General features: G+C 46.2%; 1 protein-coding gene across 2 annotated transcripts; it reads right to left on the bottom strand.

Moving 5' to 3' along the window:
* Positions 1-41924: 41924 nt before the first annotated feature.
* LOC119445958 (uncharacterized) lies at positions 41925-117056 on the bottom strand. 2 transcript variants are annotated; one of them, XM_037710259.2, is made up of 3 exons: positions 116665-117056; positions 47996-48297; positions 41925-42854 (listed from the first exon to the last, which is right to left on the bottom strand). In XM_037710259.2, exons 1-3 carry the CDS (start codon positions 116722-116724, stop codon positions 42620-42622), a joined length of 597 nt encoding a protein of 198 aa, XP_037566187.1. In that variant the 5' UTR covers positions 116725-117056; the 3' UTR covers positions 41925-42619. The 2 variants fall into 2 exon arrangements, with proteins under 2 accessions (XP_037566187.1, XP_037566188.1); XM_037710260.2 differs by having other exon boundaries at positions 48005-48297.
* Between the last annotated feature and the right edge of the window lie 27123 nt (positions 117057-144179).

The following is a 144179-nucleotide window of genomic DNA, read 5'->3' as shown; positions in this document are numbered from 1 at the left end:
ATAGCAGCTGAGACTCAGAGAGCTGGAGTAATTACTTATTTAATGTCGTCGCATACAGAAATGCTCAAATGAAATTTGGGTGCACCATTATGCGCAGTTATAATAACCTAGTAAAAATAAAGACGCTTTATGAACCTGTAGCCTATTGTACGTCACAGCTACAGTGAACCTGGCCTCGACATTGCAAACGCTATGACTGGAATGGGGCAATCACCAGACGAATAACTTATGCGATGATTCGCAATAGCTCATGTGCTCAGGACCAACTGCGGCGCGAATAGCTTGTCGCTGAGCCATTATTACTATATTCAGAATCAGGACAACTCATGTGTGATCGAAAAGGTACGAAGAATTGGGCGAAACAAAGCTGCAGTAGCCATGACAACCGGTTCACGGGAAGCGATATGCACCTGCTCCGCGCGGTCATTAGTATGTACGAACACTGCGCCTTAAGGCAGCCAGAACCTATTGCGGGGGCCGCAAGACAGACCCATGGTGCGCACAAAGGTCTGTTTTCGCCAAGAATGAATCACAAATCAAAGTGTTGTATGAAGCACTCGAATCATTTTGTGCTCGCAATCGTACAGAGAACGTAACACGATCGACTATCAGTCCCCAATGCAAACGGTGTGTCCAAGCCTGAGTCTAATTCCCCACACCACAATGCATAATGAATGTTGCGTGTTCTGGACACTGCAGTAGACTGTTTGTTGTTACCGTGAGAAAGACTGAGCAAGCGATCTTAATTACTTCGACCTAGTGACCACCAGCAGACCGCACAAGCGTTTATTCTAGACTATGGGCTGTATTTTTTCTTGTATAATCGATGCTTATTGCACTCATCGGTTAAATTAGGAGTTAAAGCGTTTTTTCATCGATGCATCAGTCAAATAACTGTGCGCCAATGAAGGTTGAGGCAGTTAGTCCCGACAGTAACCGCGGGGGTAGACGGAGTACATTCCTGAACAAAACTTGAAGTTAGATCTCCAGCCGAACGTTCGCAGAACACTTAAAAGGACTACGGAAGTTGGCGACGCTCACACACGCACAAACACAGAAAATTCAATGGTGATATAGCGGCAAATACGAGTGAAATGCCTTAGCATTACGTCACACCTTTTTGAGGTCCTGGATTTATGAGTGAAACCTCGTTCACTACACTGCAAAGTGTTCGGCAACTCACTCGACACACGTCCTGACTATTCGAGGAGCAAAGTGCAACGGACGGTGGTCCGGAGCCCACCAGTGTCAGTCGCACTATATGCATACATGCGTACAGCCGCTGGCTCAATGCTCAGCACAACTCTCCCGCGTTCGCAGTCAGTTACTTCACTCAATACAGCTTACATTTCCCAAATGCGAAACCAACGTAACGTTGGGCAAACCGTGGATGCGATTGTTCGCATAGGTTCACCGCTCTCATCTTCTCTGTCATAGTTTTAAATGGGCTTTGATAGTGTTCAAATCTTAACTTCATCAGAGCCTCAGGTGACGAGGATATATAGTTGGTGAATAAAACGATCTGCCATCTTGTGACCTAATTTATTAACCAGCGACTGGTTGCTCGGACACGCTAGCACTTCCGCAGTATTTAACATATCTTCTGAGGGGTGTTTGCTGCAGCTTCAAGACGATAGCGAATTATAGCGCTGCGAAAGCTTTGTGTCAGCGATGGATTCGTTCAGTCGTTGACCCACAGCGAACTCATTAGCGCTACTTTGCTAATTGCGGGACGGCTGCGCGTGACGCGCTAACACTTCCTTGGCCCAGATTTTTTTATGGTGCCTGTGCCCATCAGCACTGCATACATAGTGTCTGCTGAGAGAAGAAAATATATAATGTGTAATAAAGGTTGATGGAGCGAACACGTGGGCGACCTCTTCCTAATAAGGAAAGAAGCCGGCTCCTTAAACGCGAATTAGACGACCACCGCCGACAGTCATTCGGTTCCGCCAGCCCAACTCGTAAGCGGCAAGGAATTAATTAGCCCTCGGGATGGTCGGTGCTGTTCTGTGAAGCGGTTTATTTCTCGGGTAGTTGCAGAACCCCAGCTAGCCTTTGACTTTTCTAACTTTAGAGACTCTGCGCTCGTCAAGGAGTTGTACGCTGCATGCTGCGTAGTAACAAAATCTTAATTGTTTTTCTCTTAGTTGACATGGTCATATCTCTTGACGGTGATATTGGCTTAGGAGTGCAGCGACTTGCACGGAAGTGTCAGCAGTGTCGAATGGCCTTTCCTTAAGGAAAGAGATGCCATAATTAATTAAAAAGGCTGTAAAGGTGCCTGAAAGCATCACAAGCCTATTATGCCGAACACAATGAACATGATAACAGATTTCCTAAAAAGACGACGTCCCGCTTTACTATAAAAGCTAGGGCCAAACTAGAGTAGGCGGCATTAGAATAATGAGTATCAGGAAGTCAGAGCGGGCAGCACCACTCGTACGGTGAACTTTAAGAAAGAACAACACAGGTCCTTGTGCTCAGTCAATTAACGTTTTCCTTTTTTTTTGTTTCTGTAATGCGCTCCCTAGCCTGCGTCACTGCCTTTCTTTAAGTATTAAGAAGCAGAATCGGTAAGGTTTTGTGCAATGTGCACAGTCAAAGAGCAGACAAAGTTCTGACAACTGCTTCCGCCGCAGCAGATATTATTTATTCATTTAACCCACATAGCCTCAAATTTAAAAGCATTGCAGAGCGGAGTCGGTTACAGGTTCTTGAACAGCAATTCCAAATTACGGCAAGTTATACAATACGAAAATAAATGACAGCATGATGAAACATAAAAACCAAAAATAGTCGCGTATGTTTGTCTTCATTTACATTTCTTGCACCCCTTAATAGAGATCGTTTATGAAGACAAAGCAGACGCCGACCACGATGAAGAAATTATTAAAAACTTGTAGTTTTGACCCCATCACGGGAGTGTTATTGCAGGTGTACAAGGTATCCTGTGTAGGTGCTAAGGTATCAAATTTTGAAGAGTGTCTTGATATTCGTCGCTGTCTGTTTTGTCTGCTTCATACTTGATCTCGACCAACATGTCCAGAACAGACTGTCGGTTTCAGAGAACGTGTCCTCTGGTTACAGTCAGCATATTTTTTACGGTGGCTGTGCAATTCTGCGAATTGAGCAGTATAAAGGACTAAGCTCTCTTTTTCGGGAAGAAGTTTCTAGTCCATCCTTTGTTCTAAGAGCGTAGTTTCAGATCCTTGAGCGTCATCAAGGAAACTGTGCGCCAGAAGAAAATCAGATTGCGCATAGTGCATACTCAGCACTAAGCGCAGTCCGAAGCGGGAGTGATTCTCCTCCTTGATACAGCATGCAAGACTAGTTACGAATATAATGTAATATTGCCCTTCAACTAGCAGGAGAAAGCAATGGAGTTTTGGCTTCTCTATGTTTAAGTCTAGTTGAAGCAACCGGCTCCGAAATTCGAGTTTCTTATCCTCGTCACTGTTTGTCCAGTTGTCTGGTTTTTCCTTTTTTTGCATATGGCAGCCTTTGAATCGAAACTTAACGCACGGTAAACGTCTGGTAATTTCCTTCTTCGGTGGTGGAAGGGCCCTCTTTGCGCAGGGTCGTGCAAACCGCTACTTTGCCCACTCGCCTTCTGAAAACGAGCAGTGGACTGGTTGCCCTAACCCTTCTAAACTTCTTAGAGCGCAGCTCTTAGGCGCCCGTTATAGCGGCGAGTGACAGCGTCGTCGAGCACAGCGAAAGGTGAGAGAGAACACGGAGTGCAGCGGGAGATGAAAAAAGCAGCGAGAGCGAAGAGGGGCGAGGAGGCAAGCGGAGAGCAATGTGCAATGTTACCACGAGGCTGAAAGCGGAAGAGGGTATGGCGAACGCGTGAGAAGAAAAGCGTAGCGCGTGCGACGACGGCTACGAAATGGCGCCAGAGTGGCACGCATTGTCTGGGAGTTCCGTCGGCAACGCCTGCTGTGAATCGCGCCCACGCGTCACCTATACCCGGTGGCTCTAGCGATCTCCAGATTAGCGATGCAATCGCGTCCGCCACACTTCACTGCGTTGGCAACGTGCCGCACGAGACAGATTGTCCGCGCCCATCAATATACGTATAGCGACGTGAAAACACGTATAGAGCTGCGCTCAAGTTTCCCATTAGGGAGTATCGTAGTCGACGGTGAATTTTTTAACCAGGCTTTCATTTTGTACGTTAGGGCATGGTCCGTCAAGCTATTAAGGGACTATGGTTAGGGTTAAGTTTGGCGGCTGTTGCCCTTGCTTCTTAAGCAACGTGGGGCTTACCAGCATTGTTGAAACCCTAAATTCTGTGCATGTCACAGCCGCCAAATGAAGCGCCCAACTTCCAAAACTTTAAGAAAGCGGTTTTGCTTTGTTTTGGTTTCCACCACTAACAAGAAATATCGCCTGCACGGGTACAGTAGCATTTCCATTGTGCTCATAGTATTATTGATGGCCTTCTTCAGTACTTTGATCAATATTATTTAAATGTCAAATTGCAGGAAAACGTGCTTCAGACAAAGCACTCGAATATATTAGCAGAGCCACTCCAGCGTGAAGAAACTGAAGAACCGAATAAAAAAGCCCGCGACATTTTTTATACCTGTATTTGGCAGTCGACATTTATAGGGCAATATCTTGGGATTGTCAACCTGAGTTTTCTTTTTTGATTTACCTAAACTGATGAACGTTGCCTAAGTGCACCCACGTAAAAACGAAAAAGAAGTCTGTGTTAGCTAATATTCTGGCGACTTCTTGGTTCCTCCGGGTCAGAAAAAATAGCAATATCTTTAAAAATAAAATTTGCAATATATCGGCTGAATTGGATGAATATTTATAATGAAGGAACCAAAACTGGTATAGCTAGATAGAGAGATAGAAATTTATTTTGCACCAGGTCTGCAGTTCACATAATCGTCTAGTCGTCCAGGACCAGGAGTAATCCTTTTGTGCATGCCGTACCAGAAGGCTCCACATGGCTCGCCGCATGCTTTTAATGAGTGATTCATTCGTACCTGGGGTCAGGTCAGATCGGGATGGTTGAAATTATGTTCTTTAGGTTGTTCAGTGTTCAGACACATCGTGCAGTGGTGCTAGCGGGGACTTATGCGAAGGTTTTGTGTATAGGACATAATGTGGTTCGTAGGAAAATAACATGCTTGTGCTCTACAGATAAGTGCAGTGTCGGCTGTGTGAAACATGTACGATGGTGAACGGGATAAGGTTGCCTCCTGTCGAAGCATTTGCAGCCGAACGAGTCGTCTCTAGACAAATTTAACACCTTCAAGCAGCCATTGATGTTCTGCGCAACTGCGCTCGGGAAGCAGGGTTTGACATTTCCGCCCAAAAATAAAGCTATGCTGTGGTGTCCAACCAGGCAGGACGCACAAGGATCGCGCAGCGCCTCAGGGAGTGACATTTCCTGAGGCTTCTGAGGTCCGCCAGTGTGCACCGCGCCGGCAGTGGTGCCCACTGGTTGCGTAAAATGAGAGCTCGACAAAAACACTTCTCCTTATTTGTCGCATGGCAACAAAAGCAGCTGGAGCGCGTACTGACGTAGCTCAACAGCTGGTACGTGCAGTCTTGCAGCCACAAATTTTATATCAGGCACAATTTAAACGGCTGACTTTGACACAGTTGGCACAGTTGCATACAACCGCGATGCTATGCGCACAATCACAGCACTACGTGGCACCACTCCAATACCAACCTTACAGGAACATTTCCAGCTCAGCACAATTGAAGAGCTAATTTCGCAACGTGTGAAGCAGGTGAAATCAAAAAAGCTACATGTTCCAGCTGCCGCTGCGTTCCATGCTCATTTTCAACGCGGCTATCGGATTAACAATAAGCCCTATCAAATTCCTCCCTGGGAATGGGATGATGGGAGAGGAAGAGAAAGAAGTGTTCAGGGCACACCGGTGCTCTGGGCCTCTCGCTATTATGCAGTCTTTTACGGTTCTGCCAGTTTCGTCAACGTATTCTCATCAAGAATGAGCAGGAAGACGCTCGCACGACCATCTGAACAAGGTCAGCCGTCTACTTCATCGCTCATGTTTAGGCGACGTGACTTTGGCAGCTCGGACCAGCTCCATTCCTGGGAGAGCTCAACGCCCGAAGCCATGGACTCCGACAACGAATACGCCGTAGTCATGGGCCGTCGTATGAAGAAGAGGATGCGCCAGATGTCAAGTGAGCAGACTTCATCTAACGAGAGGGAGCAGCAGTCTTTCATGGTCTCTTACGTGCCGCTTACGGGGTCACACAACCTGAACTCCTTAAGTAGGCAGTTTTTATATGAATATTTTGAAAGTGTGGCCCCTGGTCAAGTCAACGAAATCCGGATCAACTCTCGAAAAAACATCCTGACGGTAGATGCCAAGAGTTCAACTATAATAGAGAAGTTAAAGACTATTCCAACATTAAGCGGAATTCCCGTCCGTTCCTTTTTTACTTACGGGAAGGAGTCAACGACTGGTGTAATTTCTGATGTCGACCTTGACATCAAGAATGTTGACCTCAGGAATTTACTGAGTTCATCGGTGCAGATTCTTGAGATTCACCGCTTGGGGAACTCCCGGTGTATCAAACTAGTATTTGCTTCGTCAACGTTGCCAATGACTGTCAAAGTGGGGTACGTGATACACCACGTCCGACCATTCGTCCCGAGGCCTCTGCAGTGCTGGAAATGTCTCAAAATTGGTCACGTAAGCGCTGTGTGCAGAAATCAAGTGACCTGCCAGCGTTGCGGTGGGCAGCATAATACCGCCGACTGTGATGCACCTTCATTGAAATGTCCCAACTGTCCTGGCTCTCACGAAGCAACGTCGAAGGATTGCCCAAAGATGCAGCAGGAAGTTCGTATTCTCCGGAAAATGGCAAAAAACAAGTCTTCCCATAGACAGGCTGCTCAATCTGTTCGCCGAGACAGACAACGCTCACGTAAGCAGCGCCATCCAATGACTTCAGGAGAACCGGATTGTGGGGCGCAGGGGCCTCGACAACCTCTGCCTGTGCCGGCATCGAGGACGGTAACCGCGCCTACAGCAAATTCAGGATCTCCGAGGGCACAGGGCGCACATTCCTCGCCCCTGGGTGGCACAGACACGGAGTGGCCTTCGCTACCCAGTAGATCCACAGGCACGATACCATGCCGTAGTGTTCCTCTACGTCAAGAAGTGGATTCTAGGGCTAGTAAAGCCGATGACCCTATAGGCAAGTAAGGAGCTGAAAAGAATGACAAAGAAAGCGTTGAAAAAATGCTGAAATGCCTGCTAGAATCAATGCGCGTGATTCTCTGTGGTCTCCAGACTCCGGCCGCTAAAAGCGCCGTGCATGTCCTTGCCGTACTGGAGCAGCTGATCGCTGCTCTTTACATAATTTAATTACCTTGCTTGGCACCTGTGCTGCTCACGCAGGAGAAGCCCATACACAAGCTTCTTCGCGGCGAGTTTTTGTGAACTTTCAATTGTATTCGTGACTCCGTCCATGCTCTGGAAGGTAGATGCCACTTTTGAAGGACCTTTTTGGACTTTGTTCATAGCCATGAGGATGCTGAACTTGCCCTTACCGTTGTACATCCTTCTATGTCATCATCACCCCTCATCCAGCCTTTATGTCCCCGCTGCCCCCTCCCCCTCTGCAGAGTAGCAGGCTAGAGCATGCTAGCTCAGGCCGACCTCTCTGCCTTCCTTCAAATAAACTATATCTATCTCCCTGGGAATGCACCAGCATCACAAATAATAAGCCAACAAAGTTACGACGCAGCGATACAACACGCATTATTGACGAACACAATATCATCGATACATCATGTGCTAACAACTGCAAAGTTTATACGGATGCTGCTATCCTACAGACGGCGGGAGGACATCATTCCTCAGTACTACGTATAATTTCATCAGCGGCCACCAGCGTTATTTATATATAGAAGCCAGCGCTCTAGTAATGGAACTTGAAGCCATCCACGACGCTGCGCAAAATGCCACATCAAATCTGCCTACGATCAAAAAACTAGATCGCGCGGATGCGTCAAGACGACTTTAAGGAAAATTATAACTGCGCTAAAACGACACACGAGAAAGAAGTGGACAGGACGATCGCAGACTAACAACTGGTTTATTGGAAAAGTACACCACCCTACTACTAAAACCAGTTGTTAGTCTGCGTTCGTCCTGTCCACTTCTTTGTCGTGTCTCGTTTTAGCGCAGTTATAATTTTCCTAAATGTCTTACCAACTAGCCCCCCATCAAACGCTTCTCGAGTCAAGACGACTGACGGTTGCGCTGTCGCGGATGCTGATGGCCTGGGTGCACCGGTTGCTGAAGCCGTGCTTATGCCAGTGGCCTGGTCCTCTGTCAGCATAGTAGGACGGCCGAGGACAAGCCCGCTGCGGAGTTCCGTCTTGTGCAATACCCAGCTCCTCCACCAAAAATGAACCGGACAACGATATAAGGTTAAATGGGACCTAGCTTACTCTGCAGAATATAGGGTCGGTACAACCAGTAAAGCGGAACGCCACACTAGTCCCCACTACGTCGTCTCTTTCTGTCTTGTCTTCTTCGTCTCCTTTGTCCCTTTCGTGGCACCGTGACAGTATCTATCTTCACTGATTCTTTAGCGGCTATTCAAGAACTCAAGAAGGTTTACAAGGCGATGCAAATCTGTGAGACGATACACACTATGAATAGTAAAACAGCTACTCGCGTCAAGGTACACTGAATTCAAGGCCATGCTGTGAAGCGTTACTACATTTCTGCTGACCAGCAGGCGCACCGCCCTCCTAATACACATCTTCCATCTATTCCCCTCCCACCACAACCTCATAACTCACTCCGAGCCGGTAAAAATTTTCTCCGGCAGGTCACACACCCTCTTATCCCGCCGTGTGTCTGTTACCTCCACCTTCACCTTACTAGGGCGGGTGGAAGTTGGGCTTAGGAGGCTTCGGGCCGGGGTGGCCCTTACGGCGGCTGTGATCTCAACGTGGAGCTGGTCGTATTGACCACTGGGTGCTACGCAACCATACTGCTTGGTCCCAGTGATGGAGGCAGATGCGTACCATCTAATATCGACATGTCCAGGCTTACAATCAGAACGCTCGCGTCTCCTACTGCAAGCCGGCCTCCGCTACAGTGTCACAACCAGCTATGACCGCTGGATACATGATAACAGATTCCACAGAACACTGAACACTGCTTCAATACATAAATAACTCAGGCCTCACAGCACACATATGACACACATATACACATCAAGAATTATGCCCTATAAGGAAAAGTCTTCATCGCAAAAAAAAAGTCGGCCTTTGAACTTGCGCTTTCGAGTAGCCATCCTGCTAAGACTGCCCGCTGGCCAAGGGTAGGATGTGCAGATTAAGCTCGTGAGCTTCATTGTACTTAGAAGGGCGGCTGTGTGGGCTAGTTGGTATTCCATAGTCATATAAGTTCGTTGCACCTCTTTGGCCGCCAGGTAACCGATCGACTGAGAAATTGATGTCGCAGTGTTTGCTGAGATACGTTCGTAGATTGGCGACGATGCGGAGGCATTTGTAATGCTGTGCGAGCAGCCTTGTAGCCTGTTTCGTAGCGAGCGTGATGTATTCTGTTATATAGATGATTTCTGTTAGCATTCTGTTTGGAGCTTGTGTGAAATGGGTTGTGTCATTGATATGCCGCGCTGTAACTGCGACCGCAGCCTATCCTTGAAAGAGCTTGCATCAGTATAATGAAGTTGGTTTCATCGAAAAGACAAACATTATCTAGCAGCACTTTCTTGCGCATTCTTGCTGCCCATTGGCTTGGTGGGGTATACGTGCTTGGTGGGTCTGGCGAGATGTAGACGCACTGGATATCCTTACAAAGATGGAGCATTGTCATCCTTAGAGGCATCTAGTCAATAGTGTAGTCCTGAACATTTAGATTGGTTCTTCGTCGGAGCCATTGTGTTGTTGTATTTGCGCATGACAACGACTGTCTATTTTATCGCGTAATGTGCTCACTTCACATTTGCGTTTGAAGGCCTTACTTTACGCATCTTCGGACATTACAAGCGCAGTTTTAGTGGATTCTTGAATAGCACAGTCTATGTTATTTTGCTGCTTAGAAGATACTGGCTAGTGTGGCAAGGCGTAAACAATAATGATAAAATGGTCTCCAATCCACTCTGTGAAGGTGGTTGGACAGCGAAGCTGTAAACGACAACTAGAACGATTATTTGTTGAGACGTAGGCTGAAATTGTTCACGGGACGACATTGCCGGGCACTTTGCCTAATTATTAGCCTAAGACGTTTCGACAGCCTGCGACTTGGCTTGCGCCGCTACTTCGTGCACCTACAAAGAGTGGGCCAGAGAGAACGGAAATTCGCCGCGCCTCGTATGCATAGGTTCGTTTCGGATGCTTGTTTTGAGCTTCTTTTGAGAAAAGTATGCTGTTCTGTATGTTGTATACGTAATTCCAACGAATGTATGCACTGTTCGCTTCACTTTGCTGAGTGCTTGTAGCCTCTGCCTTGCGGGGGTATGAGCCATTGCATTTGGAGGTTTGAGCCATTGATGATGATATTTTTCAAGCGACCTTACGCCACGATGAAATCCCGGCATCCTAGTAATAGACAGGCTTACTTTAAAATATCAACATACTGGTAGTTTTGTGTGAAAGAATCACAGGCGCTTCATTTTCCAGTTTTTTTTCGGTGATCCGGGCTGCAATAGGACGCAGGCTTTTTTTTTTCTTCTAACAATGGTACTTAATTTCTGTTGAAATTATCATTGTGGACCATGGTCACCAAATATGGCGCTTATTATTGTTACTTCAGTGCGTAATTCGTTCAATATATGCCAACAGAGGGCGTCAGTTTCAGCTAGATATGGACAAGTTGTTTTCTTGTCATCTGTCAGCAAGGAGAAATAGCCCGTCCTAACTTAGCATTCAATGTGAGCATTCGCAAGCGTTCCCTGCATAAGCGATGAGATATCAGTATTTAGCGCAATCTTTCAAATTGTGAAGATCGCGAAGGCATTTGGCAAGCTATAGTGTAAACGTAACATTTATATTCGACTTGACGGCACAGAAAGACTATAATTCTGAGCTTTCAACCTGCGTAAAGTGCAGTCTCCCGCCAATGCCTTCAGCGCTAGTTCATGGCATATAGCATGTATGCCTGTTTGCTTTTGTTCAAACTTTGCCTAACACCTTCGCTAGAGTCGCTTTCGAAGCCAGGTTATATTATTTCAACGTGATACGCTATAGTTAAAGCTGCTGTGCGAACATTCATTTCAAGAGCTTGTTAGCTTTACGGTTACCATGTCCCACTATTTGTATCCCCAGAGCATGATCCGATTGCTTAATATGTCCAACATAAAACTGCCCTAATATGCACCTACTGTGGAAGGTTACGACCACACGGTTCAAGGATATAACGAGGTTTCATCAAGATAATGCATGCGCAAGAAGTGGAATGCATTCCCTGCGTTAAGCCATATGGCAAATTTGGTTCGAGGTTGCAAATATGCCAGCGTTCAACTAAATACAAGAGGGAGAAACTTACGATGAGGGTGGAGCATATGGATATGGTCAGCAGCAGTAGGACGCCGAAGATGGAAGTCATCGTCGAATCAGTTGCAGCTGGGATGTATGCGCAGTCGAGCGTGACTTGTAGCGCAACGCTTTGGACGTGTTACGTGAAATTGATCAGTCACTTCGTGGAGCTGCAGGTGGGATGGAGCAATCTTCGTAGCTCGCGACTTTGTTCCGCGTTGACTTTTCCGCGATGTCCCAGCAAAGCTATGCCTATTGTCTTGCCCCCTTTGAAAATTCAGCTGCAATAGCGTGCGTGAGTGCCTGGCCCAGCAGTAATATGTGCACTCGGCTCTAAGACAGGAAGTTAACAGCCAGCGTATACTGACGGAAAGTGCTGTGTGTTTGATGGCTCGCCGTGCGATGCACCGCTTTTATCGAATCGCGCGCCCGTGGCCACGTGACCTCGAGTTGAGCGGCCAATCATTCGAGAGCGAGTCGCAGCGAAAGGCGAGAAGAACGCGAGCGCGCGTGGCAGCGTTGAAGAGACGTGGTAGCTGGGGAAAGAAGGGTCGCTCTCGGGACAAGAGGCGAGGAGGCACAGCACCTCGCCACACCCCCTCGAGAGTCGATCCAACAAAACTTTCTTTGATGCAAAGTGCGAAGCGCTGACGTTTCACCCATGTCGGTTGCGAACTTCCCACTTTCTTTTCTTCTGGTATGCTCCCCTCATAGACCGAATGGAAAATGCGCTGAAGGCCGACTGGCCGATAAGTAGACAAATGCAGAGAAAAACGAGAAAAAGATTAGACAGACATCAACTACCAAAGGGTTGTCAGACTGAATGAAAACGACGAGGTGAGTTTTGCGGTTTCGACCGACGTATAGAGTGGTAAGACCGAGAGAATGCACAACAAAAGCAATATAAGAAGAAATTCTGGGATCTCGAGGAATCCGAGACAAATGGGGTTCGGTATTGCACGAGAAGCTTGTTTTTAGCGGTTGGATGATGCAGGAAATGGATGACGCATGGATAACGCCGGAAAATTGAATTCTCGTGGATGTCGGAATGATAAAACAAATCACGCAGAACAGGCACTCTAAATTGAAAATTCATAGGGCAGCTGTTTGAATTTAGCCAAGAAAAACATAGCAACTTTTTCGCGCTTGGAACGTGCGGCAGGATCAAAAATTTTGTGTTGATACACTGCCACCGAAGAACTAAAATGAATGTTAAACTAATCGCCCTTACTGTAGCACGAAAAAAATATCTAATTCTTCTTCTCATCACGTTGTTACGTTAAAGTGTGTCTATAATAAAGCACTGTGCTTTTCACAACCAGCAAATGTTTGTTGGAATGTAAGAAGCGATAGTGAAATTTTGAACAATAACTTAAATGGCCCGACGTTTTGATATAACGGGTGTTCAAAATTACGCCTTTTGGAATTTTTAAAGATCACTTATGGCAGGTAGCATAATTCTTCTCGTTGAGCTGGTTTACTCGAAGAGGCGGACATTAGTAGCACGAGAAATCGAAGCCCATATTCAACTAATTAACAAAAATTGACTAATGAACTTCTTAGTTAATTAACTTTACGACACATATTGCAACTTAGGAATGCCGTTGAGTTTTCTATACGCATTCACTTGAAATGACTTTCCAGGATGACACCAGTTTCGAGATATTATTTCCCAAATTCTGGAACAAAATACGTGGGCGTTCCAGTTACTTTTGTGCTTCAGTGTATAAAACAGCATTTTGGTAAAAGAGTAAGTGGAACAACAGTGCATTTTTACGGCGATTTTCATGGCGCATATCTCCAAACTGGTGTCATTCTGGAAATTCACTCCAAGTGCCGCCTGACAATCTCGCCGGCTACAATTCGTAAATTGCAATATGCTTTGTAAAGTAATTACCTAAGAAGTTATTCGTGAATGTTTTTACTTAGTTGTATATGTATTTCGATTTCTCGTGGAACTAATGTCCGCCTCATTGAATAACCCTGCTCAATTATAAGAATTGTGCTACCTGCCACAGGCGATTTCTTAAAATTTCGTACAACTTAAAAATAATCACCCTGTATACGAGTGTCTATAACAAGCGAACTACAAACCAAACTTGGCGGTAATAAAAAAAAAAAAACGCTGTGTCAATCTTTGTGGACGTAAGATTCAAGACGAGAGCTCTTTGAAAAGGCATTCAAAACTCTGGTAAAACTGTTTTCTTGTTTCACTTTATATTTATGTCAAATTAGTAGACAAGCGGCTCCAGGAAAAAGAATGACGTATTCGTGGTATAGACAGGCTCGACAGTTTCACCTCCATCATGAACTACCTCGAGAAAGGGGGTCGGAAACTAAGAAATGCTAATATATCTCTCTTTCTTTCTGATTATTATCAACATAGTGTGTCACGGCTGGCTGAGCACATGCAGGCGTGCGATTTTTTTATGGAATGTTAAAGCAATATTAACGTCATAATATGATAACGCCCGAAAAGATGGGAATGTGTCCAACGAAAAACATTTCTGTTTCAATGAACTCATGACCCCCTTGGCGCAATACTCTTTGTGACTTCTGCTTTCACTGTATATAATTTACGCGCCCTGTAAATTGGCTATGCTGTTATTAAACATGTTACTTCATGCGCATACGGAGCTGTATTTCCGCACGACTCTGTGCAGCGTTCAGTGCTTACAGAAGACCATAGAGCTTTCGAATAGAAATCGCGCGCCTGCTAATTATTTTTCTTTGCGACGCTGGACATTCAGGCTTTTGTTAGTTAATGGTATACCCTGAAAGACATGCTACAGGCGGAGGTATTGCCGGTCTCACCGGAGGAGGTAAAAAAGAAATTATTGAACGCAAGCTCCTGCAGCTTCTTACCAGAATAGGTGAATCCACCAGTTGCCTTCGTTAGTTTCATATGCTCGGTAAAAGCGGCCTGTTGCCCAATCATCATCCCCACCCCCACCATACCCAAGCAATCTGCGACTCCTACTCGTCGACATAGAAAAATATTAGATAGTTACCGCAGGTAAACATTCTTAACGAAAACTCTGCGATCTCCCGTCCAGAATCGACGTCCTCAGGTGAATATATGCTGTAGATTTGATGTGGCCACCAAGAAAGCTTAAATGAAATTATAAATCAAGCATAACGCTCACATTGTGGGAATCAATGTTGCGTGAAGCATTTTGTGGGTGGCTGGCTATTTCGCTCCAGTCGGGATTGCGCGTACGTGGTTTTTTACCAGGTGGCGCAACCCGTCCATGGATCACGCGCAATTGTGTGTGATGTGAGCGCGTGTGAGCGTGCGCGTGACAACAATAAGACAATGACACGACGACGGCAGCCCCGATGACAACGGCATAGTGACAACGCCGGAGCAATAACGGCAGCGATAGCCACAGTATTACGGCATCACAACGCTGATATGAAGGTTGCCAACCACGAAGGCGGTGCACTGGGATTTGAGGCGATGCAGGATCCTAATAGGAGCGATCAGAAATAGTGCAACCGACAGTTCCCTATGAACACCGTCTCAACGTTCCAAATAGGGCAGCAACCGGTTGGCGAGATTCATTGCGGGGACTGAACACGTGGCCACCGATGAGTAGGGCTCAATATGGAGGCTGTCACTGCCCCTACTTTAACACATCTATAAGTGCCACATTTACCACTGCGAAAATGTACAGTAATGAGCACCCTTAAAACAGTGTGGAAACAGGTTCAGTATAGCTAGCGAGTAGCATACAGTATAAAATAAAAATGTAAGCCGATTAAGGAGAGAAAAGAGAAAAGTAGTGAACGTGACTCAAGTGGCTGCGCCGAACGCGGCGTCCACACGTGTCCGTCAACGAAATTGTCATCAATAAAGGGGAAAAAAAACTGGCACCGTGCTTCAATCATTACTGTGTTTAATGACATCCGCCCTGCAAGCGTGCAGCCTCGATTCTCGTTAGTCTTCGCAAGGTCGCGGCTAGCAGGCCTCATTAGCAGCGCTCTAGTTTTCGCACATCAGCGTGCCAAACTCACCGCTTTCTGTTCTCTCGTCATGGCCCTAAAGCGTTGGATACTTTGCTGCATTCTGTGCTGAATGACAGATTCAAGGAAGTGATCCCTGGTCGACGCAGTGTTATTATGAACAGTTTCGTAAAGAACCAAGCACAGAAAAAAAAATGCAGAATATTAAAATGAAAGGGGCTTGTAAGCCACAAGAGAACGAATGGCGAAAGCAGACACGCCACACCTGAACAAGTGCGCTTGTGTGGGTGTCTTGTGTTTCCTTTCGTATTTAGTTCCTGCAGAACATTAGGTTGTATTCACTCAGCAAGTACATCCAACCAGCCCCAATCTTAGCCCTTCTACAAATGCGTAGTCGTATAGTCTGCCGGCTCCCCGACATGTCGATTATTGTACTTACTCCATGACGCTTGAAGAGGTCAAGCGAGGCGCTCTTCTTTGAAAATTCACTGACAAAGAGAATATCAGAGGCAAAGACAAAGATAAAGTTGATTTGCCTGGCTAGGGAACAAGGATTCAGGAACACCAGTTAGCCTTTATAGTCTGTAAAGGAGCACGTTTATATAGGTCAATATTCACAGGGGACTCATATCATGAGAAGGAAATTTACAGAAGAATAAAACTGGGTTGGAGTTTATACGGCAGGCATCGCCAAATCCTGACTGGGAGCTTACCAATGTCATTGAAAAGAAAAGTGTACAATCATTGCATTCTACCGGTGCTAACATATGGGGCAGAAACTTGGAGGTTAACAAAGATGCTCGAGAACAAGTTAAGGACCAGTGCACAAAGAGCGATGGAACGAAACATGTTATACCTAACGTTAAGAGACAGGGAGAGAGCGGTGTGGATCAGAGAGCAAACGGGGATAGCCGATATTCTAATGGACATTAAAAGAAAGAAATGGAGCTGGGCAGGTCATGTGATGCATAGGATGGATAATCGGTGGACTATTAGTTACAGAATGAGTACCAAGAGAAGATAAGCGCAGTCGAGGACGACAAAAACTATAGGTGGGTGATGAAGTTAGGAAATTTGCAGGCTGTGGGATCTCACACTTGCTCTTGGGACAAAGGAACGACAACACAGTAGTGCAAACAATCCAAAGGGCACTTATTGCACCTTTCATACACTAATGCACGCTAGCCGCAATACCAGACAGCCCGTAGCGGCACCCGTGGCCCGCGGCCACCCGGCTCCCAGAGCCGCGACTTCCGAAGTTAAAGACATAGAAGCTATTTACACAAGAAATTCGGGCCACCCACGAGGCTTCCATACTGACTCGCTTCAGGCTTGTCAATGCTCCGCGAGCGCTAGGCCTCGCTCTCCAAGGATGCAGATCATGTGGCTCTCGTACCGACGAGTGTACTTCAAGACACTCGCGAAAAGGCTTAGCTTGTTGAAAAGTTTAAACACGCTACAGCAACCTATCACCTCGTTTAAGAAATTTAAGCACACCGCCGACGCTAGCGATCAAAATCCACGCTAGGACTACGCTTCGGTTGAAACAAAGGTTGTCTCGAACCGAGCAAAACTGTCAAAATTAATAGACCGATGCCCCAAGAGGTCACATTGGGCAGCCAGATGTGGGATCTCACACCTGCTCTTGGGACAAAGGAACGACAACACAGTAGTGCAAACAATCCAAAGGGTATTTATTGCACCTTTCATACACTAATGCACGCTAGCCGAATTACTACCCATAGAACATTCACATGGGCTCGCGACAAGTCAAGGAAGTCCGACTCACCGCGACCGAATAGCGAGCGAATATGTTCGCCCCATGCTATGTCACCATCGCCTAGTCGTTCACGTGTACGGTCACGCGAACGGTGGCGAATTCGAACGATCCGTGTTCGTCCATAGCCGGTGTCCTGCTCCTAAGTATTCTCGGGAGGGCCCCGCGAAACGGGCCGGCGCATGCGCGAATAGTCCGTGCGTGCTGCTCGCCGAACCCCTGACCCCAAGCCAAAAGACCAGCGCCTTCTTCCTTTTGCGCCCAAGTAACCCCGCCGTTAGGTGGCGTTAGCAGCGCGACACTCGCGCCATCTCTCGCAATGCGCCGCAACTCCGTCGCCGTAAAACTACGCGGCGAAGCCGGATTACAGGAGACGGGAGCCATGCGGGGAAAACAACATCAGGGGACGGGTGAGAGTCACGCATCCCACAAGGATCTCCACACGCATCCCCACAAGGCGCAAGTTGGAATCAGCTAGCGGAAGACAGGGGCAATTGGAGGTCGCAGGGAGAGGCCTTCGTTCTGCAGTGGACATAAAAATAGACTGATGATGATGATGAGAACCAGAGAACGTTGTTCACGCCCCATCTAGCTCATGATCGCGGGTAAACCGATCGAGCGAGCTTGGACGGCACGCATACTCGGCATGAACATCCAAAAGAACAGCACCAGTACAGCCATCGAGGAACTCAATTAAACAATCAAGAGTATTACGGCCCTGATAGCCCGAACAGCGCGAAGAAAGGACAGCGTCCCGGAGGCCGATACACTAAGAATAGTACAAGCCCTCGTCGTCAGGTGCATCACATTCGTACTACCGCATCAGACCACGCGCAAAACGGCAACCGAGCGCATAGATGGACTCATAAGGGTCGCGTACAAGGCGGCCTTACAACTACCCAATAGTGCGAGTACAGACAAACTGCTAGCCCCGGAGTCTACAGCACCTTCGAGGAACTGGCCAACGCCACCGTCACAGAGCAGACGAAATGCCTCAACAGGACGCTACCCACTCTCACTAGAGTACTGCGAAGAGGAAACGCGACTGCTCTCGAACCAAGTTCGGGCAAGCATCGTTGTCCACCTCATCCCCAAGAGCATGCAACCCATGCACAATCAAGCGAGGAGAGCAGCGCGCGCTCACAAGCTGAGCCGTTCCTACTCCAACGACCCAGACACGTACTACACGTGCGCCAGCGCGTATCTCTCGTCGAGACGCCGCCCGGGATATGCGCTGGCAGTCGTCAACCAAGGAATACTGGTGGCCCACGCATCCATCTGCACCACATCAAGCGCGACGGCGGAAGCCGCAGCGATAGCTCTCGCGCTCAGAGACGCAGAGAGCGAGCAACGACACGCCAAATCTTTTGCAACGCCCCATGGTTCAAAGCAGGTTTCCCCCCTAGCCAAAGATACTACAAGGTATTCTCGTTTTACAAATCATTTGCGGAGTACAATGTTCGTGCTTTGACATTTTGCCCGCCCATAGCTCGTACAATACTCCCCGCCACGTGCAGATGTGTAAGACAGATTGACGCAGGGTTGAGCTCAAGCCATCCTTCTTCATTATTCAGAAGCAACAATGTCCTCACATGCTTCTAAAAACATTTGACAGTCGCTTCAGTATGCTTACATGATTTGAATGCGAAAGCATTATGACTTCTTTAATTAACTAATTTGTTACGTACATTATGCGTGACGTCATAAATTGTCACGTATCCTTTACAACTCTACCTTGATACACCTTGTTCTAATTTGTATCAACCTTAATCCATTATAATGTACCTTAATCCACTTTATTGCACCCTTCTCTAATTTGTACCAATCTTAATCCCCCTTAATCTGTGCTGATGATGATTTTTTTGTAGCACGCGTTGAGGGCAATGCCGGCTTTTCTGGCTCATAGGACCTATGATTCCTCATTAATTGCCGCAAACTAAGCGAAATGTCAAATGCTATCTTCTTTGTTATAGGCACGAAGTTAGGAGTTATAATTTATGTAATACAATATTCATCGGTGCTGCATCTTTCACGCCCCAAATCGCATGTCACAGTTTGGTCGCCTACAGTCTAGTACTAAATACCTGAAGCAAAAATCAAATTAACTGACTGATGCTGCAGTCAAGTTATGACAGTATGAATACTACGCATATATTACGCAGACGCGAGTATTCTCATTAATTGCATCTGTCTTCAGTATGCACTCGAAAATGTGCGCGAAATATGCGTAGTCTATTCATAAAGTGCAGATTTTACAGGAAAACGCCTTCCCTCATTCTTAAGGTGGTGTTGAATACTTTTTAAGGTTTTATTTTCGGAAAGTGCATCGCTAATAACGTCAAGAAGACGGCAACCTGAACCGTTTATCCAAGCGGCGTTCACCGTTATTCGCCCTAGTGTATCATAACGCGCGGATATACGTTGCATTCTCAAGGTCGCTGTACCCCCTTCGACTACCCCTCCCCTACACAGCGTCACGAAAACCTCTGTAGCGTCAGCAGCATCAGCCCGAATCCATCACTGCGCCGACAACGCAAGTAGCGGCCGCTCAGTATGCCTGTACTTCACGGAGAGCAGTGCAAGATTCGGCCATCCCCTCCCTGTTTTTCATGTACATTCATTTTCCCCATAAAAAACTAACCAAGCCTTCCCCTACCGGATAATGGGGGTAAGTGAAGCTTCTCCTGGGTGCACCTAAACTAACCATGATGCGAGGGCTGCGACGGAAAGAGCGACGTCACTGACGATATGCCCGCCGTCCGCCGTTGTCGCTTGCGTTCGATGTCTCGAGTTTGCTCGGCGGCGTGGTTAGATCATTCGCCCGCCATTGCGGCTTGCGATTCTTCGAAATTAAATTGCTTGAAAATTAAATCAGTCCGTCACGTACGACAATAAATGGCTCATACCCCCTGAAGCAATGTCTCATACCCCCGTAAACGTGGCCTACCCTTTACCACAGCCCGAAGAGAAGTGAAATTCTTAGCTGGAATGATGAGCGGCAACGCAGCCAGCTGCGGAAGCAGACGACGACGACGACGAACGCGGTAGCAGTGGCACGAGCCGCGTGCCGAGTACTTTGGCACTCTCGCTGCAGTAGCTTCCCTCTCACGTCATCATCCAGGGCAACAAAGAGGCAGACGCCCTTACGAAGGCAGCAAACCCTTGCACTGCAGTCAGTCAGTGATGCTGTAACGACCTTCAGCCTATACGAGACACTCGTCGATGCGGAACCTCACGGCGATCCACCCGGACCATCGCATTGCCAGCGAATCACCCCCTCCCGTCTCGCTTCCGTATCAGGGCCTCAAAAGCCAGATTGGCCTTTCCTACTGCTTCTCCGGATTGGCTTGTCCGGCACAGCATCCCGGAGATACAGCAATGGCCTAGCTTTACCAAGACCTGTTTAGCGCTAGGCGCGGCAGAAACAATTGAGCACCTGCTCTTTTTGTGCCCTATCTACTGCAAGAAGAGGGCTTCACCGCATTGTTTTGACGAATCAGCCTTTCCTGCTCTCCCCGCGTCACAAGTTCTGTTCCCCGGCCGGCACCGCAGCTTCACTTTTAGGCTTCGCCTAAAATTCCTGGTCTAAGCAGTAAGTGCGCCGCCGGCCTGCCGCTATCAGCCATGAACACCGCGACCGCCGCGACCTTCTCTTTCTGCTTTCGTCTTTATGTCCTTCTCCCCTTCCCCAAAGAACTGAGCCGTGCTCCCTAAAGGACTGCGAAAAATAGCGCATTTGCCACTCAAAAAGCACTTAGTCTCGCTGGACACACGTATGACGAATTGCCTTTTACGTATAGCCCCGTATACTAGCGATACGGATGTGCTAGTTAGCAGCGATATTCCACGCGAAATTACGCATTGAAACAACGAACAAACACTACCTAAATATTGTCACTGCAGCCAATATACATTGTAAAGCGCACCATTGTTTCAATGAAGCGCGTAGCGTTCTATAGAAGCGTTTGACTGTTCCGTTACATAGACCATAATACTTGGTGGTCACTGCAGGATTCTTTAAAGGCGAAAGCCTTAGGTGTCTAGGTTGGCGGTGCCCGTGGCGGTGAACTTCCGATGACCTTGGCGAAGCTGCGCAATGACGAAAAATGGACGACGCCGCAAGGAGTTGAAATACGTCTAAAGATGCCCGGATTGACGTCCCATTTCTCAGGGAGCTTCCTGCAAACAAAGTAAATTTGGTGCTTTAAAAAATTATGAATTTCGGTCTGCGTGGGAACCAAACCCGGGCCTCCGCAGTGCGACACGAGCACGCTTCCTTGAAGCCATGGCTGTTTTCACGGGTGTGGCTTACAAAGTTCGTGCCTTATTGCACAGGTCACGTGGTCACAGAGATGCACTCGTGCCGCTGCTCGCGCGTTCGTCGTCGTCTTCTTCCACAGCTGGCTCCGATGCCGCTGATAATGCCAGCGTTCCCGTATTGCCCATCGCGCTCGTGCCACTGCTCGCACGTTTGGCGTCGTCATCTTTCACAGCTGGCAGATTTTCATCTTCACGTTTTAGAAACATGTAACAAGACTCGTTCCCGTTTTGCTTCATTGTCCGTGTAATGCTCGCTTGTGCCAGTTCCTGGTGCCAGTGCTGGAGACTAACATTTATCGATCAGAAATTATTAAAGAATCTCACTTTCATGCTGCGCTTTGAAACCAGATTCAGGTGTTGCGGTGGTTAGTTCATCTGAAGAGTAACCGAAAATATTTAGGTACTTGAAAGTGAGAGATTAGAAAGGTCTACGACATAATGCGACTTTTGATAACTGAAACGAAATTGGAGAAGTGTAGTTGTTGGTCCAATATAGCCTTGTTTATAACTTTCAACGTATGTGCCATATTACGTTTCCTTTAGTGTGTTTTCGTCTTTGTAAACCGTTTTATGTCCTTTCTTTGGTTACCGCTAGGGAAAAAGCTTTTATTTGTGTGGCCTTAAATAAAATACTTTTGAAACGACCCGGTCAAACAAAAAGTGTACCCAGGACCAAAGAGAGCTAGCTTCGGTAAAATATTGCATGAACATTGATTCTGTCAGGGGTGAAGATTTGATGTTCTTAGAATTCTGTCATTTGAATTAGAAACCCATGAATAAAAAAATGCAGATCCCAAGCGCTGTAGGAATCGCTTTGAGGCCAAGTTTTCATTGGTGTTTGCGAAGGAATGCGGTTCTTGTGTAACGACGATTTGCATGTGTAGAGAGACAACCAAGTTGTAACCGTTTTCTTCGGGGAACGCAAAGTTCATGATTAACTTATGGCGCTCGAGCATGTGGCTTCCAAGCATGATGACGAAGGAATGACGGCGAGGTAACAGAGAAAATAGAATGACGACGACAGCACGACGACGGTGAAATCACGACGCTTGAATTACCTCGACCACATAACGACCCCTTTATGACGTCGATGGCCTAATTGGATGACTGTATGACGACGACTGAACGACAACGGTATGGGGATACGACAAGACTGCAATTGGACGGACGATTCTGGAATTATAACGATGATATGACGACGTCAGCGTGACGACAATGGGATGCCGTCGAAAAAGAACATTATTTGCCAAGATAAATATAGCTGTACGTCTTATTAGGGAGAATGTGTGTCGTACGGCAATTATCTGGGACTTCGCCCATAGATTGTGGCAAGTTCTAACAATCCTCTTGGCATCCTGATGTTCGCTCAGCATAACGCCTCAACTATATATTCAAAACATTATCAGACCCGCTATATATTTTTCTGCATGTGGCTATAAAATCATTATCATTACAGCTTCACGAGTTACTTGAATGCCTTAAAAAGACTCATCTGCTAAGTCTAGAGGCACATATTCATCAAGTTCCGGGAATATACAGTGAAAGCACTGAGGGAAGTTTTCTGTAATGGCGGAAGCATCAGTCAGAAGGACAACAATCAACCTCCACTTTCTAAACTTCCGCTTTGCTATTTGCTAAAATTGCCAAAATTTAGCAGGGTCAGTCCAAAAGAATTCGACATTAGTGCTGCTAGGAAATTATTTCTTGCCTTCTTGACAGTAATAATAAAGCAAGCTTGAGAATTTAGAATGCCTAAGTTTGTCTATGCTCTTCTCAAGCACCTAATGTTTTGTTTCGTTTCAATTGTTCCTCTAGTTCCCAGTGTTAGAGGAACGCCGGGGAATTACATTTGTGCGTACCAATTTATATATGTAATATTTCACAATATTACAAAATAGCTGCCAATTATCGATATCACCCAGAGAAATTAGCAGAAAAAATTCAAGTTGTCTAGTTCCTGCGTCATCTGCTAGACCAAAATCCTTTATAATATTTATATCCGACCAATCTTTTGGTTTATTACTAGCTATATTACAAGTGTAAAACTAGAATTGTGGTCGGAAATGTCATCTTCAACGACAATCATTCCTCTATGGAAATGTTCGTGCTAATGAACGGGAAATCTAGAATCGTCTACTTAATTTGGAGAAACGCAAAAGAAGTTCACCACAATAAAAAAAAATCTGGTTTCCTACCCTACACTGGAGGGCGGGCGAGGGTAAATTAGAAAGAAAAAATAAATAAAAAGAGAAATTAAGGATTAGGACATGCAGGACCAGAAGTTGTTTTCGGAGTGCTTCTGTGGAGGTCAGTCAAAATACTATGTCCCGGTCGATCACGTCACTTCAATCTGTATAAATAAACACCAGCAACCCTCTGGTTCCGTGAAGTTGGTGCGAGCGCGTGCACTGATTCGCAATCGCAAAGCGTTTTCCAAAGATCGTCGTGGTGACCACGCTCTTAAATTTAACGTGCGTTCCTGCTCATGCCCTCTTTCATGTTTTACTCCGGGGTGTTCACTTTCTAGTGTAAAGCTCCTCTGTCTGATGCGGTTTAACGTGTAGAAATTTTGATGACCCTTCAAAGAACAACGTTGACCAATGCTGCACCAATTTCTTGTCCGCTTGATATATATATATATAAATGGTGCGCATTTATTGTGCACTTCTTCATCATCTTTATCACATCATCATCATGTGTGTATCTCTTCAACTTCATCGCGCATGCGGTCGCATGATCAGCGTGGACTGTGTCGAAGGCTGTTGATGCCGCCGTCCTTCACCGTGTCTCTCGTGCTCAATAAAGGTCAGCCCTTACTGTGACGTCACAAGTGGTGGAGGAGATTTTTGGTCCCCCTCCTTCTGCACGCCTGGCCTACTCCCCGGAGCTACGTTCAGGTCGCCGCTTACGCCCACTGTCTGCCAGCATGTCGCTGGCCGAGCCGCCTAGCGCTTCCACCCTAATCATCCCACCTCCGCAAGCCACACCTTCTCTGATCATCAGCGGCCACCAGCGTGATCCCCATCTGTTCGCTTGTCTTCGCTGTGAAGATGCTGAGGACTGGCAGGACGATTGCGAGCGCGTAAGATCTGCTAATCGGTGGGATGATCTCCTCAAGTTACGCCATGTCTCGTTCTATCTGACGGGTGTGGTGAAGACCTGGGTTTTCAACCATGAAATTTGTTTCTGCGATTGGAGGAACTTCAAGGAGCAGCTTCGAGAAGATTTTGGCATGCCAGCGGTTTGCTCCGTCCTTGAGAAGAAAACTCTGGATGCTCGCGAACAACACTCCGATGAGTCCTCCACATCGTACATCCAGGATGTGCTTGCACTCTGACGCCGTGTCAATGATGCCAAGGCTGAGTCAGGCAGGATACGCCACATTCTTAAAAGTATTGGGACTGTGGCCTTCAACGCACTCGCCGTCAAGAATCCGGCTACCGTCGCTGACATTGTATTGACGTGCCAGCGCCTGGACGAGCTCGAGCTCGAGCTTGCAGCCGGACTTCTGCGAACACCGTACTACGGCAGACTCTGACGTGCGTGTGATGATCCGGGCGATCATACACGAAGAACTCCAATCTCTTTGCTTGTCATCACCGTAGGTCCTTCCTGCGCAGCCTTATGGTGCAGCGTTGATCGACGTCATCAAGGAGGAACTTGTGTTCATGACCTGGGGCGGTATTCTGTCAGAGTCGAATTAGTGGACTGTCCATTTCGGCTGTCGCTGTTTGGCTGCTGCTTCATGTGCAGGAAGGAGACTGGCTGGCACCTTCCTGCACGTGAAGCAGCAGCCATTGGTGACAGCCGAAGTGGACTGTCCGCTAAATGGACTCTTACAGAATACCGCCCCTGCTCTGCGCATGTGGCCGTCACGGCTATTTGTTATTACAGGCGACCCTCACGTCCTATCTGTTATTACTGTTTTTATCGCGGCCATATATTACGTTGTTGCCGCAAGCGCCAACAAGGTGAACGTCGCGGGTACGAAATGTGTGAACGCGATGCGTGTTCTGGTGGGGCCTCTTACCAAAGCCGGTGTTACGCTTCCCCTACGCGCCGTTCCACATCTCTGACCGCAACGACCGAGACACCGAATAGTTACTGCACAACTAGACGCCACTCACCTTCGCCCTTCCGCCGTTTCTCGTCAACGCTTCGGCCTGCCTCGTTCACCTCTGACCACCGCCCCGAAAACAAAGTAATGCAGTTTTCGGAGGACAAACTGCATTCACCGACAGGACCACAATTCCTCCAGCGCGCTCTTGTAATATGTCTGTGTTCGTTGAATTTGAGCAAGTTGAAGCTTTGGTGGACACCGGTGCGATTTTATCTCTTATGCATCCTGATTTGTGTAGGTGTCCCAGGAAAGTTACGACGCCTAACGATGGACCCGCGCTGGTTGTAGCTCAAGGGAACCCTATCCGCCTTTCCGCGTTCTGTACAGTGCGTGTATTTATCGACGGCATCGTCCACCACACACAGTTTGCTGTGCTGTCGCCCTGCTCCCACTAGTTCACTTTAGGATGAGATTTCCTTGCTTCTGCTGCTGCGGCTGTACGTTGTGGGCAAGGTCACTCACAAGGACACGAGGGGTGCCATGGCGCAGGATTATGGCTTGAAGAATGACGGAAGCAACTTCGGAAGCCGGTCTAGAACTCACAGAAGCTGTTTCGGCTTAGCGCGTCAGGTGGTCGACGGCTGTCACTATATCCACCGACTACCGGGGGGAGTCATGGGAAGTGGCTCATAGAGATCGATGCCAACAACCTCGAACGCTTACGCAGGACAAGAGACAGGCAGTAGTTCCCCGGCAGGAGCTGATGTTGCCCGTTTTCGACGATGTCAAATGGCGAAGGAAGCGACGTATCTCGCCACACTGGTAGATAAACCAGGCCAGTAGAAGCGACTTCTTATACGGTTGTAAGTTTTCTGGATACAGAAAGTATTAAAGAATGTTAACCTCGCTCGTAGGTCAAAACCGAAGAGAGGGTCGCTTTTCGAAAATGGGGTCATGTGCGATAGCATCACAGAAAAGTTTATAACAAATTACGGGCGTGTGTGATATCGTCCTACACTCTTCAAGACATGTAATATTTTTAAGAATAACTTCAAACAATATCGGTTGTTTTATCTGGATACCTCTACTTGATTGTCTCTACGATCAGCCTACATAAACATATGCTAACGACTGAAACTCTGGTAACAGGCAGAGTGGGACATCAATGGCGGTAAAAAAATATTAAATTCTGGCGTTTCGCAGGCCAGAACCACGATATGATTATGAAGCATGCCGTAGTGCGGAATTCCTGATTATTATTGACCAACAGAGGATCTTTACCGAGCACCCAATGGACGGTACATGGCCGGCTCGCTTTTGCGTTTCGCCCCCATCAAGATGCGGCCGTCGTGGTTGGGATTGGATCCCGCACCAACGGGCTTAGCAATGCCACACCAAAGACGCTACGTCACCATGGCATGTCATCTGCGGTTATCCTACCACTAATACAATGCGGCCGCAGGCGCTCGCAAGTTTGTTCGTGCATTTTGTCTGTTTTAAAGTTCTACGAGATAATGTGTACCGGCTGCACCGGCATCCGTGCATGCTTTACTATCTACGCGCAAAATATCAATCTGCTGCTTGTATTCACTTGTCTTTACGGATTATTTTTATAGCCACCCGGCCACATAGTGGTTGCCGCCCACCCAAGGGTGAATAGACGCCTCGATGCGGGAATCAGGCTGACGTTATATAATTCACGCTTCACGCTTCTGGTGCAAACAACTTCAGTGTAGCGTTAAACCGTGCCACACATGTTTGAGAAGTATGTCCGAGTAAGTCGCTTGCAATAAGGCAGCACAAAACTTAATAAGCTCTAACATTGAGACACAAGCAAACACGGCATCTTAGCAACCGAATTTGGCATCCATAAAAGGGCATTCATCCGAAAACGACATTCATCGCTTTTCGATGCTGTAAACACTTCCGTACTGAAGTTTCCTTGTCTCCTGCTTATTCACATACTGCATATTCTCTTCGTGTCGTATTTTTTATGCATTTCGTCTCCAATAGACTAGCTGTTGCTTTTCAGCCCCATCTTATTGATTTCAAGGCGCATTACTGGCGTCAGAACGACTATCGACTTGAGGAACTTTCTCGCTTAACATTGCACCTACTCTGCAATTAAGAATGTAAGAGCTGTTGCGAACTAGCTAGCATTAGTTAATGAAATTGATCTGAGATGTTTAAAAAATATGCTGGCTCTCCCGTATTCCAGAGTAGGTGTAAGCATGAAATGACTACCATGTATCTTATTTTGCTGCCTGTGGTGACGCGGCCTTCAATCGCTTTCTTTTTGCAACAGTGCAGCGCGCTCAGCGTCTGTCGCTACTTTTTCTTCTTGTCGTGGAACCCTCACGACTCACGGACCGCTGACGTTCTAAAGAGCACAGGCAACCTCTCTATCTGCCTTTTGGACACCGCAGTTGGAAATGACATAAAACTTCAGCGTACTAGAAGTTACAGCTTCAGTGTTATTGTGAACAAACATTAGGAAGAAATTGGAAGCAATATGTTTTGTAACTTTTTGGGAAGTGTCTATAGCGTATGTAATGCGGTCCTGTACAAAGGCTTTGGGGTCAGAAACTGCATTTTCTTAACTTTTGACTGGTTGCCCAGATGATATCGCTTTGTTCTCGCAACGATGCGCGGATGTTCTCGTTTGAGTGCACGCACACGGCCGCTGGTTAAAAAAAAAAAGGTTTGGCCTGCCGCGTGCATCGAAAACGGGGTGATCCGCCGCGGCGCCACACGTCGGGGGGTTGTTGTCTGGCATCGGCGTAGCAAATGCGTCAGGAAACGCACATTTTTTTTTTATCCAGCGGCCGTGGCCCGGATAACGGCTCTGGCTTTTGGCTCAAGTCATGCTTAAAAATAAATAAAACCTGAATTGGAGAGTTTTCACCTCCACCATCTGTCCAGCTCAGGCACCTACAAGTGTGTCTCGCTGCCTTCAGACATGATGCATTTCTTGCCCAGTAGTTCGAAGCTGGAGCCCGATGAACACAACGATGAGCTTAGGTCCAAGTTGGAATGTGGATGCCCCCAGTTAGTGATTGACAAATACAAAGCCCAAAGACGACATTTATTACGTAGCTGCAGTGGGGCCGCCTTTGCAGGTACAAGCCAGACAATCGGTTTTGTTAACGTCAGGCTGTATCAGGCGAGTCAAAACAAGAGAAGAACGAAGAATCGGTTATGGCTAGAAACGCCCGCCTGTCATGTGAATCAGTACAAAATTAATTCGGAGCCCGTCCCCGGTCGACAAAATGGGGGTAAGCGAACCTTGGCAGGACGACTCCTCTGTCCCAGGCGTTGCGCTTCGTTTGCCCTAAAGTCAGGGTCCGCGGCTCTTCGCTGACATTTGGCCTCAACATCGCGCTCCTGCAACTCGGTGTCCCCGGCTTTTCACTGACGTTTAGCCTGGGCTTCGGAAGCCCTCATGCTAGAATCGGACGACAAGCTTCGCTTATCCCCATTTTCTCGACAGGAGAAGAGGCAGGAATTTTTATCTCTTTGCGTCCCACGTGTGACAAGGGTATTTCAAGGGCGCGTTACAGCTCCCTGAGCCCACAGGGGTGTGTGCCATTGAGCTTGGACCATTTCTGCGCAATCACCAGTGTCGGCCCACATGACAGGGGTACGTGCCATTTAGCTTGGACCATTTCAGGACAATCGCCAGGATCGGCCCACTTTTCGCGTGAGACCACCACCAGGACAACCACAACCAACACTTCTGAGCTTATAAAGCTTCGTTTAAAGTCAAAGCACGAGAGGAATAATTCTACACTTATGGCCGCCGCCCGACTCTGTCGTTTTCGTTCTCGTGATAGCCGGGAGGAAGTTCAAAGAGCTGAACTGTTGTACCTCGGTATTTGCGCCGCTCTTAAGATAAGTATGTTCTCCCGTAAATTTTAACATGTTAAGACGAATTGACAATTTCACCTGCAAACGACGGGTGTATAGATATACCTATGTATAGTTAGCGCTGTGCTCTAACACTTTGGACTTCAAACAATACGCGGAGGCGACACTAGCGCGAAGCAGCACGGGAGATGCCAGGAGTGTCACCACGCTGCATGTAATGTTGACCGCTAATAAAAGACGAAGACAGAGAAAGAAAAGCACGAAACGTTTTTTTCTTCTCTGTCTTCGTCGTTTATTACCGGTCAACATGACATACAGTAAACACCAACATGCCAAATTGAAGATCTTCTGTCACACGCTGGCGTGACGATGAACGCCGGCAGCAGGGGCGCTATAACGTCAAATGATCCTAAACTCCTGACGTCAAATTTACGTAACCACCGACGCAAGCATCGGGCGGTGACCCGCAGGTTGTCTGAACAACCTAATCAAACACTCTCCTCGTTTATTGGAGGTCTCCTTTGTTCGCTTTCAAAAGCAATAACATTGTCTACACTCAGCGGTTTTTCTTATCTAACTGGCTGACAAGAGGCGAGGAGCACGCTCTAGTGGAGAGGGTTTCGATGGGGCCGAGCCAGCACAGTGAAAATAGATAACGGCATGAAGAGGGTGGTGCCGGCTTCTCCGATTGGTCCGCTTCGCCTTACTTAGCTTGCGGTGGCTGGTCGAAAATCGCGGCGGCGTGCAACGGAAGGATAAGAATGCTGCTAAAACGGATCCTCACCAAGGAAGAGTTGGCAGAGCCATGTCGCATGCATGCCGAAAGGGCTCGATAACGTTTTACTGCCACGCAAAAATGTTTGTCATGCGCAAATAAATACATGCTCACCGGCAGGTGCGAGTAGCGAGGGCCTGAGCGATCGTCGGGTAGCCATCTTCTATTCCTTTCGGAACGGGGCAGTCTGTGGCTATTCAGAAAAATTTTCAATTTTGTTCACAATATTAATGCATTTTTTCGCGTCACGTCCCTTTGACGTGGTGAGTTTTCGCGGTCTTGTGAGGTCGCGTGAGACAGGTGAAGTGGGCGTAGCCAGACAACATTCGACCAATAGCAGAGGGCAATGGTGAAAAGGCGTCGAATCAGGAATGATTATGTTCCTTTTGTGCGGTTTATTCATGCATAATCAGCGTGTACACTGATTATATCAGATGGGGAGCTATCGCGGCTTTCGTGACGTCGCGTGACAGACAGGCGAAGTTGGGAGTGGCCCGAAAATGTTTTGACCAATCGTGGAGGCTGATTGCAGAAATTGGAATCAAAACAGTTTGGAATCATTTTACGTTATACGGCCCCAGGGCTACAAACGTCGTATCTCAATGGAGCTCAAGGCGAGACCAACGGAAGGATGTCGGGGTCAGTCAGCGCCCACTGAAAAGAATAACTATGTTGAGCTTGATGTTTATTATCCGTCCCGCTCAGAGCACTGCATGCACCATGGTGTGAGATGCACGTACACAGTTGTTCAGGAATTGCACTAATGCTCGTGCGCACAACGATCACACCAGCAGCGAAAAACAACGCTGTCCCGGCTGTGGCAGACCCCATTGAGTGTAGCGTGGCGGGGCGGTCCACTTCCATAAGTTGTTTTGCCAACAATGCGCACTGCGCGCCTCTGGAGACATAATCCTCCAAGACTGGACCGTGCGTGTACTGTAGATACCATGACCCTACGACGGTGCTGACGTCTCGGGTGTCCATAAAATTTCGATCGCAATATAAAAAAAATGCAGCCAGTTCAACGAAGTGAAATCTGTCGAAACAGCGGAGCTGTGGTGGTTATGTTTCTGCGATTGTCGCGTATGTTTCTTTTTTTTCGCTGTCGTAGTATTTGCTTTAGACCGAAGGAACGACCACATCTCCGCTGTTTCGACAGATGGCGTCCCATACCCTACAACGCTAGGGAGCCTACATGCGACGCCGTTTTAAAACGGCGTTGCATGTAGGCTCCCTATACAACGCACTAGCAACGCCGTCGCTCGTGGAAGCCGACGCGTCCCATCCCCCGCAACCTATGCACCGTCGCCCGTGGAAGCTGACGCGTCCCCTCCCCTGCAACGCGCTCGGAACGCCGCCGCCCGTGGACGCCGACGCATCTCACCCCCTGCGAGTAGCGCTGTTCAGGATTTCTTCCCTCGACCCCAAAAGGGTCGAGCAGGTGCACTAAGCGAGGATGAGTTCTCGTTTTTCAGGTCTGCCTTATCCGGTGGCAAGCGGAATTTACCTTGTTGAAAAGCGGAGGCATTGTCAATTTGCCTGTTCACAAATAAATATGTATTCTTTTTTTTTCTGTCGTGCGTACCTGTCGCTCCCGTACACTCCGTGTGAGCCTGTTTGAACACCAACATGTAACATACTGACGGCGTATGTCTTTTTTCAGTTTCCGCCGCGGTAGTTGCCGCGCATGCATGTAACAAAGGGAGATAGATGCACACGCTATATAATATGCCAAATTTTGTTGAATATATTGTTTATTTATGTTATGTACAAGGTATGTACGCTTTCACAATTGTAATGCATAGGAGAAAACAATGAAAATGAGCAGGCAGCGAAACTGAGCCGCCTTTAGATGTGTAATACGTATCATGTGGTTGCTTCTTTGGGTGGGATCAGGGGTGCAGAATGGATTGAACTTTCGGGAGAGTGCACACCTGTCAGCCGATGTGCTCGGACTGCAGCGTTAGTTGCTTAAGAGACATAATTTTGCCGATGAAGGGCCCCTGAAGGTTCATGAAAGATGCGAGCTAATACAGCCCGTCAGAGATTTTAGATGCGAAAGCAAGGGGGCCTATTAAAAAGCAAGGGGGCCTATTATATTAAACTATCTGTTACCTGCGACAAGGCAGAGAGCGTTTGTGTCTCTTCATTTCGTAATGCTTGCTATTACTATTGCTCTCGCATTTCTACATATTGACCGCGCTTATACCTTTTCTTGCTAAGTTCTGTCAAAGAACGCCTCAAGATAGAGGAGGAGGAATAAACTTTATTTGTGTAGCAGATTTGTGAGACCTAGGCGTCTCTACCTAGATGACGGCCTCGAGCCCTTGGGCTCTGGCGGCATCTTCGGCCTGCTGGATTGCCTTAAGTTGGTCTTCCGGTGCAGAGCTGAGCAGCGCGGTCTCCCACTGCTCTCTGGTCTTGTGCGTTCTATTCTGTATGGGTGTCCCAGGACAAGCCCAAACCATATGTTGCAAGTCCGCCCTTTCTTGACAGAATCTGCATCTATCGGTGTAAAGTTCTGGATAGTAGCGGTGGTAGGCCACCGGGTTCGGATATGTTTCTGTTTGCAACAAGCGCCATGCTATCGCTTGCCGTCTACTTAGCGAGGAGTGTGCCGGGGGCAAACGGGCCCTGCCCAATTTATAGTGTTTGGTTATCTCTGTAAAGCTGGTCATCCGGTCTCTCTCCGTTCCCAGTAGTTGCGTGTTACCTGCTCGGTCCGTCAGTTCTCGAGCCAGGTTGTGCGCAATTTCGTTCCCGGGAAGGGAGGAGTGTGCGGGTGCCCATATAATGTAAACTTTTCGATCTTCTCGATAATTGGCTAAAATTCGTAGCGCTTCCGGCGAGATTCTTCCTTTGGCATAGTTTTTGACGGCGGTCATGGAGTCGCTGACTATGATGTTGGCCTCCGTGGAGGCTATTGCCAGTGCTAAGGCAGCCTCCTCCGCCACCTCAGCCTTTCCTGTTTTTACACTGCCACTAACTCTGGAGTCACCCTCTAGACTGGTAGCAACTATCGACATACTCTGTCTATTTGTGTATTCCGCCGCGTCCACATAGACCACGTCCCTAGCACTACTGAATTTTTTGTGGAGAGCTCTCGCTCTTGCGATTCTTCTATCTTCGTGAAACTCCGGGTGCATGTTTCTGGGGATTGGGAGTATTGAGAGATTTTCCCTTATTTTCCTTGGGATGTCTCCCCGCAGTCCGTGCTGTGCTTCGTAGGATATTCCGATGTCGTTTAATATGTGTCTGCCCGTCAAACTCTGCGTAAGTCGTTCATACTGCGCCACTTTCTGGGCCTCAATAAGTTCGTCTAATGTGTTGTGCACACCGAGTGCTAGCAACTTCTCGTTTGACGTATTTGCTGGAAGTCCCAAGGCTTGCTTATACGCCCTTCTAATGATACATTCTATCTTGGCTTTCTCTGCAGCGTAGAGCTTAAGGTAAGGGACCACATATACAATACGACTGATAACAAATGCTTCTATTAATCGAATAAGATTGTGCTCTTTCATGCCATAGTTCCTGTTGGATATCCGCTTTATTAGCCTCAAGATAGAGTGCAAGATTTTTGTTATCAGCAAATTGAGAAGGCAAATTTATCGGCAATTTGCGTATACGTTTTGTGTAAAGGATTTAAAGAGAGAGATAATTTATTTGAAGGAAGGCAGAGAGGTCGGCCTGAGCTAGCATGCTCTAGCCTGCTACTCTGCACAGGGGGAGGGGGGAACGGGGACATAAAGGCTGGATGAGGGGTGATGATGACATTGAAGAAGGATGTACAATGGTAAAGGCAACTTCAGCATCCTCATGGCTATCAACAAAGTCCAAAAAGGTCCTTCAAAAGTGTCATCAACCTTCCAGAGCATGGACGGAGTCACGAATACAATTTAAAGTTCACAAAAACTCGCCGCGAAGAAGCTTGTGTATGGGCTTCTCCTGCGTGAGCACCACAGGTGCCAAGCAAGGTAATTAAATTATGTAAAGAGCAGCGATCAGCTGCTCCAGTACGGCGAGGACATGCACGGCGCTTTTAGCGGCCGGAGTCTGGAGACCACAGAGAATCACGCGCATTGATTCTAGCAGGCGTTTCAGCATTTTTTCAACGCTTTCTTGGTCAGTCTTTTCAGCTCCTTGCTTGCCTATAGGGTTATCGGCTTTACTAGCCCTATAATCCACTTCTTGACTTAGAGGAACACTACGGCATGGTATCGTGGGCGTGGATCTACTGGGTAGCGAAGGCCACTCCGTGTCTGTGCCACCCAGGGGCGACGAATGTGCGCCCTGTGCTCTCGGAGATCCTGAATTTGCTGTAGGCGCGGTTACCTTCCTCAATGCCGGCAAAGGCAGGGGTTGTCGAGGCCCCTGCGGCCCACAATCCAGTTCTCCTGAAGTCATTGGATGGCGCTTCTTATGCGAGCGTTGTCTGTCTCGGCGAACAGATTGAGCAGCCTGTCTATGGGAAGACTTGATTTTTGCCATTTTCCGGAGAATACGAACTTCCTGCTGCATTTTCGGGCAATCCTTCGACGTTGCTTCGTGAGAGCCAGGACAGTTGGGACATTTCAATGAAGGTGCATCACAGTCGGCGGTATTATGTTGCCCACCGCAACGCTGGCAGGTCACTTGATTTCTGCACACCGCGCTTACGTGACCAATTTTGAGACATTTCCAGCACTGCAGAGGCCTCGGGACGAATGGTCGGACGTGGTGTATCACGTACCCCACTTTGACAGTCATTGGCAAAGTTGACGAAGCAAATACTAGTTTGATGCACCGGGAGTTCCCCAAGCGGTGAATCTCAAGAATCTGCACCGATGAACTCAGTAATTTCCTGAGGTCAACATTCTTGATGTCAAGGTCGATATCAGAAATTACACCAGTCGTTGACTCCTTCCCGTAGGTAAAAAAGGAACGGACGGGAATTCCGCTTAATGTTGGAATAGTCTTTAACTTCTCTATTATAGTTGAACTCTTGGCATCTACCGTCAGGATGTTTTTTCGAGAGTTGATCCGGATTTCGTTGACTTGACCAGGGGCCACACTTTCAAAATATTCATATAAAAACTGCCTACTTAAGGAGTTCATGTTGTGTGACGCCGTAAGCGGCACGTAAGAGACCATGAAAGACTGCTGCTCCCTCTCGTGAGCATTTACATGCTCACGTTGGTTTCGACGGGAATTCAGGGCGCAGGCTCCTTTCCCAAGCGTATCACCCCTGAAGGAAGCCGAACGCCAGGCCGGGGTACGCTTGTACCCTTTTGAACCAGTGGGTGCCCGGTGGCGGTGAGAATCGAACCCACAGCCTCCCGCAGCCGAGGCGGGCGTTCTAGCCAAGAACAACATGCAGCCAAAACTTCCATAATTCTTGTCCCACTTCTCTTTTGCAATTGACGCTCCTACAAAAAAGCCGATACCCCAATATTTTTCCTGCCTATATACCACGCTGCCGGAGCACGCGCAGCAAAGCCGCACTTGGCTGCACGGAGCGCAGGGCTGTAAGTTTTCACTGACAAATATAGCATGAACTCTTATTCCGTAACCGCTGTGGAGAGGCCTTTGCTATTTTGTTCAATTCCAAACAAAAGACTCTTTGAGCAGTAAGGACAGAATACTCGCAATTCACGAAGCCTCACAACGCTTCGCTGCTTACGTACACCGCTACCCAAATTACGCAAAACGCAACTTCTGTGAACTGTTGCCTTTAAAAATGGCGCAAACCTGGTTGCGTGAGACGCTTTCCGCAGAGGACTCGAGCAGGATTGGTTTAACGGCCCGTCTCCTTGTGACCAACATCCGCCTAGGTCTATAGTTGATCGGCGTTGTCGGATTGTTTTCCTTCCGCTCGAGAGAACGGTGCATTTCTTGCTTGGAAAACAAAAGCCGCCGCTGAACGTGACTTGTATGGCCGCAAGAAGAAATGCTCGCAAGACCTAAATCTCCCCCTTGCTATCTTTAAAAGGTGCGTCGTGACTGGAACAAAGAATTCGCGTCTCAGCTCGTGTGTCTCTTTCAAGTCGAAAAAAGGCAGTTGAGCATTGAACTATGACGCATAAGATGCATACACTGTCAGAACGTGTTTTCCAACGTGCAGAAAGCCGTATTTTTGGTCACGTATAGGTTCTTGAGCTTGTATAATTTGTAGCTTTGAAAAGTTTGGGAGTAAACATGATCTGTTTTGCAGGTATATAATACCCGCACAAGCGGTGGGAAGAAGCTTTTCAGTACCTGCTTGTTTGTGCATAACATAGACGAAGGAAGGGACAAACAAACGCCACCGAATCAACGAGCGCAGACTCATTAGACAATATCGCCTTGAGCAACGCTGCCAAAGTTGCCTGTCGTGACTTGCTGCATCTTCGTATCCATCGGCAAAATGATTCTGATTTTATACAGCACTTCTCTAGATGACCGAAAACAAATGTTGCGCCTGGAAATAATGTGCGCAGTCACAGCTGTGTAAACAGTCGTGTAGACGGACAGACTCGAGAACTTCTACCACTGCTTCAAAAATTCTCACACGTAAGAGATATATAAAAAATTCGTACGTTAGAATGTAAAGAACGGCTCAGACCAGAAAAGCTCTGAGAATGCGCAGCCATCTCCTTTCTGTTACCTGACTGCTGGAGTGCACGGGAACTCTTTCTGACGCATATTAGGGCGCTTTTTGGTAGATATTAGATTGGTGGATTTACGAGAGTGAAGGCGTGCATGGCGTAAGCACAACTAGCCGTGCAAATTGTAAACACTTAGCGTTGCCACGACGTCATTACTTCCCCAATTACACGTAAAAAATTATACGCATTCTATAGCGGTGAAGTCTCCTCTCACCGAAAGCTAGAAGAGTCGATCAATACTAGAGATTTCTACATCTGTCGTAAAGAAGCGCTGAAAGGAATGATGAGAAATTTAGTGAGTGGCGAGAACACCAAGAAAGCACGAGCATTCATTTTTATTCTTTGGCTCTACTAGTGATATTATTATATTTTTCACGAATTTCACAGATATTATAAAAAGAAAAAATAAAAACCACAGCTTGTACCAAGAAGCATGCCAGTGACTATGGTTGCGCATTATTGTTATGCGTATTATCACTTGGAGATATAGTTGATTGGCGAGCAGTCTACGGATAAGTGTCGAGCTGTAATTGGACACGGTATACAACCGGCGAGACCGACAAGGGTTCAATATTGACGCACAGCCATCCTGAGCTAACGACAATTAGGATTGTGAGCTAGGTGAGCTGGTATGGTACCATATACTTCATTGAACTGCAGGAAGACACACAGAGAGACGAGCCTGGACAGACAGAGTAATCGTCTCGTGTGTCTCGTCTACTTCTATATCTTTTGGTGCTGCAACAAAGAAAAAAATTTGCATAGCCAGACTGCAGCCCGCTGTGCCGGAGGGAGGTTTCTTGATCAGCCCTAGGTGGATGCAGTCAGCCAGCGCTTAAGTTCAACCAAGACCTAAGTGACTTTCTGAGTGTTAACTGTGTTGCTGAAGTTCATTTAATACTTTTTTTGCCAATTCATAGCTGATAGAAAAAGAGGGAAACAGAAAATATTTGCACTACTGACACAGCTTCTAATTCATAACGCTTGCCTTTAAAGTACCTCAAACATTAAGATTTCTTCTACTAAGCGCCGTAAATCATGCTGGAGAGGTAGCTTTCGAAGTACCACGGTTCGGCGAACTGCCACTTTAATGCTGCTGATCAATTCTAAAAGAAGCTTTACTGTAAAAAGCTACAAAACAACACAAAAAATGCGATGTTACGTACGCTTGTTAGTTCAGTTAGCGAGATATACACCAGTATAACGTAAAACAATTCCAATCTGTTCCTATTTCAAATCGACCATTAGCTCTCCGTGATAGGTCAGAATGGTTCGTTCCAGCCTACTTGGGCCATTTTGATCTATCACGGAGGGCTAATAACCGATTTGGAACAAAAACAAATTAGAATAGTTTTACACTATACGGGCCCAGATTGCCTCGGCCATTCTTTGCATCGTAGCTTAGACGTGAAATTAAACAAATCGTTTATAACCAATAAGAAGCGGCAACACCTCCTCCTCATACTAAGAAACACCTGCATAAATTATATCATTGAGACATTTGGTAAGTAGAAAATCAATATTTCCCGCAGTGAAAACATCTACCATTCATTTACCGGAAAATCAGCCCGACCAATCGACATTAGTCCTATGTGTGACCAAACATCAAAAGTCAATTTCGACACAAAAAAATTCAGCGGTCTTTTAAAACCTGCACCGCTGTTTACCTTGAGATGACATAAGATGAAGACGTGAGTTTTACTCGCGCCAATGATGACACGTTATGTTATACAACCAGAGGCATCGCTAAATTTATTGTTGAACACTTTCCTCGGTGACCTGCCGCAAGCACGACGCCGTCGCGACGACGAAATCCAGCTGAGATTGATGCGTTTCAACAGACATCAATGATAAAATTTGAATATGCATACGTCCTCCTAGATTTGCTTTCGTAAAGAATCAACAGTTCCGTCTGATAGTCGAAGCAATGAAAGTTATAGCAAGTTTTTGTGCGGCGATGTACTCCTCAGACGGTGTTCCAAGAATCTGCGGGTGCTAGGGAGACTATAAACATGGAAGTTCTGTTTGCATGTACGCTCCCTTCCGTGTTCGACATGCTGGCGCTATACACGGCACGAATTGCTGATACGTCGCAGAAGCAGCTCCCTGTGCCCTATTGGGTGTCTCAGAAGGGTGGCGGAGTGAGACGCACCGCCAAGGTGCAAAAACTGAGACGGAAGGAAAATCGTCAGCGTTTGTAGCTGCAAGTGCACTGTCTGTTTTGCTCAGTGCACTTGCATTTAAACCACGGTGTACACCGCTTGTACCGCCTTGTAACCAGCCACATACCGTGACAACAAGGCATCGCCGGCGACGCCTGCGTGCCTCGTACGTCCATATATTTACTATGGCAATAACATCTTCGTGTGTTGTGTACGGGCGCGTAAGCTTTTGTTTGTTCGTGCATGTGCGTGTGTTCACGTGTTTCGTTTCTATGCTACAATGAATTTGATGACAGATTTGTTGAAAATGCGTCTGCGTCTAGCACAAGACGATTTCCTCAAATCCGAATTGTTCTCACTCCTCCGGCTTCCAGCGCCTTACGGAGTGGACTACAACTCTGCGTGTTTTATCCACACACATCACTATTAGTTCGTTTTGTAGATTGAGTTCAGCGATAATGTTGTCTTCTCTGTTTCGATTATCGAATAGGACGAACTAGTTTACTGCGAATCTTTGATTCCGAAGAACAATCTAAGCATTTCGTAGACAAGAGACCGTCTAAAGGAACAGAACGCTGAACGATCAGATCAACATGGGTTTTGTGCTCACAACCTGACGTCTCATTTTTTTGAAACCTAGTCTGTGTTTAAAAATGCGAATCAAATAACTAGGAAACTTGTCGAAACCTTCCACATTATTAGCGATTCTGCCTCGTGTGTTTGCCAGTAGCCAATCATTACGGGATAAAGTGCTCTATATGAGTTTCTTGATTTCGTGGTGAAATTTGTATGTCCTTCAGTTGTCACATGTTCTTTGTTTATGTGTATTGTCAGTGGAAAAAATGTTTAGTCTGGAGTAGAGCGGCCGCGTTGTCCGATTCTTTCGTCCGGCGTAGCTATCGCGCTACGTGCTACCTGCGATTTTATTCTAACGACTTACCGAGCTCGCTGGTTTCTTTCACAGGGCAGCTGCAGTCATGCCTATATTGCAGATCTTCTATATATATTATTTCGAAAGTTTTTTGCTGTATAAAACCTTTAGAGCATTCGATACGCCAACGTATAATTGTTTTTGTTCAATAAAGTCAAGCAGGGAGCTGTTTCGGTACTAGGTTCTCTTACTGTGTTCTTTTACCATGGGGCTACTTCTGCCGAGAACGGCAGATAACTTGTGCAGCAGAACATAATAAAACTTTATTACAGGAGATAAATTATCCCACATGTTTTCTTATTATTTATTCGTTTCTTTCAAAGACCCGCCTTCCGACAATCAAGTTCGGTACCTTATAACTATAGACAGGAAGTATGCAGCTTTTCAACGGGCACTTCAGAATGTATTAGCGCCGAACTTCAATTTAAAAGCTGAATGCGTGATGCAGTGCTTTCAATACTTTGATTCATTCTACTTTAGTACACGTACGACGCGTACCGTACCAGAAGCGCGCCGCTTGTGATCAGCACAAATAAAGTGGAACAATGTACAAATACGTTGTGCAGTCAAATTGTTGTGCAATAAATAAGTGGTCCCCTGTGATATACATTTGCCATGCCACAAAACCTGTCGCAGAACGACGGTTCGTCAATCGGTACAAACAGATCAACCACTATCTGCAATGAGAGTTTCGAGAATTTTACGGTGCCCAGTTTAGCACACTGGGCCTTTGAAGTTTCAAGTTTATTGTAGACTTCTTTGACAGTTTAATCCACTTTATACATTGTCCAGGACCCAACAGAATCGTTAAAGGGTCCTGAACAATCCTAATAGCCTGAAAGAAAAAAATTGGACGCTGGATTCCTAGTAAGAGCCGCCAAATATACAGCGCAGTGGTTCGTGGTTAACTGTATGGCCCACGATCTATACTGGTTCGGGGAGTGCGGTGACGCTAAACTTGAGAAAGGTGGGCTGCCGTAATCGAGACAGGAGTTCTCTGTATACATGCTTGAGGTAGACGCCGAAGCTGTTGCGCTATTGCCAATTTAAAAAATCGAAAATTAAAAAAAAGAAGATACAACTGCTCTCAAGCGACCGATCGAAATAGACTGTTGAAATGCAAAGTTTCTGCGGGAGAGCGCATAAAAAGGTACGCCATGCTCGTGCTCAACAGATGAGGCCATTTTTCACTTGCATGGCCAACAAAAAAATAAAATAAACGAGCGCAAAAGTAAATAATTGCTGAGAAACCAAATAGAGCACAAGTTTTGGGGCAGTGCTTTTTTTCTCAATCAAAACTTTAATATGTTCGCTGAAGTGCAGCTAAACATTCTCATTATCACAAACATTACATAAAATAAAGCTACGCCAAAATTTAGGCCATGACGCGCAAATCAGGCACTCGTTCAGAGCGTGTGGCTGTGCTGCAACCATGTACCCGTTGACACTCGGGAGAGGTAACTCGAGCGCCCTCTTAGCGGTGTTTTCTGGAACGAGAACCGGGGCAGGCGGCTCCGTAGAGCACCGCCAACTGGGCAGGTCAGTATATGCACTAAATCGTAGTTGCGGGAAGGGGTGGGAGGCAGGGGCAGGGGCTGGACTGTCGAGCACGAGCTTCGCGGAGCGTTCGGCAGGGCAAACGTCCGTCCGTCCGTTCGTTCGCTCGCTCGCTCGCTCGCTCGCTCGTTCGTTCGTTCGTTCGTTCGTTCGTTCGTTCGTTCGTTCGTTCGTTCGTTCGTTCGTTCGTTCGTTCGTTCGTTCGTTCGTTCCTTCGCTCGCTCGCTCGCTCGCTCATTCGTTCGGGCTGGTCACTTGCATTGGCGACCATCGTCGATGGTTTCTGCACATTAATATTTGTTAGAAAAATTTCTACCCCAGTTTCCCCACAGCCAGCCATTATTGACAGTACAAGGTGATCAAATCTCAACAAGCTTTATTTACATAATGACAAAGGAGAGAACGCCGAATAAAGCAGAATTGAAAAGTTTCATGCATGATTCTTCCCTGGGGACAAAAGGTAATGCCTGTTATCCATTGGGGGTAACGCCCGAATTTATTCCCCCCCCCCCCCTACCAGATATAAGTGTCTCTGCTCATTTCACGCTACCCGTCAGTTCACGCACTTCACATTTATCCTTCCTGACTGATAGGAGACGCTTGCAGACATACAAGCCGAGTCCACACGACGAAGAGCTGTCGATGTGTCCCAGCCACCGTGGGACACTTTCACTCATCCACTTCGTCGACATGGGCGACGAGGTGAGCACACTAGAGCTCAGGCAGATGAACAGCTGCCGTCAGTTCTTCCACCAAGATCACCAGTGCTAAGTTATCGGCACTGGGAGCTTGTGGGCCACGGATAGGATGGATCAAGACGACATAATGAGAAAGCGAAGTGCCACTCATAACTCAAAGGTACCATTGCAATGAATCAGTGCTTCCCGACTTGCACCAAGCATTTGACCAGACTTAGGAAGGTTGCAATTTCTGGAAAATCCTAACTTCATGTAATGCGAAGGAGCAGGTAAGCACGGGCTTCAAGAGGGGTTGTCGCGCGGCTCTTGTATTAGAAAGGCAGGGTCGGTATAGAGCGGGACAGGTGTGGCGCTGATTATTCCCGAGCAGCCGAGCGTTTGTAGAAGCCTTCGAAACCGGTCCTGTCGATTTCGTCGAAGTTGCGCTTGTAGAAGCCTCCAAAGTCGCTCCTGTCGATCTCGTCGAAGTTTCGCTTGTAGAATCCCGGCCATCCGGCGTTGTCGATCTCGTCGAACTCGCCGTGGCCGTAGCCGCGCTTCTGCACGCCTGCCTGGTCACCGCCGAATGTCAGGCCACTTAGCGAGTCGAACCTGCGAAAAATGAGTTCATTGAGAAAATGAGCGCGCTGCGCCATCAATTGACGTGCAATCAACCGCACTACATATATTGCGAGGCACATGAACGCGCTGCTACGCTCGGCGGAGCGCCAGTGCAGTTACCGCGGCAGCGGATCGAAGAAAAGTCTGCGCAGGCGCAGTGACACCTACAGGCGTCGCTTCGTCTTTGAGCACGCAGAATGTTTGAACTCTATGATGGAGGAAATGCTTACTGCATTATGCAATGCACTGTGCTTCAGGTGGTAAAACTGCCGTCTTTTCGTATGTGGCACACAAACTCAAGGTTGGCTCGCCGCAACGGCGACCTGTTACTGAAAGGAAAATTCGCTTCACCGCGCTAAGGCTTGGCAGGTGAATAAAGTAGCAGGTGACACGAAACCACACCCTTACGCGTCATTGCACGCTTGCTTCGATGTGCGAGCGCGGCCGCGCCAGCTGCGTTGGCCCTTCCTGGAGCACCGTCATGGGGTCGCGAGCCCCCTAAAATCTTGTGAGCAATTGCACAACTCAATACTTGAACTTATATACCTTCTGTCAAAAAAGTTCAAATCCTGATATTTATTTCTTTTTCAATGATGATCAAACTTATGAAATAGGTGTTATTGGCTCGTACTCCGTGTGTCCAGGGTAGGCATAACCTCGGAAGGATTTCAATGGGATCTCGCAAGGCCATGCAGTTGTATTTACCAACCCACTGTTCGGTTTTCCTCGCGCATTTAGTTGGACGTTACACGAGTGACATGTGAACACAAAGTCTGTGAGGAGATTTAACATAAAGTTTGCCATTGGGCGAGAAAAAGAACCCTAATGAGGTATGGAAGATCATTCAGCAAGTATACGGTAACGAAGCAATATCGAGACGCCGTGTTTTAAGTGTGAGCAAAGCATTAGGGAGGGTAAAATGCAATGCAAGGCGATCCCGAAGGTGGCCACCCGTTAACGTCATATGCCTCTGCAAATGCGGGATTTGTAAGACAGCTGCCGCATGAAAATTGCGCATATTATGTGAAAGTATGTAAGTGAACAGAGATGTGAGCCGCGTAATTATACGCAAAAATTCATTGAAACGCAAACGTAATGCGAAAATTGCCGCTCACACACATGACAAGCGAATGGAAACATGCGAGACGAACCATTGCTGCTGAACTTTTTGGAGATGGTCAGAAGCGATCCCAAATTTGCGCAAAGTATCATGACCTTATTTGAAAGCTGTTGCTTCCAGTATGACCTTCAAAAAAGTGGCAAAGCAACGAATGACGCTGTCACGGTTTCACTACCTTTACAACATAGTCAGGCGACAAGCATCAAGAACAGAGACAATGTCGATGGTATTTTTTTCTGCTAGAGGCCTGGTGCACTATGAATATCTGAAGGACCAACAATAAAGTGAACCTGTTACACTGACGTGCGAAAAGAATATTTACAATTATGAAACATTTACAATTCCGCTCCGACGTGATGATAAATCGTCTTGTCTATACAGTGATCCTTGTAGTATGGTAACAGGAGTCCCCGGAGTGCTGTACCAGTCCGGGAATATCTGTATGAACACCATATTCCTCCTATATGCCACATCATCTATTCATTCGCCACCTGCCACCATATGGTTTGCTTTACTTTCCCCTTGTTCATTCCTGAAGCATTTCTGATATAAAATGTTACACGTGATTTATCAGAGGTTGAAGCAATAAATTCTTTAGGCATTTATACCATGCACATAGAATAGGTAATTTAATATGCTTATAAATAAATATATTAGTTACAAGCACTTCCACTTGCGCAGTAGCTTCACAAAACGGCTCCCCCCCCCCCCCCCCCCCCCCCCCCCCCCCCCCCCCCCCCTGGTGCGAAACACTCCATATACTAGGCGAGTGATCTCAGTTAGTCTCATAACACTGCTCCTTGTCCTGTTCGGCCATCCCCTCTTCCCAACGCGTAAAGAACTTCCAGCCACCTTGAAACTGGACTCTTTATGAGTGCGTAATGTTATATGGATATGTCATAATCGTGTTGTCGCGTCTATGATCACATTGAAAAGAATGAAAGTACTGAAAAATAAAAGGCACGACGTATATGGAAGGACGAATCACCTATGATTGCAGTCATCGTTATCGATCCGCTTAATTATTGCTGTTTAATTATAAACTTCATGACTGGCTTGAGCTGTTCCTGATATTTGCGTTCCGAAAGGGACTGCTCCACAGCTTCTGTGCAAACATATCTTTTGGAAGACTAAAAGGCTTGCGCTGCAATGTCATGATCTAGTTTACCTGAACTTTCCTATTATTTCTAGTTTTAATAAAGCTCCCTTTACAAAGATCAGACAAGCTTATACAGAAGAAGAATTACCGCATCGAGTTATCGAAGCCAGGTGACAATTCGTTGTTGCTAATTTTCAAAGCAATAATTACTAAGAAACCTACTATAACAACGGTTCTACTGAAACACCAAGCAGGTACATAAACACGTGATGCAGTGCTGCTAACTATAGGAAGTTATCCCTACATCTAGAAACTTTAGGCATTGCGTAGGAACACAGGAAAAGTTGTCCAAATCAAGAGAAATTTCGCACTAAGACATTAAAAAGGTGAAACTGGTGAAGTGACGGCGTGCTTTGATTTTAGTTACTCGTAAATTACATTCGCATTACCATGCGAACTATGACTTTTGATTCTACAGCCGTCCAGTGAACGCATTTCACCAAGCAAACGACAATTTGTGGGTGCCTTGGGCCCTTTAATAAAGTACTACTGCTGCGATTGTGCCGTTTGGACGTTCAGCTGACCTGCGGGTGCCTGTGCATTCTGAATGAAATATTTATCCGTGCCCGGCAAAACAAACTTGTGTTAGCTGCCACACCAGAGAAAGCAACACGGGTAAATCTGGAAGTAAGCCGATCCATTTGCGTAATGCAGTAATGGCATAAACAGCCGACTACGCCCACGTACACTAAAGTTTGCTGGGAATGCAACCGTGGACAGAATCTTAGTGGTCATTTACTTGCGCGAGATTTGCTTTGGAGGAGATATAAAAATGAGCCGCCTATATTCGTGCCTCGCTGCAAATGACGTGTAAGTGCCTAAATGTGGTGGTGCTACATCAGCGCATGGCATGCAAAAAATAAAACAATATTCACATCTTTGCATAAATATCGCGAAGGGGCGCACTCTTTCGGCATCGTTACATTTTGTAAGGGAGGTTCGGCACCCATTGTCCTCACTATTCGAATACGGTCGGTGTAATCTTGGCATTGGTGAGGTGAAATACAACTTTGGGCAACAACAAACTACATACGTGATCACGTTCTTGTGCACATGCCTTCAAAGCGGGGTCTGTGTTAGCATAACAACTTGCACTGCGACCACATATGCACTTGAGTCAAATGACGTGATTATATTATTATCTTAAAACGAGCTTAGAAATAAAATTAAACAACAAAATTCCTGTCTATTTGACTAACGCAAATGATGTTTTGTTATTACAGAAATTATACTGACAAACTGAAGCAAATTTTTTAAATGCTAAGGGAAATCTATGAAATTGTTTATCTTAGTTAGGGGGAAGCAGGCTTCGGAGGTTGGCAGCACTGGCGTGAGAGATCCTTGAAAAATTATGACGCACGAATGATAAAGCACACACTTAACGGCAGCCAACGTCCAGGGATACTTGCAGAGATGCTCACACCAAACAAACTAATTCCCTTGCTCTAGTCGCTGACAAACTTTCAAGAAGAAGTTTCAACGGTTGGAAGTGATTACTTTTCAAGTAAAACATGCCTAAATACCACACTGAATGCTGGACTATACTAGTTCACGAAACGTCTGGTACGTGCGAGCGTCTTGGGACGCCGGCCACTCGTGATAGCGGTTGGCGTGATAAGCAGACAATCACCACAGCGATGGCCAACCGAACGCGAAACTTAATTGAGAAAGGCTTAGTGAGGGCTGACCCTTACGCTTAATTCATGATATAAAAGTTATGCAAATTTATGAATTTCAGGTAGCAGAAGTGTAGTTGAAAAAGTCTCTTTTCAGCGAAAATAAATAAAAAAAAAGAACAAATCAAGGCCATAAGAAAAGATGCGATCATAGCACACACAGTCTCTGTGCTTCCTCATACTCGTTATGAACTATGTGAAATCTTTAGTATGAACAATGCACATATTGCAGTTCGGTAGAGGTGTAACGCATAAACGCTAATGTACTTAGATTTGGGTACAAACTCGGCAAACACTTGATTTCAGACTATCTAAAGAAACCCTGGACAAAAGCAAAGTTCTCTCAATCTCAGAGGCTATTTTGTACTAAGAAAAATCCGGCGTTGAATTCACGAAGGGTTTCGTTCCTATGTGTTCTTTGACATTGTGAGGTCGTCATCGCTAATTACATGTTCAGCATCAGGATCGGCTGAATATTTCATTTGCGAACAATTTCAAGTAAGTGTTTTTGGAAATAGTCGCCCAGGTTTGTAGCCTCTCTGCATCCAACGGGTTTACAACTGACTCTGCAGCAAATACTTCTTAAGCATTAGAAGTTGTAATGCGCTACTAAGGTAGTGTTATCCCACAAGAATTAACGAAAATAGGGTTTTGCGGCAGCCGAGGTAAACGCAGCTTAAATTTTCTGAGATCGTGGTATAGGAAGCCCGTTGCTCTCTCTTCAGCAGAGGCTCTGTAGTGAGTGATATTCTTCCTGGTCCCATATCGGAGACGAGGAGACACGACCCCGCCTTTTCTTCTGCCTTCCTTCTATTCTTACGGCGCTGCATCATTTCACAGGCGGTTTTGGGCGCCATGCGTTTCACGCGGCTGCTTTCATGCGTTTCTCGCTGCTGTCGACTATTTAATTGTGGATTGCCGATGCAACGAGTGTGACGCTGGTAGCGCCACGCGTGTGACGGGTGTGATGGGAACAGTGATATTCCTCGCAGAGTAACGTGAACGCGGCCCTTCAATACCATATTCGTGTTATCTCGGAACATGTTTGCACAATAGCGAAAAGAGGCACAACTATGCACAATGCGTTCCTCATAGGACTGAAACCGTCTGCATTTTGTTGAAGTGTGCCAGGGGAAGTTTATGAAATAGAAGAGTCAGGATAGCAGTGTGTACGCACGGTGCTTGCCTTTTGGCCGGCAAAGAGCCGGGCAGAAAAGCCCCCGCCGTGCGGATGTGCTCGCCGCTGCCAGCCTTGTCCATGCTTCGACGGGACACGTAGTCGGGAGATGAGGAGAGTCCGCGCAGAACGTACGGCAGCACCAGCGATCGCAGCAGTTCCCCGCCGCTAAGCCTGTCCAAGTGACGGTGGCCGCCCGGACCACGGGGGTACTCGACACCGCTCAGCTTGTCCAGTCTGCCGGTGCCCTTCGAAGCCCCAGAAGGGGACAGAGCGCCGCCGGATTCGTCGCCCCGCGCCTCCTGTGAAAAAAAAAGCCAGTCAACATAAGCCCAATACCAGGGCCCGTATTCGCAAGAACGTTCTTATGCTAAATTTGCTTGTGGGAACAGATTCCATGCAATCGTAATTAAATAGCTAAAGGCTACCAGGCATTGTAAAGATTATTTATGAATGAGAATCTCCGATTATTTGGCACCAGAGTATTCGGCCAACGGTGTGTTGACAAAACGTTTAAAGAACAGCGCACGCATTCACAAAATAATTTTTCTGCTAGAACCGTTCACAAGAGGCAACGATAGCCAATAGTGAAGCTGGGCATACTCTTAGGGAAGATGGCCGGTTCAAGTTCAAGTTCAAGTTCATTATTTACCACATACATGGTAAATAAATGAACTTAATGGCAAACGGCCCTTAGGAGCGAAAAGTTTCCAGATCCAACCCACATCTTGGAATTTATGTGAAGCGAAATTTCAGTCAAGGGGTTAATTAAGCGCTTTGCAACTAATAACAGTGATGCACACAATTTTGCTTACTTTCTTCCTATGCAATGAGAAACCTCATGAAATTATGATTTTTTTTATCCACCACAAATGTAAAGCCTTTATTTTCAGGTAATTGTTATGTCTATGCACTGCATCGCTCACAAGCTTTGCCGAAATGAATATTTCAACTTGGGTGGGAGTGTGAGACGTGTATACGCAGCAATGTCATATGTAGGAAGCCAATGTATGATGCTTGTTCAAGCAAGAAAGGTGATGACCGTGGCATGCGCAGAAAAATAACGCACGTATCAAGCAACATTTATGGATTCTGTACATCTTGTGTCACAGTTTGACATATAAATCTGGAGGACTGGCCAAGAAAGGGCGCGACCCCAGCGGCTCATATCAGATGGCGAAATCACAGAAAGTAAAGTAAAGCAGAGCTCGTTAAATATAATGCAGCATATTGATAACAGATCTGTGTGCTGTACAGATGCCTGCGTGCCGACATTATATGTTCAGGCTTTATGTATCAAGTTTTTTGTTACGCAGAGCAGAGGAGCGCTTACTTCGTCAGCATAAATGATTCTATAACCCACAATGGGCAAGTTCTTGCATAGAATCCGTATATATATATATATATATATATATATATATATATAGGAAAATCGGAAACACAACTTCGCGGTTATCTTGGGTTTATTTTCACCCAACAGTTGCGGTCGGTGGACCGACCTCTTTCAAGGGACCGACCTTTTAAAGGTCGGTCCACCGAAGGAAACGGTTGGGTAAATAACCTAAGATAACCGCGAAGTTTTGCTTCGGATTTTTCGAAATACGCTTGGCCCATTGAAAAATCCAGTTACACACACACACACACACATATATATATATATATATATATATATATATATATATATTCGCCGCCGAGATAGTGACTTACCCAACAGCACCCAAGCAGCGAGGCGGTCACACACCTCCCGCGAAAATAGGCGAGAAATCTTCCCTTTACAATACTGTAAAATCTGTCTGAGTTCCCCGAGTTACTGCAGATTCATAAAGTCAAGCAGCAAAAAGCGCAGGGGTGAGAGATGAGTGCCAGGTATTTTTCTCGCATTCTAGTGATATGCGAATTCCGAATATATTCTATTGCTGCATGTTGTCACTGTTTCCTGCCGTAACAAGGTGCGGCAACTTAAGGTGCCAGAACAAGGTGCGGCAGCCTAGCCTGCCAAGAACTAGCCTTGTAGAAGAAGTACCCAAGAACTACAACGGCTACCGCAAGCAGCTCCGTTGAGAGCAAGGAAAAAGGAAAATTGCTCGCATGTTGCAAGGATTGCCCCAATTTTGAAGTCATTCACTGGGACAGCAGCAGGCTCTCACTGTGGTCGCCACCGTCCCCCCCCCCCCCCCCCCCCCCCGCCCCCCCGGGACAGAGACATACCGAAGTTGGAGCATAACCGACGTAAGCGTGCAAAACTTTCTAAACACGGTAAACGTGACGAATAGGTTTTGAGCTCCTAGTTCTTGTTGCTTTTGTAATAGTTGGAGTATAACCGACGAAAGCGTACAAAACTTTGTAAACACGGTAAACGTTACGAAGACGTTTTGAGCTACTAGTTCTTGTCACTTTTGCAAAACACCTTCTATCTCACATTTCAGTTCTTACACGAACGACGGAGAAATAAGAAAGTGCGCTAGCGGGCGCTTTCACGACCTTATCTGCTCTCTTTCAGTGCCTGCGCTGTTCCGAACGACGCGCGCTCAAACCTGGCGATTTTCCCACGGGCAGAAAACACTTCGACTGTCATCTTCGCCAGCGATGCGTGGCTAGGTTCCGCAGTGACCCGGAAAAGAAAACAATCCAAGTGTGACGAAGACCAGAGGTGTGATAATCAAAACAATATGCGCAGGAAAAACACACACTGGTACGCAGACGCAACCTAGTCTGTAACTACCACCGTGAAGCTTCGAGCCTCTGAAACAACGGGTCCCCGATGACACAGGCGCCAGCATGACGCCCGACCTCCCACGTCCAAGAGATACCGCGTCGCTGGAGTTTTTTTCTATCTTCTTGTTGTTTTTTTTTTTACTGGCAAGGTTAGTCATAGTTAGGGCACTGAATGCGGGACACAAACAGGAATGCAGCAGCGGTTCTACACAGAGTCCTTTCACTGTTTTTCTTATGCTCGTACGCTTCCTTAACGTCTGAGCATCACTATTTTCCTTCACACGAATAAGTTTGCGTGTCATCGAGTGCATGTATAAGCGTGTGGCTTGTTCTACGACGAAAAAAGAACGTACACATCTCTTGCCACTCGCAAAGGTCTTGTTCAGGTAGCACGTATGAAGTACAAAACCCTTTCAGCTTTGTAACCACTAATTCTTCGCTGTTATGGCGACACGTAAGCTTGGACAACGCGGGAAATCTGTCAGCTGCACGAAAGACCAGTACAACATTTCTTTTATGATTCTATTTATTACCCTCACGTTCTGCGCGGAATCAAACTAGGAGGCTGGTAAACATTGATTCGGACAGAGAGAGTTCGAAGGCGACTAATAATAGTAGAACCTGTGCCTACTTAAGTTATTTCGGTTACCACCCAGATATTGATGAAGTATGGAAATTGATAAAGATGTGTAGGTAACACTGCCAGGGAAACGAAGCGCTCGTGGTAATCACAATTATGTTTTACAGTCATACTTTGCTCGCATTGGTGTGTCTCGCTATTGTTTCCAGCCATGATTGAACTGCACAAAGCGCTAATTGCCAAGCTTTGCTTTTAATCAAGCGATGCTTTGTCAGTTCGAACAATCCTTAGATAAGTGTTTGAAGGGTTACGCTGGCTCTTGATGTACTTGTTTACCTGGTATGTTTGTGTATTTCGTTTATTTTTTGTACCCTCCCTCTAAGAACCCTCAACAGAGGGTTGACAGTATGAATAAATAAATAAATAAATAAATAAATAAATAAATAAATAAATAAATAAATAAATAAATAAATGAATAAAGAAGGGCAGTCGAGTGCCTTCTTTGGTGACCTGCTGGACTCCTTCTCCTTGTTAGATCTAATATCACTTATAGATGCTTGGTTATAGGACTAGCAAGAGCTTGGTCGAGCAACCAGATGGAGCTGAAAGTGGGTTCTTACCCACTAGCACGCAAGAGGGTCTGACCGCTGTCTTTTCAGTATATGAAGAACAAAGCCCCGTGTATGTGTGGCCAAGGAAAACGGTACACGTTCAAGCCGAGCATGTGCAGGAATATCAGCTGTGATCCTTGGGTCGAACAATACGGAACAGGTACGGCTGGCTTATTCTACTGTGCCGAAATATCTTTTCGGCATCAAATTTGTTAACACATGCAGTGTGCCTGTGGTGCGTTTGAATTGACCCAAGAGAGAGAGAGAGAATCCCACACACTATGTTTTCTGCGCACTTCGCGACCCAGCTTTATGCATATCAAGTAATATGTTACATGGCTTCTCAGGAGCCAGTAATAGACAACGTGTTTTATGTACTTGCTTGTTATCAGCTTAGTGCTCAGTACGTGTGACGTGTAAACAATTGTCGAGGGACTCTATATCTGCATGTCCTTTTTGACTGCGTCTATGAGATGGAGCACCTGGAGTAGCCCAGAGAAGCCAACATTTCCTCTCTATGTCTAAAATGAATTACCTTCAGCTTAGCTACCTTCTTCAGTTTATTCACAACTTCTCTTCCTCTTCTTGAAATTACGTGTAGAATATTACCTGGCTCATTTATATGTTCAGGATGACCGTGGCTTACTCATTACGTCGTCGAGCATTTTGATTCATTTTCGATTGTTCTTAAAAATTGGCTGTGCTCTCTATTGCACAGTCACCAAAACGTAAAACCTTTCACCAGTGCAAATAACCGCGGCGAAACGGTGTCCTGGCGCATAGAATGTACCAATGTAACACCTTTATCTGTAATGCACTTCTCTAATGAAGAAATGTAGCAGCCGATTTATGCCATAGTGTCGCGGATTCCTAGACATTTGCTACGTGCGCTGTGCTAATTACATTATCTTATAGCGTGTCCATTAACGGCTTGCAGTGCGTATCGCGTAATGACCGCTACTGAGCATGCGCACTTTCGCCGCTGGCACGTGTCCTGACGCACGCGGGCTCACTAATACCCCACGCCCAATCCTACTGAAGATGGCTCTCTGTATTCCACTTCAGGCTCACCCGGATGCCGGGAAACTAAGTGTACTCTCACGTGCGCTCATAGAAAACACATCTGACTCCTGCGCAATTTACTTCGCGAGGCTTACCTTGCTCTCGAAAGTTGTTCTCTCCCTAGTAAATGAGATGGCACAAACAAGGCTTCACATGTAACAAGATAACTCCGTCTTCGCCAAGTACTGATCACCGGGCCATTGAAAACGTTTTTGGTGCGCGCTCAAGATTCACGCATGACACGAGTGTATTCAAGGCCGGCGCGTGTGCGATTGCACGAACGTCATTATAATGAAACATATTTTATGTTTGGGAAGAGCAGACTACGTCAACGTGAGCCTCAAGGTAAACAAGCGTGTGCCTTCCTTAGCATAGTGATTTATAGCTGATAAAAAATTACGATGAGAGCTCCTGAGAACACGCGGTGATAGGATCCACGTGTTCTCACGAGCTAACTCGCTCTATGCGAGCTTGTTTATGTACTGCAGCACTGGACTATGAAAGCTGGAAGTGTTACCGCGAGAGGATGTAAGGAAGAGAAAATTGTCATACGTGCATCACTAAAAATCAACGGAGTGTTGTACATGAGCACGGTAACTAACTCGGACAAGCAAACCCAATTTCCGTCTATAACGCCCATATCATTCGTTGAAACTCTCCTGGGAAGGCGGATCCATCGTGCATGGTATACGCTCTGAGAGGATAAAACACGTTGAGCACTTCGCCTACTGTACGGAATCAGTCTGATCGATCAGTGAGCGTTTTTTTTTTTCTTTTAGAAACTGTGCAGGAGAGAGTATGCGGGGGCCCTAAACACGGAATTACTATAGCACGGAACAGCGTCAAGCAGATTGCGAGCATGTCGCACACGGGAAGAAGGTAAAACGAGCGAGATGTAGTTATGCGCATTGGTGATATGTGTGGCTATGTGTAGTTTCGTGGGTCTAGTCTTGTGCAAATTTATGCACTTCAAGATGTTTTCTCGCGGTGCTTTCAGTAATTTTTCAGTACCTGTCTTGAGGAACAGTCCATACTTGTGTAATCCCTTGTAGTCTCGTTTCTCCCATCCTTCTACACCGTTCAAAACTTTGCGGGTGTATTTATGCTCTTAGGATATATTTAGTGTTTTTCGATGCTCTTCACTGCTTCTGTTTTGGTGCTTGTTTGCTTTGTGGTGAGGAGTAGCTGCTGACATCTGAAGCTTCAACTTCTTGTTCAGTGACTACCCCCCTTGTTCATTGTTACAAAAGATACTGCTCGGTGACTTCGCGTCTACCTTGGCCAGTTCGGACAAGTTTTCAAAACTGAGGTGTTTTTAATGGAATTCAAAAGTATATATTTCATCCTCAAACGGAACTGGCTGGCTAACCAAACTTGCTTTAAACTTCCTGGCCAGTGAGCGGGTGCTTCGAAGCATAAATACGTCGACGTTTGCGTGACCGCAGACAGTATAAGAGAACTTCCAAGATGAATTACAATGAAACAAAACTGTTTCATTCACATAGATGCACATGTTCAAGAACACACGTAGAACACACACAAACATACCTAAACACTGGCGCATAATTGTGATGCATATTAAAACTTCTCTGTATGTCGACGAACCAAAATACGAGTAAAATTATATGCATTTGTCGCTACAGAAGGCGACAAAAGGCTTCCTTCACGCACTAGTGTTTTGAAGTAATAAGAACGGGAGACGGTGACGTCATCTACGTTCGCGCGGTATAATGTATACAACGAGTACACATTAAACCCACTTTTCTACTAATACAAAAACTCTGACATTCTGACATATAAACGCCGTTCGCAAGGGCAAAGCATGCATGGCTGCATGCATGGGCTTAGATGCTTTAGCTTTTTTATTTTTTTAGGCCGGGAGGTTGCATCAATTAGTTAACACTAACTTTATTGTAATGCGTCTGAAGAGTTCTTCTCCACACACATCACCTAAGTCGCAAGTTGTCAGCCCCTATCCCGTACAGTTTCGGAGATCATTTGCTGATTATGGCTGCATAGGCCTGACGAGGCGCCTAATCTGGGATAGAAACAGCATGTTTTGTGCTTATGGATTCTCTTCGTTTATTCACGCCCGCTAATCTAACTCTGTCTAATAATTAGCTGAAATTCTGCTGCAAGCTGGCCAGCGGTCTATCAAAGCTATGGGTTACTTCAACATGACAGTTTTACGCGCAATGACTCGGTAGTTATGTACTAAGCTGCCTTCTACATGTTGCGCGTAAGACTGTTACATATATAGCTTATGTACAGCTTAGTACATATATGTACTAAGCTGCCTTGTACATGTACCGTGTAAGCAATAAACACCGCAGGAGAACTCTGTAAGCAACACACTCCGCAACCCCACTACTCATCTATATACCTAGTAGACAGACTGCAACATAATTGAGACGCCTTTATATTTATACCACAAGTGGTGAGGCACTTCTCTAGAATTATGCAGAAATTTGAATGCACTAACTTTCGAAATTCATTCAAATCATAGTGGCATATGTGGTCACATAGTTCATTCAAATTTTTCAGTAACTTTTACAGTATCGGTGATATTTCCTAAATATACTGTTGTGTTACCTTGCAGAAACATTAACCTACCCGGACATTCGACGTCTCGTCGTTAAGTCTGTCATACACGGCGAATGCACTATGAAAAATGCGCGTTGTATAAGTCGTGGGTATGGCTGCCACGTTTTCAACAACTCTCACACCGTTTTTTGACATATGACTGCCGTGGTGCTAAAACAGGAATCGAAATGAAAATCAGTTCGTGCTCCATATAGCATGATTAACCTAGATCACCGGTGCACATTGCCACTTTCGTCACAATGGGCATTGTTTTTACCATGCCATCATCTCAGCACAGTGTGCCATAACATTCCGGTCTATACTAATCAGTATGTCTTGCAAAAATAACAATTGCTTGATTTAGGCGCCTAACCATTCGGTACGATGATAAACTTTACTAAATTACAATGAAGTTACCAATATTTATCGTCGCGTTACTGCTTCCTTGAAGACAACCTGGATGAGCAGTGTACCCTTCAACAGCAGCGGCCTTCTATTTTGTAGAGATGGGCTTTGATAAATCAATAAAACAGATGATACTGCTATATCTAAAAAAGTCATCACGCACTTTGAAAATTGCGTCCAACCATCATGACGTCAAGGAGAATTATTTGTCGCCCCGTGAGAGCTCGCGTGTCCGGATTTGACCGTGAATCAGTGTAAACAACAGCAAGAAATGTTGCGACAAGAAGCATGTGACACCTTATGAAGCATGCCCCTCTTGGAATGATGAAAGGGAAAACTTGTCATCCATCTGAATTGTAGCACAAAACTAGAGAGCAAGCCCATGTGAACTGATTTGCCATACTGTCGGAATGATGTATGAGACACCACTGAGGTATGGAAAGGTATATATAGTACAAAATGGATGTAACGTAAGTGATCGCGCAAGGGTACAAGAAATATTTTAGTAAATTGATCTAATAGGGCAAACCAACGTATACATGAAAAATATAACGAATGCAACCATCCATTTAAAACAATAAGATTATAGGAGGAAGTCGTGATAAGACAGTGGTTACAACATCATAGTAGCTTTTCCAACCGCTAAAAAAGTTGTCTTTGCTTTGCAATCGCACGGACCAGTGGACGAGCGCCATGAGCTCTGATTGCTTAGAGTACAGATGCGAGGACTTCGAAGTTGCAAGTGAGTAGAGTTGCAAGTTGCTGCAGTATGCATTTTACTCTTTTCTACTTCGATCCTCGTTTATCACATCACGCCGGTATAAATTGCCGATCATGAACCTCTATTGCACAGTGTTAACCAACTTTTTCAACAACCAGGGAACATATTAAACTTGTATAAAAAATCCCCGTGCTCATGTGCTGCTGTATCCGATTGGGACTTTCATTTTCTCGATTTTATACTCAGTGCACGCTGCTGTAGTTGCCATATGTTAGACTTCCGGGCGTTGTCATACAGCTTTTCAGTTATGACAGTCTAAGCGCTCACTCAAAGCAGGTTTACATTACAGGACTGTTCTTCCGTACACAGCTCTGCGATTTCTTATTGTCTCCTTGCTGTTGTACATGCTCGTAGTAGCTGCTCTAGCAGTATCAACCGCAGGGACGTAAACAAGATCTAACATGGAACTCTTTCGTTGAGGGCACTACTAGTTTCGGCACATTTCTAGTACTAGTGATTTCGTACGAGAACGCGTGCTCTTCAAGTAATATATTTAAAAACAAAACAAAAAATCTGCTTTGAGGAGATTACATCAGAGGCAATAGAGAGAAGTGGCAGGTGGCAGGCGAAAACGTGAACTCATCAAAAGTTTCTGATTGTATTTTTAAACCCCTTTCACTGCATGCTATTGTAACCGCTAGGAGGAGCTAAAGAAAATAGAGCTTCTCTTTCGAGTGGGCCTAACTGTTTGGAGCTTTGAGAAACGTCTTTCGAAGGAACGGACACACAAGGAAACGCAACGCTTTCGTTACGTAATATCAAACATTCAGTTTTTTTTTTCGCGCGTGTACAAATATTTATTATGCAAATTTACTACACTTACTGTTTTCGCGACCTAATTTCAGCAAGATGGGAATGCAAGAAAGGCGCATGCGCTCGCGCGTGATAAGTTGATTTATCCTAGATTCACTTGATTGCTTTTGTCGCACCATAGACAGTCCTACGAACGAAGAAAGCATGAGATTGTCGAAGCTTGTTTTTGATTTAGACCTTGATCTTCTTTTGTGTTGTCAATATTGAATTGCCAAACTTAATTTGAAAGTGGAGGCGAAGTTGTTCAAGAGTGTATCGGAAAACGCAGAGTCTACTTAAATAGGTTACGCCACTTGGGAGCTCATTGTTTTGTAGCTGAAATAACAACTATCGAAAGATGCTCCACTAGAAATCTGACAGACGGGAGTTCTTTCCGCCCGTTTTATTTTTTTTTTTTTTTTGTGGGACAAACATTTTTGACTCAAGAAACTAGAAGACCATTTCCATATACATCGCCACTTTTCTTTTTTTCTTTTATTAGTTTTGTTCTGTTCGCATTTGGACCCTTATCTATGTACTTATGCGAACACACGCGAAAACATTCCCTAGCAATTTTTGAAGCGTTTTTTAAGCTCATGTAATTAGAAAAAGCTAAATGGTAAATACTTTTGCTCCGACAAAGTCTTCTACTTTTCATCTTGCTCAGAGGACTTTCATGAACGAAATGTGCAAGTAAATAAACTTTATTTAGGGCTGAAATAAACGTGCAATTCCTAATATTAGCTATCGTAAGACATTTGCGCTTTGCCGTCGTAATAGGTTGAGCGTCGCAGGCGTTCCAAGATCAGTAGCAATGTTTGGAGGAAGAAGATAATGGAAGACAAGCACAAAGTATGACTATATTGGTGTATCTCTATGTAGAAGCGTCTGCACAACCTTTGGGTTTCTTTCATAGCTTTGAGACGGGCTAAACAGAAACAGCACATGACCTAAGTATACCGGACTACGCAAGCGGGGCCCCGTGATGGTATCACACATGTGGATGTCTGCACTGCCAAGTTTGAAGTTAGAATATAGCCTCTTGATATGCTAGTGCAAAAGTTAGTCCGACAGCTAATTGTTTACTTGTGGAGGCATGGAAGTTTCATCTAAAAAAAGAACTACGCAACATCCTACAATAGACAATTACACAAGACGTTTTTAAGCGAGTTAAATGTCTTTGGCAGTTTGCACTATAAATAGTGCCCCTGACGAAGAAGCCACAGCCGTGAACATTCGGCAGTCAAATGTCGGTTGAAGTGACCCGTTCATTCACCAGTTTAAAATCGCCACCGCAGGCGAGTGAAATGTCCGGCCATGCGAACTCTGCATGGAAGATGACACTAGATGTTATGTATAGATGCACAAACACAAACTCTTTAACCACGCATTTACTAGGCCGAAGGCAGGCTTACGAAATAAACAAAGGTAAAATCTTATGCGCAGGCTTATGCTCTCCTGTTGGCAGGCCAGCGTGCATCGAAGCAGTTAGCGTCCATTCGCGTGACCGGCCCTATAAGCGCTAGTTAAATAACTTACACAGCAAAAAGTATCGAGATTGCCCCCTCAATATCGCTCTGCGCAGCCCTCCTAGTTTGTTTGTTTCTTTTCATCAGCTCCTTCTTAATTATACGCAGCCGACACGTCCCATGCGGCTCCATGCATCCTTTATATAAAAGTTCGTGCTCTGTCCCGAACACGCCAGAGACAAACAAGTTGAGGTCTGCAAGTGTCTGCGGTCGCGCCCACGGTGCTGGCGTGCTAAGAAGCATCGGTGCCCTTTCTCTCGCCTCCCCTGGCACCAATTTCTTCAGTCGTAAACAAGGCACTACTAACCTTTCCTGGATAGAGCAGCCGTTGTGCGGTTCGCACTTCATTGAGCACGCTGTTTTGTCTTTGGCTAGTTGCTTGGGCCTCCTTAAGCAACAACGCCCGGTTTTGCTCCTCGCGGCCTGCACCACCTTACTCAGGTGACGTTATCCCTGAAAAAAGAGTGGCTAGCGAGACGACCCTTGTGGTCTGCTGCGCGGGGCCATATACCTGCAGCCGTACTATTTTTGCTTCACGCAATGCTCGGCCTTCCGGTGTACTCGCCTGCCTCGTCTCTGCTGAGGACTTCTCCAGTGCTGAACTTCCGTCTCACCGCCGCGTTCCACGACAGTGCGCATGTGCGACCACTACCCGCGATTGGAAAGCTACTGGTGTGTCTATAAGTGGAAGGGTTTTTGTTGCTCCCAGAGCAACCTGGATTTCTTAATATTTTACCCACTAGGCTCGAAGCCGTCCTTCAGGAAATCAAATGAAGAACGGCGAAATGGGATGGAGGAAACCTGCGCCTCGTTCCCGCGGGTGCCATTTTGTGCGCCAACTTTTCTTTTCTTCTAAGCGAACGCACATGCGTGTCTTTGCGCTTTGCATCATGAGCTGCACATTGCAGGAGCAGCTGCTTGCTGTAGCATGCGTACTGCGCGCGCCATAAGGCTTGGCAGTGCTGCGCATGTTACGGCATTTTGGCATTAACCCCCAGAAAGCATAGCTTCTACGCTTGCAACACGACAATGCAGCTGTTACTATATTCAACATGGCGGACCCATTCAGGGCACGCAAGGAAAATCTATCAACAGAAAGTAGCAGGATGGGTTCAACTTAACAGCTGAAAAATGTAACAAAATGCTTTTGGTAAGCACATAAGCAGCAGGCAATGACTCAATAAAATAAAAAAAAACTTATATTTCTCTCTGTAGCAAATGTACTTCTCCCCTAAAGTAAAGCCGGCACCTGTACCCGCATTGCTTTGTCTTCTCAACATCAAACGGGCTCTTAAAATTTCAGAGTTTAGAAATTCGCTTGTTGTGCGCGCCTGCGGCTTGTATGGAGAAGCAGCTACTGTTGGTACTAATGTGAATTTTCCGTCATAAATTTATGCGTTGTATTTGACTACAGTTTTCTTGGCTTCCGTTAGACAAAAGCTAAACGGGAGCTTGAAGTATTACACAAAGAGAGTCGCAGTGTGTCCCGATAGGTGAAACATTGATAGCGGTAGCAATGTACTATACAACTTCCCGAAGTAGTATTCGTAGTTCGATAATTCAGTATAAATTGCAATTATGCATATATCTAATACACAAATCGACAAGCGCGGTGTCACTCGTGCACAGGTAAACTACAACCGACCTCACTAGGACAGCGAAGGCTTGCTGTCACAGCGCTGCCGTGATGATGAATGCCGGCCTCAAAGAGCGGTCGCTTCGAACCGCCTTTCGCTCGTACGCGCGTTCGACACTTGAGATTGCACGGCTGATCTAAAAGAGTAGGCCCGCGGGAAGACAGCGTACGGTAAGCGACCAGCCATCCCGACTCGCCCAAGTCTTGTACTCGCCGCAAATTACCTCCAATATACGGCGCGGGGCCGGAAAGCGTGTGTGCTCAGCCACGCGCGTATTTCCGTTTGGTCAAGGGCGAGACATACTCGAGAGCTGCGCCTCCTATGCCCGACGCTTGTGAGTGTGTGTGAGTTGCGAGAAAAATTTTGGGGACGGTGCCTAGGTACTACGGAGGAGGATACGCTCTCCTCCGTTCATCCCTATCCGTATGCACACTATACGAGAACCGGAGCTTTACTACCGATCAAACGGTATCACTGCGGCCGATATAGAGTCCGTAATGGGGAAGCATACAATCCACCAAATTCGCAGTAACAACGTGACATTATGCACTGGTCAACGGCCGCTAATGCGGCATCATTATCCCAGAGTGTCCATTTACAATAAAACGTCATGTTATTGCAATTTCGATATCGAAATTCTTCAATCTGATCTGAATAAAATTTCTGAATGGTGTAGTACCTGGCGCATGGCTCTAAACACAACGAAATGCAATTACATTCGTTTCTCGAGAAAAAAGCTAGACTCGCCAAGCTCCTATTTATCAACAATGTCAGTTTACCGTATGTGAAGGAGGCCAAGTACATTGGTGTATACTTTACGGATACCCTGTCATGGAATGAACACATAATAAAAACTGCAAATAAAGCCCACAGAACCCTTGCATTTTTGGCTCGCGCTTTCCATGCGTGCCCTGAAGGCGTGAAAAAGGTCCTGTACACGTCATACGTTCGTCCTATTCTCGACTACGCGAGTGTACTCTGGAATCCTTATCAACAGAACATGATATATTTGCTGGAGCGCGTACAAAATCGAGCAGCCAGGTACATAGTCGGTGACTATCGCCGCACAAGTAGCGTCACCGCTATGAAGACCAGATTGCAACTGCAGACTTTGAGCGATCGTAGACGGTATCTTAGGCTGAAGTTCTTTCATAATATTTTCCATGGGCGCTCTGGCATAGACAAAACGAACTACATGCTCGCACCACATTACATTTCGAATCGCCGCGACCATGCTTTTAAAGTTCGGAAGACAACTTCCAGAGGCAATTTGCTGAAGTATTCATTTTTTCGACGAACGGCATCTGAGTGGAACAGGCTTCCTGAAAACGTTGTAAGCATCGCATCTAATTCTCAGTTTTATAAGTGTGTTCAAGCTCCATAGCGCTGCTGTTACCTGATATTGTACTTGTTTTGTTTCCTGTACTGTACTTCTGTACTTGTTTTGTTTTATACGGGTATCATACCTAGATACTAGCGATCTATTGCCTTTGTTTACCTGCTTGTAAAGCCTTGTTTCGCTTCTGTGACACTGTGTTTAATGTTTGCATCCACAAATGTATAAATATGTGTATATCACCCCCCCCCCCCCGCTGTAATGCTCTTGGAGCGAATGCGGGTTTTTGGCATAAATTTGTGATAAATAAATAAATAAATAAATGTACGTAAGTCTGCGCGAGTTGCAGTAACATACGGTACAGTATACAGGGTGTTTCATTTTAGCTGCACTAAATTTTTTAAATTGCCTGCGGCATATAGCCCAATTAAAATTATTGATGTAAACTATTCATTGAGGCGGCCATTACTTCCATGAGAAATGAAAACCCATAATTGAATAATTAACATATTTACGCTCATTACCTTTTTAATCAATTATGTCACGGCACATCTTTCCATCTACGAATTTTAGCCACTGAGTTCGCAAGACGTATTCACTTGGTACGAATTCTCAGGACTGAACCAGTTACAAGATATGAATTTTCAAAGTTACCGATGAAATGCATGGGCGTTCCAGTTAACTTCTTGAGGAAAACGCTATTTTATGCATTGAAGCCGAAAGTTAACTGGAACTCTCATGGAGTTCTCCGGACACTTTGAAAATTAATATCTCGAAACTGTGTCAGTCCTGAGAATTCGTTCAATACGTCTTGCAAACTCTACGGCTATATATAATTCGTAGATTCAAAGATGTGCCGTGACATAATTGATTAAAAAGTTAATGAGCGTACATATGTTAAGTATTCAATTATGGGTTTTGATTTCTCGTGGAAGTCATGGCCGCCTCAACGAATAGTTTAGATCTATAATTTTAATTGGGCTATCTGCCACAGGGAACTTAAAAAAAATTGGTGCCGCTAAAATGAAACACCCTGTAGAGGGAAGGAGAGAAGCCAGAGATAGTAAACATAAAAGCACCCCAGTGGCTACCCTACGTTGGGAACAGGAACAGGGTAATCGAAACATGAGAGAAATTGGAGAAAAAAAAGGGTGGTAAATGCGCAAGCGAGTGCGGGCCATACCATTCAGTCAAAGGCGCTCTGTAACACAGGCCACTCGTTCTCAAATAGCAGAAAACTTTCTTCAACGCCACTAGGCCGCCTATAGCTAGGTGTGCGTGATAGTTGGACGCAATCTGTGTACACGTAGTGTCATCAAGGCCACTGGACGATTGTCCACTCGTCTCAACGCAGTAAAAAATAGCTGTTTTATCAAGAAGGCAAGGCATGAAGAGAGGCGGCAAAGTATTTAGCAAATTCACGAAGCAAGGTTCGTAGTTTCATAGATCGTGTATTTAATGTAAACATTCTCTCGCTAAATAAATTATAAAGCATGGTGCCACTCCCACAGAGACAAACGTGAACAGATCTCACAGGATGACCGCGGACACTTGCTATCACAACGCTTACGTGATGTAGAGCGCTGGCAGCGCAAGCAAGCGCTTTGGTCCTGCCCAGGCGTCCCCAAAATTTGAAACTACGCCTATTACGCGACCTCCAACACTATTGCGTGCGGGAATACAGCGAACATAAAGCCACCATCGCCATGTCTTTGCAGCCGCTGCCGATGTCCTCGAAGACGCACGCCTGCTAGACGCGGGCCGCGTACGCACTCAGCCGCACCATGCGCAGCCGCCTGCGTTCAGGGTTCCCTGTTTGCTTCATTTTTTCTGCCTTGATGCTTCAAACCACTCCACAAAGCAAGGTCATTTTCAATTTATTGCGGATCGATTTCACTTTCCCTATTACTAGCAGAAGGACATGCTTGGAGTACCTTTTCTTTCACACCGAAGCCCTCTTATGCTCCAGGGGCCAAATTTACTAAGCTATTTGTTTCTAAGCGCTTCATTTTATTTGCTGGCCGCCTCCTATAATACAGCATCAGGGGCGGTATAACGTAAACTGATTCCAAGCTGTTTTGATTCCAATTTCTGCAGTCAGCCTCCACGATTGGTCAAAATATTTTCGGGCCACTCGCAACTTCGCCTGTCTGTCACGCGACGTCACGAAAACCGCGATAGCTCCCCATCTGATATAACGCGTACACACTGATTAGGCATGATTATACCGCACAACAGAAAAATAATCATTCCTGATTCGACGCCTTTTCACCATTAGCCATCTGCTATTGGTCCAATGTTTTCGCGCTGCGCCCACTTCGCCTGCCTGTCACGCGGCCTCACAAAACCGCGAAAACTCACCACGTCAAAGTGACGTGTACGCGAAAAAAATGCATTAATATGCCGAACAAAACTAAAATATTTTTCAGAATAGCCACATACTGCCGCGTTCCGAAAGGAATAGAAGATGGCTGCCAGCCGATCGCTCAGGCCCTCGCTACTCTGCACCTGCCGGTGAGCATGTATTTATTTGCGCATGATAAACCTTTTTGCGTGGCAGTAAAACGTTATCGACATACGACAAACGACCGCATACGACATCGCTCTGCCAACTCTTCCTTGCTGAGGATCCGTTTTAGCGGCATTCTTATCCTTCCGTTGCACGCCGCCGCGATTTTCGACCAGCCACCGCAAGCTAAGTAAGGCGAAGCGGACAAATCGGAGAAGCTGGCACCACCGTTCTCATGCGGTTATCTATTTTCGCTGTGCTGGCACGGCCCCATCAAAACCCTCTCCACTAGAGCGTGCTTCTCGCCTCTTGTCAGCCAATTAGATAAGAAAAACCGCTGAGTGCAGACAATATTATTGGTTTTGAAAGCGAACAAAGGTGACCTCCTATAAACGAGGAGAGTGTTTTATTGGGTTGTTCAGACAACGCTGCGGGTCACCGCCCCATCCTTGCGTCGGTAGTTACGTAAATTTGGCGTTAGGAGTTTCGAATAAAAACAGTTTGGAATCATTTTACGTCATAAGGTCCCAGGATTGTATGAAATATGCTCTTACAAAGAATCCTAGCGTAAGAGCATTTTTCTCAATGCGGGCCTAGTTTCCTTTCTTTTATCTCGGTGTTCTCCTTCTTATAACAAGGGGACATTCCTAACAGGTCTTGTACGAACATGCATACTGCGCATTTTATAGCGACGCATTCTTATCAAGTTTAAACCATTTTTTTGCCTTTTTATTTTGCATGTATTTGACCGTTTTCGTGGGCCGATTGCGAAGGCTATGTAGTCTAAAAATATGTCTAAAACGGTGACTTAGTACTGCATTTTAAGCGCACAGCTGTTATTTTAACCGCTCAGATAGCTCTCAGTGCGACCTTGAAACATGGTAGAGCACCGGCGAAACAACGTGCAATGACTTATCGCTTCACACATCCATTATCGAATTCCCTGGGTTCTTTCACAATGACGCTCACTGGGCTTGCTCCAACCGAACCGGTCAACTCACTAGTGAAACTACCGATGATGTTAATGGTCGAGACACGGTCGAAACCATCATGCAAAACGTTATATAGGCATTGAGTAATTATGCCAAGCGATATACAAACCTAATAACGTACTTACATAAGAAATTTAAACCGGTACGTCATTCTCATATTTAACAATGAATTGTAATGTAAACTGTTTATCTGCACAGCCTGCGTTGTACGTTTTGCTTCAGGAAATTATACTGCTGTCCGTGAGTGCCATCCTGTTACCAAATAACAATGTTTCACGTTGCATAGCGATGAACTGCAGTTGCGACTGTCACATTTTTCAGCTTCAGCTAACATACTTAGTATAATTGTTTATAGATGATTTGCTTAGATCAGGCTTTTCTTCCAGTGGGATTAAACCCAGAGGAAGGTCGTCATTCATTTGTTTACATCAATGCACCAATTTAAACTGATCGTCTTGACAAGTAACTGCCGGGCAAGAACACACGTCTGTTTTACAATGGCACCCACCGAAAGACAGCCGTGTCTTTCTGTGGGTGCATTGTAATTGCACAGCGTAAAGAAAAAAATGTCGCAGTTTCGCCCGAAAGGCGAAGCATCAATGGCGATAGCAAATTAGTAGAGAGCTATTCGGAGAAGGGATAGTAGTTTTACAGAGGCCTCCGCTTCGCTTTTGCAAGCTTCTATGATAGCAACGCATTTTCTTTGCAACGCTCCCTTTGGATGAAAACGCTCTAACGCACATATGACAGCCGGCTATTCTCCATGCCGAGCCACTTTCTAATCTCGGCTCGTTGGCGGGTATACTGTTTTTTCTTATCGCTTTTATATGGGACGTCAAGGAGAGCAACATTTTCATTAGTAAAGCAATTGCTTATCTCAAAGTATTGACGTAGTGAGATTATTCTTTTTCGTTGTATACAAACAGTGCGAGGAACAATTACACAGATTCACATTCGTCTGCTTGGCCATCTCACCATAATGTATATATATATATATATATATATATATATATATATATATATATATATATATATACAGGGTGCTCATTTTTTTAGCTTTACGAAATTTTTAAAACTCGCCTGTGGCAGGTAGCAAAATTGGTATCGTTGAGCTGGGTTATTCGAAGGGGCGGACATTAGTAGCACGAGAAATCGAAACACATATTCAACTAATTAACAAAAATTGACTAGTGACCTTCTTAGTTAATTACTTTATGACAGATATTGCAATTTACGAATTATAGCCGGTGAGTTTGCAAGACGCAGCCACTTGAAATGAATTTCCAGGATGACACCAGTTTCGAGATATTATTTCCTAAACTGTGGGACGAACTACATGGGCGTTCCAGTTACTTTTGTGCTTCATTGTATAAAACGGCATTTTGGTAAAAAAAAGTAAGTGGAACAACAGCGCATTTTACGGCGAGTTTGATGGCGCATATCTCCAAACTGGTGTTATTCTGGAAATTCAATTCCAAGTGGATACGCCTGACAAGCTCACCAGCTACAATTCGTAATTTGCAATATGTATCGTTAAGTAATTAACTAAGAAGTTAAGTAGTGAATTATTGTTAATTAGTTGAATGTGTATTTTGATTTCTTGTGCTACTAATGTCCGCCTCATCGAATAATCCAGCCCAACGATAATAATTATGCCACCTGCCACACGCGACTTCTAAATATTCCGTAAAACTTAAAAATGCACACCCTTTATATAAGACGTAATAATAACGGAAATATATAGCGCTTTATGACGAAGTTTATGTACACAAGTACAAACAATATGCTCTTCCACAAGTGGGCTTCGGGATCAGGTTCACTAAGCCTTTGAGGCATATTTTCAAATATTGTTGTGTGCTCCAGGACGACGCTGTTACCTCATTGCTACAGCACAAAATTAAGCGCCCAAGACCACTCATAGGCATCAGGCATGCGTTTGAATAACTTGCCTTTAAACGACGATATACATGCGTAGAACCCGTCGTTTCATGAATATAGTGATGCTTTGGTTCATTGTGCGTGGTAATTGTATCATACAAATGTTGCATGAAATTTGCATCCCAAAATTTTCGTCCGGAAGTTCATTACTCTCGCATGTAGGCCGCGTTATTTCATCACGTCCGTTTCCTCGTTGCAAACACGCACATCGAACGGTGCAGGTGTCGCGCATTTGTGAGATAAATTCAAAGGCACCATAACTAAGTATTTGTTTATCCATGCTGTTTTCTTTTAAAGTACAACGTGGGTGGCACGAGGACATGAAAACGAGACAGATATTCACAGCTATACATTACGAAAAATACAAGGACGGTATATAAGAGCGCACACTACGAGCGCTGACTCAGAATTAAAGTCTTATTGCGCAAACGCTCAATAAATAGCGGTAAATACTCCCCACGTTGGAATTGGTTTCTTTGGCATTTACTTCAGCGGCTTCACTTCCTCTTCACTTCTATGACGCTCAGTGCTTGTCGCTCGGTGCAGTTCTGGTCCCATTCTGTTCACTTCACTTCTTTATCCGCACTTGGCTGCTTTTGATGCCAATTTCGCTTCTTGCCCCTCGTTCTGCTGGTGTATTCAGGCACACAGCGCACATCCTCATTCTGAGCCATCGGCCAAGTGAGTTCACAAACCTTGTTCCACGTTCCCAGTTGCACAAACCCAGAGGCCGATGTTGTATACGTATATGTTCAGCAAGATAGGAGCATGAAGCGCCCGCCAAATGGGGAGAAGATGCAAACAAAACACTTATTTAATATACATGGTGGACACATACGAAACAAAAAAAAAACAGAAGATAACGCGGGCCGCTTAGAGTCATCGCTGTTGGGGTGAGCTTCCATCACTCGTCCATGGCTGTCCCGAACAAATGTAGTGCCAGGTAGAGTGATACACCGTCGCTGAACCTGCCTCTCATCACACCATGAATCCGTCTTCAACACTCATTCCGGCCATTTTTCACGAGAACACAAGTGCAGCGCAGTGCATAGTTCGGATAGCCACTGAGTGATCGCATCTTTCCTTCTACAATAACTTGACACTATTTGCATTTCACCTTTGCATCCGCCACTCAAAGTGTCTGCAGACGTCACTCCTTTGTGTGGGCTGCTTAAACCAATGAAAGCAGTAAGTGAAGACGTCGGAAACACCAAAGTGGCGATGAGAAAGGCGTAACTCAATCAGCGAGCAATACGAGAAGTCTCTGCGCTTGTGATGGTGTTTTCAATGTTCTCGGTATGAGTAACGTTCTGTGTTCTCACGCATTGTCGCTCCCAACTCTCGCGTTTGTTGGCTCCGCCTAGGCAGGCTCGACAGAGTCCTTTTAATGTAAACTGGGTACACTTTCTATAGCCTCACGAACCATACACACGAAATCAACATGCAATTGTGCTTTGGCAGCGAAAAAAAAAATCTATATTCACGTGACAGACAAAACTCAGTTTATAGGCGCCTGAAAACACTTTACATGCAAACTACGACTGAATCCCCGTATATTGCAGACTTGCGTGCAGCATCACGCCCGAACAAATCAACTAAGTGTGGGACCGCGCACGTTCGCAGGGAAACGGCATTGAGCGTTAGTACTAAATCAATAAGCCAGGAACTGTGTTTTGTGACGATCGATTTCATTTTCCATACGTTCTTCATCACTCATAGTGTCAGTGGCCGATGCTCACGATAACGGCGATGCAACGGCGTCTGAGCCAATCAAGAAAGGTGGAGATAAATGAAGAAATTCGAAAACAGGAAAGCTGAGTAACAACAGTAAATAAATAACCTGAGCCGGTGAGGATTATTTTGTTTTTATTCTGTTTTTATTTCTGTTTTTATTTTGTCGCCCGCTGATCACAACTGGTCGATAGGACTGATGACGTCAGCAGAGGGCTGCTCCCGGACCATTGACGAAGTGCGAAAAGAAAAGGAATTTTAATGTAATCGTTATGTTATCCTTACGCTGCTGATCAGCATACTTGAGACGTCACAAAATACTTGTTCATTTATTTATTAGTTTATTTATTTAATTTTTATTTACTTATTTACTGTATCTGATTGGTCTCTACGTCTATTTTTTTTCTTCCTCCATACACCTAAGTGGCGTGTTACTTTTTTTTTTGTTTACATCTATGTACGGTATATATTTATTACCCGCCATGGCGTTACTTTTTCTCAGCTACCGTTGTTTAAGCTTCTTTGGCACTACCTTTTAATCCAGCGATCAAATCCCTCGGGTAACAAGCTTTCGAAAGTTCAGCTACTCATGCCAATAAGCGAGGTTAGAAGCGGTAGTGTACGCCTGTGTCGGCGCCTATACACCGGAGCCAGCAGAGCTCCCATTCAAGCTCCTGTACGTTGTTGCTTGCACATCTACGCCAAAGAACGCCGACGTGTGCAAGCTGGCTCGCCATCACCCGTATGAACTACGGGAGGATATCTCTGCCTGAATCCGCATGGCCAATCCTAGGTGTTGTAAGCAGATAAATAAACTTTTGCGTGTTGGGCGCACGTTTCGTGATGTGCTGCGGCGAAGGCCACATGTCCTAAGCTTTCTTCTATACTCGTATATTCGTGATTGTGGGGCAAGCTTACCTCGGTGGGCTCGCACTTCCGAAGGTGCTTAAATAGTTGCAGTCGCACACACTCGGGGCAGTACCCCTGGTTTAGGGCGCCCAGTTGGTTATTATAGCGAATGCAAAAGGCAGAAATGAGTAGCGGATTCAGCGTTATTGGGACGACTGACGGGCTTTAGTGGTCAAGCGAGCGACTACCTTCACAGCCTCGTCATTTATAGTTTCGCTGCTCACCCTCACATCAGCTCACGTATTTACCTCTGGCCAAGCGCAAGCAACAGTAGAGCGAGACAAGCTTTCTAAGCTGGTACAGGCGTTGCTGAGAAGTAAAGAAGCTTCGTTGGTAAGTTTCTAGGAGACGTCACTGTTGCAGAGCTCGTTATGTCGAGAAGATTAGCATACATAATTTCAATACATTGACAGAAAGTTGTCTCGTATTGAAAAGCAGCAACACATTACCGCTTGTCGTTCGTTTTATTTATCCTTACACGGGTAGTACCCACGCATGAATGAGAAATAAAGCGGCCTATTTATTTCGGGCCGCCCACTCGCGTTCACCGGGCTAAGCGTGCCCCAGAATCACGAAAACGTCGAAGAAAGCTGAGCACACGTGGCTTTCGTCACTGCTGTGCCGCCTTCTTTCCTTCCTACCAATTGTAGACTAAAAAAGATGTTTTCCTTTTTTAAACAATGTTTCACCATCAAGCTGCAAGCGACAGTTACCCAAGTCGCGCACTTGGTGCGAAGAGTGACTAACAAAAAGCACGGCCTGAAAGAGCAGGACACAATCAGATTGATAGAAGCCCTGATAATCAGCAGAGTCACTTACGGCACCCCGTACCTGGGTCTCAAGAACAGCGAGAGAGACAAATTGAACATCCTAATACGAAAGACTTACAAGCTGGCACTGGGGCTTCCACCGACAACGTCGACGGAGAAGCTACTCAGCCTGGGCATCCACAATACTTGGGAGGAACTAGCAGAGGCCCACAAGACGAGCCAGATAGAGCGACTCAAGCTCACCAGCACGGGCAGGGACACCCTAATAAGACTGGGCTACTCAGTCGAATATGAGTCCAGAAAACAGCGGGTTCCTCTGCCCCTGAGGGAGAAGATCACGGTGGCCAGCATCCCGAGAAACATGCACCCTGAATACAACAGAGAAAGGAGGCGAGCGAGAGTGCAAGCTCTACGTAAGGCCTACGAAGGATCAAAACAAGAAGAAGTCAGATACACCGACGCGGCAAAGTACAAGAACAGAGCGGCCCACGCTATCAGCGTGATCAACGGCCAAGGACAAGAGGTAGCAGCAGCCTCGGTAAGCACTTCAGACATCGACTGCGCGGAAGAAACGGCGATAGCCCTGGCAGCCACTACGGGTAAGCGAGAGGAAGATCACATCACAGTCATCACGGACTCGCAAACAGCATGCAGAAATTACCAAAAGGGCCGCATTTCGAAACAAGCCCTGAGCATCCTCGAAAAACTAGACAATTTTCAAGAACTTTACATTGTCTGGGCCCCGGGACACGAGTCCCTGGCGGGTAATGAAGCGGCTAACGCTGCTGCCCGAGATCACATTCTCCGGGCTATCCCACCGGGTTCACGAGCACCGGCAGACCAACATGATAGCGTCCCGAAAAGATACTCCGATGTCCTGAGTCATTACAGACTGGGCAGGAGGATCTACCCACCCCCGCATCCGAAGCTAACAAGAGAAGAGGCAGTGATCTTCCGCAAACTACAGACCGGCACATTCCCGCACGGCACCCTGCTACACGCCATGTATCCTACGAGCTATACTCACAGATGCGCCTTCTGCTCTGCGCCCAATACCCTCTACCATATGATATGGGAATGTCAACAAAACCCATCGACACCACCCATCACTGGACCAACCGTCGAGCAGTGGGAGGCCCAGCTGACAAGCCCGAGCCCTTAAGACCAGCATCGCCTGGTGAGCAGGGCCAAGATATCGGCTCAGGCCCACGGCATCCTGGACTAGGGACGCCGCCCACCTCGGACGATTTTAGCGTCTGCTCATTTCCCTAAATAAAGTTTATTCCTCCTCCTCCTCACCATCAAGCCCACCCTTCTGCCCTTTCAGAGTCAGGCGTCTAGCCGTGTCTTTAAACATTCTCTTCTGATTGAGCCTTTACGTAGACAAAAATTACACCAGGGTACTGTGGTGTTTCGCTTGTGAGACAAGGCCTTCGTAACTACGAGAGACGATAGATAAAAAAAAAAAACTTGAGATTGACAATGTACGAAAGTTCTGGTCAACCTCCCGAAAACAGGGGCGCATTTACGAGTACTCTTAAATGAGTGTCAAACGATTACAAATTTCGGTGTTTTCTTATCGCAGTACATTGGCTGTGTGCATTGCAATGACGTTATAGGGTATCATCGTGTGATCAATTAGGTCGTTTTCCATTGTGACAGAGGCGCCCGTACCGGGCTGTGTACCATTTAGCACATGTTGGCGACGTATATATGTAAAGTTATGCTACAGGCAGCGGGCGAAGAAGGGAAACATCAATCGGGAGCTAGCGTTTCGATAAGGGGACCTAATTCTCTAATGAATAGTAATATCAGCGATAGGAAATCTGCGACCGTATCATGTTAGAATTATTGCCCATTCAGTCTTTTCTTACCACAAATCACAACGATTGGCTGATACCTGCAATTACGCAGGCTTGGCGTCCAAGGTTATACCATTATAGTTGCGTCCTGACAGCGAATGACGAAGTTCAGAAAGGATGAAATAAGCAAGGAACCGCCGCATAAATACGGTCCTTGTTCAGAATATCGACCGTGGGAATTAAGTGTGAATATTACAGTATCTTAAATAGGGAAAAAATTATTCGGCAAGAACAATAAAGGTTCAGTGATGCGATTACAATTGATAGTACCCTACTTTTATATATAGTCGGCTTCGGATTACTAAATGCTTTTTAACCCTGCTCATATGTTCTTTTTCTTCTCTCTCGAACCTACCAGACAGAAGAACTCAGAAACCAACTGCAGCAAACATCCATTCCACATAACACCACTGTTCCAACTGCCTATTTTTAATTCAATTTTCCTCCACTAAAGGCATTCGCCGCACTTCTAGTGCCAAATATAAAGTGGCAGCGAATCAACCATAAAGCGATAACATGCCGTTAGCCTATTCGACAGGGGACCAGGAAATGGAGCAGCGTCATAGCTCGGAGCAGAAAAGTTGGTTCACAGTCATCGGGTGTGCTTTGTTCCGGGCGACCTGGCTTCTTCCGGTCTTCCGTTCCCGCCTCCGTGGTCACGCGGAACAGCTTCCAGCAAATAGGGCAACGAGAGCTCAAGAATGGACGGGCAGGGAAAAAGATTAGACGGCTTCTCCAACGGCCTAGTTCGCCATGGCTGTATCGCACCGCGCTGTCAAGAGAGTTCTCCCGCCAGCCGCTGCATTGCTTGGCGATCCGTAGAGAGAGCGGCGAGGCCTGCGCGCGGGAACCGGCGCCTGACGATGACAGCTCTGCTTCTGTGGCCTCTGTACTCGCCACGGAACCGTGCATATATCCGTAGCGACTGCCTTTCGCGACACATACCGGCTCCACTTCCTGGTAGGCTAACTTGTCTACGCGGCTTCGTCTCTTTTGCTCAGGCTTTGGCAGCTACGCTAGACGGAAGGTGTACGGCTCAGTTGATTCGTTACGACAGTGCCTCTTTGTAAAGACGAATTTCTTTCTGCCTACAAAAATTCAATGGCGATTTAGCGGGAAATGCGCCAGAACATGCTTTAGCACTCGCCCTGCCTCTTTGAGGATCGAAGTCCGGAGCAGACAACCGTCAGTATAGCGATATACATATATATGTATGTAAATATACCACCACTCCACCACTCGCAACATTTTTGATGGTGTGTGGGTCACCGTCGTCATCGTCTTCTATCACGCGCTAACGATATTTCAATGCGAAATGGCCGCGCTGCGCTCCGCGTGTGTATTTCTTGGCCAATCCCCCGTAGTGTGTAGGAGCCACATATGTAACAGAAAACAATAATGGCAACAACACTCTCGATGCCAAATCATGAGTGAATAAATGAGGTGTACCAACGCCATCATGTCTCGAAAAGAACGCTGTGCAAGTTTACAACGCGCACGATGACATACGGATGAATACCTAAGCGAAAACATTTCACCAAAGCGACTACAATACTTTCGCATTACCAGACGTAAGCAGACTTAAGTGTCTGCCGAATGTTTTATTCAATTATATGGACACTCCAGCAGAATTCTCGCCATCGCCGTCGATGTGATGTTGCCCATATAGTTAAGCATATGTATGTCATGTGTTTATCTATGTCGCATATTCAAGGCAGATGCAATACTATTGAAGTTAGTCAGACCAGGGGCTCTACAACGTAAAGCTATTCCGAACAATTTTTATTCCAATCTCCTGACGTCAAATTTGCGTAACCAACGACGCAAGCATCGGACGGTGACCTGCAGTGTTGTCTGAACAACCCAATCAAACACTCTCCTCGTTTATAGGAGGTCAGCTGTGTTCGATTTCAAAACCAATAACATTACCTGCACTGAGAGGTGTTTGTTATCTATTTGGCTGACAAGAGGCGAGGAGCACGTTTTAGTGGAGAGGGTGAAAATAGATAACCCCATGAAGAGGGTGGTGCCGGCTTCTCCGATTGGTCTACTTCGCCTTACTTAGCTTGCGGTGGCTGGTCGAAAATCGCGGCGGCGTGCAACGGAAGGCTAAGAATGCCGCTAAAACGGATCGTCAGCAAGGAAGAGTTGGCAGAGGGATGTCGAATGCATGCCGAAAGGGCTCGATAACGTTTTACTGCCACGCAAAAAGGTTTATCATGCGAAAATAAATACATTCTCACCGGCAGGTGCGCGTAGCGAGGTCCTCAGCGATCTTGTATTCCTTTCGGAACGGGGCAGGCTCTGGCTATTGAGTTTTGTTTGGCATAATAATGCATTTTTTTTCGCGTACACGTCACTTTGACGCGGTGATTTTTCGCAGTTTTGTGAGGTCGCGTGACAGGCAGGCAAAGTGGGCGCCGCCCGAAAACATTGGATCAATAGCAGAGGGATAATGGTGAAAAGGCGTCGAATCAGGAATAATTATTTTTCTTTCGTGCGGTTCAATCATGCATAATAAATGTGTACACGTCATATCACATGGGGCGCTATCGCGGTTTTCCTGACGTCACGGGACAGACAGGCGAAGTTGGGGGTGGCCCGAAAATGTTTTGACCAATCGTGGTGGGCTGATTGCAGAATTGGAATAGAAAAGTTTGGAATAGCTTTACGTTATAGCGCCCCAGGTGTTAGTTTTTCGGCGGAAATATTCCTCAGAATGTTTGAGAATAGCAGCGCGCAACGAAAAGTCATAAACAATTATTTCATGACGCATGCTTTCTGTCCTAAATCTACTCAGCCTGTCGAAAAGTGCGAAACAGTATTAGTGCGCACATTCTGGAAGTGTTGTAATTTCATTGTCGCCGCTCTCCAGCGCAGCGCAGTGGTGCTTGAGAGATGCGATTACCACATGTTACACGGCGTGTTCTAGCTTTTAAGACATTTAAGCTCACCCTTGTGTGTCTCATCCTTGTATAGTTAAAACACCGTCTGCCAAATTCAAGCGCAGCACTAAACGTTGCTATCGCGGTCAGTGCTTCGTCCTTCGGGCAAAACTGCCGCGTTCTTCTATCCTCACCGCAAATGAGATACAAATATTCACAAATGGTGAAAATGCCGTGAAAAACACTCCAAGGTTTCGCCTATCACGAGAAAGTCGGAACAAAATTACCACTAAGTCGAAGATCGAAGAGCAAGGGAAAACTAAAAAAAAAACGGAGTGCTTTCATTCAGGTATACCGCTAGTAATTGCTGTCTACTTAACGCCACGAGGTATATATGCACAGCTAGGGCCACTTGCGTCTTATACCACGACGCACTTTCCTTTCCCAAAGAGCACTATAAACTCTTCCCACCACCCTCTCGCGGGCACCGCCATGTTTGATGACATGGTGACGGCTCAACTGCTTGCCCCAGCCGGCTGCCACTGTCTCTTGTTTACAACGGCACCGAAAGATGCTGGTTTGACACAACAAGCCGCTGTTTCGGCATTCATTACCCGCAATGATTGCGCGAAACAGCACAAAACTTTGGCGAAAGCTTCAGAAGAGATGCAAATGTCGCATATCCATTCTCTTGATCTCGTTACGCCTTGTCCAAATGGTGCGAGCATTGCCGAAGGGTGCGCGTACTAAAAGACAGGGCTGATAATTGTTTTTCAAAAACCAGGGGGTCCCAACTATCATGCACCAAGATTTAAAAATATGCAAATGCCACGTAGCTGGACAGAAGCAAGGTAATGTTGTTTGCCGTAGCTTGGAGACACTCAGATTATTTCCTGCATTTCGCCTATAATTACATAATTAGTCTTAATGAGTTAAGACTCAACTCAACTTCTCAAGTATAATAATAATGTGAAAAGTGTCAATGAGAAAATTGTCGAACAGCATGAAAAAGGCGAAAGCTTGCACTAAGCTGCCCAAAGCTCAAGACACAGCGAGGCTGGCTGAAATGCCGACACCACGTTCCATCAGACCCGCACCGTGAATGCGTGTCTCTCTCTCTCTCTCTCGGACTCACGGCCGTCACTGCGCGTTGCATAGCACAGCTTGCAACACCGACACCGCGTTCCAATGCCGACACAGCGTTCCACCGCGTTGCAATGGCGACAACGCGTTCCAGCAGACCCGCTCCGCGAATGCGTCTCTCTCGCTCTGTCTCGCTCTCATTTTCTTTATCTCTCTCCCGAGCATTGCGCGCAAAACTTCTTCTTCACCTCGCAAAGCACGAGCACGCGAACGCGCCAGCTGTGGACGAAGACGACGACGCTCGAACGCAATCATATATGCACGTTTGCATAAATGCACGTTCTGCAAGCGTGGCTGTCTAGCCTAGTTTAAAAAACTAAGAAAAAAGCTGTATAGCCTAGTGGGTATGACGCACGCCTTGAGAACTTGGGTACGCGGGTTCGAATCCCGCCTCGGCAAGAAAGTTCATTTTCTTCATTTCTTGATAGTGTCTTGATACGAACCACAAATTACGGCTGGCTTAATCAGCTTCGCTCCTAAAAACGCCCGATACAGCTTTCTGTTGCTCAACACGTGCTACATAAAAGAATTTTCCGAGCGTGAAAGAAGCCTGCGAATACACGCAAAATGCCTCGAGCGGCCAGGCGCGCGGCTATTTTGCGTGTATTCGCGGGCTTCTTTCACGCTCGGAAAAATGTTTTATGCAACACGCATGGAGCATCAGAAAGCTCTGTCGGGAGTTTTTCATGCTGCTCTACAATTTTTTCATTGACACAACGGTACGTCCTAAAATGCAAAAAAAAAGAAAAAAAGAAAAAGAAGTAGTAGTTGTAGCCAACTTGCATCGCTCTTCTCATAACCTCAAGAAGATAGGTAACAGAACTGGCATCCAGGTGATGTTCTCTGTTCCTAAGCGCAAGAGCGCCTCATTTGCTTCTTAGTTATGAACTTTGAGGCGTATATTTATAGAGAAATGATGAGAGGACTGTCATAGAAGTCTATTCGCGAGTTTTGACATTTATAAATGGCCATGTAGGCCGAAGTAACTAGTGTCGTGTTCGTTCAATTTACTTGAGAACGCACGCGGAACCGCGAAGCACCGCTCGCAGTAATACTCACCTATGACGTAGAAATGACGCATAAAAAGATGCTTTGCCATAGCGTGGCTGTCTTTCCCCTGCTGATTGGGTGACTATGTGTCCAATCGGTATAGTAGCACAAAGCACCAAACAAACGTAATCTCGTGGGAACAGACAAGTGTGACAGCAGCTTCATTTTACGCCACACTTCTGCGTCACACAGGGGTCGAGGGGACAGCCGCAGGAGTCATCAGGTAAATTGAACGAATAATTTGATGGCAGTCATTTCGGTCTACGTGGTCATTTTGAAAGTGCTAACACGTAACAAGAATTTTATGATAATTCCCTCCTACTTTCTAATACAAACTTGTGCCGTATAGTTTGTAACTAAGAAGCTACCTATTGTAGTTACCTCATTTATGAAATAATTTATCTGGGTTTTCATGCAAATAATGTCCGCCTTGGCATATAATTGTTATGTAGTGACGTAATTCGAGGAAATATTCTAGGCTTTTTATTATGTTTGAAGTAACAAAAAGAAACACGCAAACAAAATCTAAAGGAGCTAATTAGCGTCTTACGAATAAAAAAAGGACAAGTAGAATCCGATCGGGAGTGCTCTTCAACATACCTTTGATTGGCAGTGTCTAACAGATGAGGTCATTCCTTCTATGTCAGTATTACCTGGCAGACTGTACGTATTCTGGTGTTTACTATACGTCACACATTTCGCTCCCCGACCCTTGAGACACTGCGCTTTAGAAACGCAGAGATTACATTATGAGACAATCACATAAATTCGCACAACAGCCCCAAACCTCCCTTCTCCTTCCCCGTTTCTCTTGCCACTGAACGGAATAGAAACATTTCTTGAATTTTAAGTTAATTAACGCGAACCCGCTTCTGCAGCCCTTATTCGAAGTTTCTTTCATTTCGGCCACCGAAGAGCCCTCATTTGGAGGAGATTAAAAACGAGCTGCACAGAGAACAAATAAAAAAAAAACTGAAATCAATTTCTAATGCGGAAATGAGATGTCCACTTATCCTTGTGAAATCTAGCGCCGACGCCAGCGAATGATGTTTGCTTATGTGGAGCAAAATTCGCGATTCCTTTCATTTTTGTTTGCCTGCGCGCACTCACGTCGGCCTTCAGAGGCGACAGTCGCTTCGCCCGCGTGTATGTATCAATCAATGCTACGAAACAAACAAAAGGAGGGAATTTTCCTTTGGTGTAAGCATGGTGGCTGAACTATTGAGCAGGTCGCATAAACTTGGCTTGCGTAAGAACCAAGGTATATGTAAACTGGTAGCGTAGCTTCCATATATAGAAGCCTACATGTCAAGAAAATGGTGGCTCGTTGCAACCGTCACCATCTACGTATTGGGGGGACAACTAAGAGGAAGCAAAAATAAAAAAATAAAGAGTGACGTAACAACTGGAAATGGCAGTGACGTCAATATCTTATGCTGCTTGGCGCGAATGTTTGAAATTCTTCAACGTTCGCCATTTCGAGCGCTACGCCAGCAGCTATTTTTCTTTTGAGGCTGAGGCGAGTTTACGACTCCCCTCAGCTGAAGCGTCAAGCGTGTCCTTAAACTATAAGAGGGGCGTATGTCTTAATGCGATCATAATTAGGCTGTTATTGACGGCAATTGCTCTGGTAGGTTCCTTAGAAAGGTGAGCGAATAGGATGGAAATAAACGACAGTGCCACAGAGGTTTCAAAAGCAACTTCACTTTTATTCGTCTAAAATAATCCAGCCAATATAATTGACAAGCAAAACTTGTTTCAATGGATAAAAAGTACTATGGCCAGCACACAGTCGTAATGTATAGCAACATATGCGAAACCTTCGCACAGAATCATTCGCGATTCCGCGCGACACCATGTTTTCATATCCAACAGTTATCAGACCGGACAACATTGCTCCACATTTTCATTTAGAAAATATTCGACTTGCTAATTTTCGCTGTCCGGCGGACATTCAGAGCCTGTGTTACAGAGAGTGAACCAACATAGCGCGACCTTTCTTCGCGGAGCGTTCCGCATTTGTCGTCAGGACGAGACACAGCACGTCGGATGCCGCAGCGTGAACTTGCACGATAAGAAAAAACCTGCACTCACACCTTTCGCCAATGAACGCCGTGCGCTACGCGACGCAAAATTTGAAGTGAAGCGCATGCCAAAGTCTGCACAAACACGCAGGAAAATAAAAAAATAGAACTCAGATGAAACCGCCGCGTTCGAGTGAGCAACGCCATTACGCACGACAGAGTAGGTGGCTTGCACAGCCTTGCTAAGTCTTGCGCCAGAATAACTGGTTGGTAGGGGTCACCGAGAACGAACGAATAAATTGTAAAATCGAAACAAACTCACATTTGCTGTTTTAGTACAGCAAAAATATTTGAAACGGAGTATTTACTCGTATGACAGTATTATGATTAAAAAGTTCCTATTTTTTTCACATAGATTTCCCGGTTTCAGTGTTTGTGCCCCCCTTACTTAGTCGCGCTTCAATCGTGCAGCACTAACTGATATCTCTGGTGATAGGTTTTGGCACGCTTTTCGATCCAAGCTTCGCGACCTATTTAGATGGACCTTGTAAGATCCCAGAAATCAAATGGCGGGAAACGAACGATGTATTATAAATTCCGACATGAGTTGGCGTTCAATTTCAACGTTGTTAACCCAATAACTCGCCTAACTTGCCATTTTTACTAGCGCAACTACAACGTGACGCCACCAGAAAACTAAGTCAAGGAAAGCGTAGGGGAAATTCAGTGCTCTTTATTTTAAATATTATGCATAAATAATATGGAAAGCGGAAATCAAGGTAAACGAAAAGTCAACTTGATGCTGGTACAGGAGCCCAACACACACCTTGCGCATTACGCGTCTGATGCACGACCTTTCGAGCCCATCAGTTCCCGTTCTCGTTCTCGCTTGTTAACTTAGCTAAGATGGTTTCTTAATTGCCTGGTATAGGGGCATCCATCATCCATGAAAGCGAATCTGCTTAATAACGAGGCAGTCGCTGCCCCGATCGACAATCACGGACTTTTCTTACCAAAGAGAGGGTGCGGATTTTTCTAAAGGATACTGAGATGATGAAAGATCGGTGTCCTTAGGCGCTGGCTAACTTACGAGCGAGGGCACCTATTTTTGAACCTACTGATGCATTCGAAAAAGACGCTGCGATATTAGACAGTCTCTGGTGCCAAATACAATATACGAGTGAAATAAAATAACAGACATTCCGGATATGGAGTTTTAGGTGCCAAAACGACAATAGAAGGATGCATAAGGGTGTAAATCAGCCTGTGAATCACACGCTTGCAACCTACGGGTGTGAGGGCGCGAGTTACATACCAACGAACACTCTTGTGCCCTATTAAAGGTGTAACTTAGTTTACAGTGTAGTGGGAACTCCGGAACAATTTGGACGACCTAGTGTTCTCTAGCGTGCACCTTGATCGAAGTACGCAACAGCTATTGTGCTTCTCCCGCATCGGAAATGCGGCCGCCGCGGTCATAATCGAAGCCGTCACCTCGAGCTCGGCAATGCAACACCATAGGCACTGGAATACGAAACTGTTTCCACAGTTTCGTATTCCTATACCCACGCTTTCGTATTTCGCATAAACACACATTTGCGATGACCTCAAAATAGGTCCAAGTGACAGTTCTGTTCAGAAATTAATCGTCCTCACGCTATGTAGCAAAAGTGAGTACTTCTCTCTCATGCTAACAATAAAGTGCTTTTGTAGACGCAATAGCAGTTGTAATAGATTATCTGGCACACTCTTATCGCGGGTGAATTTATTAAACTGAACATTCTGAAATAACCATCTCTTTCCCACTGAAGAGGGGTTACATAACCTGGGTGTTTATATATCCTTGCCGTCTGTCTCTCTGTTGCTGCAGATGGTTTACGTAATCAAGCTGCATTTTTATTGCATATGCAAGTAAGTTAGGCGGTACAGAATGCTTTGGGATGGTCCGGCACTTATATTGACGACATTCTGTCCGTTTTAATTCTTTAGTATATAGCTTAAGAGCTAAAAGAATTGAAGCTCCTTGTTCCACGTGACACATTCCGCATATTCTCAAATGACTATAATGGAACGCGCGTGGTCTTTGAAAAACTCAAAGAGCGGACGGTTACGCCATATGGATGCATCTGAGAGCGAGAACCCCGAGCTTTCTGCGTTTAAAATAAAACGTGTCACCAGTTTGCGCCCCTAGCTTCCTACTCTCGTATATATGGTCTTTATGTATGGGCAAGAGACTAAATCGAAAGAGAACATATATAAGCAAATAAAACGTGAAGAACATCATAATATCCTCGGGATCGAAACTTAAAGCTTCTTATCAAATTGCGCGTTGTGTTTCGTTTTCTGCAATAGCGCGGCTCACTGGTATTTAGAAACGCGCCACACTCTCACAAATTAACATCTCCAAGAGAAAGCCGCTTACCTCGTCCAAAGTGCGAAAACTTAGTGACTCGCAGCTTTCAAATCCTATTTACAAAACAGCCATGCAAGAAAGCTTTGATGAACCAGTACGTAACACAATATGATGCAGATGAAAACGCGCATGGCATTGTGCTGAAAAAAAAGAAAAAAAAGTTTTACATCGCCGCCCAAGTATTGCGGTTGTGTTAAGAGAGTGATGAGTTACACATTCGTCGCAGCTGCCGAAGTTGCCATGAGCTTTGTTTCGTGATTAAGCTTCTTCGGAATAACGTAAATATGAACTTTCACCGCACCTCTTTTCAGCCTCAAGGGGAAAACTGTGATACGCACTGAAGCGAAGGCGCCATTCCTGAAGCCCCTTCCACTGAATTCCCACCAAGAGACCTCCACGAACTTGTCTTGTCGTAGGCACAGACTGCTATATTCCTGAACTGTGGCGTTTTAGCGTAAAGTGAGTCTATTATGGTTTCATTGCAATCTCATGACGTCAAATTTACGGAACCGCCGAGCAAGGTACGGGCGCTGACTCGCAAGGTTGTTTCAGCAGCCCAAACACGTTGTCCTCGCTTATACAGTAGGAGGGGACTCTTGTCTGGTTTCAAAGAGAATGCATTGCCTACCGCGACAGCCTTTTCTTATCTCATTGGCTGACGAGAGGCGAGGAGCCCGCAGAGGACGAAAGGGTTTCGAGAGGGCCGTGCAAGCAATTAAAAGGGAAAATAAGACATCCATTAAGTGGATGTCTCATTTTTCCTTTAATTACTTCTCTCCACCCAGCGGGCTTCCGCTGAACTATTACGTCAAGCGCAATAAATGTAGATAACCGTCTCTGATTGGTCCGCTTCCCCTTGAGCAGCTTGCAATGGCTCGTCGACCATTGCGGCGGCATGCAACGGTGGTAAATATGCCGCTGAAACGGATGATCAGTGAAAAATATTTATAAAAGCGGTTCTCTATACGTGCCGAAAGGGCTTCGCAATATTATCAGCAACATTATGATCAGCCTATATTTATGTCCACTGCAGGACGAAGGCCTCTCCCTGTGATCTCCAATTACCCCTGTCATGTGCTAGCTGATTACAACTTGCGCCTGCACATTTCCGAACTTCATCACCCCACCTAGTTTTCTGCCGTCCTCGACTGCACTTTCCTTCTCTTGGTATCCATTCTGTAACTCTAATGGTCCACTGGTTATCCATCCTACGCATTACATGACCTGCCCAGCTCCATTTTTCTCTCTTAATCTTAACTAGAATATCGGCTATCCCCGTTTGCTCTCTAGTACACACCATCCTCTTCCTGTCTCTTATCGTCAGGCCTAACATTTTTCGTTCCATCGCTCTGTCTGAGGTCCTTAACTTGTTCTCGAGCTTCTTTGTTAACCTCCAAGTTTCTGTCCCATATGTTAGCACCGATAGAATGCAATGATTGTACACGTTTCTTTTCAACGACAGTGGTAAGCTCCCAGTAAGGATTTAGCAATGCCTGCCGTATGAACTCCAACCCAATTTTTTCCTTGTGTAAATTTCTTTCTCATGATTAGGGTCCCCTGTGAGTAATTGAGCTTGATAAACAGAGGACCTAAAAAAGAAACGACAAAACATGAAAGTGTCGAACTAGAGAGATCAGATATAATTCGCCTAACTGTGGAAACTAAGAAACAAGAAGAAAGTAAGGGATATCCAAAATTATAACTTGGGAAAGTTTGCGGAAGCAGTAAAATATGGACGCAGCATGAAATCAGTGAGAAAAAAACTTGTCATAGGACAAGGCAAAATGTATGCACTGAAAGATAGGCAGGGTAATATCATCAGCAATTGCGATGAGATATTAAAAGCAGCGGAAGAATTTTATATTGACCTGTACAGTTCTCAGAGCAGCCAAACTGCTTTGATTCGAAGTAGTGTTGAACAGCATACACAGGTTCCTTCTATAACTAGTGATGAAGTTAGAAGGGCCTTGCAAGACTGCTGGAGAAGATGGCATAAGAGTCGATTTAATCAAAAATGAAAGAGATGTCATGCTTGAAATACTTGCGGCCATTTATACGCTATGCCTCACGACTTCAAGTGTACCAAAAAGCTGGAAGAACGCCAACATTATGCTCATTCATAAGAAGGGAGACGTTAAAGAATTGAATATTTATAGACCCATTAGCTTGCTTTCAGTATTGTATAAAATATTCACCAAGATATTATCCAATAGAATCAGGGCAACACTTGACTTCAGCCAACCAAGAAAACAGGCTAGCTTCAAGAAGGGATATTCTACAATGGATTATATCCATGTCATAAATCAGGTAATAGAGAAATCTGCAGAGTAAAATCAACCTCTCTATATGGCTTTCATAGACTATGAAAAATAATTTGATTCAGTAAAGGTATCAGCAGTCATAGAGGAATTGCTTAATCAAGAAGTACAGGAGGCATACCTGAATATCTTGGCAAACATCATGAAGTTTGGAGAAAAAAAAAGTCTACACAAAAGACACACGCTCCCACATGAAGTGCACAGCCACGTGCTCCATTTAAAGCTGCTCATACTGTCTTGTTGAGGCTGGCGACCCGTGGTATCGGCCTGGTAACTGAACCGAGAGTTATGTACATCGGATATGCCTCACACTGCGGCAAGATATCACTATAAAAGCAAGGTCAAGCTTAGACCGCTAACCAAGGCACTCGCGAACGGTGCGATATATCAATATTGCATGATTTTATATAACCGCAAAAGTAAATGCGGGGTATATGTGCATTAACATGGGCACACAGAAACAAGAAGGCGCCGCATCAGCGCTAAAGAAAGCACATCGCCAAAATGGAATGACGCGGGTAGTGCAAACACTGTTAAGATATTCGTCCCTGTCGCCATTGCTGTTTCCTCTTCGGTTAGCAGTGTTCCTTCGGAGGTGGAGGACATGCATGCGGCGGGGTGTGGCGTTATGCAATAGCCTGCTTAAAGAGAGCAGTCGAGGTGCAGCCACGTCTGGCGGCTGCAGCCGAGCGAAGTTTGTTGACTTGGGATCCGGAGCAGAATCGTGACCGCAATGTCAATTATGCTTTAGCTTGCGGTCGTGTCGCGCGACCTGCGCGAATACGCAGAGCCTGCAGCGTGTGACCTTCTCTACATTGCTTTGACATTTCTTGAAGCTAGCTCGAGCAACGACGACGTGCGTTAAGAATTTTGACAACATGGGCGATGCTTCTCGTCAGTTGTGATTTAATTAGAAAGGGACGCAAAGAAATAACGAGGGGAACGAGAAACACAAATCCTGGACCTGTAGTTAGAAAACGTTGTTATGCCATAGCTGTTCGCAAGAGCGCATGCGCGAAGACCGTTATGTCGGACGCATTATTAGCGAATGCCCATGAAAAACGGCGCTTACGAATGAAATGCTTTGGGAGTTTGGGCTCCGCTTTCCAAACAAGAATCTCTACAAGAAACCATTTAAAAGCGCATCGCATTCCATGCCCACCTGCAAGAAGAGGATGTGATTAAATATCATAACCTGAAGAAATCACTAGAATTATCTGCCCAAAATATTACCGCCTAATGGCTTCATTTGAGAGCAATACTGTGGCAGAGTTTATAGAAGGTTCTTAAGGTAGAACTGCTCGTAAGAGCAGACCACAGCAAACCCTTGTGTTGAACATGCGTATTATTGGGGTAGGTGGCTAGCGAGGGGCATACACTTTTTACGAAATTTAACCTTTGCCAATGTGACCACAATTTGAATTTAGATATACGCCGGTCTAGTCAGGACGCTTTCACCACTCGCATATTTGAACGTGAGACGAAGTGTGGTTTTCTTTTTCCCACAGCCGATGTATATGCTACTGGATAGCATATATATGCATCGAATCCCGGCCACGGCGGCCGCATTGCGATGGGGGCGAAATGCGAAAACATCCGTGTACTTAGATTTAGGTGGACGTTAAATAATTCCAGGTTGTCTAAATTTTTCGGAGTCCCCCACTACGGCGTGGCTCATAATCAGATTGTGGTTTTGGCACGTAAAACCCCATAATCTATGTTTTTTTTAAGATATTGATGCACGAAAATTATGGCGCGTCAAAAGCCTCGGGCAGTTGGTGGTCACGGGGCAGGGTTAACCTGAACCAACTTCACTGCTAATGGTGAGATACTGTCTCTGAAAAAGGTGTGTTTCTGTCTGTGTGTGTGTGTGTGTGTGTCTGCATGCTTGTGCATGCTTGTGCGTGCTTGCGTGTGTGCGTGTGCGTTTGTGTGGCTGCATGTTTGTGTGCGTGCGTGCGTGTATTTTTCAATGATTAGAGCAATATGACATGAGGTAATATAAATCTATTGCAGGAATAAAACAGTACAGGCAAGTGTGCACGGACATGAAGCTTAATAAAGAAAAAACAAGGCGTCAAAAGCGGCATGTCCTGCAGTGTCTCCTATTGGACATAGCTTTCTCAAAACACCACTGATTCAAGGCAGGCTAACTCCACAAATCTAAAAAGACGCAAAGAACAACAATCAAACCAAGTAAACTATTGCATTCCTGAACTGTTTCTATTGTGCAGGAGTCACCAGTAATAAACAATGGCACCAAGAAAAATTGAGCCGCAAGTAAAATCAAACATATATCTTCTGGACAATAGCTTCAATAAACAGCATTCAAGTCACAAGAGAACGAATCTAACAACAAAAACGAATACACTGACTCAATATAGCTTTAGATTCGGACGCTCCATTTGAAATTGCCGCAATGAAGCGGCACAAGACCATTTTGCAAAGTTCCTTGCGGCCGCATTTTTCTGCTGAAGTTTCAATGACAAATTTTTCTTGCAGCAAGAAGACAAGAAAAGAAATACAATGAAAGACGTTCACTAACTGGCAATGCAAATGGCATTGAGCACAAAGGATAAGTACATACAACTAATTCGCGACCATACACTCAAACTCAAGCATTTGCAAGCAGGTGAAGCTAGCTCTCAAAAATGAAAATATACTAGTACAATGAGGAAACCGAGTGCGGCGTCGATCCGAAGGCAGCATTTTTTACTCCGCTTGCACTTTGTGATGTCTAGCTAGCATCTGAACTCTCTGTCCTAAATTGTGATTTCCTCCTCAAGTTTGAGCAAGCATTTGCAGGAATATTCTCCAGGACGTACTCCCGCATGTCAGCTCATTTCGTTTTTGTGTACCAGACATTCTTGTAGTCGCAGAAGATAGCGGAATAACATCAGCGTGGAGCGACTGAAAACTACAGCTACAGCCCCGCGTGCGTGCTTGCTGGAGCGCAAATCTTCCTGGATGTTACGCGGTTCCACGTCACAAGTTTTCGCCCGTTTGTAGTGTCTAATGTCGAACACCGATACTAAACTCACGTGGGTATTGTTATCAACAAAAAACTTCAGAACCCTAGTACGGACTCTCAATGCGGATTCGAATTGCAAGCAGTTTATGCCTCGGGTAATTAATTATTGCGATCCTACGGCAGAAACACAATGCCTGACCTGATGACAGGGGTTGGTCCAATATTAACTAAAGGCTTAGGCCTAACGTACCTAAACACTATAACGTTCTATTTGCCTAAGAGTTTTGAATTATTGCGCGAAGTGCGTTGCGTCGCTCTAATGCAAAAGCTATGCAGAAGGCCTAATCAAGCCGTGGCTTGTGCAAACTAACAAGCCCGGCTATGGCACAGAAAATTGAACAGGATACTTGATGAGTGGGAAACATTGCTTGGGTGGGGCACTTTGCTGCCAGCAACTTTAAGTAGTAATTGCACAGTGTGTTGTTTGGAGCGCAGGTTATATATGCAATGCTAAAATGCTGAGCGCGACTACGCCAGAAATGTATAAGGCGAGGTAGGAAGCCGAGATAGCAGTTCAACTATGTGCTGGTTGGATGCCGCGTGAAATAGTAATTTAAAGAAACCTTTTTTTTTTCGCGAACTGCGCCTCAGCGGTGCAGCCTGAGTACAATGTGCCGGTATCGAGCACACTTACATTTATGCTATGATAACTAAGCAGCCGTCTCTTCAACAAGGCTAAAATTCATTGTTGCTTTCGTAAGCCGAACATGGAGAAATGCGTTGAGCAAGCATTTTTAAGCTAGCTTCACGATTTCAAACAATTCTGGTTTGGGTTAACATCGCGCACGTATTGATTTAGTGTTGATTTGAATCAATTGAGAGCCACGTTCAATGACAAAATCATTTGCTTAGTTTTGAAGCAACATTTGGAGCCTCTAACAATTGTCCAACTTGGCTGTCAGATCGACTACCCGGCCTGTGGCGTTATGCCGCTAAATCTGTAAAGGAAGGCGCAAGCTCTAGTTCGTAAACTAATTGCAACGCCTCAGTGTATGCCATTCTCCCATTAAGCTTCTTCTTCAACGGTAGGCATCAAAGAGGAGATAGGCTGTTTGGCCGACAGTGGCCTACTCATTTGGGAACGTCGCTGCCTACTTTCATTGACACAGGTGAATTTTGGTAGTCGGAACCTACAACCCCAAGAAATCAACCTTCGCGAAAACAACACCACATGTGGATTTGATAATTCAGCCAGCAATATAATTTTTGCGCCTTTACTTACATAGCTTTTACGATTTCACACACAAAAAAATGGCGAATGCAAATGCCCGACTCGATGGATAATTGCGGGACAGAATTCGCGAAGCTTTTTATAGTTAAGTGCTCTTTACGATTGTCCGGCAGCCGTCACTAATAATATGCGCGGCATCAGGATTGGCTGGAATTTGCCCTTGCGAACAAGTATAGCATAAGAACTTTTTTTTTTGCAAATGCGGATCCTGCTTGTTGCAGCTTGATACAGGCAAAGTCGTGCTTCTAATGTAGGCACAGTTACGCCAACAACACATCACGTAAGTGGCGCAAAGCTGTGACAGTGCAGCTAAGTAATAAACCCTTGTCAAATATGCTGAGCCAATGGAGAGGCTCGGCTAGCGTTCCTTCAAGCGCTTCAACTGAGCAGGGCGTGCCAACGAACCTCGCACAGCATAAGTGAACCAGGGCCATTATTTCGAATTCCGTCAACTTTCACTGCTCGTGAGACATCAACGATGGCTTTCTTCGCCATGATGCCGAGATAGTATGTGAACGTTCACCCTTTACCCAGAACAACAGGGGAGAAGAGAATTCCCGGGCAAGGCGATGCCTGTAACACTGTCAGAGCTGCCATTTTGTTAAACCTTTCACCTTAAGATCACTTCGCCTTCCAGCGTAGAATTTCACTTCTGTGGTCGTAATGGGGAGACCGTGTTCACGGGGTTATGAGACATTGCTTAAGGCAGTATAAGCCCCTTAGCAGTGCATCACTGCATGCTTCGCACTTCCCCAGGTTTCACGTTAGTGGAGCTTCATTTCGCTCAATGGGTCATTTGGCACTTACGCATGAAATTTAATTCACCGCTCAAACCGAGCCTACAACTTAAGTCGTGCTAACTGTAACAACTAATAAAAGCTAAAACAGTAACAAAGGCGTCCATATTAGCCAAATTGCTGAGGAAGTTTAAGAAAAAAGCTGTCAGCCATTCCACTCGGATGGAGGTTGACGACCGGCGAAGCTGTACTATGGTGAGAATTATGTATTTCCAAATATGACTATGAGGATGTGATTATGTAATTGGTTATTTGAACTACTAAAGAATTAGAAACATATATATGATCCGGTGGTTTTCATTTGTTTAGAGACCACAGGGACCATGGCCTTATGGTCGCTACGGTACACCGTCATAAGGTGTACGGCAAACACGCCCCGAACGCCGCGTGCATTCGGTGCGAACGCGGGCAAAACGCCACCGCCGTCGATAACAGTTGTGCGCGTTGTTTTTGTGACCGGACACAACCGCTGTCAAAATGCTGGCTACGTGACGAAACGGCTAAATGCCGTTGTCGACACTGTTAGTGAGGAGGCGGGTGAGAGCCCAGAGAGAGTGCGGCACAGGCGGCAGAGGCCGGCAGGGCTGCGCGCATGCGCCGCAGTGGTAGAGCGGGCACGCACACGCACTGTCTAGGTAAATTCCCTAGATATTTTTTTGCTTTGATGGCCTCCTCGCCCACCACTCTCCTTCCACTGGGAAGTCGCGTTTGCTCTCCGCCATGTGTTCACTCCCCGTGAAAGCGCGCGTCCCTCGCCTTTGCGCGCTTTCACTCGCACATACAGCATACGGCCAATAAGAGTTTTTTCTATTGCCGGACGCGACCATCGAAGAGTGAGTCCTTAACAGTTTCGCTGTAAAAATGATGGTTTCACAGCATACAGCTCAGCACTCGTTTTCAAAAGAAAAACCACAAAACAAGCATCAAAACCACATCATGGATGATAACGCGCGTGTGAACGACGGGAACACCCTGCGACGCGTTCTGGTAAAGATTAGGTTTGCAGCTACTTCGAAAGGGGTTGACGTCATTCAAAACCCTCGTGTGAAGTGCAAACCGTATAATGTATGCTAATGACGTCTGCGAAAAATGCGAAGCACGTTCCTTCTCCCGCGGTGGTTTCCCTGTAAAGATTACGCTTGCGTAAGCTGCTCCGAGTGGAAAAGTACCCAACAACATAGCAATCACGTACTGACGTCACCACGGTCTAGCAACTCATTCAGTTCATTCCAGGCTACCATGGGTAGACCACGGAAAGTATAGACGCCAGAAGAACAGCGTGAATATAATGTCGTTGTGAAGTAATAAAGGGTGTCGTTAAGTACATCTCACTTGTCTGTGGTTTCACTTTTTGTAGAGCCACATTTGTTAACTCAAGTGACATCATAATGGGTAATTGTTGTGGGTGTCGTTTGCAGCTTCGCTGTCCAACCACCTTCACAGCGTGGATCGGAGCCACAGTGTTTTTTTTGTTCTTCTTCTATGTACCGTATAATATCAAGTAACGTTCACGTTTACGCGATACCACGCTGGCAGCCTCTAGGCTGCACGTTTCTACATATATGTAGAAACGTGCACACCAAATCAGGCAGATGCACAGAGTGATAGAAAGAGCGATGTAATGAACATGTATCATGCCTGTGATAGGAAGAAGGGTGATGACAGGTGTTTACGCTAAGAAGTGGGACACATTTATAAATACATTGCATCAGAGTGTCACATACCCATTATGAAGAAAAGGCCTAGAACGGGCACGTACTGACTCGATTATGTGGTATGTGGGCTTTAGACGTGCCTGCGAGCCGGCATGATATGAGCAAGCTTTATCACGCGATGAATTATTTTATTACGCAAGCAAGAGGCGCGCTCCTTCATTGTCGCTACTGGTGTATGGCTCGCGTGCCCCCGAGGCACGGAGCAGATGATCCAAACAAATGCTAAAGCCCGGGAAGAAGGCAAAGAAAGCTTTGCTATAATATTCTGGTTTTGCTTGTTTATTATTGTCGCTTTGTTTAATTCATCTGCGATTCAGATAGCACATGGCCTGCATAACCCATACCATTCTCAAGTACGTGCAAATACATGTGCTTAGCAAGTAAAGATTAGGTGACCGTCACGTGTACGAGAAGGTACAGTTACAATAACGAATGCTCCTTTTTTCATTTTGTTTGTAGCGGTTTACTGCTGTTATTGAGGATTTCGCGAAAATGCAGTGCAGCTGCATTCAGCAACCGCTACCGTACAGAGCCTCAAACATATCTAAGAAAAACAATTAAAAATGAATATTGAAGAGAGAGAAAGAGAGAGAGAAAGAAAGAGCAGCGCTTCTCGGTTATACGTGAATGCACCAGCAAACTTATTCGTAAATACGAGCTTTCATTTTTTTTTCGGAAATACCAGCCGGGAGCAAAACTCGGTTATGCTAAATCCGTTTGTGGCCGCTACGGCATCCTCACCTCCGGCCTAATTTGCCTTTCTTCTTTCTGAATCCCGCCCAATGGTGGTGCGAGCACGAGCTCCGTTCTCCTCGTTAATCTACTATCCGCCTCCTTTAGCCTTCAGCAACGGCGAGAAGTGCTCGAGAGACTTTTTACGAAGTTAGGCCGGATTAACGAGGCTCATACCGGCAGGTGCCTGTCTTTACGGTAGTTCTCACGCGCCCCTTTGCACGTTCTGTTCTTCGTGCTGCCTCTTTTCTCGTCACTGCGCCGTAAAGAACGATGCTCGAGCCACTTTACTACCCGCCGCTGATGGTAGAATTAGCATATGGAAAATAAAAGCAAATAGTTGTGATTGCATGCAGTCTTAGATGTGTAGGATGAACGAGTCAGTATGGTGCCTCCTGGGACACCGCTCTCTTTTCCCGACTTCTCTTCCAATCAAAAGAATATTGTACGAGGGTGAAATTCGGCTGAAACGGGGAGCGCAAACTTTTCTCAGGGACGCGAAGTTCGTCGGAAACGAGAACACCTACGTAGAAGTTCCCACAGCACGTAAACTACCGATAGACGAGTATGTACTGACGCCACGATGGCATCGATTTCGATTCTGCTGTAAAAGAAGTATGAAGTTCCGGAAGAGTGACGGTTCACTAGAGCTTCGGAACCAGCGAAGGTATTAAAAAACGGCATTTCCTACGTTACCGGCATGTTAATCTTATAAAATAGGACAGGAAGCCCTCACTTCGATTTCTTACCAATGCAAGGAGGTGTGTGCAATACAAAGCAAACGGCAGATTATGGACAGAATTATTCGGACACTGCGTAGTGAACGTTCCTTTTTTTTTCTAAGAAGATAACAATAGCTTTGATCATGTCTGCACTACCTTCTATTAACTACGGCCTGTCTTGTATTCACAGCATTACCGGAAGGTATTCAATCCAGACTGTTAAACTTTTTTTTCCGCCCGGTTTTCGTTCCGCTTCAGCAAAAACGGTTCATTTCTCGTTAAACTTCTGAGTTGACTATAACGGTTCAAATCGCGTTGTGCCGGTTCTTGTTGGTTTTCTCAAACTACGGTTATTTACTAGGAAACAGCGTATGCCCATTTTTAATTTTTTTTTTTACCAGAACTCTACCATATTCTTAAGACAGGGTGAGACTTTGAAAGGTGGTATGGAAGAAAGCAATGAGATGAGTAATTGAATTGGATTCTGGGGTTTTATGAGCCAGAACTACGATTTGATTATGAGGCACGCCGTAGTATCTAGGAGACTCCGGAATAATTGTGACAAACAGAGGATCTTTAATGCGCCCCCAATACACAAAACACGAGCGTTTTTGCATTTCGCCGCCATAGAAATGCGGCCGCCGCGGCCGAGATTTGATCCCGCGACCTCGTGCTTAGCAGCGCACCACCATAGCCGCTAAGCCACCGCGGCGGGTAGAGGAGTCATGAAGATGATTGTGTTTTTTTTTATTTATTCATGCGGCACCATGACCATATAAACCGAATAAGCAATCAAACCAAGGAAAGCATAGCAAAAGTTACCCGTGGTTAAAATTGAAATTTAGAAAGTAATGAAGGGAAGAGAAGTGACAGTGGTCGTAAAGGTAACTTGTCGCCGGTGGGAGCCTATAATCCACAACCTCCGCATTAGCATGCGTTACACTACTACTGAACTTAAACATAGTGCTTAGGGGTTTGCGCTGTAAGTTTAAGCTGTGTGTGACGTATCTTCCTTCTATGGTCCGTCTAAGATGTTTGCGCTCTAAGTTTAGGTTCACAATGATGTAGCAACTAGGCTCAAATGAAGTTTTACTGTTGCACTACTAATCATGCTACGGCGATGGCTATCAGTCGTGCCACTATTTTGGGTATTTATGTTCACTAGATGTAGCCCTGCGAGTGTTAGCTAGAGCCACTCAGTACGACAGCAGGCGGCTGTAGATTTTTTTTTTTGGGGGGGGGGGGGCGGGGGGAGGGGCAGAACGATGTTTCACAACCGATGACGAATTTGCTATGTTCAGGGTAAAGTTCAACTGGACGCTAAAGGTGCGGGTTCAATCTTTCTGCAAGCGACTCTCAACAATCAGATTGTTCCTGCAAAATACATTGCCACTGTCAGCTAGGCACATTAAGACTTATGCATGAATAGATTATGCTTTAGTACAGCTTACAGTAAGTTCATACTGCGAGATTGAACTACATTGCTCTCATCGGGACACTCGCCGAATGCTGCATGAATAAAAAACCTGCACTGGTTCCGCGAGAAGTACATATGCAGGACAGATCTGTTAATAAAAATTGTTCTCAACTTCAATATGAGGAATAGCGCGCGCGCCCTTCGTCATATTGAAGAGCGCGCGCGCCCACGTTACCTCTGTGCAACTTTAATGTGATGAACAGCGCACCCTCGTACACGTTACCTCTGTGATGCCACTGATTTCACGCATGAGCTGCGCTGTGAAAAATTGGGGCGTACGAACAACGGACAACATGTCGGGTACTTGATAATGTAATTTTCGCTATACGCGGTGAAGGTACAGGCAACGGAACAATTTTCGCCTCGTAGCTTTGTCTCGTGAGTCTCAGCGGTGAGAGCTATGAGTTAAAGTTTGGAACTAAACTGCGGGTCTACTCTTCCCAGATACAAATCACTAGAATCCAACAAATTAACTCACCGCGGTGCATATTTCTGACACTGCTGTATTGCCACGCAAGGTCGCCTACCCGCCACGTGAACCATACACACGTTTGCGTTGACAGGCTCAACACACTGCCCTTCCAAAGTGTTTAGAAGTTGCCTTTTTTTGATAACTTGGAATTCTGCTGTTTTGAAAATCACCGGCTGTTCACTTTAACATTGAAGACTGCTGTGTGAGGGGCACCCCCGTCCGCTTTACAGGTACAGTATTGTGTTGAGGCGAACGTGTCGACATTGTTCTTGTTTGTCATCGCCAACTTTTTTGCTGCGGCACTGTGCAATGTGAGTTCTCTTCTGAACTGAGAAAATGAGAAGAAATTCGTGGAACACTCAATTAGTTTAATGTGCACTTGTCACACTATCGAATGTTAACTACAGCAGCTCACCAAAAGTACTGAAATGTTAAGTGCCACTTTTGTGGGATGCAACAATTTTGTAAGAAAACAATTTAACCTGAACGCAAAAGTAGCAGCATGCTATCGATGCAGAAAAACGAAATGTATAACTTTAGGAAGTAGAAAAACTGCGGTATCAAGTAGACAATATCAGTATCAAGTAGATTACACTCTAGTTGAGGTTATTAAAATTGATCTTTTCAGCGAGAATTAACACTTCAGAACCACAGATGCGAACATTACCACCCACCTAATATGGTGAGAGTTATGTGAGCATTGTAAACAGTACGTTTATTTTGATGACAAAAATGGAATCAATGTATCGGTTTTAAGCATTTCGGATGCTTTCTACAGAATTGTGCAGAGCAAGATAGTACATCAACAGCAAAAACACTGATAAAAGTAATGATATATAAATGTATCGCATACATCTTGAAACACTGATGATTGCAATTGTGCTGCAATTTTGAATGACGTGCACAATGTTTCAGAAAATGAGTGGGAACGTAAACGGTTGGATGCTGTTATTCGGTGTCAGTATGTTGTACGTGGCAGGTTCACTTATTTCACAGTTTTTCACAATGTCAGGCAGCGGGCATAATTTTCAAGTGGCTGGATAAGTGCTTTTCAAGCCTTTCAGAACACGAAGTAGTTTAAGTTCTTATATTTGATGTTCCTGTAGTGAGTTTTTGTGTGGAGTCCACTTTCTGCAAACTGTCAACTAAAAGTTTTCAAATTCTTAATCTTTTCTGCATCTGTATACTTCCTATGATTTTGAAGATACAAGAAATGTGGTGAAAGCAAGTTTTCAATCAAAGGAATAAAGTGGCGTCTGAAAGTGTGATCAAAATGTAGCTCAAAAGGACGTGGAGGTAAAAATACAGAAATCTGCATCTCCCTATTGAAAAATCCATATGCCGCATAACTCCCGTATCCAATAATCCGATATGAAACACACAGGATCCCATACAAAAACCTATGTTATTGGATATAGGAGTTATGGGGACTACGAAGGTTTTTCAGTATGGATGATAGATATTATAGATTATGTTTATATTGGAACCTAGTAAAGCTATAGAATTTTACGTATATATTTTAGCAGAAATGACAATAAGGGCGAGGGAGTTGCTATGTCAAGCGCGGAACATTAGTTCTACAATTTGCTGCGCCAGAAGCATTCTGCTATTATTTACAATCAAAGGTTTTCCATTCAGAGGCAGATGATCCCCGCTGGATTAAGTTAAACGTCACTTTAGGATAACAGTGGTAATTCAGTGTTACTAACCTTAGACGAACGCATCAGGTTTGAAATTACGTGTCAGGTACCACAGATGATGAAGCGCATTTTCCTCATAAACGGCAAATAGAAGCCCAGCCATGGGAGCTATAACGTAAAATGATTCCAAACTGTTTTGATTCCAAACTCCTGACGTCAAATTTACGTAGCCACGGACGCAAGCATCGGGCGGTGACCCGCAGCGCTATGTGAACAATCCAATCAAACACTCTCCTCGTTTATAGGAGGTAACCTTTGTTCGGTTTCAAAACCAATGACATTGTCTACACTCAGCGGTTTTTCTTATCTAATTGGCTGACAAGACGAGAGGAGCACGCTCTAGTGGAGAGGGTTTCGAAGGGGCCGACCCAGCACAGTGAAAATAGATAACCGCATGAAGAGGGCGGTGCCGGCTTCTTGGATTGGTCCGCTTCGCCTTACTTAGCTTACGGTGGCTGGTCGAAAATCGCGGCGGCGTGCAACGGAAGGTTAAGAAGGCCGCTAAAATTGATCGTCAGCAAGGAAAAGTTAGCAGAGCGATGTCGTATGCATGCCGAAAGGGCTCGATAACGTTTTACTGCCACGCAAAAAGGTTTATCATGCACAAATAAATACATGCTCACCGGCAGGTGCGAGTAGCGAGGGCCTGAGCGATCGGCGGGTAGCCGTCTTCTATTCCTTTCGGAATGGGACAGTCTGTGGCTATTCAGAAAAATTTTCAGTTTTGTTCCGCATAATAATGCTTTTTTTTCGCGTACACATCACTTTGACGTGGTGAGTTTTCGCCGTTTTGTGAGGTTGCGTGACAGACAGGTGAAGTGGGCGCAGCCAGAAAACATTGGACCAATAGCAGAGGGCTAATGGTGAAAAGGCGTCGGAGCAGGAACAATTATTTTTCTTTTGTGCCGTGTAATCATGCATAATCAGTGTGTACACATTATATCAGGTGGGGAGCTATCGCGGTTTTCGTGACGTCGCTTGACAGACACGCGAAGTTGGGAGTGGCCCGCAAATGTTTGACCAATCGTGGAGGCTGATTGCGTAAATTGGAATCAAAACAGTTTGGAATCATTTTACGTTACAGCGCCCCATGAAACGTGCCTGAGAAGTGACACTTTCTTTTTCACAAAGCTTTCTATCTAAAACAAGCGGTGTCATCTGCAAAATCAGGTGCAGCATATGCTCAAAAACCGCTCGTCGCAGCAACGCGAAATGTGCAAACGAAGTGCTCGAAGATGAAGTTGCGCCACCGAAACAGCGGCACTCAAATATTTTAAGGTAGCTAGCCAAATTACTCATGATCATCATGATCAGGTCATCATGATCCCGAAGCCAAACAAGCCACTGGGAATAAGAAACATGCGACCCATCTCCCTGACGTCATGCACAGGCAAGTGGTACGAGCATATGGTCCTTAACAGACTAACTACATACTTGGAAGAAAACGGGTACATTCCCGACACCATGTATGGATTCCGTCCCCACTTAATGACTTAAGACATCTTACTATACTGAAGGAGGACGTCATCGATCATCTAGGCAAACACAGCAAGAGCGCAATTCTGGCCATGGACGTGAAAGGAGCCTTTGATAATGTATCTCATGAAGCAGTGTTGAAGAACCTCCAGGACACGCGCTGTGGCGAATGAATATACCGCTGCGTACAAAACTTCCTGACCACCTGAACAGTGACAGTGGCACTGGGCAGCCTGAAATCGGACAAGTTTCAAATAGCGAACAAAGGAGCTCCGCAAGGCTCTGTCATTTCGCCTCTCCTTTTTATTATAGCCATGCTGAAACAACCAAATATATTGAACGGAATAGAGGGGATAAGACAGGTACGCCCTCTATGCCGAAGACATCACCATCTGGACAACAGGCGTGTCCCCAAGAACTCAACAGGATGCACTTCAAGAAGCGGTGGATCGTACATAAAACTACCTCAAGGTTTGCGGGCTTGCATGCGCGCCGGAAAAATCAAAGCTTCTCATACTAAAAGCGAGAACCAAAGGAAGACCGCCAAAAGGTGAAATCCCAGAGCCAGAACTCTGTCTTAATCGAGTGCAAATTCCCAAAGTAGAGTCGCTCAGAATTCCCGGCCTACATGTGCACAAGGACGGATCGGGCGCCGCCACCCTACCCAAACTGCAAGAAACCATCACGCAAGTAGCACATTTGGTACGATGGGTAGAAAACAGAAGATACAGCTTAAAAGAACATGATGCAGTCAGAATAACCCAAGCCCTCACCATCAGCAGAATCACCTACGGCACCCCTTACATAGTTCTAACGAAAGCATAAATAAAAAAAACTGAACATCCTCTTCCGGAAGACCTTCAAGATTGCCATTGGGATCTCCGAATGCTCCTCCACACAGTGAGTACTCCGCTTAGGCCTCCACAACACCTGGGAGGAGCTAGTCGAAGCGCACAAAGTTAACCAACTCGAACGTCTCAAGCATACTGAAACAAGAGCGGCAATACTCAAACGATTAGGATACACTGAATCTATGTAAGTACGCCACGAGAAAAGGATAATCACTCACACACTAACTGAAGAGCACTGTCAGGCCAAGCTATCAGACACGGGCCCAAAGGGACAGCGCAGCCTCATCGAACGGGCGCGGGAGATGTCCATGGCCCGCGGTTACCAGGAATATGGAGGATGCCCACCAGCTATGGCACAAACTGCGCTTGGTCAGAATAAAAGTTTATTCTCTCTTTCTAGCAAAATTACTGCAAATGTAACCCGTAGTATATATCATCAGCCTATATTTATGTCCAAGGACGAAGGCCTCTCCCTGCGATCTCCAATTGCCCCTGTCTTGCGCTAGCGTATTCCAACTTGCGCCTGCGCATTTCCTAACCTCATCATCCCACCTGACTTTCTGCCGTCCTCGACTGCGCTTCCCTTCTCTTGGTATCCATTCTGTAACCCTAATGGTCCACCGGTTATCCATCCTACGCATTACATGGCCTGCCCAGCTCCATTTCTTCCGCTTAATGTCAACTAGAATATCGTCTAGCCCCGTTTGTTCTCTGATCCACACCGCTCTCTTCCTGTCTCTTAACGTTACTCCTAAGATTTTTCGTTCCATCGCTCTTTGTGCGGTCCTTAACTTGTTCTCGAGCTTCTTTGTTAACCTCCAAGTTTCTGCCCCATATGTTAGCACCGGTAGAATGCAATGATTGTACACTTTTCTTTTCAACGACAGTGGTAAGCTCCCAGTCAGGATTTGGCAATGCCTGCCGTATGCACTCCAACCCAATTTTATTCTTCTGTAAATTTCTTTCTCATGATCAGGGTCCCCTGTGAGTAATTGACCTAGATAAACATATTCCTTTACAGACTCTAGAGGCTGACTGGCGATCCTGAATTCTTGTTCCTTGAAGGGGATTTAAAGGTGAGTGGGTGGGGCACTCAGTCCTGGCCTTAGCGGCTCGCCGGGCTTGGTCGTTCCGTGCTAGCAAACCAGGTCTCCCACTGCTTGTTTCTGGGTATTTGCCCTCATTTGGGGGAATTGATAGTTGGGGGCCGCGAATTGCACTCCCACGTAATGTGGGCAAGAGTGGGCCGCTCTCCACACCATGGACAGATGTCCGCGTATTGTGTGGCGCTTATATGGTGTTGCCGGTATAGATTTGTGTGCGTGTTCGTTTGTAGTCGGCACCAGTCACGAGCCTGTTCCCCGGTAAGGCCCGGGTGCGGATTACTAAATTTTTGGCGGTCACGTCGCTGGTTTTCCAAAACGTCACGTGAGTTTGTTAGAGGTTCGACGATAGGACTCGTCGGCGCTCGGATGTTAAATGCGCGAGCTAACCCGCACTCAGAAATGTCTCGAATTTTGAGTTGTATTGCTTTCCGTTTTCTTTTCAGCAAAAACGTGAAGGCCTAATGACGGACTCAGCTCTAACACTGAACGTGTCCTAACTATAAGGAGTTTTGAGACTTAGTTGCCATGTGTGTGCGGCAACTAAATATCATAACAACCACGCTTATTCCGTTCAAGCCAGTCTAACATTAGGACAAGAATCATTACTGATGAAGAAACCTATAATTATGTCGAAAAAGCACAACTCCAGCAGATGAAACATAGTTTTCAAAAGTTAACTTGCGCAGAAAGAACGTCAAGGCAAGAAATTTTTACTGTCAGACAAGTGGCCATATCTTTGCTATAAGACATAAAGGAAGCCCTGTGTAGAAAATTTTGACAAGATGTATCCGTCATCATCATCAGCCTATATATATGTCCACTCCAGGACGCAGGCCTTTAACTCTCTTTCGCTAGCTGATTCCAACTTGCATCATCAAATTTCCTAACTTCATCACCTCTCCTAGTTTTCTGCCGTCCTCGACTGCGCTTCCCTCCTCTTGGTATCCATTCTGTAACTCTAATGCTCCGCCGGTTATTCATCCTACGCATCACATGGCCTGCCCAGCTCCATTTTACAGCGTAAGCCTTTTCGGGTTGCGATGATGCCGCCACCGCCGGCTCCCGCCGCATAACCGCTATCGCCGGAAACACGAAAAAAGTACCGGATTCCCGCCGGGATCTAACCCGCGCCCGCTGCGTGGGAGCCGGATACTCTACCACTGAGCCACGCAAGCGCTTGCTATCGGGTCGCGGAAAATACCCTTAATGCAAGCACGCAGGAGGAGACGACTCGAGCCTCCGCCAGTATGGTGGCGCCATCTAGGTAAGATGCCTGCAAACGCAGTGTCCGCAGGCGCAGACGACGATATGCGATTCAGACGAGGCACGCAATCAACGTGCTCCCGAGCTACCGAGCCTCCGCCATTGTCGTGGCGCCATCTAGTTAAGGTGCCTGCAAACGCCGGGCGGACAGTTCAGATCGCTCTCGTCAAAACGAGGCGAACAGAACGAAGACCCTGTTGTGCGTGGTGCCCAAATTGGAGTTACTCTTCAGCCGCTCCACCAGCTTACGCTGTGACTGTGCTGCGTGTGCCTCGCGGGCCAGTGACTTTCTTTAACAGCGAAGCTGTTCTAGCTAACCGTAAAAAGGGCCGCCTGCTGCCGCAAAACCTCGCCCAGCTATGACGTCGCTGCGTTGCCTAGCAGCCACCTCGCGGAGCGGCGTGTGCCTCGCCTCCTCTTCGTACCGTGCACATGTTGTCTAGACATCAGACAGTATGGAGAGGGAAGGAGAGCATGTGCGCGGCGCGCGCAAATGAGAGCGACACAGAGGGAGAAAGAAATTGCAGCAGCACCAACGAGGCAAAGCGCAGAGCTGCTGCCGACGCCGCCCGCGTTGCCTAGACGCGGATGCGCCGAAGCATTAGGGATGACGTCACCTCGCGTTGCCTAGTAACTACCGGCGCAGGTGCGCGCTCGCTTCGCCCGACACAGACACGGCTCCGACGAGCACCCGCCAGCTGCGCGCTACTGCGCATGCGCCATGACATCATCCCGGTGTGTCGTCTGCTGCGCGCCGCCCATACACTGTGCATAGCTTTCGCCCAGTGAGCATGCGCTTGGCCTCGGAGTTCCGCTTAGTCGTGTTAACTTTCGCTAGATACCAAGCGGCCAGCCTCCAACGGGTTCGGCGTCGCCAAGCAACAGTGTTCTTGGCACGGTGCCAACCTTGGTTAGCCTGCCTGCGTTGGTGGCATGCCAGGAATGCTGTCGCTTATAGGCGCCGACGCGTCCAGCGCTAGGCATGCGAAATGTCGCGAAAGGCATGGTACCTCTGAAAATGATCGCTCGATAATACCTTCCCCCACACGCGTAGTTAAGTTAAACTAAGTAAAGACCTAGCAGCAACCAAGTTAATACCTAGCAGTAGCAGCCAGTAAGACTTCAGGATCGACAGTTTCGCTGTGGATAAGTTTTGCATGACCGAGTGCAAACTTGCCCGTCTTTTTCTCTTAATGTCAATTAGAATATCGGCTATCCCCGTTTGTTCTCTGATCAACGCCGCTCTCTTTCTGTCTCTTAACGTTAGGCCTAACATGTTTCTTTCCATCGCTCTTTGTGCGGTCTTTAACTTGTTCTCGAGCTGTTTTGTTAACCTCCAAGTTTCTGCCCCACATGTTAGCGCCGGTAGAATGCAACGATAGTACACTTCTCTTTTCAACGACAGTGGTAAGCTCCCAGTCAGGATTTGACAATGCCTGCCGCATGCACTCCAACCCAATTTTATTCTTCTGTAAATTTCTTAAGTGTGAGCAGTTGACCTAGATAAACGTACTCTTTTACAGACTCTCGAGGCTGACTGGCAATTCTGAATTCTTGCTCTCTTGCTAGGCTGTTGAACATTATCTTTGTCTCCTGCATAATAATCTTCAACCCTACTCTTATACTTTCTCGGTTAAGGTCCTCAATCATTTGTTGCAATTCGTCCCCAATGTTGCTGAATAGGACAATGCCATCTGGAAACCGAAGGTTGCTGAGATATTCTCCGTTCATCCTCACTCCTAAGCCTTCCTATTCTATGAGCTTGAATACTTCTTATTCGTATTAGATATATTCGTATAGCCCTGCTAAAAAGGTCTGTGCGCCCTCATATCACACGCAGAGAGTTACGGCAGCACGTCCAACTAGCTTCGCCGGGCAACTTACTCACTTCTAAGTTCCGCTGGAGTTTGCTCTTTCTAAGCTGTCACATTGTATATTATTCAGGTCCTATGTAGTTCTTCCCCAGCCCACTGCGAATGTACTGTGGGAAAGTCGGCAGCTGTGTTCGGGACAAATAAGACCTGTACGGTTCGATGCAAGATAATTAGGCAGCGCTCACGTGTATCTGATCATTTCGCGCATAATAAGTGGCACAAGTAATTACAGAACGGGGCATGATGATACACGCAAATAATGAGAAACGTTATTCGTAACCGAACTGGCAAACGAATTCTTTCTTTATCGAGAAACGCTCTTGCGCGGGCCGCTTCGCTGCCATGCAAGCTTTCTGATGGATCGCGCCTAGCTCCTGCAGAATATAATCCAACTGATTAGTAAAATGGCAAAGAATGACGTAATGCTTGAACGACAGCCAATGATAAACAAGTACTTGTGTGATCTGCCTCTCATAATTTGCATGTGCTTGTATCGTTTCTTCCTTTATTGAATATTTTAGCTTAGCGTTGCCGCTGTGTCATCAACGGTGCCACATCTTTAGGCTGTAGTTTCGTATTGCACAGTTAGTGCACCTATAATTTGTGCCTCGCAGCCATAGAAAGGCAATGCTATCGCAATATTTAAAGCAGAACACGGATAATGACTAGTACCCAGTCGGTTTGGTGAGACGTATCCGGGAGGCATCCGGTGCAGATTACGAAGTCTATTAGACAGGGATAACGATCTAGAAGTGCATTGTTGCAATACTTTGACCCATAATCTTTTTGTGAATGCTTCTTGGAGTTCTTTGATAGGCTATAAGAGGACACACCATACATTAATCGCGATTGAAATATTTAATGCCGTTATTGACACCATTTATAATCATCATCATCATCAGCCTATATTTATGTCCACCGCAGGAAGAAGGCTTCTCCCTGCGATCTCCAATTACCCCTGTCTTGCGCTAGCTGATTCCAACTTGCGCCTGCAAATTTCTTTTGCAGGCGCTGTCATCTTGACTGCGCTTCCCTTCTCTTGGCACCCATTCTGTAACTCTAATGGTCCATCGGTTATCTACCCTACGCATTACATGTCCTACCCACCTCCATTTCTTTCTGTTAATGTCAGCTAGAATGTCGGTTATCCCCGTTTGCTCTGTTATCCACACCACTCTCTTCCTGTCTCTTAACGTTAGGCCTAGTATTTTTCGTTCCATCGCTCTTTGTGCGACCATATATATGTCTCATAAATCATATGTTTTAGGACAAAATCATCGCCGTGCTTCTTTACAGGCCTTTCCTTCACCGATATACTCGCAATTCTGCATACTACCTTTTCTTTGTAAGGGCACGAGCTCCGTTCACTACTGAGTAACTCGGAATTTTCACTCCACGGACGCCACTGAGTCATCCGCCACACTCCGTAACGCGACTAACGTCGGTCTGTATTTCACGATAATCGACGTTAGAAGCGAGAGACTCACCCGGCGCAGTGGCTCAGTTAGCCAAGGCGTTGCGTTGCTGAGCACGAGGTCGCGGGATCGAATTCCGGCCGCGGCGGCTGCTTTTCGATGGAGGCGAAATGCAAAAATGCCCGTGCCATTGCGTTGTAGTGCACGTTAAGGAACCCCAGGTGGTCAAAATTATTCCGGAGCCCTCCGTTACGGCGTGCCTCATAATCAGAACTGGTTTTTGCGCATAAAACCCCAGAAAGAAGAAGCGAGTGACTTGGTCCGGAAAGTACCCATAACAACGTGATTTAGAGGCGGCGAGATCACGCCTAATATGGCAACACATTTTCTGTTGAAGAGAAACGCCTCAACCGAGCCTATGCAAGATGCGAAGTGGACCGTTCAAGATTAGTTCTGACCACCTCAGCTCATTTAAAGAAGCAAATGTCAGGATTTACGTGCAACAATGTCGATATGATCATGAGGCACGTCGTAGTGGGCTACTCCGGTTTCGTTTTGACCACCTAGGGTTCTTTGACATGCATCTAAGTTTAAGTACACGAGCGCTTTTTGCATTTTGCACTCATCAGTCTGCGACTGCTTCGGCCTGGATTCAACCCGCGAAATTCTTCCCAGCCACACCACCTCACAGCCACGGAGTTGGCATGGCGAGTACCTGAGGTCTTTTAACGTGCACTATATCTGTGCAGAGGTTCATTTTTTTCTCTGCGCCACCATCGAAATGCGGCCACGGTGGACTGTTATCGAAGCTGCGGCATCGTGCAGCGTAGAAGCCTTCCTACTGAGTCAACACGGAGTGTAGGTGTTCCTTCTTACGCAGAGGAGACCATCTATCAATGGCGAACAGCAAGACAACTTTTTTTGTGGGACACAACACAGATTTAGGGATGGCAGTAAACTGCTATTGTCGAGCCTGTCTGTTTACACATTATGTGCATCAGGGTGCATGCTTGGATGCCTGTTCGTTTATCATCCGCGCGCCAACCTAACAGAGACAGCACGAGAGTCTGAATCTGTCATCGAAAGGCGTCACTCGCGCACAGCACTCAAGAACATCGCTGAGCTTGTTGCCTGGAAAACCAGACATCGCGTGCTACAAAAACTGCCTCGTCCAGCATGTCGATATATGGTCACTCGCACCATACCTAGCTAAATGTGTGCCAAACAATATGCACGGAATAATGACTGTCATTATGCCTTCTTCCGTGCGACCAGTGTCCGCAAGAGCCAGTTCACCAACAGACGATCAATAGCAGGCGAGGGCTTATTTCTCTCAAAGGCACTTATTAGGCCGATGGTAGCGTGCATAGTTGCTGTTTGTGGCCGGACCATATTGCTTTTGTTTCTCTGCCATTGTAACGACATCTTTCACACGAATATGAACACAAACATCACCTTTCCGATGTTACCTGCGGCAGGAGTACATTGAAGAGGAAATATGAAGGATCAATGACGCCGTGTTAAATACATCAGAAAAGAAAGATTTATTAGCACATTTTCATCGACCATCTAAGTTGCTGCTAACAATAGTTGAAAGGTCAGAACAGCAGCAGAACTGCGATGTCTGCCTGTAATAAAGTGCAAGGGCTTGCAACGAAATATGCAAAGTCTCTTACATATTGACGCGGCATCCATCATCGCCTAATTGTACGATGGGAAATGATCAAGGAGGCAACCCTGTGCACATAATTACGCATATTGCATAGTGTAAGATATGCGAAGGAAGCGATAAAGAGGACAGCTAATCAGGCGCAACACAGACAGTGTCCGGTACAATTGTGTTTTCAATCCGTGAAAGGCTAGGTGGCCAATTACACTCGTAAAAATGAGTTTGCGCTTGATCCCTATATATAATGACTAATATTTCGGAGTTTTTAATATTTTTTTCCAGATTTATCGATGCGGACGTATCTTTGCACGCTCATTTCTTTCTGAAAATTAAAGTTTGACAAATGGGACGATTAAGGCATCTCACATAATGATAACACGGTTGCATGGGCATTCGGGCTTATTAGCTTTTTTTTTTTTGGGGGGGGGGGGGGGAGGGCGGAACGGCACACGTGTTCAAATGTCATTACTCGTCGCTGAATATATAAGGCGCTCGGAATTTCCCATCATCCTTCTTTGCCATAAAGTTCAATTTTAACAATTAAGGGAGAACGGTTATCACAACTTTTTCATCATTGCCCTGAAGAAACACGGATGTATCTGGCACACCAACGGGCGCATTACATTTCAATGCAGTACTTTATGGATTAAGTTTAAATATTACACGAATCGCTCAAATATCAATTTCCACTCGAATAGGTTGCTCGTCGATCTCATGCTAGGCTTATCATTTAGCCTTGTTCTGGTCAGCTATATAATCATGCTGCAGCTCGATATGGCCTAGCGCCGGAACCACATGATTCTTGCACCGGGCAATAATTTTAGGCTTTACAGAATGTTTAAAAATCACTTGTGCCTGATAGCACAATTCCATTCTATCAGCTGGGATATTCAAAGAGGGAGACATGCCAGGGGACTTGCACGAGAAATCAAAACACATCTTCAGATAATTAACGAAAATTCCCTAATCAACTTCGTATAATAAAGATATTTACGGCACATACTGCAATTTACCATGGCCTATGAATTTTATTTCTTCCTCAAACCTTCTCTATCCACCTTATAACGCTACTATGCAACTGCTTCATGGCGTACTACATGGTGTAATAATATACAACTGCCATGCAAAGTTCGCATGTATCGACGCTACGCGGTGAGCATCTCACGTCGTGTAACAAGTGGCACGATACGATGCGAATGATCGTGATGATGATAACGATGATTATGATGGTTTATACGCACCCCCCTTCGAAATGAGGTGACGACAAGTAGTCGACCAACCTGCTTGATTTAATCAGGTATATTATACACGCTTTTCACTGTAGCGTTTTTGCAGGCCTGTGACTTTTATTTCCCCCCCAAATCTTGTCTATCTACCTTGAACCGCTACCTATGAAACAGCTACATGGCCTGCCACCGTGTGCACGTGTCGACGCTACGTGGCGCGTATCTCACATCGCGTGTCTCCTCGCGCGCTAGGACGCGTGTGTAGGGCATGTTTCCGCTGCAAGCTAGCAAGCGCTGGCCGAGCTCAGTGGTAGAGTAGCTGACTTCCGCGCAGCGGGCTCTGGGTTCGATCTCTGCAGGAACTGGGTATTTTCCCTCCATTTCTGGCGCTAGCTGCGACGGACACCGGCAGCGGCGGACAATATCGCCAACCGAAACGGCTATTGGAATGAGCCCATGACACTAGCTTACGCTGCAAAATACAGAACCTGTTCGCAAAACAACAAAGAATATGGCGTGAACTAGCGTAGCCACTCCAGGTTATTTTATGCGGAGTAATAAGTCAGCTCTGTGCTGTATTCCGTGCCCGAGTAATCAACTAAATTGACTGGCATTATGATGTGCTACATGATTGCGTAATATCACCGGCAGTGGTGCCACTTCAGCGCCTTTCTAAACCACTTTCCTGTTTTCGTCATCTCCGCCCCCCCGCGTCCTCCATGAAACCATCCCTTAACAATCTGCGGCACTCTTTTACACAGGAGGTTCTTCTGTAAGTCAAAACATTTTTTCGGCACATTTCGAGCAATCTGACGATGTGCGCGTGAGGCTTGTGGCTCACTTAGGCAAAAAAAGGTAAAGACATAAAATTATGTATTAATTTGCCGTGGCTTGTCGGAGTTGCGACCCCTAAACGTGAACTCATTAGTTGAAGTTCCACATTTTTATAGAAGGCTGCGTCTGGCATGTGCGTGCGCGTCTTCGGCCAAGATATATGTCACGGCGGGGTGGCCAGCAAGACATTCGTGCAAATGTAAACGGTGGACGAAAGTAAGCGGGGCGGGCGGATCAAACGCACACCCTCGGCTGTTTTCCGCGTAATCAGGTCAGAGGAAGGCTCGTTAAGCGGGAATTAGACGCCGGCTACCGACAGCTTTCCAGGATGGACCGTTTGCCCCTTCGCCGGCCCCATCTGCCCACGACAGAACGATTAGCCGTACGGGAAACGATACCCGCCAACGAAGCATTTAGTTCGGCGCGACACTCGTTGTCTTTTTATGGCTATGCTCCTTTTTGTTTCCCTAATTTAGGCATAACCAGTAGTTCAACCATTTCATTTCGAAAACTTCATTGTCGAGCAGCCGCAATGTCTATCGACAACCTTATCTGCCGGCAGGTATTCCCTAAATTTCATCATAAACCTTCATTTCCTATGAAACATAAACCTTCATAAGAATTCATTTGCAAGCCCCAAAGAAGCTCTTCCTCTCGCTAAAAAAAGAAACAGAATATTCTGCTGAATGAAAAGCTCAATAATATAATTTGTCGCCATTTTTCACATTACTGGGTGCAACTATAAATATTTCTCTAATCATTTCATACTGTGTTACTGCTTGTGTTTATGGGAATAGCGTACGTGCCTATACGATGGTCGCAAGACAGGCTTGCGCGCCTGCACTGGTGACACAAAAGCTCCATCTACAAACGCACGTATTTTCCAAAACGCACGCACTGAACATTATCTTTCGTGTTTCTCAGTTCTAAAGCGTTCACTGTCCAACTTCTCCCGATACTGGCACTTATATTTATGCGACTTTCCCCGGGAAGCCCCCAGAAATAATAACTATAAATTTCCAGATCCGCGTTGACATTAGGTACACTGCACATCTTACAGACAACTAATAGCTCCGTCACGCGTTGATACTACACTGGCATTACTTCTTTGTAGTGCCTCCATTCCTAAAGTCATCTACTAAAATCATATCTACAATGACGAGCTGCTTCTTGAGCGCCTCAATAATCTGACATCTAGCGAGAGCGACGCAAATTGCGCACAAACAGGCGTGGCTCTGGACCTGAGGTATCTGTTTGAAGTATGCCAAATTATTCATGAGTAACGCATGCTGTGCATAACGCATATATTAAAAAAGTAATAAATTGTATTTGGGGCCTTATGTGGCAACATCGCGATGTTGTTATGTGGGCTCGGGGCTATATTAAACAAGCTGTGTTTTTTTTTTTTTTACCGACCATTCTTGCATTTCGCTTCCATCAAAGTCCAGCCAGCACGTCCGGTATCAAACCTACGACCACAAGCTCAGCAGCGTAACTCCATAGCCATGAAGCTACCGCTGTTTATGTGCAGCGATCCCAGCTGCGCATAAACCGCGCTTGATACGCGCCAGAGAATCGCCTGATATTACAGAGCATGACTGTTAGCATGAGAGGCCTACCCGACTCTTGTGCACCATAGTCAAGAATAGAATGTAGGAGTATTTCACGCTTCTGTTTTTTATTCGTAGTTTTGGTGAAACATTGGTGACCAGACAGAAACTGGGCAGACGATTTGTCTATACAGCTGCTTCATGGCACTAGCAGAAAAAGGTCACTCATTTCTAGTGAATTTATTGACACAGTGCAAAGTCATCCAGTGCGCTAGTACAGGCAAAGTAACCGATAAAAAGGCAGAAATGTTAAGCAGACAAAGCTCGAAGCAGTTTCTAAAACATACCCGCAAATCATTAGTATTTAGATTAACGGTTACATGGACAAAATTATAGGTGATTGGTTTTATTGCGATAGCAATTATAGGGACCCTCCAGGCGCATTTCTGCCGTCGCCGTCAGGTTCAGTATAAAGTCCAAGGGCGATAAAACGGTCGCCGCGCACTGCATGCTTTATCTGCGAGTGAAAGTATGCGAGGGTGAGGCGGCGATCGCGGCTCAATCTCGCACACGCAAGTGTGGAGATCGCGGGAAGGAAGAGTGCTGTCTTTCGTCGCGCACAACGCTCCGGGCGGCCGCGCTCACCCGCGCGGGCCGCTGCAACTTGAAAGCGATCTGCGGCGGGGACACACTCCACCGTGCACTGTGTTTTCGCGGCTTAATTCGCGTTGATGCGAGATGCCGCACGAAGGTCCATTCGCTCACTGCTGCAGGCCGCGCTTCCTCACTCCAGCGTATAGACAGCGAGTTTCCGCGGTCATCGAGTGAGAAGTGTTCATGTTTCTCGCGCGCGCGTGACACCATGCTTGGTAATTTTATTAGTATACCCATATTTACAAGTTTATACGGCCGATAAATCTGCTATCCTTACATCGTATAGCTGTCCACTAATTTTCTATCGCAAACGTTGCATTGCCTTTCGGGCGAAACTGCGACTTTTTTAATGGTTAGGCATCTCTGCAAAAATCCAATCCGTCAATCAATGGATGAGCGGGAGGTCTCTGACCGCAAATACCTTAAAATGGCATGTGGTAGACATCTAAAATGAACCGACTTATGTTGCCGTCTATACTACCCGCTACAGATGTGCCGGCGATCGGCTCTGTTCTGTCCTCACTATAACAAATGTATATATGCCTTCATGCGTATAATTCATCCAATAAAACAAAAGTTTCTTTATCGTACACCGTAAAGTTTAGTGCATCTGCTCGGTTGGTTTGAGGGCAAGTGCAGTGAGTTGATCCAGGAGTCTGTGTAAATGCGCGGTGGTTTAGGTGACGTGGTGGGGGTCACAAGGTAGAAACATTGCGTGTCACGCCACTCTCTCTCCACAGTTGTCTCGCGCTTGTCCTTGCTTCGTTCTTCAGGTGGTTTTTATAGAATTCCGCTCAACGGCATTGCAGGGAATTTCAAAGACGCCAGTGCTGTCTTCTAAAATCATTATCGATGGTTTCTACGGGAATGTGTTTACTTTCTACGCTCAGGTATGGGCTCACATGCTAAATAACTTTTGTCGCTCAAAGATATCTGGCGCGGGCTTGGCTTAATTGTCGCAGTATATTTTCTTGGTGTATTTTTTCTCTTTGCTATGCTGTCCTGAGCGTATTCTTACAGTTGACAGTTCCTTAAGTCAAAGAGACTGACTTGCCACAGGAAGAAACTGATGCAACGGCTAGCCCAATTTACCACTTTTTTTCACATCACGGGCTGCTTAACATGCAGCCATCTGTAAAATAGTTTAACTCGGAGGCTCTCGTCACGGCCGTGCCATCATTTGTTCGAGTGATGTAAATGACAAAGCCCTTCATAACGAGCCCACTCTTGACGAAACCTTTCGAAGAGCGACGCATTTTCATCTTTCTCTGCTTAAACAAGCGTCCTATATACCCATATAGCAAAAGGCAAAGCGTTAGGTTCACTGTGTTTTATTTTCTAGCAGAGCTATTCTGTTGCCTGAGGCTACCTGACGCATATACAGAGCGGCAAAATTGAATCACCTAAAAAAATGTTCAGTTACTTCGTTTGTTTGCGGTCTGCCCAAAGTGAAGTTAGCCTTCCTTCAGTTATAATTACACTTGTCACACGGGCTATACTATTGTGCAGTTGAGGTTTCAGTAGATTTAGAAATTGACGCTCCGCCGAGCCCTAGGAGCCGCTGTCGCGCAAAAAGTTACCTAAAGACACACTGGTGACTGAGCATGAGCGCGGTGAGGTGGAAATCACACCTACATTATTTCCGACCAATGGTTGATGTGGCGTCCACCGTCGTCCCGTCAACCGTGATCAATCAACTGTGACCCATATATAGTTGCCTATATAACGCGGATAATTCCTTCCGAGAAAGGAATTGGACTGAGTTTTCAACAAGGCACATTTTTATTGGGTGCTGGAGAGGTTTACCTGGTTTTACACGCAGAAGAGACAAGGATTGTTACGAATAATTATTTATCCGGCTTCACTCAGTGCGTCGGTTCAGCAACCTAGCTAACGTTTAGAATTGTCACGATACCGAAAGCATTTTTTATCTATTCCTGCGTTTATGAACAACAAAAGGCTCTCGACCAAATAAAATTCTTGCTGAGTCAGCCGTGCTCGTCACGCGGGTCTGCTTTCCATAGCTAGTGCTTTTGAGGCGATCGAACCTTTACAAGTAAGTGTATCCGAAAAGAAGAAGAACAACAAAAGAAATGCGAGGAAGCCATATCACATTTATGGGCTATTTAGGAAACAGAGATGAAATGCAGCTTCCGCCTTAAGCTTGCATCTAGCACTCTCCCCTTTTCCTCGCTGGCTTGATCCGCTTTCCTCTTCTGTAACAGCCCGCTTGCGAGTTCAGCGCGCGGAGCATTGGAGCGGTCTCGGCAGCTCGCCTCACTTCAGCGGCTTCTTCTCCCTGGGTAGCACGTGCTCTCGAGGATATGAAAACGGCACGCGCTTTGCGTCCACCTGACCAAGGTATACACGCAGGTCTGTTACGTGTCTTTGTTAATAATTGTACAATGACCATTGCTTACAATGGCCGCCCCATCTCATAGAAAGTTTGGTTTTACATTTTTTAGACTGCTTATCTGAGTGATATAAGACGTAGAATACACTAAGCTAAGCATCGCCGAGCGCTGCACAATTTTGCGCAGTTTTAAAGGGACACTAAAGGTAAATACTAATTCGAAGTGGACTGTTTAAATACAATTCCAGAAACCTCGCAACGCTTGTTTCGTGCAAGGAAAATACTTAGTTTGCGAGAAAATTTCATCTGAAGGGTCCGAATACCTTCATGGCAATTCAAGTCTCCCGCCACGCCCACCGAGGAGTGGTGACGTTGCATACGCCATCACCGCGCTTTGCTGCCGCCGGTGAGTAAAACGGCGCCCGACAGACGGCGTACGATGCCCCGCTGCAGCTGCTTTTGGTCAAGTGGCGTGGAGTGGTCGGGCACCCTATAGAAGATAGAACCAACTTGGGCATCCCGCGACATCACAAGGAAGTGGAATTCTCTGATAGTTACAGTTTGTGCGAGTTTCGCAAGCCAGCAAAACCTGCGCAGCATTACGTGAAAACGAAACTACTGAAACGCGAAAGCGTGGGCGGCGCAGAGTCGAGCGAAAACAAAACCTTTCAACCGCCCGCGTTGTTGTTCACGGTGTAATGTCAATGAGTTGTTTTTTCTAACAATGTAATATAACTAGTAAAGTAGCATTTTCATTTGTCTTATAATACAGTACAATGATGTTTTTATAATGAGTGGTTGAGTACTAGTGACAGAAATTAAATGAGGAGTGCCTTTGTCATCGGGCGAGTACTTGAATGTCCGGGGGAGTCTCTAATCATGTCCTGCATTTGCCTCAATTTCTCGATTACTAAGGCTCTGTTCGCGATAATATTGACGCCTTAGAGATACTCGAGCACTAATCCATCACTTTAGCTTGACTTATTATTTGCCTTTAGTGTCCCTTTAATAACCAACCAGTTAAGATGTTTTTTTTTAGTTAGACTACCAATCTTTCTAAACATCCAGGAGCTTTCCTCAAAAGTTCCATCTGAATGCGTCGTTTTTTATCTTGTATCGATGGCTTGAAATCAGTCACATGCGCACTGACTCTATATTTCTTCTTGATATTTTTCCTCCTTTCCTTTTGTGTAGGGTAGCCAAATACGCGCTAACTTGGTTTATTTCGATGACTGTCCTCGCCCTTTTTCTATGTCGCTACTTTTGGTGTAAACTGCATAAATACAAACGCCTCTACGGCAAACGTTCCATTGCTTAATCTATCTGAGATATTCTCTTGCAACCACAGCTGAAGGTCGCCGCATACTCGTTTCACCATGATCAGGCATCCTGAGGAATGCCATCTGCTCGGCTTTTCAAGAACAAAATAACGTAATTGGGGTCATTCGCCCATGACACCGCTTCTCTGGATCCCTGCAGGGCTAACACCGGGCCACCGCTTTCAACGGGACTAACTAGGCGTAACTAGCACTGCTGAATCCTTTTCAGTCGTGGAACCGATGAGGTTTCCATCCATAGAGAGAAATAATTAGTGTAACATCACGCGTGCATCAGTGGTCTTACCTTTGTTATCAGTTGTAGTTCGCATTTTATTGCATGCCAGCTATATGAAATGGCCGACAATGAAAAAACAAACTTGAATCATCACATCGCTGGATAGGTGGCGCTATGGGCACTGAGTTTTCAAGCTCCGGGATGGACAGAACCTGTTCAGCGAGGGCTGGAAAAGTTCGCCAAGTGAGTGGCCTAGTGTGCTGTGTCAAATGATATCCAAAACGCATGAAATAATACACGCAATACGCACAGCACAACACGTACGCCAATTCGGCCCCAAAGCCTAGACATGCAACGTTGTCCTTCCTGTCAATAAAATCCCTCTTACAATCGAGATCATTGGCACGGTGGACAGTTTACACCACCATATTTGGATACATTGGCGGTGTTACTGAATGGTATAAGTCCATGTCTGGTAAATGAAAGCTAAAATCATAGCGACGCTGTCATTAATGTATCGCTGCGCGATAAAATGTAGAAGCTAGAGCAGATAAAGTGATATATTTTTCCTCCTACAAAGTGCCATCTTCACTACTGAATACTGAACAACAAGTTGTTTGAAATCACGACATTTGTTCAATGCAGTGAGCTCGACTGCTAGTGCCAAAGTGGCACAACATGAAATTAACCCAATCGCATTACTTCACAGCGGCTGGCTTTTGGTGTTGTAAACCCCGCTGCTTGGACAGATCGCGAACGATGGGCTAAAGAAACCACTGAGGTTTCTTCCATTGCGTTTCGAAGAAGCTCTCTTGTATATGCTCCGAATCGCAGACAAGGCGCGCCGCAAAAGGCTTCATTGTCTGGCTTCCAGCGCTGGTTGCATGCAGTCTGTTCCGCCGAGTGCAGGGCACAGCTGTTGACGTCACAGCTGCGAAAATATAGCCCGAGCGAGCGGTGCAGTGGCATTTCGGAAGCGAGACAATGCGCATTGCTTAATGTCTGAAAACGCAACTGATTTCTGGGTGCTATAAGCTTATGAATCTGAATGGAGGCATCATTGATGGCCAAAATACCATGTGTCAAACTGGGGTACCGCCTGAAGCACTAACTGCAGTGCGTATTACCTTACAGTCGTTTATGCCGATAATAATCTTGGATCAGTACCGGTAACCACTAGCGCAGTGAGCAAAACAGCCTCTCTTGCGAGTCCCTCCGTCTGTGCACCTTTAATATCCCAACCTGGCGCCCTGTTTCCCATGCCACTTCTGTGAAGTCTGATTGTGTAAGGCGGAATATTGACGTTGAAAAACTTATTCAACACATTTTCAAAAGTACTAAAGAGAAGCGTTTGAACGAGTAACAGTTACCGAGAGAGGGAAAAAAAAATCGTGTCTTCTCTTCCTCCCTGTTTCGTCTGCGCCGCCTGGCACCCGTATTTAGGAAGATAATTTACTACCTTTCTCACTATTTCTATTACGTCCCGAACCAGAAAATTGGGAAGGCATAAAGCATGCAAACTGCAGAAATGATTCCTTGTGATTTTCACCATGGCCGCAAGTCGATCGCTTCCTCAATGCTTATGCTAGGAAGCTAGGAAGGCAGTCCTTATGCTTATGCTTATGCTAGGAAGGCAGTCCGTTACACCGCTTGCGAATAAAAGATGTTGTCCTCGTGACAATAGCGTTGCGAATCACGTAAACAGCTAAGTATACATCTATGGCTCAGATTCTGCTAGTGAATGCAATTACGTAATCGTATTGTCGAATAACTTGTCCCGCGTAGCACGGGAAAAAATTTCACCAAATGAAATAACTAGTTGAGTGCATATAACATGAAATATTTTTATTCGCAGCTAATTCCTAATTTGACAGCTCTGCGCGACACCGCATGGGAGTTTGATATGCCAAAAAGCGCGTGTTTGTATACTTAGTTGACAGATGACACTCGATTCTGCATGAAAACTTTCTTGCGGTACGGGATTTCGCATGTGTTGCAACACACAATTTCATTCCTAATTAATTAAAACACTGTAGTAAGTACCGCATATAATTGCTATGCCTGGTTTCTGGTAAACTTTTATAAACAAGAAAAAATTTATGGAGCGTGCTCCCTTCAGTTTTTGGGCTTTGTAAAGCTATAAAGGCAAAATAAATTCAATTCTTGGTCAACGTTCGAAGATGAGCACTGACATGGTGTGCATAAACCACAAACGTTATTTCAACATTATAAAGGTGCTTAACAAAGACATAGGAAACAGTTAAACCCATGAGAGAAAGTCAGCTTCATTTTTTTTTACACAAAGGAGAAAGACAGATGTCTTCCACACGTGCTTCCCTATTGGGGATCGTAGCAAATGCGTCACATGCAGTGAATGAATGAGTGCACTTACATTGAGGGCGGAGCACAAGGAGACGACGACCAGCAGAAGCCCGGCGAAGAGAGAACTCATGATGAAATCAGCTGGATCACCTGCGCAGCCTCTTGGGAGCCTCAACAACTACGTCGTATTAAGTGCGCCGGATTTACAGAATGTGCCTCTGCGTGGAAGTCGCGAAACTCGCGCGAACTTTCAATCTACGAGACCTCAGCACTAACCACGTGATGTCGGAGCGAAAATAATTAGACGAAACTACGCGTCCTTCCTTTTCCAAAACAAAAGAAACGTCCCGCAGCAATCACACTGTGGCTTCTGGTTTCAGGCCACACCTGAATACTTTTTTTAGGCTCCGCCGAAAGAACGCTTGCTTGAGAAGCAAAACGAAGGTGGAACGTGGCCGACTGCCTCGCGTGCGCTCTGAGTTTCGCGCTCACGCGGTGGTGCGCCTTTATGGAAGCGCGCGCCGCGCATCACGTGACCGGGAGTTGAGCGGCCAATCGTTAGGGAGCGAGTGTCGCCGGAAGGTGGGTGGAAGTTGGGGGGAGAGCACGGGAGTTTTGAGGAAGAGGCCGCTTTGAGGAGAAGGAACTCACCGCATGCCAGGCGAGGGTCGGAGGCTTTCGGGAAGGCCCCGCGTCGTCCCCTGGGCTCGCAAGGAAACTCTCGTCGAAGCAAAACTGCGAAGCTGAGACGCCTGCTCGCCCTCTTGCTCCCTGGCTTTCTCTCTCTCCCTTCTCTGACGTTCTCTCGTTCTTTCTTTATATTTTGTGTTGCCGGAGAACGACCAGGAAAGGCACGGGAAAGTACGACGGCTGTATGAGGGCGAGCGTTGTATAAGCAAGCATCTCACAGAGGTTTAGTGGGTCTTCACGGGGGTGAGAGTGAACGGAATTTGAGAAAGAGGCGTTTGGCGTTCGAAAGGACACAAGTGGGAAGACTCGAAAGAATGAAAACAGGATTAGACTCAAAAAGCATAACGGAGCTCTCCTGTGTGACGTGAGTGCGCCTTGCATTGCGGGTTACATCGGTGACGGAATGTTTGGATTAGCAGGGAAGAAAGCGATGGCCCCGCGAAAGGCGGCGCCAACGGTCGCGTGTAAAACACGCGAATGATGTACGGAATATGTGCAAGTAGTTCAAATTGGTTAAAGAGTAAAAAGAATGGTGATCGAGACGCTAGTAACATCCCACACCAACTTGAAGGCGTGAATTTTTTTTTTTAAAGAGAGTGCTATTAAACTGCACAGAGACGCTGGCAAAGAGGATGGGAATCTCTACCAGTGCCTACTAAGCATAAAAAGTTCCTACATCATTATCGCCTGGACGAAATACGCCAGCTGCTTCTCTGACAACCAAAGGCGCAAGTGCCATATCAAAACATGTACATGTACGTCCCTACATTGTAGTTGCTGTCGTAACTTCGATGCTTCAGTGCAGCACATATATCATAGAATGTGCTGAATGTGACAAACAGTGCTTTCGCCTGCGTGTCCGTGGGAGCACCCTTGACAAGCGTCCCCTCACAGTGAGCAAAATGTTTGTGCCGTGGTCATATCCTGATAAGCAGAGGCGAGCTTTGAGTGCCCTTCGCGATTTTTTTAGGCGAGACTGTTCTTATAGGCTGCCTGTAATTACTGTTTTCTTCTACACTGTGGTTATTCTTTAACCAGCTGATCTCACGGAGGTGTGGTCCTTATGTGTATACGAGGAGACTTGTGTGGAATACTTCACACGTGAGTAATGAGCGACCATCCTATAGTTACTGTACTGTGATCTCGATGCAGGTGCCCGTAGATGAGGAAATGTTTGTGCGCTTGTGTCCGTGTGCGTATCGTTCTTTTTCATATTTTCTTCCTTTTATATTTTTCTTGAGTAAAGAATTTGGGATTTTGGAATAGTCTGTTTCACGTAGCTTGAAATTGACATGTCTCTACTTCTAAACAAATTTAAAACGCATACAATACGCCGAAGAACTCAGGCGCCAGTACCAAGTTAATGAGCATTACCCATGTTTTAAAGTGCTGTCTTAATTTCAAAGACGATATCGTTGGTGTGTTTCTCTAATAAAAGAAACTGGCGCAATTGCGAAAATCAAGTTCATTGTTTCCGTCCGAAGTGACGACATCAAAATGGATGGTTGTATTCTATGTCGCAAACAGACATAGCTTAGCTAAATAAATGCACTTCACCTGGCACCGCGACCTCATTTGCTACTTCCATAGGTCTCCGCACTCGTTTAATGAACTTGTGCCATTTTTGTGGCATTAATAATGCTCCCGGATAAGATGGCACCCAGTGAGCGCAACGATGGCGTCCTCATTTCACCCCTCGCAAGTTTTACGAAAAAAAAGAAGCAGTTTATTCGCTCGTATTTTTGCAGTTTACGTACTGTGATCAAAGATTGAAATGCAGACAGCACAGCCCAGCGAAAAGCATAACATGTGACGATGTATGCCCATTTGTGATGGGTCACCAACACCGCTCGTGACACATCAAAGTTCGCAGTAAATTTTTGCGCCCTTGGGTTGTCGCTAGGCAGCGCAAAAACCCACGCGCTTCACTGTTGGCATTTCAATCGTTCATCGTAATAGGTGCCTTAAATGCAATGCCGAGCCTGACTACTATTTCACGCTATTGAAATACACTGAGCTACCTTTTGTCTCTGGCGTCTCTCGCATCTGTGGCAATATTGACAATGGAAACATTGCATCTATCGCTACCGACATGTCATGTAGCTTCTTCAGCTGCAGTGTTCGTCGCTGAAACCGATGCGTCGCCTGTCACTGAGCCGGCTGAACTTTTCACATCTTTCTCGACGCAGCTAGGCGAGGTTTCTCCTTATCCGCTATGAAGTGGGGAAGCTACCGTAGGGCGACGACCAGTGGCGCCCACCGTTTCTTTTCTGAGCAGGCTCAAAGCGGTCAGTGCACTGCGCACTGACTTGCATACGAAGCGACATGATCACGTCTCGGTACAGAGGTGGTCGTTACCGCAGCCAGGTCCTTCTTCCCCTGGGAAAGACATTTTATTCAAAGATAGAGAACTTGCAATGGTCTCAGCTAACTCGGTGTATTGGTTGGCTTCAGCTCTAATCTGGTATACTCTGCACTGCCCTGGGGGATGGAAGACGTGTTAATTGGATAGAAAATGAGAGATGGTGAAGACATGGAGGAGGCATGCAAGATGGTCTATGCAGATCAGCTCGATGTCATTCAAGAGAGAGAGAGAGAGCAAGCGAGAGAGGAAAGGCAGGGAGGTTAACCAGAAGTCAGTTTCCGGTTTGCTACCCTACACTGGGGTGGGGGATAAAGGGGTTGGAGAGAGTGCAAAGAGAGAGAGAGAGAGCGAAAAAAAAACAGAAAAAAAAACACAGGCATTGGTAACAAAGGAGGCGTTCCAGTCACAGACGTTCACACAGGCCAGTGGACTTCAGGAACCGCAGGAGCGCTTGCACGGCCTTCTGATGCGATGTTGAGTCGCGTCGATGTTGCAGAATTGTTTCTTCCGATAACGGCTGGTCATCCAACTGGTTCAGCACGACGGAGAGCGATTGTCTCTGCACACTGTATTGTGGGCACTCACAAAGAACATGACGAATCGTTTCCGCGTCTCCACAATTGTCACATGCTGCACTGTCGGCCATCCCTATGCGGAACGCGTAGGCATTGGTGAACGCGACGCCCAACCATAGCCTACACAGAAGGGTCGCATCTCTTCGGGGAAGTCTTGTTGGAAGTCTAAGGCTTAAGGTTGGATCCAAGGTGTATAATCGGGCGTGCATAAAATGTGGTTTATTCCAGTCTGATGAAGTGCATTGGCGTGCAAGCAGGCGGAGCATCCTTGCAGCATCTGTCCTAGACAGCGGGATCGATAGGCGGTTGTCTTGTTCATGAGCTAAACGAGCAGCTTGATCGGCACGTTCATTGCCAATAATTCCACAGTGACTTGGCAGCCACTGAAAGATTATTTCGTGTCCTTTTTCAGTCAGGTGATGTATGGCCTCTGTGATTTCGAAAACCAGCTGTTCCTGTGGACCGCGCCGTAAGGCTGACAGTAAACTCTGCAGTGCCGTCTTCGAGTCGCAGAAAACGGACCATTTGTGTGCTGGTTCATCATTAATAAAATGTAGTGCGACTCGAAGCGCTGCCAGTTCTGCTGCCGTTGACGTTGTCAAGTGAGATGTTTTCATCTTGATAGTGGTGGCTTTTTCTGGGATAACGACAGCGGCGGTAGAGCTGTTCTGCAAGACGGAACCGTCGGTGTATATGTGGGTGTAATTCCGGTACTTTTCATATAATAGGAGTAAGGTAAGCTGTTTAAGAGCCGGCGATGACATATCTGCTTTTTTCCGGACGCCAGGTACTGTCAGGATGATCGTTGGCTGAATGAGGCACCAAGGAGGAGTGGAAGGTCTCGCGGCAGGTGTGAAGCAAGATGGTATAGCCTCACGATGTGCGGATATCATTCGGCAGAACGAGGCGTGTGGTCTCTCCGCAGGTAGAGAGGCTAGATGGTGGCAAGGAGTCCGTGCAAGGTGCCTTACGTGCATTCGTATTGCTTCAACTGCGATGTGGGTCTTTATGAGGTGGTCTCTGGCGATTGCAATAGTTGCCGCCGTTGACGCACTTCGAGGAAGACCTAGACAAATCCGCAGCGCCTGGGCCTGCACACTTTGTATGGTACGTAGGCTTGTTGTACTTGCGTTAGTCAATGCTGGCAAGCTGTACCGCAAGAAGCCAAGAAAAAGTACTCTATATAATCGAAGCATAGCGCTTGTCGACATTCCCCAGGTCTTTCCAGCGAAGAATTTCAAAAGGTGACAGACGCCTGTCAACCGTTTTTTCATGTACAATACATGGGGGCTCCATGAAACGTCTCTGTCAATAATGACACCCAGGAATTTATATGACCGTACAAATGGTATCATCTGACCATTGATTAACACACTGTAATGCGTCATAGGCTTACGCGTAAATGCCACAAGTGCACATTTGTCAGATGAAATCTCCAGGCCTTGATTTCGGAGATAGTGTGCAGTCTGAGTGGCAGCTTTTTGGAGCCTGGCACGCAGCTGTAGGCGTGTCACTCCGGACGCCCAAACGCATATGTCGTCCGCGTACATTGATAATTTAACTGTGTTTGGAAGGTGATGAAGGAGACCAATCAGCGTAAGGTTAAACAACGTAGGGCTCAGTACGCCACCTTGGGGGACGCCACAGTAGGTGTAATGCAAAGAAGTGCGGCCGTCCTCGGTGCTCACAAAGAAAGATCGCATAGAGAGATAGCTATGAATCCATCGGAACATCCGACCACCGAGGCCTATCTCTTCGAGAGCGGCGAGGATGGATTCATGTGTAACGTTGTCGTACGCACCTCTGACGTCGAGGAACAAAGAAGCGCACAGACGTTTACACCCTTTTTGGTGCTGAACATAGGTAACCAGGTCGACGACATTATCAATCGACGAGCGGCCGCGTCGGAATCCTGCCATGGCATCTGGGTAGACGTTGTGGTATTCCAAGTACCACTCCAAGCGTCCGAGGATCATCCGCTCCATCACTTTTCCCACGCAGCTCGCCAATGCAATCGGGCGATACGAAGAAAGTTCCAACGGAGACTTTCCAGCCTTCAGTAGCGGAACTATGCGACTAGTCTTCCAGCTTGTGGGAAGTGTGCCAGCTCGCCAGGATTCATTATAGATTTCAAGAAGAACACTCCTCGCCCGCTCACCGAGATGACACAGAGCTCTGTAAGAAATTCCGTCAGGTCCGGGTGACGACGTGTGTCTGCACAAAGCTAGCGCCGCCTTGAGTTCATGGATTGAAAATGGAAGATCCATGCGGGGGTCACGTGGTGCCGGGAAGCTGATGAAACGTGATAAGTTGTTGGAAGCTGTGTGCTGCCCGGATAATCTGGCACAGAAGTCTTCTGCGACCTCAATATCTGGTCGTTGTTGGAAGAGGGCCAGAGCCTTGAATGGAGACTGTTGTACGGGTGGCGTCCTGAGCCCTCGCACCGTCCTCCATAAGTGCGATAGGGGCTTGCGAGGGTCCAACGATTCACAGAAAGCAGTCCAGCGTTGTGACTCTAGCTTATCTAACCGGCGCTGGATCTTCTTTTGTAGGCGTCTAGCGGTCCGTAGATCGTCCATTGACTTCGTGCGTCGGTATCTACGTTCGGCACGTCGCCGTATAGCTCGAAGTCGCTCTAATTCTACGTCAAATTCAGTGAATTTCGAAGAGCGCATTAGAGTACGTGTACTGTCTTGCACTGTGGTTTTGATTATTTCTTCCAAATTATGTAATAAATTACCTTGACATTGGTCTTCAATAACAGCCTGGAATTTGGGCCAGTCCACTCTTCGGATGGTATCACTTGATTTCGACGACGACAGTCCTCTGATCTTGACATATGTGGGAATATGGTCACTCCCGTGCGTTTCAATGTCCGTAAACCATCCTGTACGCCTGACGAGACTTCGTGATACGAAGGCCAAGTCAAGACAGCTGCTGTATGTGCAGCCGCGTAAAAAAGTAGGACTGCCGTCATTTAAAACCCAGAGCTCGCTGTCGGAGGCGAATGATACCAAGGCTCTGCCTTTCGCGTTGATTTTCGTACTTCCCCAGATTGTATGATGTGCGTTGAAGTCCCCGATGATAATCCATGGATCAGGCGTTGCTGACAGGATATCTCGTAATCTTTTGGAGTCAAATCTACTTGATGGTGATAGGTACGCACCAACAACAGTGACGGTAAGTCTTTTCTTCTTTACTGTTAAGCATACGTATTGGTTATCGTCATGAGGTGGCACAGGTTGAAGAATGTAAGTGAGGTCACGGCGAATAAACACCATAACCTTGCTTTTTTCACCACTAGTTGATGACATAAATGATTCATAGCCGGATAGCCTGATTGAGTTCGATAAATTCGGCTCACAGATGATGATGATGGGAAACCTGTTGGCGTACACGAACCGTCGGAAATCGGCGATGCGCGATCGTAGTCCCCGGGCATTCCACTGGAAGATTGCTGCTTTTCGGACCTCCTCTCGAAAAGACAGCTGCTGGTGAGCCATGATTTACTCAAGGGCTGCCAGCACCGGACTTAGTGTGTCCAGTACTTGCAGTGCACTTTTGGCTGACGTTGTGTGCATGTTGCTCAGCAACACGCGAATGGCATTCATTAAGGATCGCAGTAGCGATACCACTTGCTGATCTGTATGTCGCACCTCATCCGATGGAGCAGCTTGCTGTACTGGATGTGGCACTTGCTGCTGCGTATCAATAGGTCGTGTACTTGGAAGCGGTGGCCATTCATCTGTAGAGAGACGTCTCGTAGTTTTCTGCCGTCCTGTGTCAGCGTTTGCTGCGCTGGGAACTGCAGGTGACTTTGTTACTTGAAGAGGTAACGCATTTTTCGAAGCTGGCGCAGTCCTACGTGAGGACCGTCGGCGGCGGCGGCGTCTACGTCGCACTGCTTCAGCGGCCTCCTTGTGGGTGGAACTGTCCCGTACCATTTGTTTGAGCACAGAACATTCCTTCCTAATCTTCGGGCAGTCTTTGGATGAAGCACTGTGAGCGCCTTGACAGTTAGGGCACTTCAAAACAGTCGCATTACAGTTTTGTTCTGAGTGTGGCTCGGCGCATCGGGGACATGTGGCTGAATTCGTGCAAACGCCCTTCACATGGCCGATCCTCTGGCAGTTATAACATTGCAGCGGTTTTGGAACGAATGGTCGAACCGGGTGGCGGAAGTGGCCAACCTTCACGTAGGAAGGAAGGCAATCACCCTTGAACGTTAATTTCACACAACGTGTCTTGCCAAGACGGCCAACGTGCACAATAACGTTGCTCTCACTTGCTGGTTTTATGAGCACTGGAAGGTCTGTGTCAGGGATCTCAATGTCAATGTCATAAATGACTCCTGCAATGATGGTACCATCCGCTGGGACAATGGATCGAACCCTTATGTTGCCCAGCTGCGTTATACGCTGCAGAGGGCTCAGCGCACTCGTGGTCATCACGTCGACGGCTAAGACGTTTTTCCGCGTGTTTATCCTCACATCCTTGATCTCGTTTGGTACAGTGTTCTCAAGAAACAAAGACAGTGCTTGCCTGTTGAGGACGCGCAGATTGTCTGTCGAGTGCTCTGGCACAAACAGGACGGTATGAGGCCATCGTTGAGGTGCAGTTTTTACGGTGAACGAACTTGACACCGAAGATGCATTGACGATCCTTCGCTTGGCTTTACGGTGCAAGACAGGTTCAAAGCCGTCTTGCGATGACTCGTCAGCAGATGCGGAGTACAGTTCAGTATCCTCGCTGTCGCTAGATGTATTTCCGCGCTTCCTCGAAGCGATTCCCGTTGATGAACCGGAACCGGACGGGGCCTCGGGAGGTTGCACAGCCATCACCGCGAGATGTGGGACGGCAGGCCCCACAAAACCAGTGAAAAGTCCAGAAAAGCAGAGAGACGGGCAGGTTGTGTTCCACCACCTGTGATTTATAGAGCTGCTATTTTAGTGGCTGGCGTCTGGGCCTTGTAGAGAATCACGTGCACCGAGTCCGACAGTTCAATCATAACGTTCTTAATTTCGTCGTTTTCCCTATTTTATGCCGCTTTTGGCCCATATGTCATTCAAGTTGCTCAGAGTCCCGTGTACTGTATGACGGTTGCATATCCTGATTCAAAGGAACGTCCAGGAGATGTAATCAAATGTGCACGCGCTTTGGAGGCTACTGATTCACCTTCCCGTGTGTGCGCAGCTGGGATAGGTACTAGGAACCCGCCGTAGTTGCTGAGTGGCTATGCTGTCGGGCTGCTAAGTACGAGGTCGCGGGATCAAATCCCGGCTTCGGCGGCCGCATTTTGATAGGGATGAAATGAGAGAACACCCGAGTACTTAGATTTAGGTGCACTTTAAAGAACGCCAGGTGGTCCAAATTATTCTGCAGTCTCCCACTACAGCATGCCTCGTAACGATATCGTGGTCGGCACATAAAACCCCATAATTTAATTATTAGATACTAGGAGAGGAATTAGTAGTCCCGACAAGACGTTATGTCGCCTTGTCTGTTGGTGCACCATCGTTTTTTTTTCTGATGGAAACATGTAGTTGAACGTGACTAATCCGTATAAATATTTTACGTTTTAGTAGCCTGTGAATGAGGAGCTGCTACGAACAGCTGCACTACAGCCAATACTTGTGCTGCTATTTTAGTGGCTGGCGTCTGGGCCTTGTAGAGAATCACGTGCACCGAGTCCGACAGTTCAATCATAACGTTCTTAATTTCGTCGTTTTCCCTATTTTATGCCGCTTTTGGCCCATATGGCTGACATTTCTATTTGACGCTCAGTCACCCAACCGACCATCAAACAAAAAGTATACGGCGCTTATGTCCGTGGCCCATGCGGTTTAAGCTGTATTCCCACAGCAGAAAATACCACTGTTTTAATACGCCAGCGACCCTGACGTCGGTCAGCTGCATCGAATCGCCCCGCAAGCAGCTATAGTCTGCAGCTGTTTTGCGCAGTGTGTTTCGCTATCACTAAGACACGTCACACTCAGCAGCACACTCAGCAATTCAGACTGTCGCATTGTCGCAGAGGATTTTTCTTTGTGCAATGAAACAACCACAATCGCACACAAGGTGCGCTATTGTCTCGTTGCACCGGTAAACTTCACATTTTGGACTTTTGGCCAATCCGATGAGGTAGGAATACGTATTAGTAAAAGCTACTCAAAGTCATGGGTAGCAAATGAGAGTTACCTCCCATTGTGGTAAGCCATGTGGAAGGTGGAGGTTCAGATGAGGATCCAGGGAACAAAGGCGCTGATTTATAGAGCCTGCCGAATTTCATTGGGCCAACGTAGGCTCACGAACAAGTGCATGAAACTTTCCCCCTGCGTCTGTTCTTGACATCGGGATAGCTACAGAATCGCCACTGTCGTGTGCAGATCGAACAGCTGCGTCTGCTTGCTCGTTCCCAAGGATACCACAATGACTTGGCACCCATGGAAATAAGATGTCATGTCCTTTCTCCCCTGCCCGCTGGTAAATTTATTTCTGATGCGTTTCCTGATTGATCAATTCGAATTATGCAAGCCGAGCAGCAAGTTCTACAGCCATCATTGATGTCAAGTGCGATGTCTTGAATTGTGTCGCTGTAGATTTTGCTGGGACAAATACTGCAGCTGCTCAACTAGAGTGCATTACCGACTGATCGATGTAAGCATGTAAGCTGTCACGGGATTTCATGCAGCAGCAATGATGCTGCCTGCTTCAATGCAGCTGATAGCATTTGTGCCTTCTTTGTGATGACTGGAATGGTAAGGCATATTCGAGGTGAATGCACAGACCACAGTGGCAACGAAGGCAATGCTGCTGGGGCTTAATTCGATGGTAGCGATGCTCCGTGAGTATAGTCAGGAGACAGCTAAAACTCATATGCGGCCCAGTTCTTGGCAGGCAAGCAAGATGGTAAAACGGTATCCTTGCGACATGTCGAATGTACACTCTTAGAGCGTCGACTGCAATCTATGTTGTTAAGCCTGTTCATGCGCTATGGCGATTGTGGCTGCTGTGGGTGCACACTTGGGGAGGCCGAGGCACATCCATAGGACTTCAACTTGTATACTCAGGAGTGTACGAAGATTTGCTTTACCTAGTGCTACACAGCACCGGGCAGGCTGCAGTCTGAGGAATTACCATAATAATGGGCTGGTATAGCTGTAGATGATAGCTATAGTCTCGGCAGTTCTGCTCGTATCTGTGGCCATGCCATGCCGGACGCCCAAATTCAGATATCATCTGCATAGATGGATATCTGGACCGTCCTTGCGAATGACTTAACAAGGCGTAACAGTGCTACGTTGAGAGCGTGGTGCTTAGCATTCCGCCTTGCGGCATACCATTGCTAGCTAGATGGTGGATGTCCTTCCATCCTCGGTAAGCACGAAGAAGGATATATCCTCCAAATAGCTATGGATTCAGCGGAATACATGGCCATCACTGCCCACATCATTCAAAAGCATCGAGGATTGCTTGGTGGGCTACATTATGAAATGCGCCTTTGGGCATCAAGAAACATCGCCACCGTCCGGCATTTTATGTTCTTTTGATGTTGAATAGATGTTACCAAATAAAGCACGTTATCAAAGAATGATCGACTATGCCCAAAGCCCACCATTACATGTGGATAAACCTCATTATGCTCTAAGTACCATTCAAGGCGTCAACACCATCTTTTCTATCAGTTTCTCAACGCAACTGGCAAGGGTACTGGGACGGTACGATGTCAAGTGAAATGGAGATTCAGAAGTCTTAATCAAAGGTACTACGTGGCTGACCTCCCACTCACAAGGAATAAAATTAAGCAACTGTTACACGTTTGTAAAACGCTAATGCGAAAGCCTGATTGCACATTTGGCACACCTTTTGTCATGTCTGTCATGAACTTTTATGAAGAATTGTAACTGTCCATAGGAGCGCACGGCAGTACTCATCGAAATCGCCGCACCAACTGGTAGTGGGCCAGTGAGGGAGAGGAGGGAGAGTATGAGAGCGCTTGCATGATCAGCGGCGTCGGAGCCAGCTGTGGAAGACGATGACGAACGAGCGAGCAGTGGCACGAGCGCGTCTCTGCGACCACGTGACGCGTGCAATCGGGCACGCACTAGCCACACCCTTAGTAAGCCAGAACCGTGGAGCAGCCATGGCTTCAGGGAAGCGTGCTCGTTTCACACCTGGGCTCGATTTCTACCCAGACCAAAATGCACCATATTTTCTTTTCAAAGCCACTAGCTTACTTTTTTTTACAGGAGCCTCCCTAAGAAGTGTGACGTCAATCCGAGCATTTGTTGATGTGATATTACTCTTTGCGACGTCGGTCATTTTTCCTGATGGCGCAGTTTCACCAAGATCACCGTCAAGGTCACCCAAGGTCACCTCCAACATAGCCACCTAGGGCTTTCGCCTTAAAATCTTCCGCGCCACGATTCGTTGTATCTCTCCAAGTGTACACTGCGGGCTTTCTTTCCAAGGTTTCCAAGTGCCTTGCTATGTGAGTCCGTGGGGACCAGGCGATGATAACTTCCTACGAACCACCACGCAGCTTCTACCTCCTCCATCGAAAACGTGAGATCTATGGCATGCCGGATTAAATAATGTTTATACAGGCAGTGACGGCAAGCCAGCAATTCTTGCGAGAAGTCCTCTGTAACGTCGAACTCACATCGTCCTTGATGCAGGGCAAGATACTTAAAAGGGTGGCGGTGTTGCGGATACGATTGTAGGCCACGACGAGTTCTCTATATATGAGGCTTACGAGGACCCAAGGATTCGCAAAAGGATTTTCACCTTTGAGATTGTAACGTCACGATGCGGTGCTGCATTTTGTTTTTGATCGTGAAAACATTTGGTTCACCTGTATGTTTTTTCTGCTCGTCGGCAAATTGCTCAAAGCCTTCCCAATTCACCTTCATATTCTGTATACTTTGGAGAAGGCCTAAATGTGAACATAGCCTCTTTCAGTACATTTAGAATATTATTCCCTAGGAATAACGGGTGGCTTTCTTGAGATTAGACTTCCATAAGCGACCTGAAATTCGTCCACTCTGTTCTACCGAGGGCCGTAGACATATATATATATATATATATATATATATATATATATATATATATATAGACTTGTCCACTCCTTTGATCTTTACATAGTCAGGAACGTGATCACTTCCGTGGGTTTCTGTGTCTGAGTGTGATGATTATGGACGTTCGTCACCAGTTTGTGTGTCTTAGGACAAGAAAGGATGTGCAAGAAACGCTAGTAGGCCATAGTTTCACACACACGATGGGCAAAGGAAAGGAAAGGAAAACACAACAAAACAAAATCACGGAGCAAGCTTCACGCGCAGACAGATGTACGCGACGCTCACTCCAGAAAAGGACGGAGTTGGGACAACCAGCCCTACACCAACATTCGGCGCGTCAAGAGTTCAAAAGACCATCTCACAGTTTGATTCGTGACGGCTCGCTTGTCGTTGCGCGGTACGGTGGCCGAGGCGAGCCGAGGCAGAGGTGGCACGGTTGCTGCGGCTGGAACCGTCGCCGGCACACGGCTGCGCTACCATATGCGGCGCCTGCCTACGTTGACGACACCACTGCGATGTCCGGCCGCAACCCACGAGAACCGCGACCCATGGTCGACCCACGCGGACAGCAACTCGATAGGCCTGAACCAAGAACGGCCCTCAGCAACTGCGCCCTGGCAAGAGCCGCTCAGCAGTTCTCGTCCTTGGTCCTGGAACAGGCCTCCGCATCGGGTGGCACGCCTTGGTCACTCGGCTGCCGCAGAAACAACGGCACGAGCTCTTCTTCCCGAGCGTCGCACCCGATCTGCTGTTACCGTGGCTTCGCCGCTCGAGCTCGTCCGCACGTTCTCCACGTAGCAATTTATTTATTTATTTATTTATTTATTTATTTATTTATTTATTTATTTATTTATTTATTTATTTAATACTGCCGACCTTGTACAGGTCCAAGCAGGGTGAGTAAAAAGGTAAACAAAGCAAATTCACCAGAGTTAATTAATAACGTTTCAAAAACATCAAATTGAGGCGAAAGGCAATTCAGTGCAGGTTACAGTGCGAGGAAAAAATGAAAACTTGAATAAATCTGTTCGTGCAAACTAGGATGTCAGCGAAGTAGGCTGATGGTGGCGAGTATGCCTTGATGTAGAAGATGATCGATAAGGTGATGCATTGATTGCTAGGTCCCGATTCCACAACAAGAAAAGAAATTGTAAACGTAAAGCTTTCCTTCTTTGTTCGAGACATTAAATGCCATTAGCCTGCATTATTTGAGAGAGTGAGTCATACGGAGAAAATTTCGAGCAAATAAACCGTACAGCCTTCCTCTGTACCTTTTCGAGACGGGAAATAGTGTGTTTAGTAAACGGGTCCCAAACCACACATGTTTCGGTCAAATTATTGAATTGTACGCAAATAATTTTACACTCGAGGTTGAGTTTTTAAGCTTATGTCTTAAAAATATAATTTACGGAACGCAGAAGAGGAAATGTTATTTATATGTAAATTTCAAGATAAATTATTAGTAAGTGTAACGCATAAGTACTTATAATTAGTCTCTTCCCGCAACGGTACCGTGCCTAGCTTGTATGCAAACGAGAGCGGAGCTTTTTGCCGAGAGAAGCGAAGACGGTTTTACTAGTATTAATTTCCATATCAGATGTTTCACACCATTCAAAACTGTTAGAAAGAGTGGTATTAAGATGGTTCTGATCGTTAGTTGAGATTATTTCTTGAAAAAGCACGCAATCATCCGCAAACAATCTGGTTTGAACGTTAGGATCAATTACAGTGATTGTATCATTTATATACAGTTAAAACAAATATGGTCCCAGCACACTCCCTTGGAGGACCCCGGAGCCTACCGGAAGATAGCCTGATTGCCGCTAATTAATTGCTACAAATTGATAGCGATTGGTTAAATAGTACGTTATCCATATAACTAAAATTTCCGGTAGTTTAGTGCGCCTGAGCTTTAGTACTAGTTTGTCATGTAGAACTCTATCAAGAGCTTTGCCGAAATCTAGAAACATTGCATCAATCTGACCGTTCTTTTTTCCTTCCATTTCCCGTGCCACCTGCCCTCAGCTCGCCTTCTTCACTTCGGTATGCGATTTCTTCCAACTTGCAATTCTATTGAGTGCACAAATCGTGGCGTACACGTGAAAAAAAGTTACAAAAAGAAATATTGTGTCTTTTCCCGACACTGAGAACCACTTTACACGCTTCGAAGGCTCGGTTAGAGCTCATTCCAGTCCTGACAGCTCATGTAGGTCAGTCCCCGCAATTATATCGGGCTGCCGTTATTGAGGAAGAAAAGCTCTTTGTCCGAGACAAATGCTACAAGTGGAGCACGGACGCCTCTACCGAATCCATGCCCACTCTCTTGCTCAAGTAGTTGCTCTGGGGCTAATGCATCAAAGTTCAGAAAAAAAGGGCTTACTCGTATTTTGCCAACGGCACATTGCTTTTAACTAAGCGTCTGTGCACAGATCGGTAAGTGTCAATAATGCTGAATTTATGCATGGACACCTCTACCGAATCCACGCCAACTCGCAGAACCCCGAGCCACAACTCGTTCACCGATTACAAATAGTGCTGCAGTTATCCGGTTATGTAATACATTCCATGTTCTAGCGCAAACACAGCAATCGGTAATTAAAATGACAGTTTTGTCATTTTTGTCTCGGCAATCAAAGCCTATACGGCAAACTACACAAAGGGAAATTTTATTTGACAGAAGCACTTGTAACAACAAAAACACTGATGTACCGCGTTTACAGCATCACATAGTATCATAGTATCACATATATCATAGTATCATATCATCACATAGTATGGGTTCGTTATATAATGTTTAGTCATACAAGATACAATTTGTTTTTTGACAGGCTCCATAAGTACATCATTACTATAATACTTATTAACCTGTGTATTCGTGTTTGTCTTGAGGATTTCTTTGATATGTCTACGTGTAACAGTGTTTTAGCAAGTTTCCATGTGGCTTTCGCTGCATGGCACTTGAAGAGTGCATGTTCTAGTGTTTCTGTTTCCTTGCCGTTGGGGCACTTGTCATGTGGGACTATGCCCCAAGCTGCCAGTCTTTGTTGTGTCGGCAAGATTTTCCATTTCGTGCGCCACTCGAATTCTTTAACTTCTGTTGTTGTTTTATTTTGGCTACGTGTTTCTATTTTCTTCTGCTGTTAGCTCACGAATGGATAATTTTTCGCTACTACACAAAGGGAATTTATTCACACAGTACCTCGTTACACGTTTCTTAGTGTACATATATCTGCGGTACGTAAACATATTCTTAAGTACAAAATATCATTTATATACAATTCTATACAGTTATGTTCATGCACACATATATTACATATATTACATTACATATTACAAAAGGGGAATTCATTTACACAGTACATATTTACACATTTCTTAGTGTACATATATCTGTGGAAAGTAAAAACATTCTTAATTACATATTATCATTTATATACAATACTGTACACTTATATTCATGCACATATATATTACATATATTACATATATTATCAAGAACACACAAATTTGTCAATACATGTCTCTATACACAAGTATACAAATAACACTTTCTCCTAATAACAATTTGTTTATTAATGTGTTTACTGTTTAAATTGTTGTCATTGTAATTAGTGGGCGGGGGGGGTATTATAGATTATGTTAAAACTGAGTGATCTTCATTTGTATTTCGTTGTCTTTTTCGATTAGGAAGCGTGTATGCCACCTTTGCAGGTACCACATTTCTTTGTTCTTCTTATATTGTTCATTTACGAACTTCGAGGCTATCAGCCTGGCTTTCCTTATTGTAGGGTAAGTGGCTCTTACTGGCTTCGCTACTACACTGATATTCTCCGTCTGTCAACGGAGCCCGAGCTTCAACTGTAATGCCACATGCTATCTAAACCACATAACCATGACAGTTTATCACGCCACTCACGTGGATCTTGGCCAAGTAGTTACTCTGGGGCTAATGCGTCAAAGTTCAGAAAAAAGCGCTTACTTGTATTTTGTCAACGGCAGATTACTTTTAACTAAGCGTCTGTACATAGATAGGTAAGTATCAATAATGCATGGAGACCTCTGCCAAATCCACGCCAACTCTCAGAAACACGAGACACAACTCGTCGACCAACTACAAATGGCGCTTCAGCAGTCCGCGCAGAAGGCCAGCACTGGCAAGGGATCACCGTGCTGAGGTCCTCATGAATGTCATGTACACATCACCCACTGATGAACTTGAAGAGAACTTGCAAATCTCGAATAGCATCATGGCACATTCACCGCTGTCGTTCCGTAAAGATGTCAAGGAAGCATCATGTTTTCAGTGGAATGTTCGGGGCCTCAGATCACGAACTTCGGATTTTCGAACTGTCATTTTTCAAGCGAAGCTTGTATAGGCTAGCCTGCGCCGGCAATGTAACGCTAAATAAACCAGCTGCTCTCAGAGCTGCACAGGTTGCTTGTGCTCGCACGCGCTCGTGCCACTGATCCCACGTTCGTCGTCGTCATGTGCTTCCACAGCTGGCTGTGTTGCCGCCAATCATTCAAGCGTAGAAGTTCACCTATCTTCTGTAGTCGTGATAGGAAGGCCACGTTTACGGGCGTATAAGCCATTGCTTAAGGGAGTGTATGAGCCATTCATTGTCTTAAGTTACAGACAGATTTAATTTTGAAGCAATTTCATGGAAATCTATGCAGAATGAACGCGCTCGGGAACGGGCTACGTCGACATGCAGATTCTAGCGTGAGGGCTTCCGAAACCCAGGCGAAATGTCAGCGAAAAGCAGCGGACCACGAGTTGGGGGAGCGCGACGTTGAGGTACAAAGTAAGCGAAGAGCCGCCGACCCCGAGTTGCGAGAGCGCCATGTTGAAGCCAAACGTCAGCGAAGAGCCGCCGACCCCGAGTTGCGGGAGCGCGATGTTGAGGCCAAATGTCAGCGTTTTCTAGCCCTCCAGGAACCCGACAACGGTTGTACACGCCTCGGCAACGCTAGCGCGAACATCCCCGGTGCCACGGCCAGATTTCAACGCGAGTTTCTCAACCGGAACTTCCGAACGAGCTGCAGTGCTTGTGACCAGTTGTTGTTAGAGCACAACGTGGTACTTGTCACTGCAATTCGTTCGGAGGAACACCGAAGAAACACAATAGAAGCTTCGCTTACGCCCATCTCCTCGACAGGGGAGGGTCTACTGATTTTTTTTCGAACAAATTTCACATCATCGACGTCTGCGAACGAAACCTTAAAACTACAATCCGGCTATCGGGCTATGGAGCTTTCGCATTCGCGACGTGTGCCGTCCTCAGCAAGGTCATCGTTTATGTTCGGTGTGAACTCACCTAGTGCATTCAGTCTTGCCTCACGACGACGACCAATACGCGTATTTAATTGTAAAAAGAAAGAAACTTACATTCACTCTTGTCGCTGCATATATTTCTTCAACCAGTCATTTTCACATCTAACGACTGGGTGCTTTGTTATCCCCAACACCTGGCCCTTGGATTCTAAGAGATTTTAACGCACACCACCCGCATTAGGGCAGTTGCTCTCCAAGGGTAGCAATCTAGTGGTATTTGCCTCAGACCAAGTTCTCTACCTTCTTGGGCCCCTAGGTAATTGCTCGTGGTCGTAATGTGCCATGGTTGTTTCATTGTCGTCATTCAAATTTCGTCATATCTTACTCTCGTCATGTCGTCATCGTCACGCCTTCTACCTCGACCCAGTTGCCCAAGTTGTCTAACATACCGTGGGCTACTAGGTGGTAGTTCGGGTTCGTGATGCTATCGTCATCATTGCATCATCGTCATTCCAGCTTTGTCATCCTTCTCTCATCATGCCATCGTCATCATGCTATCATTGTCACGCAGTCGTCGTCTTCCGATGATTTAATTTTTTCTCACGCTGTCGTCGGCACAATGTCATTTTATTATTGACATCATTTCAGTAACGTTATCCCCTTGTTGTCACGCAGTCGTTGTCATAGCGCCTTCCTCGTTGCATTGACATCGATTTTTCTTCGTTGTTGTGTTTTATCATACTGTCGTCATTTAATCGTGATTATGCTGTCAAGTCGTCATCGGTAGACAGCCGCTATCGTTGTTGTCGTAATACCATATCGTAATAATTTAAATAACGACACCTTATTGTCGGCCTGCCGTCGTCGTTATACGCCTTTCTCGTTCTATCGATCGATATCATTTCTTCTTCGTCATACAATTGTCGCTGCTTCGTCGTCATACAGCCAGCGTCATACAGTCGAGTGCCATAGTGAAGTGGGACGACATTCCAGTATCTGGCATATAGCCGAAACAACGAAAGCCCCATAATTGCGATTACACGTGTTAAATAAACATAACTTCGGGAATATGATATGCCCCTACATTGCTCGAATGCTATTCGCAATACCATGAACAGTCGTCGGGAGATGAATTATGACGCAATTTTTTTCTTTCTCTGTATTGAAGAAACAAACACCGCCCAAGCAGTCCGTACAGATGGCTAACCAGCGAAACTGAAACGCGCGGCTCCGGTGTTTACCACTGAGTTAATCCCGATGGGTCATTAAAGTATTTCTCAGTTATTGGTTACGTCTAAATGTTTCTTAATGAAGTTACACGCATTCGGCTGCGACGGAGAGGACAACGTCGCTGACGGAATGCCCGCAGTCAGCCGTTGTCACCATTGCCGCTTGCGATTCTTCAAAATTAAATTCCTTCAAAATTAAATATGTGCGTCACAGTAAGACAATGAATGGCTCATACCCCCTTAAGCAATGGCTCATACCCCGGTAAACGCGGCCTCCCATCACGACGATAGTAGAGAAGTGAAATTCTATGCTGGAATGATGAGCGGCAACGGAGCCAGCTGTAGAAGACGCCGACGACGACGAACGCGGGAGCAGTGGTATGATCGCGTTCGCGCGGTTGCGCCGAGGGGCACCAACGAGCCAGCTGTGCAAGAAGACAACGATGCTCGAGCCATTGCTGATGATGATAGTTTCTGCGCACATCGGACGGACAGATTTTGGGTTCGCCTTGCCATATACAGCTTCGCTGCAAAATCGAGCGACGGCTGGGTGGTTACCTAGTGCGCGTCTCAGCAGGCGTTGGAGGTAGTAAATTTTCGGTTACGACAGTGCGGATGAAGCTGCCCGATCAGCCCACGATAGTCTCCATTGTATACCAATGCCGCTGTCGATAACAGATGCAGCCACAAGGGTTGGCTCTCTCACGCGCGAGCTTGCGATGGTACAGTGGAATGCAAGTAAATGTAGCAACGCACGTCTCAACAGCTTGGATCCACGTCTGCAATTCTCTTTCACCAAAGATACCATGAGAGGAAGAAACACTTCTGTGTCGCCTGTGGCTCACTGCGGAATTCACGAACGCCTATTTCTTCCGCATTTGAATGACTGACAGGGCTTGTTTGCGACAACTAAGGCTGCGAGCAGACGTGCGAAGCACCTCCTCTGTGACTGTCGCTGTTACAATGTGGTAAGAAACGTTCTTGGCACCACGCTTAAAAAACTTTGAGAACACTTAACCTTCGATTTTAAGAGTAGAACGCGATAGCGTTATCGGGACCCGTTCGCATCGCATCGTTCGCATACGGCAAGTAGGCTTCATTCACTGCAACATTGAACGTGAGAAAGCCAGCTTACAAAGACCAAGCTTACACCAATCCCCTTAAAGTCGGCTTCATTTTTAAACTGAAATGTATTGCTGGAAAGACGTTTTTTCAGGGGCAATATAGGTGGTTTTATAATAAAATGTGAAGGCCCTAGCACCTTTTTATTGCGATAGCAACTATAGGGACACTCAGAAGCAGATTTCTGCCGTCGGCGTCGCCGTGAGGTTCCGTATGACGTCAATGGAGATGAAATCGTCGCCGCGCGCCACCGAACGCTGTACGTGCCAGTGAAAGGGCGCGAGGGACGCGCGCTTTCACGGGGAATGAACCCACGGCGGAGAACAAACGCGCGTTCTGCGCCGTGCTCCCTTAAGGGCTACAGAAGTAGGCGTCTCTTTCCTCCTTTACAATCACCATATATGTAGAGCAAACGCGCCTTATTCCAACGCGCGAAAGGCCGTAGGGGGGGGGGGGGGGGGGAGGCGACGTTTAGCTGCGGCACCAAGTGCCTATTTATATCAGAGGCTCCGGCAACAGTCCCCAACGCCGCACTCATTTTGTGCGAACGCGGGCAAAACGCCGACGGCGTCGACAACAGTTCTGCGTCTTGCCGGTGCTGCTGCATGTCCAAGTTTATACAGCTGATAACGCTAATATCATTACTCCGTATAGCTCTCTACAAATTTGCTATCGCAATTGATGCTTCGCCTTTCAAGTGAAACTGCGACAACTTTTTTTATTATTTTATGAGCCATTGCCCCGACGCGCGCAGGTTAGGTAGAAATGTTTGAGTTTCCTTGTTTCAGAATTAGGTTTTCTCGTAGAAATTGCAATCCGACGCCAATTGGTAAACAATCCGACGGCAAATCCGACGCCGAATAGTAAAGTGATACTTTACCATTTTTCTGGTAGATTTCACTGTGAGAAATTCAATTTTTGTTCACGAAAACCTTGCACCACGTGGAGGGCCTGCCTGGTCGATGTGGTGGAGCATTTTCCTGGCACCCGCAATCACACGCTGGTTGCCGAAGCCGGATTTTCTGCGACACGGGGCCCTAAATGCTTTCGCGTTAAAACGGAACCATCGCCCCCTGAGGGAGAAACAAAACTCCTAGGACGTCTTTCAACACTTATCTCCTTTTTCCCCTTCCCCTGACGCTGCGCCGTGCTCCCTATAGGGCAACGGAAATAAGCGTTACTTTCTTCTTCAATAAAATCACTACTACTACTTACGGACTCGGATGCGTTGCTTCGGTACTTAATTACTTGCGAATTGTGCGACCGACTGCGAAAGTTGTAGCGCGTTGCACCTCGTTAACGTGTGAATTTTTCCCGCTTTATTTTTTATTCTTTCATTCCTGCTCTCACATTTTATTCCATTTACCTCCTCCTCCAGCACAGGGTAGCTAGCCAGTACTTGCAATGGCTAACCTACCTGTCCTTCCCTTTCTTCTTTCTCTCTCTCTCTCTTGGATGTAGCAACCTTATGTCCATACTAAGTCACGCCTGTGAGGAAAGCGTAATCGGCCATCTACTTGCATTTAACGGGTGCCTCGCGCAAAATTTCATTCGGTCTTCTTTACTATTTGATTGACTATTCCGTCAATTCTTTCTTGCTTTTGCTGGACTGTGCATTCCCTGTCTGAAGCCAAGCATGAGGTGGCAAAAAAAGAAGGTACATCAAGTGCTTCAGACGATGCGCTATTCAAGTGCCCCAGTGAGATCAATAGAGCTTATATGGAGGTGCACTCTACGCATTGAAGATTGTAAATGCTATGCAGATGATATTGGTTGGTAGGCCGTCAAGCTTTACTCACTTCTATAAAGCAATACGTGCCTTATAGCATCTGAAACGGCAGAGGGAGAAACAACTTTTATTGAGCCCTTGATAGGATCAAAGGCAGCCGGCCGCATTCGCAGTGGCCCTTGGCCAAATTGCCCAGCCACTGAGGCTTCGTGGCGCTGTGCTAGCAAATGCCAAAAAAAGACCAAGTATTATAGCAGGAAATTATAGGGGAAGCGAACAACAACCGAAAAGGGATTCATCCCATTTGATTGTATTATTTCATCTCGGTCGCGAACCACTGTACGTGTGCCCGGGCGTCGGAATTAATTGAGGCATTTGGGGCATTTAGTAAGTAATACTTGTTCCGTCACGAATTTTCACTCGGAATATTTTATTGCGATAACAATTACACGTACGCGACGGGCACGTTCGCGCCGTCATCGCGCTGTCTCCCAATGGACGGCGCATGTGCCACTCGCGCGCGTAGGCTTAGAGTGTCTTCGAGAGGCAGAGTGCGTTTGACAGCACAAAGTACGAAGGGCAGTGGCCCGCACCGTCAACGCTACACTCAATCGGCTCGGCGGCAGAGCTAGGGTAGCGCCTTCAGCGTGAGCGTTGTGTGCGCGCACACTATAAGCACACTAGCATTCCTGCTGCGATTGAGTGCATAAGCTCACAGCTATCGTTATGTAATATTTCATCGGGCGCTAACTAACGTCGACGGTTTCCCATCGGTCTTGTCTCGTGTACATCGAGGTGTGATGCTTTCAACGCCACTGGCGGCGCTCCTCGTCACGCCAGCGTTGTGAGACGCCTGATAACTGCCAGGGTGCTGTTCCTTCGGCCTCGCAGCAGCAGGCTTACGTGCCGCATCGGGCGCACATGTCGCGACCGTGTACAGTTGGAACACCGTCCAAGGAGTTCAAGCACAACTCTAAGACTTGCTATCGCTGTGAATACTTCACCCTTCGGCGGATACTGGTAATATGTCGATGCGATTAGCATTCTTTGCAAGCATCACCCACTTTGTGGTATGTACATTCGCTGTCACCCTTGTGTAGAGCGCGGGAGCGGCAGCCGCCGGGGCACTCCGGAATCAACCAGCGACATCTAACGCTAGCTGCTGTGCTCGATATCTAACGGTAGCTGTTGGATACGATTGGGCCGAGCTACTACCGCTAGACGTCGTCTGTCTGTCTGTCTGTCTGTCTGTCTGTCTGTCTGTCTGTCTGTCTGTCTGTCTGTCTGTCTGTCTGTCTGTCTGTCTGTCTGTCTGTCTGTCTGTCTGTCTGTCTGTCTGTCTGTCTGTCTGTCTGTCTGTCTGTCTGTCTGTCTGTCTTTCTGTCTTCTGTCTGTCTGTCTGTCTGTCTGTCGTCTGTCTGTCTGTCTGTCTGTCTGTCTGTCTGTCTGTCTGTCTGTCTGTCTGTATGTCTGTCTGTCTGTCTGTCTGTCTGTCTGTCGTCTGTCTGTCTGTCTGTCTGTCTGTCTGTCTGTCTGTCTGTCTGTCTGTCTGTCTGTCTGTCTGTCTGTCTGTCTGTCTGTCTGTCTGTCTGTCTGTCTGTCTGTCTGTCTGTCTGTCTGTCTGTCTGTCTGTCTGTCTGTCTGTCTGTCTGTCTGTCTGTCTGTCTGTCTGTCTGTCTGTCTGTCTGTCTGTCTGTCTGTCTGTCTGTCTGTCTGTCTGTCTGTCTGTCTGTCTGTCTGTCTGTCTGTCTGTCTGTCTGTCTGTCTGTCTGTCTGTCTGTCTGTCTGTCTGTCTGTCTGTCTGTCTTCTGTCTGTCTGTCTGTCTGTCTGTCTGTCTGTCTGTCTGTCTGTCTGTCTGTCTGTCTGTCTGTCTGTCTGTCTGTCTGTCTGTCTGTCTGTCTGTCTGTCTGTCTGTCTGTCTGTCTGTCTGTCTGTCTGTCTGTCTGTCTGTCTGTCTGTCTGTCTGTCTGTCTGTCTGTCTGTCTGTCTGTCTGTCTGTCTGTCTGTCTGTCTGTCTGTCTGTCTGTCTGTCTGTCTGTCTGTCTGTCTGTCTGTCTGTCTGTCTGTCTGTCTGTCTGTCTGTCTGTCTGTCTGTCTGTCTGTCTGTCTGTCTGTCTGTCTGTCTGTCTGTCCTGTCTGTCTGTCTGTCTGTCTGTCTGTCTGTCTGCGTCCGTCCGTCCGTCCGTCCGTCCGTCCGCGCCTAACCTCTCTCCTGCCAACCTGGATCAATCGGTAGTCTAATGTCAAATGGTTAAAACATCGGACTGCTTTGGTGAGGTAAACGGGTTCGAAACCAACCGTCGGACCAACCTGGGTCACTGTATTTGTAACACTCGTTATGTGGCGCTCTTCAATGAACCCCTTTTACCCCAACTTGTTTCACTGGGTATGCCTGAATATATCGAATATCGGCTGGTGTGAAGTTTCCGGTGGCGCCGCTGGGTGGCACAGCGTGCTCAGAGACAAGCGAGAGTAGAAGAATACAAAGACACTGGCCTCGTTCGGTGAGTGCGATTGGGTGTGTGCTTCTCTTCAATGAACCTATTTGACGCCGATTTAAGTAAATGCTGCTTGCATCCGCAAGCAACAGTGACCATGATGCATCCAGTGACCGGATACATCCGCAAGCAGCAGTGGGAACTCGAAGGCAAGGAAGACGATGGTAGACGTTAATGATATTAGTATTATACATCATCACATTCATATGTTGTGTCCGAAAAGTAATCTACGAGATTCTGATCAGCTGTACAAAGTGTACTTTACTGCCGCATGCAGCAGTGGTACCTGAAAAGCAAGATGCCGTCCCGCTGCATACACGTCTCATATATGACGCGTTTCGGGAGTGGTGCGATTGTATAAAATTCTAACAATGGTAAGCAAAAATATAAAAATGTATATATTTATTGTAACGTTTGAAAGACAATCATAATTTGGTGATTGTACAGAAACAACATAGTAGGGATACATAAGTTCTGACTTTTTCTTTTCTCCTGTTGCTTACACTTTTCTTTTTGTGTGACATAGCATGTTATAAAATTCGAGCTATGTACATGGACATACTTCAGCACTGTCATGCTGTCGCTCCCCCAAAAGGCTAAATTTGCTCAATTAAAATGTATAGTTTTACGGAACCCTTTATCCGCAGCTCTTCGGCCAAATGCCTGTGCTAACATTTTTATATTATTTATTTTATTTTTTTTTGCTGAAGACAGTACACCATTGTACTTTAATATATTTCATTGAGGTCATTTTGCTGAAGCATGCATATGGTGGCTTCTTATGTGTGTTATCAAGGTTGGGTGGTATTGAGGTCAGTGTAAGGAGTCTCGAAAACTTCTTTAAGACAGACACATTTTTTTTCTTTCCATCGTCAAAGCAGCTACCTTCCTCACGCGACCGCAGCGTGGCACTTGAGATTACCTTCAAATCTGGAGTCCTAGACCATTTTAAATCGCGTTATTGTGTAAATGACTATTTAGACTGCTCGTGAGCCGGCAGTTGCTGTATAAAAGGCTTCTTGGGCTTCTCAGGCTCGATAACTTGTTTTGAAGGTCCCGCCTGGGGATCAATCAACTAGGAAGGCAATAGTTCTACTACAACTAATATCACGAACGAAAGCGCACAGTGTCATCTACGAGATTTGAGAGATTTCATTTTCACTTCACACTTGCCGTGCTTCTATATTGGTGGCTGTGAATCCTGTCAGCTGCGTGGTATTGTCGCTGCAACGTGCTGGTTTGCACTGACGTTGTCAATGTTTTCGACGTTGTTTTCTACCATCTTATTCTCACTGCATCCTCTATATGGGTATGTATAATGTTTAATGAATATAATCATCACTGTTATTTATGCCTCTTTTGTACCTCCGATGCAATTTTCACGATCGCAAGAACAAAAAAAAACGGACAAGTTTGCACTCGGTCGTGCAAAGCTTAGGCACAGCGAAACTTTCGATCCTCAAGTCTTACTGGCTGCTACTGCCAGGTATTAACTTGGTTGCATGCTGTCTTAACTTGGTTTAACTTAACTACGCATGTAGGAAGGTAATCTTGAGCGATCATTTTCGGAGGTACCTTCCCTTTCGCGACATTTCGCGTGACTAGCGCTGGACGCGTCGGCGTCTATGAGCGACTGCGTTCCTGGCATGCCACAAACGCAGGCAGGATAACCAAGATTGGCACAGTGCCAAGAACGCTGTTTCTTGCCGACGCCGAAAGCGTTGGCGACATTTCGCGTGACTAGCGCTGGACGTGTCGGCGTCTATGAGCGACCGCATTCCTGGCATGCCACAGACGCAGGCAGGCTAACCAAGGTTCGCACAGTACCAAGAACACTGTTGCTTGCCGACGCCAAACGCGTTGGAGGCTAGCCGCTCGATATCAATCGGCCAGCTTTTTTTAGCCAGAGAAGTGGTGGTTGGGAAGGGAGGGAGCTGGCGAGGAGGAGACTGCGTGCGCAAGCACCGCGCCGCCCTCCTGGGTGTCGCCGCCGTCCTGGTTGCCATGGCTACGGCGCGGCAGTTTCTTGATACGAACCACGAAGCACAAATTATGGCTGGCTTAAACACCTTTGCTGTTAAACATTATGTTAAAAATTTTGTCAAGAATAATTTTTGTGCGATGTACATAATGTAATCTTCGTAACCTACACCACTGCTGGTTCTGTGTTCACACTGCTCTCAGAGTCTGTGTAGAGCGAAAATCCTTGCACCTAATGCCCAGCACTGCTGTTGTGCGATAGCTCAGTGGCTCGACTACCATCCAAATGGACTCGCCATCACCGGGGACTCAGCTCGACGCCGACAACAACGACTCGGACTAGGAGTCGTTACGCAATAGAGTTTACATACCTCTGTCTTCCACGTGCACTGTGATTCGATGCTATGCGTTCAAATCCCTGTGGCGGAAGTTGTGGATAAGTTTTGTTTTTCATCGCGCTGTCGCGCTTTTTGAATGACAAAGCCGTGGATGACGTGATGGCCTAACGACTACAAAAACCGTCATTGTTTAGCGTGGATGACGACAAAGGTTGGCGTCAGCGCAACGAAGGGGGCGGTTGAACGAGACGGACGATGAAACCCCAATTTCGAGAACTTCACTGAGATCGTAGGAAAAAATTGTAGAACGCTTAAGCTTCGCCTTTAAGAGTAGAACGCGACAGAGTTATCGGGACCCCTTCGTATCGCATCGTTCGTATACGGCATGTAGGTTTCATTCACTGCAACACTGAACGTGGGAAAGCCAGCTTACAATGACCAGTCTTACACCGATCCCCTTAAAGGCGGCTTCATATTTAAATTGAAATCCATTGCTGGAAAACGTTTTTCCAGGGGCAATATAAGTGGTCTTATATTAAAATGGGAAGGCCGTAGCAGCTTCTCTTCATTATTTTATTAATTGTTTGCTATTGCCCCGACGCGCGCAGGTCTGGTAGAAATGCAGGAAAAGGGGTTTGTGTTTGAGTTTCCTCGTCGCAGAATTAGGTTTTCACGTTCATTCAAATTACAATCAGACGCCGATTGG

Source organism: Dermacentor silvarum, chromosome 3, assembly GCF_013339745.2.
Source record: "Dermacentor silvarum isolate Dsil-2018 chromosome 3, BIME_Dsil_1.4, whole genome shotgun sequence".
Lineage (NCBI taxonomy): Eukaryota > Metazoa > Arthropoda > Arachnida > Ixodida > Ixodidae > Dermacentor > Dermacentor silvarum.
The sequence above is the reverse complement of the archived record's forward strand: the minus strand, read 5'-3'. Positions and strand labels throughout refer to the sequence as shown.

Excerpts from the sequence above, each read along its gene's own strand:
- LOC119445958 (XM_037710259.2), bottom strand. The coding sequence starts at position 116,724 with ATGAGTTCTCTCTTCGCCGGGCTTCTGCTGGTCGTCGTCTCCTTGTGC. Across the intron at positions 48,298-116,664 it reads CCTTGTGCTCCGCCCTCAAT|GAGGCGCGGGGCGACGAATC; the intron begins GTAAGTGCACTC and ends TTTTTTTCACAG. Across the intron at positions 42,855-47,995 it reads CCGGCCAAAAGGCAAGCACC|GTTCGACTCGCTAAGTGGCC; the intron begins GTGCGTACACAC and ends CATTTTTCGCAG.